The 144179-nt window shown below is 46.1% G+C and overlaps 1 protein-coding gene and 1 non-coding gene across 2 annotated transcripts; one reads left to right on the top strand and one right to left on the bottom strand.

Moving 5' to 3' along the window:
• Window positions 1-54870: 54870 nt before the first annotated feature.
• On the top strand, window positions 54871-131576 carry LOC145348090 (H-2 class II histocompatibility antigen, A-U alpha chain-like). Its single transcript, XM_080196228.1, has 5 exons — window positions 54871-54997; window positions 63674-63922; window positions 89335-89616; window positions 122617-122764; window positions 130853-131576. The coding sequence occupies exons 1-4, from the start codon at window positions 54931-54933 to the stop codon at window positions 122760-122762; spliced, it is 744 nt and encodes a 247-aa protein (XP_080052354.1). The 5' UTR covers window positions 54871-54930; the 3' UTR covers window positions 122763-122764; window positions 130853-131576.
• LOC145348725 (U2 spliceosomal RNA) lies at window positions 65220-65418 on the bottom strand. The gene has a single exon (XR_013887973.1). It is a non-coding gene; the product is annotated as a U2 spliceosomal RNA (small nuclear RNA).
• Window positions 131577-144179: the final 12603 nt, after the last annotated feature.

Raw genomic sequence — 144179 nt, 5'->3', positions numbered from 1 at the left:
AGGTGTGTTTGCCTTGTGTATCTTTGGGAGGCAGTAGAGATCTCCAATGCGGGGAGTACGTGGAATGAGAGCACGGAGGGTGCTCTGAAGGTCCGGATCAAAGGTCTTGATCAGATTGTTGAGTTGACGAGCGTGTTCTTTGGTCGGATCTGTGGGTAATTGTCTGTAGTGTTCCTCATTGTTTAGTTGTCGGTACACTTCTTTACAGTAATCCGTTCTGTTCAGTATGACGATGGCCGACAGAGAGATCCGCAGTGCAACAGCCTAAGAGGAAGGAATCCAATTGGACTCCTCCGGAAGGCCGCTGCCCTCGACTGGACTTGTATGCCCAAACCATCAGGAGGTGCGTTAACACCAGATTCATCAGCCGCACTCACAAGACAGCCCCGAACATCACCCAAGCACAACGCAACGCCATCCACGCTCTCAAGACAAACCGCAACATTGTCATTAAACCAGCAGACAAAGGAGGGGCCATCGTCATACTGAACAGAACGGATTACTGTAAGGAAGTGTACCGACAACTAAACAATGAGGAACACTACAGACAATTACCCACAGATCCGACCAAAGAACACGCTCGTCAACTCAACAATCTGATCAAGACCTTTGATCCGGACCTTCAGAGCACCCTCCGTGCTCTCATTCCACGTACTCCCCGCATTGGAGATCTCTACTGCCTCCCAAAGATACACAAGGCAAACACACCTGGCCGTCCCATCGTATCGGGCAATGGAACTCTGTGTGAGAACCTCTCCGGCTACGTCGAGGGCATCCTGAAACCCATTGTACAAAGAACCCCCAGCTTTTGTCGCGACACTACGGACTTCCTACTGAAACTCAGCACACATGGAGCAGTTGAACCAGGGACACTCCTCGTCACAATGGATGTCTCGGCGCTCTACACCAACATCCCCCACGACGATGGCATTGCTGCGACTGCATCAGTACTCAATGCTGACAACTGCCAGTTTCCAGATGCAATTTTACAACTCATCCGCTTTATCCTGGACCACAATGTCTTCACCTTCAACAACCAGTTTTTCATCCAGACACACGGAACAGCCATGGGGACCAAATTTGCGCCTCAATATGCCAACATCTTCATGCACAGGTTCGAACAAGACTTCTTCACTGCACAGAATCTTCAACCGATGCTGTACACTAGATACATCGATGACATTTTCTTCCTCTGGCCTCATGGTGAACAATCACTGAAACAACTATATGATGATATCAACAAATTCCACCCCACCATCAGACTCACCATGGACTATTCCCCAGAATCAGTTGCATTCTTGGACACACGCATCTCCATTAAGGACGGTCACCTCAGCACCTCACTGTACCACAAGCCCACAGACAATCTCACAATGCTCCACTTCTCCAGTTTCCACCCTAAACATGTTAAAGAAGCCATTCCCTATGGACAAGCCCTCCGTATACACAGGATTTGCTCAGATGAGGAGGATCGTGACAGACACCTCCAGACCCTGAAAGATGCCCTCGTAAGAACAGGATATGGTGCTCGACTCATAGATCGGCAGTTTCGATGCGCCACAGCGAAAAACCGCACCGATCTCCTCAGAAGACAAACACGGGACACAGTGGACAGAGTTCCCTTCGTCGTCCAGTACTTCCCCGGAGCGGAGAAGCTACGACATCTTCTCCGGAGTCTTCAACATATCATTGATGAAGACGAACATCTCGCCAGGGCCATCCCCACACCCCCACTTCTTGCTTTCAGACAACCACACAACCTCAAACAGACCATTGTTCGCAGCAAACTACCCAGCCTTCAGGAGAACAGTGACCACAATTCCACACAACCCTGTCACAGCAACCTCTGCAAGACATGCCGGATCATCGACATGGACACCATCATCACACGTGAGAATACCATCCACCAGGTACATGGTAAATACTCTTGCAACTCGGCCAACATTGTCTACCTGATACGTTGCAAGAAAGGATGTCCCGAAGCATGGTACATTGGGGAGACCATGCAGACGCTACGACAACGGATGAATGAACATCGCTCGACAGTCACCAGGCAAGACTGTTCCCTTCCTGTTGGCGAACACTTCAGTGGTCACGGGCATTCAGCCTCTGACCTTCGGGTAAGCATTCTCCAAGGCGGCCTTCACGACACACGACAGCGCAGAGTCGCTGAGCAGAGACTGATAGCCAAGTTCCGCACACATGAGGACGGTCTCAACAGGGATCTTGGGTTCATGTCGCACTATCTGTAACCCCCGTGACTTGCCTGGGTTTGCAAAACCTCACTTACTGTACTGTCTGGAGACAATACACATCTCTTTAAACTGTGATCAGTGCTCCTACCACTCACATTGTCAGCCACTTCAGGTCTTGAACAGCAGGTTAGGTGTAAGGATTCGCATTTTAATCAGTAATCTCTAAACTGTCTGTGCTTTATATGCTCTGTCTGAGGCCAGAACTCTCCATTCATCTGACGAAGAGGCTGTCCCCTCGAAAGCTAGTGAGAATATTATCAAATAAATAGGTTGGACTAAAACCTGGTGTTGTCAGACTTTTTACTGTGACAAGGGGCATGCCAGAGATAACTGAGGTACAACAATTACAGAGGGACACCTCTGATTCTGAGTGCAAACGATGGAAGTCAATGGGGTGTTCGTACTCCTTGGCAAGGGACTTCTGGCTTACACCAGTTGGTCAAGTTTGTATTCCAGATTCTTTATTCCCAGTACTTAGTGATTATTTACATTCTTGTGCCCATATTGGCAAGGAGGGAATGGTACAGCTACTTCTAAAAGACTTGGTGGCATTCAGATTTGAATACAGCAGCACAAACACGGCTGGATCGATGCCTCATATGCATGAAAAATAATAAGGGTAAAAGGTAATAAATGCCCTCCTGGAACCACTCCCTTGCCAAATGGCCCTTTTGCCTGTATACAGATTGATTTTATTGAATTACCAAAAGTACATTGCTATAAATATTGTCTAGTAATAATCGATGTGTTTAGTAAATGGATTGAAGCCTTCCCCACCAGGTATTGTACTGCACATACGGTGCTGAAGTTATTGTTGACAGAAGTTATTCCCCATTTCGGGGTACCCAAAATGGTGAGCTCAGATAATGGACCACATTTTGTGGCTCAGATTAACATTGAATTATGCAAAACCCTCGCAAGTAAACAACAACTGCACTGCGCATATTATCCGCAGGCAGCGGGAATTGTGGAAAGAGCTAATGGGACTTTAAAGAGAAATTATCTAAATTGACTGAAGAAACTGGATTAAATTGGCTGAAGGTATTGCCCTTGACATTGTTTCACATGCGGGTGACTCCCCATTCATGGACTGGACTGTCAGCTGCAGAGATAGTCTATGGTCAGCCAATGAGGACTCTCTGGGATGTCCATGAGAAATCCCTGGAGGGAGTAGACCTCCCTGGGTGATGGGGGAACAGATGCAGAATTACTTGAAGCAATTAACCCTTTCTCTGAAGTTCCTCCACTCCCAGGTAAAACAAGCACATCTCCCACAGACAGCAGGGACAGCTACCTCTCGGTATCCCGTGATCGAACCCAGGGATTACGTATTGATAAAGAACTGGGATAGGAAGAAATTAGGACAACACTGGATTGGCCCTTTTCAAGTACTACTGACCCCACAGACTTCCATCAAGCTTCAAGGACGTTCAGGTTGGGTTCATCTGTCCGATTGTAAGAAGATTACATCTGACCCAGATACAAACACAGGATGAAGATCCTCATCATATGTTTTGGACTTTGTGGACTATTTGGACTTAATGGACACATGGTAGTAGAAAAACCAGTTACCCAAAGACTGCATGCTAATACCTATCTACGTATGTCATACATTTATGCTGAAAGAAAAATGTAAGTAACTGTTGGGTTTGTACCCACATCCCCATCCATTCAAGAGGAGGAATACTCTCCACCCTCCCTTGTTATCCCCTCGAATGATGTGTGAGGTTCCCTATGTTTTAGTAAATCAGGGAAAGGAAAGTCAGTGGGACAAAGTAGCTGGAACCTTACAACTGAGTGGCAAGGACCAGTAGCAAATCTATGTTTGTTCTTGATTGGTCCAAAGTATGGAATATAACCTCCAATAGCTCGTGGGCACATCCCCAACACCCTGGATGACATTGGCTGATAATTTTACAGCCTATAATGGAAAAACTGGCAAACATAGCAGCAGCAGAAGCCAGGGCAACTGGACAGGCACTGGCTGAGGTCTCAGCTGAGCTGGTGGCCGTCGGAACCATGGCATTACAAAACCGAATGGCTTTGTACTATTAGCCTCACAGGGAGGAATGTGTGCTATTATAGGTCAGGAATGCTGCACTTACATCCCAGATGCCTCTGAAAATATCACCAACCTGGCCGGCTACATCAAAAGGCAGGCTGATCAGCTTCAAGAGGTTGGCCGGGAATTTCATGATTACAACCCATCAGGTTGGTTAGGATGGTTGGGTCACGGATGATTCGATTGGAACTTTAAGGCTTTTATTTTGCTACTATTACTGTTACTTGGGATAGGATTGCTTGGTTGCTTGTGTAAATGAATTATTAATCGGATCATGGATATACCTGTCTGGTTAGTTGTCATGATATGACAAAAGGAAGGAATGTGATAGTGTACAAATGAAGCAGTGGCCTGATGGGAAAAATGGTCAAGTATTTAGTATGAAATAAGACAGCAGACCAAGCCATTTCAAAATGCCAGACCCCTGTAAAACTGACTGACTCTGAACAAAGAAATGACTACAACTAGTGAAGGCCAAATGCTTTGATAAGGTTGACTTCACACAGCCTGGGTGAGACATAATTAACACCAGGAAAGGCGGCCTTTACACAGTTGACTCCATACACCGTGAGATAACATACAAGACATTAGATGAGGTCAGGGAGGAGGGAGTCACAGAATTTGTTTATTACAGAAAACAAGGCATAAAGGAGTCACTGAACCAAGGTCGGGGATGAGGGAGTGGCAGAAGTGCGCTGAGACGATGTACACAGAAGCAGGATATTTCTACTTTTACAATGGCACAGCCACTAACTATCTATCATACCCCTACCCTTACACAGTAGCAATAGGGACCATAATCCCCAGTATGGTTCCTTGTCCGGGTCAATGGGGACTCCCGAGACATTCTGAAAGACAAAGGCGAGTGGTATCTGAGGAAATCTGTGCTGATTATGAGGAAATAAACTCCTTCACTCCTGGTCAGGCTGCTGGTTACGGAGCGGCGAGTTTCTTCTCCTTTGGAGCTGTCGCAGAGCGAATGGCTGCAGATAATCGTAATTACATTGCTTGTGGCCTTAGCATCTTAGGGAACACTACACGGGGGACCCTTCAGGTCATTACTAACTGATTAGAAGAACTCAGGTTGTATACGAAGCAGAATAGATATGCCCTAGACTACCTTCTGGCCCAACAAGGAGGTGTGTGTGCCATAGTGGAGGACAACTGCATACTGGGATTGGATGGGGTTACTACTAATCTCACTAATTATATAAACCAAATTGATCAGCAGTTGGGTTCATCAACGAGGGCAAGGGACTGGGAGAATGGGGATGAAGATTAGGATTATCGGGGTGGCTTGATTGGTTTAAGAATGTGGAATTGTACGTCCTACTTTTAATTCTGTGTATATACATTGGTATTGGTATTGTGAAGCTCCTGATCGTACGAATGATGACTGCACTGACTGATGGAACGATAGCAGTGAGTTCAACTCGACTAATGATGTTAGCTAAAACCGAGGAGGAAGAAGACGGAGATCAGGAATGGATGCTGGACAAGGAGGCGTTGGGGGAAGCGAGACAGGAAGTGGAAATAGAGTTGCAACAGGCAGAAGAGAAAGAGAGCAATTTGGAATTTGATGCAAATACAGTTATAATCTACACTGGACAGTCCTGACAATGTCGGGGGTTGGGGAATGAGGATGTAAAGGCAGTTTTTTTAGTGTTGTTGATGCGTGCTTTGGGGGCTTTGTAGTATTGTATATTGTCGGCATAATCAGATAATTGCAAGTTTTGTAGAACAAAGAATAATGGCTGCTGATCATTTTACTGAATGCAGTCACTGACTGCCGTGTGGGAAGAAGCTATGTTCAGCAGGGAGTGATTGGTTAAATACAAGATAAGTATGAATGGAGCATAACTACCTTATCTGGAAAATGTGTGTTGGAAACGAGTGATAGGCTGTTCCCTTCGTGCATGCATCAGCGGGAAAGGAGTATAAGTCCTTTGTGTAATCGTAGTAAGTTGTTAGTCTTTCTGCAGTGGAGTGGGTATCACTTACCCACCTCACGTTAAGTGGAAGACTGACCCGAAGTTGTAAATTACATTGAATAAACACTTTTAAAAGATAACTGGAGTTGAATCAATTATTGTTGAACCGAGCCTGATGAGGTGTGTAGTTTTATAATATCATTATGGAGTTTTATATTATCAATCCAAGTCTCTGTAACAGCCACCTCATCACATTTTCAAGTCGCGATCCCTGCTCTAAGCTCATTCACTTTGTTCACAACACTCCTAGCGTTAAGATAGACACATCTCAAACCTTCTCCCTCTCCATCACCCGCCTATGCTCCCTCTCACACTGTCGACAATAGAACACAGAGACACAGTCTCAGGATCAGGGGTTGATTATCTAGAGCTAAGATGAGACAAATTAGTTCTCCCAGAGGGTTGTGAACCTCTGGGATTCTTTATATTAAGAGTTGTGGATGTTCCATCATCGAGTATATTCAAGTCTGTGATAGAGAGAATTTTAATCTCTCTGTAAATCAAAGAAAATGGAGACAGTGTGGAAAATTGGAGGTGAGGCAGAAGATTTAGACATTGATCATATTCAATTGGCAGAATAGACTTGATGGGCTGACTCAAATCAAACCAGTTGTATCAGTGAATAGAAACCCACTGACAGGATTAGAGCTAGATAGATTCTTGGTGAACAAGGGGGTGATGGATTATCGGGGTAGACGGGAATGTGAAGTTGAGGTTACAGTCAGATCAGCCGTGATCTCATTAAATGGTGAAGCAGGCTTGAGGGGCCGAGGGGTTTACTCCTGCTATTAATTTGTATGTTTATATGTATATTTGGTGAATGTCCTTAATAGCCTTCCCTGAAAACAGAATAGAAGGAAGTTAAGGGTGGGAGTGGTGAGGGAATAGGTGAAGAGGAGGGAAGGGTGACAATTGGAAAGAAGTCATTTCAATTCCTTGTTCACAGTGAGAACAGGAAGCTGCAGCAATACAATCATCCATGGAGCGGAAAAAAGGATGAGAATGGGAATCGGAGTAAATAAGGAATGTTCCACATGTCCCACAAAAAGGCAGACATTGCTCGGAGCCATGCAGGTACACAGAGCAGGTACTCTGTTCATTTGGAGGAAGTGAGTGGTGTTGAAAGGGAATTTTTTTCCAGAGAACAGGTTCAGCCGGATGGAGGAAGGAGAGTTTATTATTGAGAATTGTTTACACTAGATTAAGAAACACAGAGCTGCAAAGAGAGTTTCACTTGGGTTCCAGTTTGCAGTGAGGGGGGAGGGTGTGAGTGGAAAATCATGGTCAGGAAGGGGGAGCGGGGGGTATAAATCGGATACTCACCCGTGGATCCACCTCATTGTTCTCCGGAGCAGTGTACTTGGTGGCTGTGGCTGTGGTGAGTACCTGATTTACTTGGAATCGCTTTGTGACTGTACTTCCGGTTCGCGGGGTTTGTGAGAGTGTAGTTTACTTCCGTACCGGAAGTTAGGCGAGGGGATAGTCGGGAAGGAGGTAGCGGCATAGAGCGGGCAGCGTCGGGAGCGGGCAGCGGAGTGAGTGGGAGCTGAGTGAGAAGGGCTTTGGCTCGCTGGGCTTAGGCGAGAGCAGGCTTAGAGAAGGGAGTTGCAATTTTTCTACCTCTTGCCACATACAGGAGGTTGGGACATGGCAGGGGCTATGGGGAGGAACATAAGCTGTGTTAGGTTAGGTGCTGCATGTGGGAGTTCTTGGTGGCGTCACGTCTCCCCAAGGTCCACATCTGTGCTAAATGTTTAGAGTTGCAGCGCTTGAGGGCCCGGGTCAGGCAACTCGAGGGGCGTTTAGAGGGTGCGTTTCTGGTCAGGGAAAACGAGGAGATAATGTCTAAGAACCATGAGCAGGAAGAGGTCCCAAGGGCTGAAGAGCAGGATGGGTGGACAACTGTTAGGAGGAAAAAGAGGAAGAAGAAGAGTAGTCATGGTCCCCCGGCCTCCCCAGTGGCCCCCCAAGATTCATCGACAGGGGCACAAAATGACAGGCAGGAGGGCCAGAATGACTTAGAGGGACAGAAGGGGGCTGGCAAGGTGATAGTGGTAGGGGATGGGAGGGTCCAAGGCATCGACAGGAGGTTCTGTGGGCAGAGGCGTGACTCCAGGATGGTGGTCTGCCTCCCTGGAGCAGGGGTACAGGATGTAACGGAAAGGGTAGAGGGAATTTTGAAAGGGGAGGAGACCCAGGCAGAGGTAATAATACGCGTAGGGGAGAGAGACGTAAGAAGGAGGAGTAGGGTAGATGTCCGTAGGCAATTTAGGGAGTTGGGGTCCAAACTGAAGAGCAGGACCTCCAGGGTGGCATTCTCTGGGTTGCTGCCCAGAACGAGCAGGGCAAAGAATGACGAGATCATGCAGCTGAATGCATGGTTGAGGGATTGGTGTAGGGTAGAGGGCTTTACTTTTGTAGACCACTGGGAGATATTTATGAGAGAAGGGCAACTGTACAGGAGGGGTGGAGAGAATTTGAATGAGAGGGGAACTAGTGTCTTAGCAGGGAGGTTAGCTGGGGTGTTTAGGAATGGTTTAAACTAATAGGGAGGGGGGGTGGGGATGTGGCTGGGAGAGAGTCGGGTGAAAGGAAAATTATCAGGGAGAAGGAGGTTCCGAGGGACACTGGTGGGTTGAACTGTATCTGTTTCAATGCGAGGAGTGTGACAGGAAAAACGGATGAGCTTAGGGCCTTGATGTTTGTGAGGAAGTTAGATGTGGTGGCAGTAACAGGGACGTGGTTACATGAAGGGCAGGACTGGCAGCTGAATGCTCCTGGGTACAAGTGTTTTAGGTGTGACAGAGGATGGTTAAAGAGAGGTGGAGGGGTGGCACTGTTAGTAAAGGAAAACATCACAGTAGTGAAGAGGGAGGACAATATGGAAGAGTTAGGGATTGAGTCGCTGTGGGTGGAGTTGAGGAATAAAAAGGGAGAGATTATGATGCTAGGGGTATACTATAGGCCACCCAACAGCCCGAGGTCAGTGGAGGAAGGCATTTGCAGGGGCATTTTGGATAGGTGCAGGAAGAATAGGGTGGTTGTAGTGGGTGACTTTAATCTTCCTGGAGTGGATTGGAGGGAGCCTAGAGCTGGGGGTACGGAGGGAGAGGAGTTTGTAAAATGTGTTTTGGAAGGGTCCCTCGAGCAGTACATAACTAGCCCGACTAGGGAAGGGGCTATACTGGATTTAGTGTTGGGTAATGAGCCGGGGCAGGTGGTCGAGGTAGAGGTAGGCGAACATGTGGCTGACAGTGACCACAAGTCCATCTACTTTAGGATAAAAATGGAAAGGGACGAGTGCCGGCCGAACGGGAGTGTGCTGAACTGGGGAAAGGCGAGCTATAGCCGGATTAGGAGGGAGCTGCAGGACACTGATTGGGAGGGACTGTTAGCTGGAAGGTCCACGGTTGGCAAGTGGGAGGCTTTTAAGGGCAAACTGAAAATGTTGCAGGAGAGGCATGTTCCGGTTAAGCGGAAGGATGGGAAGGGTAGGATTAGAGAGCCGTGGATTACAGGGGGTATCGAAGACTTGGTAAGGAAGAAGAAGGAGGCGTATGTTAGGTCGAAACAACTGGGTACGGAGAGTGCGCTGGAGGAATATAGAGAGAGTAGGAGGGAGCTAAAAAGGGGAATTAGAAGGGAGAAGAGAGGGCATGAAATGGCTTTGGCTGGTAGGATTAAGGAAAATCCAAAGGCATTTTATTCCTATATTAGGAGCAAGAGAGTAGTTAGAGGGAAAATTAGTCCTCTTAGGGACAAAAGTGAGGAGTTATGTATTGAGTCGGAGGGAATGGGGGAAATCCTGAATGAATACTTTGCGTCAGTATTCATGAAGGAGAGGGGTTCGGAAGCGTGCGGTCTCTTGGAGGGAGCGGAGGTTCAGTTGCAGGATATAGTTATTACGAGGGAGGAAGTGCTAGGGCTTTTAGGTAGCGTAAGGACGGATAAAGCTCCGGGGCCTGATGGTATTTATCCCAGGCTGCTTAGGGAGGTGAAAGATGAAATTGCTGGGCCTCTGGCGCGAATCTTTGTCTCTTCTTTGGACACAGGTGAGGTCCCAGAAGACTGGAGGGTAGCAAATGTGGTACCGCTGTTCAAAAAAGGTAGTAGAGATAACCCTGGAAATTATAGACTGGTGAGTTTGACATCGGTGGTAGGGAAATTAATGGAAAAAATACTTAGGGGTAGGATGTATGAGCATTAGGAGCATTGCGATCTGATTAGGGATACGCAACATGGCTTTGTTAGAGGGAGGTCTTGCCTTACGAATCTGGTAGAATTCTTTGAGGAGGTGACAAAAACGGTTGATGATGGGAGAGCCGTTGATGTCATCTATATGGATTTCAGTAAGGCGTTTGACAAAGTCCCTCATGGTAGGCTGGTAAAAAAGGTTACGGCGCATGGGATACAAGGACAGGTAGCTAGGTGGATTGAGAACTGGCTGGGCAATAGGAGACAGAGGGTAGTTGCTGAGGGGACCTTTTTGGGCTGGAGGCCAGTGACCAGTGGTGTGCCGCAGGGCTCAGTACTGGGACCTCTCCTCTTTGTAGTCTACATAAACGACTTGGAAGAGGGCGTACGTGGTGTGATCAGCAAGTTTGCGGGTGACACCAAGATGGCAGGGTTGGCGGATACTGAGGTGGAATGTCAGGTGATACAGCAGGATATAGATAGGTTGGTGCATTGGGCAGATAGGTGGCAGATGGCATTTAATCCTGACAAATGCGAGGTGATGCATTTTGGAAGGAATAATGCAGAGAGGAGCTACGTGATAAAAGGTAGACCGATTAGGAGTATAGAAATACAGAGGGACCTGGGAGTGCAGGTTCACAAGTCTATGAAGGCTGCGACACAAGTGGAGAAGGTTGTGAGGAAAGCTTATGGAATGCTAGCCTTTATAGGAAGGGGTATAGAGTATAGGAGCTGCCGTCTAATGCTTCAGTTGTACAGAACGTTGGTTAGACCGCATTTGGAGTACTGCATCCAGTTCTGGTCGCCTTACTACCGGAAGGACGTGGAGTCTCTGGAGAGGGTGCAGAGGAGGTTTACCAGGATGTTGCCTGGCATGGAAGGACTGAGTTACGAGGAAAGGTTGGAGAAACTGGGACTTTTCTCCTTGGAAAGACGGAGATTGAGGGGAGACATGATAGAGGTATATAAGATACTGAAGGGAGTAGATAGAGTCAATAGTGAGAGGCTGCTCCCTAGACTGGGTACAATTACGAGAGGTCATGATCTAAGGGTGAGGGGAGAGAAGTATAATTTGGATATGAGAGGAAGGTTCTTCACGCAGAGGGTCGTGGGGGTATGGAACGCGCTACCGAGTAGGGTGGTGGAGGCAGGAACGTTGGACTTGTTTAAGGTTTACTTAGACACATGAGCGAAACAAGGATGGAGGGTTATAGTAGGGGGTATTAAATAGGGTCAGAGCCTCAGGAGACACCGGAAATGCAGACTTATATGTTAACGTTTTTGTCTTTTTATTCCGCAGGTGGAGGTCCACCTTGTTGTTAAACAAGGGGCATGCACACGGTGGGTCGTGCGTGGGCTGCTCTTGGAGGTTCTGGGAGTACTGAACCACAATGTGTAACCTCATGGCCCTGCATATCCCCCACTCTGCCATTACCACCATGCTGGTTTAATTAGGAGTGCAGGAGGGCTTCCCAGGAACAACACCAGGCAGACCCAAAAATTAGGTGTCAACCTGGTGAAGCTACAACACAGGACCACTTGTATACCAAACAGATAAGCAGCAAGTAATAGACGGAGCTAAATGATCCCACAAGCAATGATCATATCTAAGCTCTGCAATCCTGCTGCATCCAACTGTGAATAATGGTGGATAATTAAACAACTCACTGGAGGAGGGAGTTTCACCAGTATCCCCCATTGCCAATGATGGAGGAGCCCAGCACATCAGTGTAAAAGATAAGGCTGAAGCATTTTCAACAATGTTCAGCCAGAAGTGATGATCCTTCTCAGCCTCCTCCAGTGGTCACCAGCATTTCAGTCTTCAATCTTTAATTCACTCCTCATATGAAGAAACAGCTGAAGACACTGGATATTGCAAAGGCAATGGGTCCTGACAATACTCCTCGTGCTGCAGAACTTGCAGCTGTACTAGCCAAGCTATTTCAATAGAATTACAACATGGACCAGCTACGTCCTGTACACAAAAACAGGAAGGAGCCAATCCAGCCAATTACCAGCCCACAGTCTACTCTTGATCATCAACAAAGTGATAGAAAGGGTCATTGACAGTGCTATAAAGCAGCACATACTTCACAATAACCAGTTCACTCAGTTTGGGCTTTCCCAGGATCGTGTCGCTGCTGCCCTTGTTACACAATTTGTCCAATCATGAATTAGTTATTATCCTTCCATCTCATGAGATGATGGTTGACTTTGTGTTAAGCATCACCGAGTCTGACAGCCGAGCCCCACTCTGATATGACAGTCTGTACTGTATTTGCTGCAAAGGAAGACAGTGGGCCGAGCAAAGTCAGGATTCACTGGCCTCTGTTTTCTCTGAGTCCTCTTTTCAGATGTATGGGATATCTATTTCTACTCACCTCTGACAATGTCATTCCAAAAAGTCAGCTTCCAGAGGTCACAGATGTTGATGACTGTCTCTCAGTTGTCAGTTGGCAATGTCCGCGATCGCCATATCCTGCTTACAGCTGTCCTTGTTGCAGAGATACAGATGCCCAGCATCCAGTAGTCAGTGCACTCTGCAGAAGATCTTTGGTTATACAGCTGCTGTCCAATGAATGTGCTGAGCCAGTGCAGACATCACTGACTTAGCAATGAGTGTACACTGATGGTGCCAGCACACTCCAAGACCTCTGGGTTGTTGACCTTGTTTTAATCCAAGGATGAGGGACTTTAGCTGCAAGATTAAATTGGAGAAGCTGGTGTTTGTTCCCTTTGGGGCAAAGGATATTGAGGAGAGATTTTACAGGGCAGTACAAGATCAAGAGAAATTTAGACAAGGGAGATAAAGAAAACTGTTCCCATTGTTACAACCCGGACTGAAGGAGTGTCTTGTCTGCCCCTAGTTCCACTACACCATGGGTCACAACCTCTATTTAAATTATTTTCTCAGCCAGCTACATGACTAAGTATGTGCTTCACCTATTGATATCTTCAATAGACAACAAAATTATCAGTTTATTATAAAACTATTCTTGTCAAGTAGAAGAGCAAAGCTTAGTAGCATAGAGTATGAAATGTGAAAGTATAATTACTCTTTATAAATATCTTAAGTCACACACACAAAAAGATACAATAGAAGAATTCTGCCAAATTATTAAAAATCAATGGTTCAAAGGAAAAGGATGAAGTCCTTGAAATAGAGTCTGGTTGACTTACTGGTAAAAAGTCCACATCATGACTTACTGGTCTGAGAAATAGTCAATGACTCTTGCCTACTTTTCAGGTGTACTTTGAGAGAATCTTACAGTAGTTCCATTTCAGAATATAGAGCGAATTTGGAGCAACTTTCATTTGTTTTCATCTTTGGATTGGGTCAAGAACTTCAAGGACTGTTTATGCCTTTATCCAAGCAATTGATCCTCCTCCTTCCTACCCTCCCCCCCGAAGCTGCCATCCTCCCAAAAGTAAATCAGCCTACCAGCTTTTAAACACAGTTTTCCAGGTATGGTTTTATTTCAAAACCATGAATTATCATGTGACCCTTCTGTAAATAGTTCACCAGCTTCTTTAAAACTGCTTAATTACCTTTTCATTGAATATACCATCTTTACCAGGAACAACCAGAGCCCCTGAACTAACACTTTAAGAGTGGTGTATTTTACAAAGACAAATTCTTCCAGAATATCCTTAGTCCTTGAAGAGGAACAATCTTCTGTGATTAAAGTATTTATCACAGCATTGCTCTGACAAAATAGTACATGGACTAAGAGACAAGGTCTAAGACTTTGGTAAGAGATGCAGAGGGAATATAAGGAAGAACATTCTTTATGTAGCTGATGGTAATGACCTGCACTCACTGCCCACAAGGATGGTGAAAGCAAAGACAATGGGCCAGATTCTCAAACCTCACCCACAGCTCGGATTCTCCCAATCACTGCAGTGAATGGAGATTTGGCTGAATACCAAATTCTCACTGGCAGCAGCAGTGGGCCATGAACAGCCGGAGAATTCCAGCCAATAAAACATTTCCAAAGAAAATTGGATGGTGTTTACAGTCATGTTGCTCTTGTTTCACACTCTCTTACTCAGTTTGCTGCAGATTTTGCAGCGTGAATTCATTTTAATGTTGATCGATGGTGAGACGGTAACATCTGAACAATGACATTTGTCTTCTTGATGCTGATAGTCAAACCAGATGTGAGAAGGTCTGTCCATTTGCTGCAAGTGTTCCTCATTTTAGAATGTTCATGCACTGACAGAAAGTACAGGGTAGGGATCAATGGCTCCTTCTCTGGTTGTTGAAATGTAGCTAGCAGGGTACCACAGGGGTCAGCCCTCAGACATCAACTGTTTAGAATCTATATAAATAATCTGCAGACAGGAACAGTGTGTAATGTAGCAAAGTTTGTGGATGATGCTAAAATAGTTGGGAAAGCAGGCAGTGAAGAGGATGTTGCCTTGGTCCAATGGCGGTCACCCTCACCTCTAGTATTCAGCTCTTTTGTCCATGTTTGAACCAAGACTGTAATGAGGTCAGGAACTGAGTGATCCTGGCAGAACCTAAACTGAGTGTCCATAAGCAGGTTATTAATGGGTAAGTGCTGTTTGATAGCATTGTTGATGGCCTTTCTATCCTTTTACTGATAATCGAGAATAGACTGATGGGGCGGTAATTGGCCTGGCTGGATTTGTTTCTTGTGTATAGGACATAGCTGAAAAATGTTCCACATTTCCGGTTAGATGCCAGTGTTGTAGCTATACTGGAAGAGCTTGGCTAGGGGCACAACAAGTTCTGGAGCACAAATCTTCAGTACAATTGCTGGAATATTGTCAGGACCAACAGCCTTTGCATTATCCAGTGCCTTCAGCAGTTTCTTGATATCATGTGAAATGAATTGAATTGACTGGAGTCTGGCATTTGAGATGCTGGGGATTTCTGGGGGAGGCCGAGATGGATTATCCACTTGGTACTTCTGGCTGAAGATTGTTGCGAAAGCTTCAGCCTTGTCTTTTGCACTGATGTGCTGGGTTCCTCCATCATTGAGGATGGGGATATTTGGGGACCCTCCTCCTCCAGTGAGCTGTTTAATTGTCCATCACCATTCACAACTGAATGTGGAAGGACTGCAGAGCTTGGATCTAATCCATTGGTTGGAGAATCACTTAGCTCTGTCTATCACTTGCTGCTTATGCTGTTTGGCACATAAATAGTCCTGTGTTGTAGCTTCACCAGGTTGACACATCATTTTTAGGTATGGCTGAAGTTGCTCCTGGCATGCCCTCTTGCACTCTCCATTGAACCAGGGTTGATCTCCTGATGGTAATGTTGAGTAGAGGATATGCCATGAGGTTACGGATTATAATTGAGTACAATTTTGCTGCTGCTGATGGCCTAAACTACCCAGTGTTGAACAGCTAGATCTGTTTGAAGTCTGTCCCATTTAGCACTGTGATAGTGCCACACAACACGATTGAGGGTATCCTCAATGTCAAGATGGGACTTCGTCTCCACAGCGACTGTGCAGTGGTCACTTTTACCGATACTGTCATGGACAGATGACCCTATGGCAGGAAGGTTGATGAGAATGAGGTCAAGTGTGTTTTTCCCTCTTGTTTCCATCACCAGCTCTGTCTAGCAGTTATATCCTTTAGAACCCAACCAGTTCATTCTGTGCTGGTACTATCAAACCACCCAGAGTACATTCTGCACCCTTACCACCCTCAGTGCTTCCTCCATGTGGTGTTAAAGATGGACGAGTGCTGATTCATCAGCTGAAGGAGGGCAGTACGTATTAATCAGCAGGAGGTTTCCTTGCCCATGTTTGACCTGGGGCCATGAGACTTCATGGTCAATGTTGAAGACTCCCAGGGCAACTCCATCCTGACTGTATACCACCATACTGCCACCTCTGCTGGGTCTGTCCTGACGGTGGGACAGGACATGTCCCCAGGGATGGTAATGGTGGTGTCTGGGACATTATCTGTAAGGAATGATTCAGTGAGTGTGACTATGTCAGGCTGTTGCTTGACTAGTCTGTACCATATCTCTCCCAAGCCTCCAGATGTTAGTAAGGATGACTTTGCAGGGTCGACAGGACTGAGTTTACCATTGTTTAGTCCAGTACCTAGTGCCGGGTGGCCCATCCAGTTCCATTCCTGTTCGGCTTCATAATGCAACTGAGTGGCCACTTCAGGATCAACCACATTGTTGTGGATCTGGAGTGACATGTAGGGCAGATCAGGTTAGCATGGCAGATTTCCTTCCCCAAAGGGACATTATTGAACCAGATGGACTTTTACAACAATCAGCAATGGTTTCACAGTCATTATCAGACTTTTAAATTCCCGATTTTTTTGCTGAATTAAAATTTCAAAACTGAGGTTCCAAGAGACTTGCTGTGTCTCTGGATTACTGGTTCAGTGACAATATTGGTGGCAGAGTAGCACAGTGGTTAGCACTGCTACCTCACAGCTCCAGGGAACTAGGTTCAATTTAAGCCTTGGGTGACTGTTTTTTTGGAGTTTGTACGTTCTCCCTGTGTCTGCATGGGTTTCCTTTGGGTGCTCTGGTTTTCTCCCACAGTCCAAAGGTGTGAAGGTTCGGTGCATTGGCCATGCTAAATTGTCCCTTAGTGTCCAAAAATGTGGAGATTAGATGGGATTAGCCATAGTAAATGTGTGGGATTATAGGGATAGGATGGGGGAGAGGGCTGGGTAAAATACTCTGTTAGAGAGTTGGTACTGACTTGATGGGCTGAATGGTTTCTTCTGCACTGTCGGGATTCTCCTGTTACATCTCCTGTTACAGGGAGAAGACAGGAGACTGGCAGATGAGTTGCTCATTCGATAGCTAGTGCAGACATGATGGGCTGAATGGGCTTCTTCTACACTGTAACAGTGCAGAGTGTCCTTAACTACACTACGATCTGATAACATTCTTGGTTCAAACAGTGTAGGCTCTGATTTTCTGCATTAATTGTCTTTTCCTGCTGAAACCAGATTGGCTGCACTAAAATAAAAATTTCCCTCAGATTACTGTCCGACAGGAAGTTAAACAGCCAAAATGAAGCAAAGACTGTCCCCATTTACAGCCAGGAAGGGATTGTTTTGTGTCCAGGTCTGTTTCTCCTTGTGAAGATGCTCTGAGTGTTGACCTGTGATGGGACAGCCCTGTATCTGGGGTTAGTGTCCATATATCCCAAACTGTTTTACTGAGGTATTTCACCACAGCTAAACTCAGGGAGCTGGATCACCTGAGAGATGCAAAGGGACTGAGTTATTTAGAAGCGTTGTGATAAAATGTGAATTCCAGGAGAGAATGTCTCTCAGCAACAGATGACAACCTGATGATCTAAATTCCTATTGGTAACAGCCTATTGAGCCTGTCCACACTCAGGATGCCAGCTGCCCAAACAGAAGCTGTGGGTTTTGTGTGTTCCTGTCTGCTCCCACACTTACCCTGGACTCTCTCCAAATTCAGACACCCACAACATTTAGAGAAATATTCTCTGGGAGAGTTTTCAGTCAAACTAACACTGCGATAACTTCCTGTTTCACTCATTAAACTCACCTTGCTGGTGGTGAAAGGGGCACAGATTATGAGAGCAGGGAGGTTATGCTGAATTTATAAAAGGCAATATATCATACTTCAGCTGTTTTTTAAGTTTATTTATTACTGTCACAAGTAGGCATACATTAACACTGCAATGAAGTTACTGTGAAAATCCCTCGGTTGATACACTCTGGTGCCTGTTTGGGTACATTCAGGATGCATTTAGCACGGCCAATGAACATCCTTCGGACTCTGGGAGGAAACCAGAGCACCCAGAGGGAGCCCACGCAGACATGAGAACATAAGAACATAAGAAATAGGAGCAGGAGTAGGCCAACTAGCCCTTCGAGCCTGCCCCACCATTCAGTAAGATCATGGCTGATCTGTCGTGGCTCAGTTCCAGTTTCCCGCCCTCTCCCCATAACCCTTAATCCCCTCTCTCATCAAAAACCCATCAACCCGCGTCTTAAAAATATTTAGCGAGGTAGCCTCCACCACTTCAACGGGCAGAGAATTCCAGAGATTCACCACCCTTTGAGTGAAGAAGTTCCTCCTCAAGTCCGTTCTAAACCGCCCCCCCCTTTATCTTGAGGCTGTGCCCCCTAGTCCTACCGTCCTTTCTGAGCGGGAAGAGTCTCTCCACCTCTATCCTATCCATCCCATTCATCATCTTATATGTCTCAATGAGATCTCCCCTCATTCTTCTAAACTCTAACGAGTACAAGCCTAGTTTATTCAGCCTCTCCTCATAGCTCAACCCCCTCAACTCCGGCATCAGCCTAGTAAACCTCCTCTGCACTCCCTCCAAGGCCAAAATATCCTTGCGTAAGTACGGCGCCCAAAACTGCACACAGTACTCCAGCTGCGGCCTCACCAATGCCCTATACAGCCGCAGCAAGACCTCCCTACTTTTATATTCAATCCCCCTCGCGATGAAGGCCAGCATCCCATTCGCCTTCCTGACCACCTGCTGCACCTGCAAGCTGGGTTTTTGCGACTCATGCACAAGGACCCCGAGGTCCCTCTGCACCGTCGCCTGCTGCAGTTTTTCTCCACGTAAGTAATAATCCTTCCTACCATTATTCCTACCAAAGTGGACCACCTCGCACTTGCATGTTCTTTTGTAAATTTCTTATTTCCTCATTGCAACTTTCATCACACCTATTTTAGTGTCATCTGAAAATTTGACTATAGTACATTCTATGTCTGTATCCAAGTCATTAATGTAGATTAGAAATAATTGGAGCCCAAGGATTGCACTCTGTGGCACACCACTAGTTTGCCAACCAGAAAAAGGCTCATTTATTGCCACTGTCTGCTTTCTGTTGGTTAGCCAGTCTTCTATCCAAGGTATCCAACCACGTGGGATCTTACCTTGTGCATTAATCTCCTGTGTGGCACCTTATCAAATGCCTTCTGGAAGTCCAAATATACTGCATTGACAGTACACCCATTATCCACTTTGCTTGTTTCATCTTCAATGAACTCTAGCAAATAACTCAGGCATGATTTATTCTTCTTAAACCATATTGAGTCTGATAGGTTGCGTTTCAACTTTCCAAATATCCTGTACTACTTCCTTAATAATGGAGCCCAGAAACATTCCAGTGACAGACGTTAAACTGACTGGTCTACAGTTTCCTACTTTCTGCCTTCGAACACCAGTCTTTTTCCAATCCACTGGAACATTTCCAGAATTCAGGGAATTTTGGAACACTATAACAAATGCCTTCACTTCCTTTATGACCCTAGGTCAGGCCATCTAGCCCTGGGGACTTGTCTGCCTTTAATCCCAATGAATTTTTATAATGCCTATTGTTTGAAGTTCATCCTTTTCAACAACCTCTACATTACCTTTTACCAATTTATTGGTATAAATTGTAATCAGTTGATACCCCAGCACTGATCCCCGTGACACTCCATTCATCACATCCTGACAACCAGAAAAAAGACCCATTTCTGCTTACTCTCTGCTTCCTGTTAGCCAGCCAATCCTCTTTCCATTCTGATATGTTAGCCCTACACCATGAGCTCTTATTTTGCACTGTGGCACTGTGTCACATGCCTTCTGGAAATTTGCATACAGTATATCCACAGGTATTTAAATACCAATCCTCCAAACACTTGGTCCATTGACACACTTCAACACATGAATCAAGATAGTGGGCGGAATTCTCCCCAGAAAATTCAAAGTGTTGAATTCACAGGGAAACTGGTATAAATCCCCATTATTTTTTCAGTGGGAGTTCACACTAGAATCTCCCACACTCTGTGCAATGCAGAGGTCACCAACACGATTGTCGTTACATTTCAGGGGATGGGTCTGTTCCCACCCAGGAGGCTGTAACCAGCAGCCTCTGCACACGCACACTGGCCCTGAACTGTCAGCCTCCCGTTTGCTGGCCAGCTCGGGACCCCCTTAAGCACCCTCTCAACCATCCAATGACCCAATCACAGCCCCCCCCCCGACCATTCTCAGCCACCCCCACGCCCTAGACTGCCCCGATCTCCAAAACCCCCCCATGTTGAAAATCACTCCCATTTCCCCCACGGACACCACCACAAGCAGCCCCCTCCCCCTACAGAACCCCACCCCCAGCAGGTACCACCTCCCACCCACCCCAGTCACTGGCTTCCCTCCTGCCCCCAATGCAAAGTGGCTGCAAGACCCCCCCCACCAACAACTCCTATGTGGGCCTTATCCACGATAGGATCCACCACTGTGGCAGTGCCTGCAGTGGCAAGATGCCCTCTGGGCATGGGCTCCTTGCCCCTTGAGTAGTGCTACGAGACCCAGACTGGCACTGCCAGGGTGCCCTTGCCCTGGGGGCACCAACTCCCCATTGCCTGACCCCCTGGGGGAGCCCCAATTGCACCCCCCTTCATTCCCACGGGGTTGGGCCACTTGTTCCCAAAAGTGGGTAACTCGTGCAACCCCGCTTTAGTGAAAAAGAATTCAGTCCTGGGCCCACTAATCTCATTTAAATTGTAGGGAAATGATTATTTAAATCACTTCCGTGCCTCCCCACACCCACCCGATTTCTGGTGCAGAATAGACTGCGCCAATATTCCAGCACTGGAAACACAAGTGTAGCACAAATGTTCGCGGGAACCCCACAAATAGGCCAACTTGCAGTTCTCCTGGCCTGCTCCCGCAGGATGAGAGAATCACAGTCAGTACCGTGTGGGTCAGCCAGTATTTCAGCTCAATGTCCCATCTTGGTCACTCCAGAGACTGTCTAGCTCCTTGAGTTTCTGGGTAAAATCACTCTCCTGGGTCTGTTGGGGAGACACTGGATGGAAAGTTGATTTGACAGAGGTGTTTTTATGTTAATACCAGGTCCCATTAGCCTGTTTCCTGTTCGGGGAATATAAATTTTCCTAAGGCACTCATTGGTTAAGGAGGAATTGGAGCCAATTTTTACACACCTTTATATTTACACAGCTACACATTACAAGCAATGTAAATAAACACAATTTCAATCTGTGTCTACTGGGATTCAAGTGAATCCCCAATTTTTTAATATTCATTCCTGGGATATGGGCATTGCTGGCTCAGCCAGCATTTATTATCTATCCCTAATTATCCCTAAACTGAATGACTTGCTAGGTATGTAAACCACATTGCTATGGATCTGAAGTCACTTGCAGGCCAGACCTGATAAGGGCAGCAGATTTCATCCCCACAGCACAGTAGTAGACCAGGTGAGTTTTTCCGACAATCGAAAATGGTTTCATGGTTATCATAAGACTTTTAATTCCAGATATTTATTGAATTCAAATTTCACAATCTGCCATGGTGGGATCTGAACCCAGATCCCAGAGCCTTACCTTCATCTCTGGATTACCAGCCCAGTGACAATACCACTGTGCCATCACTTCTCTGGAAATGTCCATAATCTATATGCAATTAAATACAATGAATATCAGTGGTGTGGAGATCCTGTTGTGCAGTGGTAGCACTGTTACCACTGAACTAGAAACTCCGGGTTCGAGTTCAACGCCAGGACTTGTTGGCCATGGCTGGAGAGTTCAACAGCTGATAATCAACTTGGAAGTTCTTCCACTGCTTCCCCCCACTATTCCCCAAAGAGTAAAAAACATTTTATGGATGTGAAGATACACTAAACATACAAAAAATATCAGTACGTCAACATCCTTCCCCATGCAACACCACCAAAAGATTCACATAAATTGGCTGCTGGACTTTTCAATATTGGACGGATGGCTAACCTTCAAAAATAATTCACTAAGTGGCAATGTAATAAACAAATGAATATTCAATATTAATATAGTAGCACTGGAAAGCACAGGTACAATCTGGTTTGGGGTCAGACTAGAATTAATGTGAGGAGTGTCTCCCAGGGTGTCCTGGAAATTGTTTACTGCAGAGCCCCTCAGGCTGTAGGTCCCACATGGAATATACAATGTGAATGGCAGCAACTTTGAAATTGTATTGAGGCACCTGAGAGTGGGACATGCTATTCTATTCACAATAGAAGTGAATTCTGTTGCACTTGCTTCATATTCAATTTGAAATGTTTTGCTTTCAGTCTGTATGTCTGATACGGAAATGTATTCTGTAAATATTGAGAATATTAAAATTATATAGAGTCAAAAAAGTTGAATTACTTTGTAATTTTTAATGCAAACATTTTGTCATGACGTTTATAAATGAGGTATATTTTTGGACAAACAGATGGAGTGGGGTAAGGTTATTAACAGTGACTGGAACATTCTAACATTACTACAGACATCAACACAGCAATGCTCTTAAGGTTACTCTTGGCAGGGGAACATTATATTATGAGTTATCATGGGTTGGAAAGTCCCAAGAACGGAAATGAGTCCTGCAAAGGCGAGAAATACAGGACGTGCAACTACAACCCAAGTCAAAGCCCAAACTGGCCAATTAGAATTCAGCTTCCTGTGGAGTCAGCTGTCTCTGGGTGAAGGTGTTGGATTGGGAGTTGTTTTTCTCCATAGCGTAATAGTGTCCTAGCACCCTCTGCTAACACAGTCATGAACTGCATCACATCCGCTGTACTGCAAAGTTAGAGGAATGGTTAGGATTAGGATGGGATAGATACTGGACAGTGCCTCTGTTTGGAGGATACTGAGAGGGCAAAAGACACTCAGCAATCACTGCCCCCCGCCCCCACTCACTGTTTGTCTCTATACCAGTGAATAGGTGAAGACCACAGAATCTGAGATAGAGGAAGGTGGCATACTCACAGTGATGGGTATAGGGTTTCAATAAATTGAAAGCAGTGCTTCTGAATTGTGGGAAGACATGATGTGGTGATGTCGGCATTGGACTGGGATAAGCACAGTAAGAAGTCTCACAACACCAGGTTAAAGTCCAACAGGTTTATTTGGTAGCAAACATCACTAGCTTTCAGAGCACTGCTCCTTCATCAGGTAAGTGGGAGTTCTGTACACAAACAGGGCATACAAAGACACAAACTCAATTTACAAAATAATGGTTGGAATGCGAGTCTTTACAGGTAATCAAGTCTTAAAGGTATAGACAAGGTGAGTGGAGAGAGGGTTAAGCACAGGTTAAAGAGATGTGTATTGTCTCCAGCCAGGACAATTAGTGAGATTTTGCAAGCCCAAGCAGGTCCCTAGGCATGGTACTTTGGGGAGACCATGCAAACGCTATGACAACAGATGAATGAACACTGCTCAACAATCACCAGGCAAGAGTGTTCTCTTCCTGTTGGAGAACACTTCAGTAATCACGGGCATTCAGCCTCTGATGTTCAAGTAAGCGTTCTCCAAGGCGGCCTTCACGACACATGACAATGCAGAGTTGCTGAGGAGAGACTGATATCCAAGTTCCAACTAAGATCTTAGGTTCATATCATACTATCTGTAATCCCCACAGGGCTTGCAAAATCTCACTAACTGTCCTGTCTGGAGACAATATACACCTCTTTAACCTGTGCCTAACCCTCTCTCCATTTACATTGACTGTACCTTTAAGACTTGATTATCTGTAAAGATTCACATTCCAAACATTATTTTGTAAATTGATTTTGTGTCTTTACATGCCCTGTTTGTGAACGCTCCCACTCACCTGATGAAGGAGCAGCACTCTGAAAGCATGTGGCTTATGCTGCCAAATAAACCTGCTGGTGTTGTGAGACTTCTTATTGCAGGAAGAACACAGAAGTGTTTTAAAAACCCCAGTGTCCTGGCTTCAGTGCCCTTTCCCATTCCAGATGTTATTAATGACCCCAGTGTCCTGGCTTCAGTGCCCTTTCCCATTCCAGATGTTTATTATTGACCCCAGTGTCCCGGCCTCAGTGCCCTTTCCCATTCCAGGTGTTTATTACTGACCCCAGTGTCCTGGTCTCAGTGCCCTTTCCCATTCCAGATGTTTATTAATGACTCTAGTGTCCTGGCCTCAGTGCCCTTTCCCATTCCAGATGTTTATTAATGACTCTAGTGTCCTGGCCTCAGTGTGCTTTCCCATTCCAGATGTTTATTAATGACCCCAGTGTCCTGGCCTCAAGCAATGATAAAATCAGTGCCCTTAATACCCATTTAAGGAACCATTTATGTGAATCTTAATTAAAACAAAAAGTGGGATTCAATATCTATTGACTATAATGAATGTGTCTACTACGTTTCCAGAGCTATCCCATTATGCAATATTACAGCTAAGGGTTTTCGAGAAATTACTTAAATGTTTTACTCCATATTGCTGTTTGAAATATATATAAAAAATTTAGAAGGAAATGTAACTGGATTGATTAGTAAGTTTGCAGATGACACAAAGATTGGTGAATTTGCAAATAGCGATGAGGACCATCAGAGGATACAGCAGGATATAGATCAGTTGGAGACTTGGGCAGAGAGATGGCAGGTGGAGTTTAATCCGGACAAATGTGAGATAATGCATTTTGTAAAGTCTAATACAGATAGGAAATATACAGTAAATGGCAGAACACTTAAGAGCATTGATAGGCAAAGGGATCTAGCTGTACAGGTACACAGGTCACTGAAAGTGGCAATGCAGGTGGAAAAGATAGTCAAGAAGGCATACGGCATGCTTGCCTTCATCGACAGGGGCATTGGGTTTAAAAATTGGCAAGTCATGTTGCAGCTTTATAGAACCTTAGTTAGTCCACACTTGGAATATAGTGTTCAATTCTGGTCACCACACTACCAGAAGGATGTGGAGGCTTTGGAGGGGAAACAGAAAAGATTTACCAGGATGTTGCCTGGTACGGAGGGCATTAGCTATGAGGACAGGGTGGAGAAACTTGGCTTGTTCTCACTGGAGCGATGGAGGTTGAGGGGTGACCTGATAAAAGTGTACAAGATTATGAGAGGCATGGACAGAGTGGATAGTCAGAAGCTTTTTCCCAGAGCGGAAGAGTCAATTACTAGGGGGCATAGGTTTAAGGTGTGAGAGGCAAGGTTTAAAGGAGATGTACAAGGCAGATTTTGTACACAGAGAGTAGTGAGTGCCTGGAACTCATTGCCAGGGTAGGTAGTGGATGTGGATACGGTAGTGACTTTTAAGGGGTGCCTTTACAAGTACATGAATAAGATGGGAATAGAGGGAAATGGTCCCCGGAAGGGTAGGAGGTTTTAGTTCATTGGGCAGCATGGTCAGTGCTGTAATTTTCTTTGTTCTTTGTTCTATATAGACTACCCACAAAAATACAATCAGATCAAGGATCAAATTTTACATCAAAGTTGTTCAGGGAGGTTATGGCTAGCTTAGGAATAAAACAATTTAAGTCAACTGCATACCATACAGAATCACAGGAATGCAATGACATCAAACTTTAAAGACAATGTTATGGGCTCATTGTCAAAATTATCCAGAGGATTGGGATAAAGGAATTCCATTTGTGACCTTTACAGTTAGGGATGCACTGAATGAGTCAACCAAATTCAGTCTATTGGAATTGATTTTTGGTCATGAGGTAAGAGGACCAATTAAATTGATTGAGAATTTGGTGAGTGAGCATTCTGAGATGACATTATTAGATTATGTGTCAAATTTTAGGGAAAGGTTAAATAGAGCAGCTCAATTGGCTGGACAACATTTAAGAATGGTCCAGCATGTGATGAAACAGGAAGCAGGTAAGAAGTCAAAAATTCATCGTTTTGCTAATGGGGATAATGGGGATAAATTATTGGTACCATTGGTAGGTGAACTTTTAAAAGCAACGTTTATTAGACCTTATCAAATTAAAAGGAAATTGAGCGAGGTGAATTATTTGATAAGTATGCTAAATAGAAGGAAAATTCACTGAGCATGTGACCATGCTTAAAAGGTATTTTGATAGGGAAAAAAAGTAGAAGGATAAAAGCTCCCTAGTGGATCATTTGAATCATACCTGAAGTGAAACATCTGATACTTACCCGTAACAAATTCAAAATGCAAAACCTAAGGTCTAGGCTGACCTTATAAAATACCTTGGAGTTTCTGACCTGGATTATAACAAAGACACCAATGTCCCGGCCGCAGTGTCCTTTCACATTCCAGATTTTTATTCTTGACCCCAGTGTCCTGGCCTCAGTGCCCTTTCCCATTCCAGATGTTTATTATTGACCCCAGTGTCCTGGCCTCAGTGCCCTTTCCCATTCCAGATGTTTATTATTGACCCCAGTGCCCTGGCTTCAGTGCCCTTTCCCTTTCCAGATGTTCATTATTGACCCCAGTGCCCTGGCCTCAGTGCCCTTTCCCATTCCAGATGTACAGTGGATAGGCCTTGCTGCTGAGCAATTGTGGAGAATGAAAGTTGAATGTAACTGCTGATTATTGCAGATGAATGTGTAATGACAGCTGCCAAGTTAGCAGGCACACACTAGTAGCACAGTTCAGTGACCACCTCCCAGTGATGCAGAGATACTGAACACACTGGTTGGAGGCTCCCTAAAAAGCCTGGCTGGGCTTCCTGGTGAGAGCCCTCCAGCTCCTCATCCTCTCTATTAACAGTTTATCTACTCTGCTGTCTCTTCTCCATCTCCCTCTGGTTCAGCAGCCTTAGGGGAACTGAACCCAAGCCCACATCAGAGCGGTGGGAGTCATTCAAAAATGAAATAGAGAGAGTACAGGGCCAACATGGTGCCGTAAAGATAAAGAGTGACACAAGAGATCCAGAAAAACCTGGATATCAAGGATTGGATTGGAAAGGAAAAAAAGAGAGGCTTATGATAGATACAAGAGATTAAAAACATTGGATGCTCGAGAGAAGAATAGAAAATGCAGGGCAGGGGAATATTTTAAAATGAAATCAGGAGAGTAAAGAGGCACATGAAAAACCCTGGCGGCAAAACAAAGGAAAATCCCAAGGTGTTTTATAATTATATTAAGGAATAGTGGGTAACCGGGGAAAGAAGAGAGCCCATTAGGGACCAAAATGGTAACCAGTGTGTAAAGGCAAAAGATGTAGGTGAGTATGAACTGAGTATTTTGCATTTCTGTTCACTATGGAGAAGAATGATATTGGTGTAGAAAGCAGGGAGGTAGACTGTAATAAACTGAACAGATTAACATTGAAAAGGAAAAGGTATTAGTGATTCTAATGGTCTTAAAAATGGATAAATTTCCAGGTCCGGATGTATCCTAGGCTGCTGTATGAGGCAAGGAAGGAGGTTGCTCTGAAACTAATTTTCAAATCCTGTCTGGCCATAGGAGATGTGCCAGGGGACTGGAGGAAAGCTAATGTGGTACCATTGTTCAAGAATGGAAGTAGGGAAAAAGCAGGAAATTAAAGGCCACTGGGCAGTCTTTTCCCAAAATGAGGCTAAATGTCACTTTTAAGAACATAAGAAATAGGAGCAGGAGTAGGCCATCTAGCCCTTCGAGCCTGCCCCGCCATTCAATAAGATCATGGCTGATCTGTCGTGGCTCAGTTCCACATTCCCACCCTCTCCCCATAACCCTTAATCCCCTCTCTTATCAAAAACCCATCAACCCGCGTCTTAAAAATATCTAGCGAGGCAGCCTCCACCACCTCAACGGGCAGAGAATTCCAGAGATTCACCACCCTTTGAGTGAAGAAGTTCCTCCTCAACTCCGATCTAAACCGCCCCCCCTTTATCTTGAGGCTGTGCCCCCTAGTCCTATTATCCTTTCTGAGCGGGAAGAGTCTCTCCACCTCTATCCTATCCATCCCATTCATGAAAACTTGTGTTAATCCTGATAGCTCGATCTAAACTGTAACATTTAATGCTTGAAAAAAAGTTATTTCCACATGAAAATAAGCTGCACCAGAGGCACAATGTTTCAGAGTCTCCCACTCCGGGGGTCATCTGAGCAGTTCACCCTCGGGACTGCTGCATTTAAACAGCTCCAGAGAACTTACTCACAGCCAAGCCAAGAGGATGGAAGCAAGAAAACCAGCTCCAAAGATCACAGAGGGAGCCTCCACACGAATGTTAGATGCTGTAGGGGAGTGAAAGGAAATATCTGCCCTAAGATGGACAGGAGATCCTCCAGTAAGGTCACCAACCCCACATGGGAGACTGTAGCTGCACTGGTGAGTGCCACATGAGGACAGAGGTTCAGTGCCAGAAGAAAATGAATGACGTCCTCTGTGTTACCGGTTACTTCTTGTCTCCCTCTTAGAAACCCCTCACCATGCCACAGGGACCACATGCTGCCACCTTGCTGTGCTTCACCACCTGACCTCCTGCACACTTCCTCATCTCCCCGAGACTCCTCTCCTCATCATCCATCCCGACTCACACACAGTGCCCACACATGCCAGGCCTCACTGCCATCTGACCCTGCACACAGTCTACTAATATCATTCCCATCTGTCTCCCTGCAGGATAAACATGCTCATAATCACTGTGAGTGAGGAAAGATGGGGGATGGCATGGCAGAGCCAAGGATCCTGAGTCCTTTTGAGGAGAGTGCACTGGAGCTCGTAAGGGGGAAGTGGGAGTGGGAGCGGGACTGGGCCTGAGAGAGAGAAAAGTGAGGAGCCTCTGCGTTTTCATCCATCGCCCAAACTCACGTGAGTTTTGTCTCTCCCAGACCATGCACTAATAGCTTGTCCCTTTCCTTAGAGGAAAATTACCCGAGCAGTGTGTCCCCTCCACCTGCAGGGATCCTGCAGCAAGCCAGGAACAGCCTACTGAGGAGATATCACAGTGAAGAGGTATCACAGCTGTTACCTGCACCCTCCACCAGCACGGAGACAGATACTTCCATGATCAGTCATAGCAGGCAGCCTTCAGAGTGAACATCTCACTGCATCCGTTCCACATCAGGTAGAGACCGGAACATCCCAGGGATTAGATAGTCAGGGGTCTGCTGGATCCTAGGACTCAGCTGTGTCCCAGGCAGGTGCTGTACCTCAGGATACGTTCATCCCTCATCTGCTAGAGATGCAAAGGCAGTGGTGTCACTGACACTCCTGAGATTGCTGGGCCAAATGGAGGAGTCCCAGACCATCTCTTGCAGGATATTTTGCCGGCAATGCGAGGCACCTGGGCAACACTGAAAGAATGATATCCACATGGGCTTGTAGTCAGATCTGTGGTGTGAAGTATCTAAAACTTGGCTCAGTCCACAAGCTCCACAGTTTAGGCATTGAACTCAATGGTTCAGGGCATCAGCCACATGGTGCAGACTCTGGTGGCAATCTAACAGCGCCAGGGTCAGGGGACATTGAGGTTTCTGGATTTCTATCTCATGGAGTGACCCAGAGGCCCATGAGCACCCAAAGGGAGGAGGTTCCACAGCCTTCCACCCAGGAGACCCCAGGAGTGTCCAGTCCATCTGACTTCCCACTTCCAGAAACCTCTCTATGTGATGATAGAATCTCAGTGCAAGTGTTTCACTCACACTGACAGGACACAGTAATGTGACAGGGAATCCTCTGACTGAACCCTAAATCCCTAAGATAGCATCAGGAGAGACGACTGACCCCACATCATCGTGATGAGATGGCCCAGGCATCAGGGAGTCAATGAGCTGCCATCAGACAGGCAACAGTCAGACATTAGCAGAGTCTCTGAGGGGTATCACAGGCCACTCCTCACTGCAGGTCATCTTCATCCCTCTACATTGATGAGATTACCCATTACCAACTCCCTGAGTTGTGACAACTCGCAACCTCCACTCCCCCCTGCCCCCCCACCCCATCCTGAAGGGGTAACCAAGTGTCTACCCTAATCTTCGCCCTCCAGAAACCATACAGTGATTTGGGTGTCTCTAGCCTTCCTGCCCATGTGCACTCTGGCTCCTTCCTTCACTTCCTCTGGAGATTCCTCCTCTATTTCCTTCTCACCCGAGGAGACTCTCCGCTCCTTCAGACCCTCTGCTGATATCTCCTCGGGGTTGTGGATGGAGCAGCAGACTAGCACAATGCAGGAGAGCCTGTGGGGGCGATACTGTAGGGATCCACATGACCTGTCCAGACAGCGAAACACATCTTGAGGAGACTGATGTTCTTCTCAGTCACTGCGTGAGTCACAGTGTGTACCTTGGAACAGCTCTCCACAGCAGCCTGTGGCCTCTGCCTTGGCATCATCAGCCATGTCCTGAGGGAGATAATCCTTGTCCCTGAGGAGCCATCCCTGAAGCATTGAGTATCCCTCACAAGTTCCGGGATCTGGGACTAGCCAAGAATGAAGCTGTTGTGGACACTCCCCAGGAAACTGGCACACAGCTGCATTATCCATCTAATGTGCTCACAGACCAGTGGCACATTCAGAAAGTGGAAACCCTTTCAGTTACTGAATGGTCATTAGGCTCCCTGTGCCATGGGGTGCAGAGAGGCACATGGGTGCAGGCAATTACCCTGGCACCTGTGGCAGACCAGCTCTCTGCCCGAACCCGGAGGAACATTTATCCTGGCCCGATCGAGGTCAAAGTGAATATAATCCCTCACCCTGGAATAAAGAACATCCAAAACCTCATGGATGCTCTTACGGGAGGATTACTGCAAGATCCCACACAGGTTCCCCATGGAGTCCTGGAAATATTCAGAGCTACTGTGCCCTTCACGGCCACAGGCAGAAGGTACCCACCTGCACTGCATGGTGCCAAGTCTGTGAGGCAAAGGTGGCAAAGGTGTCTCACTGTCTGCTTGGTCAGCCGGAGACTCTGGCAGCACACGCTGTTGGTGAACTCCATGAAGGAGAGCTGAGAATGGTAGACTCTTGGCTGACATCTCTACCTTCAAGCTCGCTCTCTGGGCAAGTGGGGTCTCCTGGTCATCACGGTGACACTCCAGTGTCAGTACAGCTACACATTGATGCTGGAGCCTCTCCTCGTCTCTCACTGTGATCAATATCATTGCTCTGGCTCCAATGGCTCCATGGGAATGCACAGAGTGAGGTTTCTGATCCAACAACTCAGTATTTCCATCCCTTGACCCATTGGCTACCTTGATGTGGAAGCATCAAGTTCAGGAAAATCATTCGCAGTGCTCGCACACACACTTACATCAATTGCCCCCCCTGCGCCCCCCCCTGCCCTCTATCCCACTATCCTTGAATTTACCCTCACCCACTCTGACCTGCACCTGGCCCTCAGTCTGCAGCTGCTTTTCCTTGATCATGGGGCCACTTGAGGACCTGGACGTGGGTATCTGGGCAGTGAGGTGAGCTCTGGCAGGTGTGGAGGGACTGGGGGGGGGTGTGACCCGGGAATTCTACCTGCAGGCACTGTGGACCCCGGAGAGATGTGAGCTCCCTCGGCCCTTGTTGTCGAGGCACTCGCTGGCAGCCCTGGTATCTGAAGCTGAGTCTCAGCCTCTGGCACTGTGGGAAGCTGATGGTGCAAAGGGTCAACTCCTGAGGCCCAGTCAATATAACGAACATACTGACTGGGTGTGACTGGTCCCACTTCAGGGATTGGCTGTGCTAATCGGTGCTGTGTTATCTCCAGCAGCAGATACCAGGGAGCTCATCACTGTCATCCCTCCAAACTTAAAATCACCGCACTGTCAATACTCAGCTGCAGCCAGTAACCCCCCACCCTGTACCCTCCCCCCATCCTCACCCTCACATCCCCTCCCCCATCCCCACCCCCACACCCCCACCCGCACATCCCCCACCCTCACATCCCCACCCCCACATCCCCACCCTCACATCCCCACCCCCACACCCCCACCCTCACCCCCACCCTCACATCCCCACCCTCACCCCCACCCTCACATCCCCACCCTCACCCCCACCCTCACCCCCACCCTCACATCCCCACCCTCACACCCCACCCTCACATCCCCACCCCTCACATCCCACCCTCACATCCCCACCCTCACCCCCACCCTCACATCCCCACCCTCACATCCCCACCCTCACATCCCCACCCTCACCCCACCCTCACATCCCCACCCTCACATCCCCACCCTCACTATCCCACCCCCACATCCCCACCCTCACATCCCCACCCCCACACCCCCACCCTCACCCCCACCCTCACATCCCCACCCTCACCCCCACCCTCACATCCCCACCCTCACCCCCACCCTCACATCCCCACCCTCACATCCCCACCCTCACATCCCCACCCTCACATCCCCACCCTCACATGCCCCACCCTCACCCCCACCCTCACATCCCCCACCCTCACCCCCACCCCCACACCCCCACCCTCACCCCCACCCTCACATCCCCCACCCTCACCCCCACCCTCACATCCCCACCCTCACCCCACCCCCCATCCCCACCCTCACATCCCACCCTCACATCCCCACCCTCACATCCCCACCCTCACATCCCCACCCTCACATCCCCACCCTCACCCCCACCCTCACATCCCCACCCTCACCCCCACCCCCCCATCCCCACTCTCACATCCCCACCCTCACCCCCACCCTCACATCCCCACCCTCACATCCCCACCCTCACACCCCCACCCTCACCCCCACCCTCACATCCCCACCCTCACATCCCCACCCTCACATCCCCACCCTCACATCCCCTCCCTCACATCCCCACCCTCACACCCCCACCCTCACCCCCACCCTCACATCCCCACCCTCACCCCCACCCTCACATCCCCACCCTCACATCCCCACCCTCACCCCCACCCTCACACCCCACCCCACATCCCCACCCTCACATCCCCACCTCACCCCCTCCCCTCACATCCCACCCCCACATCCCCTCCCTCACATCCCCACCCTCACATCCCCACCCCCACATCCCCTCCCTCACATCCCCTCCCTCACATCCCCACCCCTCACCCCCACCCTCACCCCCACCCTCACATCCCCACCCTCACATCCCCACCCTCACATCCCCACCCTCACCCCCACCCTCACATCTCCACCCTCACCCCCACCCCCCCATCCCCACCCTCACATCCCCACCCTCACATCCCCACCTCACATCCCCACCCTCACATCCCCACCCTCACCCCCCACCCTCACATCCCCACCCTCACCCCCACCCCCCCATCCCCACTCTCACATCCCCACCCTCACCCCCACCCTCACATCCCCACCCTCACATCCCCACCCTCACACCCCCACCCTCACATCCCCTCCCTCACATCCCCACCCTCACATCCCCACCCTCACACACCCCCACCCTCACATCCCCACCCTCACCCCCTCCCTCACATCCCCACCCTCACACCCCACCCTCACCCCCACCCTTCACATCCCCACCCTCACCCCCACCCTCACATCCCCACCCTCACATCCCCACCCTCACCCCCACCCTCACACCCCCACCCTCACATCCCCACCCTCACATCCCCACCCTCACCCCCACCCTCACCCCCACCCTCACATCCCCACCCTCACATCCCCACCCTCACCCCCTCCCTCACATCCCCACCCCCACATCCCCTCCCTCACATCCCCACCCTCACATCCCCACCCTCACACCCCCACCCTCACCCCCACCCTCACATCCCCACCCTCACATCCCCACCCTCACATCCCCACCCTCACCCCCTCCCTCACATCCCCACCCCCACATCCCCTCCCTCACATCCCCACCCTCACATCCCCTCCCTCACATCCCCACCCCCACATCCCCTCCCTCACATCCCCACCCTCACATCCCCTCCCTCACATCCCCACCCCCACATCCCCTCCCTCACATCCCCACCCCCACATCCCCTCCCTCACATCCCCACCCTCACATCCCCACCCTCACACCCCCCACCCTCACCCCCACCCTCACATCCCCACCCTCACATCCCCACCCTCACATCCCCACCCTCACCCCCTCCCTCACATCCCCACCCCCACATCCCCTCCCTCACACCCCCACCCTCACCCCCACCCTCACATCCCCACCCTCACATCCCCACCCTCACATCCCCACCCCCACATCCCCTCCCTCACATCCCCACCCCCACATCCCCTCCCTCACATCCCCACCCTCACATCCCCTCCCTCACATCCCCACCCCCACATCCCCTCCCTCACATCCCCTCCCTCACATCCCCACCCCCACATCCCCACCCTCACCCCCACCCTCATCCCCACCCTCACATCCCCACCCCCACATCCCCTCCCTCACATCCCCACCCCCACATCCCCTCCCTCACATCCCCACCCTCACATCCCCTCCCTCACATCCCCACCCTCACATCCCCACCCTCACATCCCCACCCTCACCCCCACCCTCACATCCCCACCCTCACCCCCACCCTCACATCCCCACCCCCACATCCCCACCCCCACATCCCCACCCTCACCCCCACCCCCACATCCCCACCCTCACATCCCCACCCTCACCCCCACCCCCACATCCCCTCCCTCACATCCCCACCCTCACATCCCCACCCCCACATCCCCACCCTCACATCCCCACCCTCACATCCCCACCCTCACATCCCCACCCTCACACCCCCACCCTCACATCCCCTCCCTCACATCCCCACCCTCACATCCCCACCCCCACATCCCCTCCCTCACATCCCCACCCTCACATCCCCACCCTCACCCCCACCCTCACATCCCCTCCCTCACATCCCCACCCTCACCCCCACCCTCACATCCCCTCCCTCACCCCCACCCTCACATCCCCACCCTCACATCCCCACCCTCACATCCCCACCCTCACCCCCACCCTCAACCCCACCCTCACATCCCCACCCTCACATCCCCACCCTCAACCCTACCCTCACATCCCCACCCTCACATCCCCACCCTCACATCCCCACCCTCACCCCCACCCTCACATCCCCACCCTCACATCCCCTCCCTCACATCCCCACCCTCACACCCCCACCCTCACATCCCCACCCTCACATCCCCACCCTCACCCCCACCCTCACATCCCCACCCCCACATCCCCACCCTCACATCCCCACCCTCACCCCCACCCTCACACCCCCACCCTCACCCCCACCCTCACATCCCCACCCCCTCACCCCCACCCTCACATCCCCACCCTCACATCCCCACCCTCACCCCCACCCTCACATCCCCACCCCCACATCCCCACCCTCACCCCCACCCTCACCCCCACCCTCAACCCCACCCCCACATCCCCACCCTCACATCCCCACCCCCACATCCCCACCCTCACCCCCACCCTACCCCCAGTCCTCCACATGCAGGGAGCTTCAAGTAGCATTTGTCTTGTGGAATCACAGCCAGCCTGCCAAGATGCTCAGGCTGCATGACACTGAACACATTCCCCACCCCCCCCAAATCCCGTGTACCCCTCCCCTCCAGCTCAATCTGAAAACCCCCCCACAAACAGAGTCAGCTCACACTGAGAACAGACTTACTCACCATCAACAACAGACTCATTTTCCACCAAGTACAAAGGTACTGACCCCTGTGAGTGATGTTAGTCACCCCGACAGCTGCCCTCCCTGAGCTGGCCAGGGTCCTCTCTCCCTTCCAGCTTCTCCATGGAGACATTTGTACTCAGCTCCATTTTTAAACAGCAATGGTGATTTGCAGCAGTCAGGGCTGATTGGTGGGAAGATAAGTTGAGGATAGAAGATGCAGTGTGAAGGTGGGTAAGTAATGTATTCTAATCCGTGCTCATCAGACTCGTGTCCTTGCTGTGTGTGAACCTGATCACATCACCAAAAGGGAACTGGGAAGAACATGATCCGAAATCTCTGGCACGGTAGCACAGTGGTTATCACTGCTGCTTCACAGCTCCAGGGTCCTGGGTTTGATTCCCAGCTCGGGTCACTGTCTGTGTGGGGTTTGCAGATCCTCCTCGTGTCTCCGGGAGCTCCGGTTTCCTCCCACAGTCCAAAGATGTGTGGGTTAGGTTGATTGGCCATGCTAAAAATTACCCCTTAATGTCCTGAGGTGCATAGGTTAGAGGGTTAGTGGGTAAATATGTAGGGATATGGGGGTAGGGCCTGGTTGGAATTGTTGTCAGTACAGACTCAATGGGCCAAATGGCCTCTTTCTGCACTGTAGGGTTTCTATGATTCTATCTCGCTGCCACAAATCCCGTTTTTGGCTTCTCGCACAATTTAACGACCATTATAGGATTTGCACCTGCGGCTAAATTACACCCCCAGAGTGAGGGAGAACTGGGAGAGGGAGGGCCGGAGTGAGGGAGGGCCGGAGTGAGGGAGAGCCGGAGTGAGGGAGAGCTGGAGTGAGGGAGAGCCGGAGTGTGGGAGAGCCGGAGTGAGGGAGAGCCGGAGTGAGGGAGGGCCGGGGTAATGGAGAGCCGGAGTGTGGGAGGGCCGGAGTGAGGGAGAGCCGGAGTGAGGGAGAGCCGGAGTGTGGAAGAACTGAACGGACAAGAACAAAGCAGAAAAATATTTGAGTCCGAGATGGATGATCCCCTCAGCCCTTCTGACTGAAGATTGTTGTGAATGCACTGATAGGTTCCTCCATCCATGATGATGTGAGTATTTGTGGAGTTACTTAGTTGTCCACCACCATTCACAGCGGGATGTGACAGGGCTGCAGTTTAGATATAATCTGTTAGTACTGGGATCACCTCGCTCTGTCTGTTTTACTTGCTGTTTATACTGTTTAGCATACAGGTAATCCTGTGTTATGGCTTCAACATGTAGACACCTCATTTTAGGCTGATTTAGACACCTCCTCTTGACATGCCCCCTGCACTCCCATTGAACCAGGGTTGATCCCTGGCTGGTGGTGATGGTGAAGTGGGGGATGTGCCAGGCCATCAGATTACAGATTTGTGGTTGAGAAATTCTGGAACTGTTGATGGCCCACAGCACCTCATGGATGAAAAGTTATGAGAAGTTAGATCTGTTTGAAATATGTCCCATTTAGCACAGCGATAGTACCACACAATATCACAGAGAGTATCTCTCAACATGAAGACAGTACTTTGATTCCAACAAGGACTGTGTGTTGGTCACTCCTACTCATACTGTCATGGACAGATGCATCTGCAGCAGGCAAGTTGGTGAGGATGAGGTTAAATATGTTATTCCCTCTCATTCTTTCCCTCACCAGCTGCCCCAGCCCTTGTTTAACAGCTTTAGGACTCAGCCAGCTTGAACTGTAGTAGTGATACCAAGCCACAGTTAGTGATGGACATTGAAATTCCCCACCTAGCAGGAAATGACCTTGTTCTATTTGCCCTGATGCCACGAGACTTCATGAGGTCCTCTGTCATTTTTGAGGACTTTCAAGGCAACTCCATCCTGACTTCTGTTATGGTAGGCAGAGGGTAAGTGCCAAGCTGTCCAAATCCCAAATGGAAACTTGGTACAAATTAACCACAATGATTTTGCAATTTGTATATAATGAGGAGGTATCTGAAGGCAAGATAAGTGACTCTCATTAACCAATTGTTCATTATTTTATGTATTAAAAGTAAACATTTACTAAAATAAAGAAAAAAGAAAAGAAAATTTAAAACACAAGAATACCTTTACACAGTTAACAGTATTTTTCAAACATTTTCAAAAAGATTTTGATTTAAATAAACTTAGAGCTTTTTGATCCTTTTTGATGGCACCAATTCTCAGATGCATACTCCATAGTACATTCAAGTAACATTGCCACCCAATGCCCTGTTGCTCTCTGAGTGTGGCAGCAAACTGATATTCGCAGGTTTGGCTTCGACATACATTGAGATCTCACAGTCACCACCAACACAACCCACAATGTTTCCTTAAAGCTGTTTCCCTCCTTTGATCTGATAATCTAGTATTTCTACAACCCTTTGAAAATTCCTTTTCCCAGAATTGATCAACCTTTTTTAAAAAGCTTACTGGCTAGTGTATTTATAAAGTAACTTACCCTATTTACAATCTTCCAATTGCGTATGTTCTTTTTCAAATAAAACAACCACCTATTTTATTTGCCTTCTATAAATCCCCATTCAAGCTCTCATGGTTCTCTGTTCATGACCATTTTAAACCATTTGCCCTCACACCTCCTTTACTGATGTTTGATCTTTGTCTTCCTTTGTCTCCATTTCAATTAAACCATTCACACAAGCTTGGTTCTTAGTATATCACAATGATCTTGCAAAAAGAATTATTAAGACTCATTTTCCCTACACTGTATAGCACAGTGTCGTGTTTGTCCTGTTTGTAAGACAGCCCATACACAGGGATGGTGATTGTATTTTCTGGGACATTATCTGTAAGGTTATGATTAGGCCAGGCTGGTGCTAGATCAGTCTGTAAGACAGCTGTCCCAGTTTCAGCACAAGCCCCAGATGTTTATAAGGAGGTTTTTACAGGGTCGGCAGGACTTGGGTTGCTTTTGTCATTTTTGGGTGCTGCCTCGGTGCCAGGTGACCTGTCTGGTTTCATTCCTTTTTGTAGATTTTGTAGTGCTTTAAAAACTGAGTGCTTCTTCAGAGGGCATTTAAGAATCAAGCACATTGCTATGGGTCTGGAGTCACATAGAGTCCAGAACAGGTAAGGATGACAGATTTCCTTCCTTGTCCTCTTATGACAATTGACAATGGTTTATGGTCTCTAGTAGACTTGCTTGTAATTTCTGTGTACCAGTTTCCTGGAGGGTGGGAAAATGTGAAATTGTCTATTTTGGCCAAAGCACGAAAAAGAAGCATATTATCTAAATGGTGAGAGATTACAGAGCTCTGTATGCAGAGGGATCTAGATGGCCCAGTGCATGAATTGTGACAGGTTACTATACAGGTATAGCAAGTAATTAGGAAAGCTAATAGAATGTCATCATTCATTGTTAAGGGAATTGATGACAAAAGTAAGGAGGTTATGCTTCAGTTCTACAGGGCATTAGTGAGACCACATTTGGAGTATTGTGTACAGAATTGGTCACTTTATTTAAGGAAGAGTATAAATACATTGGAAACAGTTCAAAGAAGTCTTACCAGACTAATACCTGAAAAAGGTAAATTGTCTCATGAGGAAAAGTTGGATTTGCTCGGTTTGTATTCACTGGAATTTAGAAGAGTAAGAGGTGAATTGATTAAAACAATGAGGGAACCTGAGGGATATTGGCGAGAGGATATTTCCTTTTATCAGATAATCTAGAATTATGAATCACAGTTTAAAAATAAGGGATTGTCTATGAATATGGTTAAAATGGATATGAGTCAAATTTCTTTCTCTCAGAACATCATGAGTCTTCGGAACTCTTTTCCTATAAAGGTGGTGGAAGCAGACTCTTTAAATATTTTTAAGGCAGGGTGAATATATTCTTGGTGAATAAGGCAATGGCAGATTATCGGGGTAGGTGGGATGCAGAGTTGAGGTTACTCTCTGATCAGCCATGATCTTATTAAATGGAACAAGCAGGCTGGAGGAGCTTAATGGCCAACTCCTGTTCCTTGTTCATATTTTTGAAATTGTACAGAACATTGATGAGACCACACCTGGAGTACTGTGTACAGTGTTAGCCTCCTTACCTGAGGATGGATATACTTGCAATAGGGGATGTGCAATGTAGGTTCACCAGACTGGTTGCAGCTTCGTCCCTTGTGTCCATTTCAGACCCTGAGACCCCATCAAGCCAGGTGGAACTGGCTTATCGAGGGGTCTCTGCTCACCCCTAGGATGATGTGGGTATGCCGGCGTTGGACTAGCGTAAACACAGTAAAAAGTCTGACAACACCAGGTTTTAGTCCAACCTATTTATTTGATAATATACTCACTAGCTTTCGGGGTTACCCCCTTCGTCAGGTGAATGGAGAGTTCTGGCCTCAGACAGAGCATATAAAGCACAGACAGTTTAGAGATTACTGATTAAAATGCGAATCCTTACACCTAACCTGCTGTTCAAGACCTGAAGTGGCTGATAATGTGAGTGGAAGGAGCACTGATCACAGTTTAAAGAGATGTGTATTGTCTCCAGACAGTACAGTAAGTGAGGTTTTGCAAACCCAGGCAAGTCATGGGGGTTACAGATAGTGTGACATGAACCCAAGATCCCTGTTGAGACCGTCCTCATGTGTGCGGAACTTGGCTATCAGTCTCTGCTCAGCGACTCTGCGCTGTTGTGTGTCGTGAAGGCCGCCTTGGAGAATGTTTACCCGAAGGTCAGAGGCTGAATGCCCGTGACCACTGAAGTGTTCGCCAACAGGAAGGGAACAGTCTTGCCTGGTGATTGTCGAGCGATGTTCATTCATCCGTTGTCATAGCGTCTGCATGGTCTCCCCAATGTACCATGCTTCGGGACATCCTTTCTTGCAACGTATCAGGCAGACAATGTTGGCCGAGTTGCAAGAGTATTTACCATGTACCTGGTGGATGGTATTCTCACGTGTGATGATGGTATCCATGTCGATGATCCGGCATGTCTTGCAGAGGTTGCTGTGGCAGGGTTGTGTGGTATTGTGGTCACTGTTCTCCTGAAGACTGGGTAGTTTGCTGCGAACAATGGTCTGTTTGAGGTTGTGTGGTTGTCTGAAAGCAAGAAGTGGGGGTGTGGGGATAGCCCTGGCGAGATGTTCGTCTTCATCAATGATATGTTGAAGACTCCGGAGAAGATGTCGTAGCTTCTCCGCTCCGGGGAAGTACTGGACGACGAAGGGTACTCTGTCCACTGTGTCCTGTGTTTGCCTTCTGAGGAGATCGGTGCGGTTTTTCGCTGTGGCGCATCGGAACTGCCGATCTATGAGTCGAGCACCATATCCTGTTCTTATGAGGGCATCTTTCAGGGTCTGGAGGTGTCTGTCACGATCCTCCTCATCTGAGCAAATCCTGTGTATACGGAGGGCTTGTCCATAGGGAATGGCTTCTTTAACATGTTTAGGGTGGAAACTGGAGAAGTGGAGCATTGTGAGATTGTCTGTGGGCTTGCGGTACAGTGAGGTGCTGAGGTGACCGTCCTTAATGGAGATGCGTGTGTCCAAGAATGCAACTGATTCTGGGGAATAGTCCATGGTGAGTATCTCCTAGGATCACAGGGTGGACTCGGCTCCGGAACAGGTGGAGAGCTTGAGGCCCTGACCTGGTCCAGCTGTTTCCTTACCACTGCCTTGCCTACACGTACTCGGTAGGATACCGGTCCTGTCCTAGTCGCAACTGTTCCGGTTACCCAGGCGGGTCCATTTGCATAACTTCTGACCCAAACTCTCTCAGCCTCTTCAAAGTGCTTCTCTCGGCGAATGTTAATAATTCAACATACGTCGAAACTAATACCTCTGGTATCCCGTGCGAACAAGGTGTGCAGTTTCTCAACAGTTGCCATCGTGTTTGCCAAGTTTAGTTTATAGACGTCTAACCACTTTGAATGGGCATCTATTATCACCAGAAACATGGAGCCCGACATGGAGTTGTGACCATGGTCTACCTGGCCATTCCCACAGGTGCAGCAGGGCTACCAGTGGTGCCTTCTGCCCCCGTCCTACCAGTTTCGCTATGTCTGCATTCAGATCTGGCCACCAGATGTAGCTCCTGGCCAGCATCTTCATTTTTTGATACTCCAGGGTGCCTATGGTGTAGTTCAGCCAGAATGGCCCTACAGCCCAGCCTTGGGACAACAACCTGTGCTCCCCACAGCAGGATCCCGTCTTCTACCGTCATCTGCTCTCTCCTGCTCCAGTATGGGAGGAACTGTGGATGGACCGGTCTTTCCAGCTGCTCTGTCAGCACCAGGTGATTTACCTTCACCAATACATGGTCTTTCTGCATCCATGGCGTATATTGTGTGCATCCACTGGAAGGGTATCCGGAAAGTTTAATGTCATCACTGTCTCCTCCATTCTGGGTACCAATGGTGGTGTGTCCGGTAACAGTAGTTGACTTAAGGCATCGGCATTTGCCACTCTAATCTCTGGTTGGTGTTCCAATAGATACTGATATGCCGCCAGCAATAATGCCCAACGCTGGATCCGGTCTGACGCTAATCAGCAGCACTGCTTTGTCTTCCTTCAGTGGACCCAGCAAAGGTTTAATGATCTGTTACGAATGTAAATTTTCAGAACATAAGAAATAGGAGCAGGAGTAGGCCATCTAGCCCTTCGAGCCTGCCCCGCCATTCAATAAGATCATGGCTGATCTGTCGTGGCTCAGTTCCACATTCCCGCCCTCTCCCCATAACCCTTAATCCCCTTGTCTGTCAAAAACCTATCTACCCGTGACTTAAATATATTTAGCAAGGTAGCCTCCACCACTTCAACGGGCAGAGAATTCCAGAGATTCACCACCCTTTGAGTGAAGAAGTTCCTCCTCAATTCTATTCTAAACTGCCCCCCCTTATCTTGAGGCTGTGCCCTCTAGTCCTGCTGTCCTTTCTGAGCGGGAAGACTCTCTCTACCTCTACCCTATCCATCCCTTTCATTATCTTATACGTCTCTATAAGATCCCCCCTCATCCTTCTAAACTCCAACGTGTACAGACCCAGTCTATTTAATCTCTCTTCATAGTCCAACCCCCTCATCTCCGGTATCAGCCTAGTGAACCTCCTCTGCACTCCCTCTAAGGCCAAAATATCCTTGCGTAAGTGCGGCGACCAAAACTGCACACAGTACTCCAGCTGCGGCCTCACCAGTGCCCTGTACAGTTGCAGCAAGACCTCCCTGCTTTTATATTCTATCCCCCTCACTATAAAGGCCAGCATCCCATTCGCCTTCTTGATCACCTGCTGCACCTGCAGACTGGGTTTTTGCGACTCATGCACAAGGACCCCCAGGTCCCTCTGCACCGTAGCATGCTGCAGCTTTTCACCCTTTAAATAGTAATCCCTCCTACTATTATTTCTGCCAAAGTGGATAACCTCACACTTGCTCACATTATACTCCATCTGCCAGGTCCTCGCCCACTCGCTCAGCCTATCCAGATCCCTCTGCAGACTTTCCACGCCCTCCGCACAATTTGCTTTTCCAATCATCTTCGTGTCATCAGCAAATTTCATTACCCTACACTCAGCCCCCTCCTCCAGATCATCGATATAAATGGTAAATAGCTGAGGCCCCCAGCACTGATCCCTGCGGCACTCCACTAGTCACCAACCGCCAATCCGAATAGCACCCATTGATACCAACTCTCTGCCTCCTATTAGACAACCAATCCTCTATCGACGCTAATACCTTACCCCCAACTCCGTGCACCCTAACCTTCTGAAGCAACCTTTTGTGAGGCACCTTATCAAACACCTTTTGAAAATCTAAAAACACCACATCCACCAGTTCCCCTCTGTCTACCACACTAGTCACATCCTCATAGAAATCCAATAAATTCGTCAAACACGACTTCCCCTTAACGAATCCGTGCTGCGTCTGCTCCATCAAACCACTCCTTTCCAGGTGCCTCGCTATTTCTTCTTTGATGACGGATTCAAGCATTTTTCTAACTACAGACGTTAAACTAACCGGCCTATAATTCCCTGCCTTTTGTCTGCTACCTTTTTTAAACAGCGGCGTAACATTAACCGTTCTCCAATCTTCCAGCACTTCCCCGGAATCCAGCGAATTTTGGTAAATAATCACTAAGGCATCCACTATCACCTCCACCATTTCCTTCAGAATCCTGGGATGCATTCCATCCGGTCCTGGGGACTTGTCCACCATCAGTCCCGCTAGTCTGTCGCCCATTCTATTCACCCATGTAAATACTAGTGAAATTTTTTGACAATGAAGACTGCCGGTCTTTCCTTTCCAGTCTGGGCATATCTTCACTCTACCATTGCCAGGGTCCTGGAGGCATACGCAGTTGGTCAATCTTGTCCATTCTGCCACCTGTGTGCCAGGAATGTGCTAACTCTATATAGGGACGCATCATAGGTGCGCACCAATTCCTTATCATAATGTATCAATATATTTTCAGATGAGAGTTGCTGTTTAATTTTCTTGAAGGCCCTGTCATGGTGGGCCAACCATTCCCAAGCTTGTCTCTTTTTGAGCAACTGGTAGAGGGGTTCCAAAAATGGAGGCCCTATTCTGTATGAATTTCTCATAGTGTGTTAGTCCTAAAAATGACCATAGCGCCTGGATGGTTGTGGGAGCCGAGGCGAATTTTGTCACTCAGACCCGATCCTCCAGAGGATGTAGGCCCGACTTATCCACTTTGTATCTGAGAAATATTATTAATGGTGCTAAAGAGATGCATTTCTCCCTTCTCAAACGCACTCGCGCTGCTGCAAATCTCTTGAGAACTTCATCCAGATTCTGCAGATGTTCTGCCCTTGTTTTACCTGTAATGAATACATCGTCTAGGTAGATGACAACCTGTGGCAACCCCTGCAGGATGCTCTCCATGGTCCTCTATGGCACAAACTGAAAAATCAAAAGGCAATCTTTTATACTGGAAGAAGCCTTTCAGCGTGTTTATCGTGGTGAATTTTTGCGCATCCTCGTCCAGCCGTGGTTGCAGGTCCTCTTTTAAAGGTCAAGCCAAATAAACAAACTCAAATTAAATTAGGACAAAGTAAAAGGGGCAGCTCCCCAAAAAGAAGGGACAGCCCGAACAAAAACAAAGTACAAAGGAAACTTAAGAAACATCAAATTAAAATGTGATTATTTGGGTCAGTAACGCACCCCATCCCCTGCGGTGCCCAACCTTGTATGACCATGTCCAGTTTTGTGAATAGAAGTCCTCCTGCCAACTTTGTGTATAGGTCCTCAATCCTGGGAATTAGGTATTTGTTTAGCTGAGTGTAACGATTTATCGTCTGTTTGAAATCGCCGCAAAGGTGCACCGAGCCATCCAGCTTCAAGATAGGAACCACCCACTCCGTGAACTGGATTGGTTTTATTATTCCCTCGTGCAGTAATTTTTTGCTTTAAGCATCAACCTTTTCCCCCGAACACAAAAGGTACTGGTCGGGCTTTGCAAAAAACTTTGGAACAAGCTCTGGGTCGACATGCAATTTTGCCTTGACTCCTTTAATTGTTCCTAGGCCTTCCCAAAAAATCTCCGGATATTTATTCAGGGCCTCACTCAGGCGACTATTTTCCAGCTGGAAGATATTTGTCCAATCTAGCTGGATCTCTTTTAACCGATTTCGCCCTAATAGGTCCCAAACCTTCCACTACCATTAACGACAGCCTAACTAATTGCTTCCCATAAGCAACTGGCACAGGGGTTGAACCCATTACTTTCAGTGGTTCCCCTGTATAGGTCCTCAGACTTGCCAAAGTTTTGGTCAGGACTAAGGGTTGGAGTCCAGTGCATACCTTGTTAAACACTGTCTCCCCTTCGACCTCCATTAAAATTGGATGTCCATTCATTCTCACTGACAATTTGATGGATTCTGATTTTGTCAATGCACCTAGCTGCTCCTCGTCAGAGATAGGGAGGGATTCCAGGTTATGCATTCTCCTGTCCCTTTTCGGCCATGTTGGTTCAGGAGACTGTGCATCCTGACTCTGGCAACCATCGCAGTGTTGTATTGGGTGGGGCGCTACAGGAACTGCTGTCACTCTGGGCTTAATCTGATCTTGTCAAGGTGCGGTTCTATAGGTAGACTTGGGCTCCCTCATAGCTGAATCCTTCCGGAGGGCCGCTATGTAGTTGTTTCTCCCCACAGATGCTGCCTGACCTGCCGATTATTCCCAGCATTTTTTTTTAATAAATAAAGGACTTTAGCTTGTTCTTGGAAACAGACACCAATCAGACATTTTTCTTTCAGTTTCTTATCAACATTTTGGGCACAAGTTACACACAATTTCCCATCAAACTTTAATAGATCATAAAATGTGTATGAAGTGCATCCTCATTTCCTGTAGAAATTCCCATTGGGTGAAGTTCCCCAGTGGAGGTCTCTGTATGGAGGGATCTCCCCCCACTATATTGGGGACCTGGGGCGGAGGATGCTGAACCCACCAATGTACAATCGTAGGTTGGACTGGTTCATAGGATCCCAAGAGTGCCCTTCTTGCAACCTTCCGGAGATCGTGGACCATGTTTATGTTCTACAACGTTTTCAGTTTTCTAAAAAACCTTTTACTGAAGTTTTGTTTGCACTTCAGTTCCACACTCCTGATCTACGGGCACCTGTGCGGAGGGAGGGATAGGGAAGAAGTGAACCTGCTCCTGGGTCTGGCGAGACATGGCATTTACAGATCCAAGCAATGGGCGCTCGACGGGGTTGTCCAACCCAACTGTCTGCCCCTCTATTGTGGCTATATTCGCAGCCAGCTGTCCCTGGAAAGGGAGCATGTGGTGTTCAAGGGCACTACTGATGCCTTCCATGTCCATTGGGTACCACAGGGACTGGGGTGTATTATTGATGTGGCGATACCAGCGTTGGACTGGGGTAAACACAGTAAGAAGTCTCACAACACCAGGTTAAAGTCCAGCAGGTTTATTTGGTAGCAAAAGCCACTAGCTTTCGGAGTACTGCCCCTTCGTCAGGTGAGTGGGAGTTCTATTCACAAACAGGGCATATAAAGATACAAACTCAATTTATAAAATAATGATTGGAATGCGAGTCTTTACAGGTAATCAAGTCTTAAAGGTACAGACAATATAAGTGGAGAGAGCATTAAGCATAGGTTAAAGAGATGTGTATAGTCTCCAGACAGGACAGTTAGTGAGATTTTGCAAGCCCAGGCAAGTCATGGGGGTTACAGACAGTGTGACATGAACCCAATCTTGGTACACACCCACCTGACAAAGGAACAGCCTGTTGGACTTTACCCTGGTGTTGTGAGACATCTTACTGTGTTTACCCCAGTCCAACACCAGCATCTCCACATCATGTTTGATGGGGACAGTGTAGAGGGAATCTGATTGTACATAGACCCACTGTGTGACAGTAATGGGAGGGTTTGTAGCTGAGACAGAGCTGGCAATAAACAATGACACATCTGCTAAAGTTTTATTGCGAAGATCAAGGGGTAAAGTAAACATGTGTCCTTATCTTTACCTCCAGGGTTGACCTGATTTGAGAAGAAGAAGGGTTTTGGGGAGACCTGTGGATAGAATGGCTGTCACACAAAAAAGCAAAATCCCAAACAAAAAACTGTGACATTTTAAACATCTTGTGGGTTTGAGATTTTGACTGGCTGATTTCAGTGACTGAGGTTCCTGCCCTCCTCACCTTAACCTGATTCCTCTGTTAACAGCACCTTCCGGAGAGGGAAAAGATGAAAATGGCAAAAATAAAGATTTCCAGATATTTGTTGGGATTCCGTTATGATCTTTATCCCAATATCACAGGGCATGTTAATTGTATATTAACTGGGTTTTTAATTAAATTCTGGTACTGGGTATTAACTGGGGATTTACCTATGCTCATAGAATATACATTGATCAGGTAGGTGGTATATGGCTGCAATCTATAGCTCTGTAAGTAAATAGTTTTATATATAGGAGCAGACTGAATGTGGATGTTGAGATTGTAGGTAGGTACACAATATGTAATATGTTTCTCTGTAAATAAAAGCTTGTAAATGTATATCTCACATGTTAGTGCAGACTTGATGGGCCGAAGGGCCTCTTCTGCACTTTGAGATTCTGTAATTAGGCTCCTCACCACCACTTGGCTATCTGAACCTCCTGAGGAGGGATTCTGATCAATATCAATAACAGATCATCATGAAAGAAATCATTAACCCCGCTTCTCTCTCTACAGAGGATGCCTGACCTTTTGAGTATTTCCAACATTTTCAGCTTTATTTGTGACAACCACACAGTCACCCAAGGTTAGAATCGAACATCTGTCCATGGTGCTGTGAGGCAGCAGTGCTGCCCCTGAGGAAAGATCACTGGCCAGTAGAGGGAGTGATCGTTCTTTCTATATATTCTGCTTCATATTAGAACACAGAACATTACAGCGCAGTACAGGCCTTTTAGCCCTTGATGTTACGCCAACCTTCAGCCCTCGAGGTTGGCGCAACATCGTGGGCCGAAGGGCCTGTACTGCGCTATAATGTTCTATGTTCAAATACTAGTACATGAAGCAGAATTTTTTTTAAACTTTATCCCAATCCAAACAAATTAAATCCAATTCAGAGTCCCAACAAGTTGGGACATTCCCGATCCAAGCTGACAGGACAGGGCTCTCACCACCCGTCCTGGGCTCAATCTACATGATCCAAGCTGATTGGAGCAGGGATAGCTCCTTCTCCAAGGCTCGATCTCATTTCCATCTTCGCCAAAAGGCCCAGATGCTGCTTTTAAAAATTGCTTCAAATGAAGCTGAAATGTAACCTAATGACTTCAACCAAGTGCAGCATGTCGACACTACACTCAATCTTAGCCAGAAGGCCGAGAATGAGGCAGAATTCTTTTTCTTTCCAAAAATATACTTAATTCATAAAAATCTCAAATAAACCATTGCAAATCTACATGTCTTTGAATTGCAAAAAGTGCAGAATTAAAACTTTTTACAGTTCTATACAAATTACAGTCGTAACATTTCAAACCTTAAAACTATATACATGCCTCAAAAATCACTGTGTGCCGTTAGTGCTCAGATTGGCACACAGATACACAGGTCAAGGGTATTTTGCAGTTCCCGGGCCCTCGGTCTGCCTCAGTTGAAAGGTTTTACAGTGTGGCCTTTCCCCACTGTGCCTTTGCAGCGGCTGCCCCAAGCTTCAGCCCGTCCCTCAGCACGTAGTCCTGGACCTTGGAATGTGCCAGTCTGCAACAGTCGGTCGAGGACAGTTCTTTCAGCTGGAAGATCAGCAAGTTTCGGGCGGACCAAAGTGCGCCCTTTACCGAGTTGATGACCTTCCAGCAGCAGTTGATATTTGTCTCGGTGTGCGTCCCCGGAAACAGCCTGTAGAGCACAGAGTCCTGCGTCACCGAGCTGTTGGGGACGAACCTCGACAAATACCACTGCATCTCACTCCAGACCTTCTTTGCAAAGGCACATTCCACAAGGAGGTGAGCGACCGTCTCATCAGCCCCGCAGCCGCTTCGAGGGCAGTGTGCGGTGATGTTGAGACCTCGAGCGTGGATAAAGGATCTGACGGGGAGTGCCCTTCTCACCACCAGCCAAGCCAGATCATGGTGCTTGTTTGTGAGTTCTGGTGATGAGGTGTTCTGCCAGATGACACTGACAGTCTGCTCAGGGAACCTTCCGACAGGATCCGCCATCTCCTTTTCTCTCAGGGCCCCAAGGACGTTACGCACTGACCTCTGCTTAATCATCATGTGGTCAAAGGTGTGTTTGTGGAAACATTTCTCCATGAAGGACAGGTGCTGCGGGACGGTCCAACTACTCAGAGCGTTCCGTGGCAGTGTGGCCAGACCCATCCTCCGCAACACTCGGGACAGGTAGAACCTCAAAACAAAGTGGCACTTGTTATTAGTGTACCGAGGATCTACGCACAGCTTGATGCAGCCGCACACAAAGGTGGCCATCAGGATGAGGGCGGCGTTGGGAAGGTTTTTCCCTCCGTTCTCTGGAGATTTGTGCGTCACTTCCCTCTAGACGCGATCCGTCTTTGATCTCCAGATAAACTTGAAGATGGCCAGCGTCACTGCTGCAGCACAGGATTTGGGGATAGGCCACACCTGCGCCACGTACAATAACCCGGACAGCATCTCACACCGGATCACCAGGTTTTTTCCTGTCATGGAGAGCGAGCGTTGCTCCCACCAGCCCAGTTTCTGCCTGGCTTTGGCGATGCGCTCGTCCCAGTTTTTGATGCAAGCCCCTGCCGCTCCAAACCATATCCCCAGCACCTTCAGGTAATCTGCCCTGATGGATTTGTTGGCCCAGTTCCCAAAGAACATGGCCTTTCTCTTACCCTGGTTGACTTTGGCTCCCGAGGCCAGCTCGAACTCCTCACAGACCTGGAGGAGCCTGCGAACAGACAAGGGGTCCGAGCAGAAGACAGCCACGTCATCCATGTACAGGGAGGCTTTGACCTGCGTGCCTCCGCTGCCTGGGATTGTCACCCCTTTGATCCCTGGGTTGCTTCTGAGGGCCTGGGCAAAGGGTTCAATGCAACACACAAAAAGGACGGAGGAGAGAGGGCAGCCCTGTCTGACTCCAGACCTGATTTGAAACCTCTCTGATTCCCACCCATTGACTGAGACTGAGCTGCTGATGTCTGTGTAGAGCAGCCGGATCCAATAGCGGATTCCCTCCCCAAAGCCCATTTTGGAGAGTACATCCATCATGTAGTTGTGTGATATTCTGTCAAACGCTTTCTCCTGGTCTAGGCTGATGAGGCACGTATCCACCTGCCTGTCCTGCCCGTAGGCGATCGTATCCCTGAGTAGCGCCAGGTATCAGAGATCTTCCTGCCGGGTACAGCACAGGTTTGATCAGGATGGATCACTGATCCCAGAGCAGACTGGACCCGGTTGGCGATGACTTTGGCCAGAAGTTTATAATCCACATTCAACAGTGAAATGGGTCGCCAATTCTGAATTTCTTCCCTTTCCCCCTTCTGCTTGTAGATGAGGGTAATGATGCCTTTCCTCATGGATTCTGACATCCTGCCTTCCAGAAGCAAACTCTCCTATACTTCCAGGAGGTCTGGGCCCGTCAAGTCCCACAATGCCGAGTAAAACTCAGCCGGTAAGCCGTCACTTCCGGGAGTTTTACCCTTCTGAAAGGTCTCGACTGCCTTCATTAGCTCATCCAGAGATACCGGTCTGTCCAGGCTGTCCCGCTCACCGTCGTCTAGGACCTGAGTGATAGACGACAGGAAAGACTGGGAGGCCGTGCTGTCTGTTGGCTTCAGGTCATTCAGTCCAGCATAGAAGGATTTGCAGATCCTCAGGATGTCAGACTGCGATGGCAACAAAAACAAAGAACAAAGAACAACACAGTACGGGAAACAGGCCCTTCGGCCCAACGAGCCCGTGCCACCATTTTAACATTATAATTTCCCTCTTCCCCCCGTGACCCTTGTCTACACTTATGGCGCTCCACATTGGAAACCAGATTGAGGGGAGAATAATTTAGGGACAATTTGTTACACCAATCAGCCTAAAAGCACATCTTTGGGGTGTGGGAGGAAACCGGAGCACCCGGAGAAAACCCACGCAAGCACGGGGGGAATGTGCAAACTCCCACACACACCGACCCAAATCCATGTATCTGCACAGCTAACAGTGATAGTCACTGAGCTGTTGTGGTGCCCATCTGTTGGTCCAGTTTTAAGCACACACAAACGACGTGAAGCACTAGGCTACTCTCGAAACATCCAAGAGCAGCCCACGCACGACCCACCGTGTGTACGCCCCTCGTTAGACAACAAGGTGGACCTTACTGAGCCGTCCTCTTCCTTCAGGCTGCTGATCACAGAGGTTTCTCTGTGTACCTTCTGGAAGAAGAAACGCGAGCACTTTTCGTCCTGCTCCACGGAGCAGACCCTGGACCGAAAGATGACCTTGGCTGCCTCCGAGGCAAAGAGTGAGGCTTGCTGGCTCTTCACCTCCTGGAGATCCTCCCTGACATTAACCCCCATCGACTGCAGTTGGAGCAGTTCCTGCTTGCTTTTCTGGAGTCGGGGCATTTCCCCCCGTTTCTCCCTGACCTTCTCAACCCCTTTGTGAATCAAGAACCTTTTGATGTTGTCCTTGAAGGTTTCCCACCAGAGCGATGGATACTCAAAGAAGGGTTTGACGGTCCTCCAACCGTGGTAAACCCTCCTGAGTTCCTCGAGGTTCTCTGGGGTGAACAGTTCTACATTCAGTTTCCAGGACCCCCTGCCCACTTTCTGATTTCCCTCCAGCTGACAGTTGGCCAGCAGGAGGCAGTGGTCAGAGAAGAACACCGGCCTGACGTCGGTGGGCCTGAGTCGATCCTGGAGTGGACAGCCCTGTCTGGCCGTGACCACGTGTACCTGCGCTGCCCTCCCTCTGCTGGGTTGCTGAAGATGTCGAGCAGCTTGGCATCTTTGACCGTCTCCAGCAGGTCTCTGGACGTAGCGTCCAGTTTGTTTCCAGCCCTGCTGGATCGGTCGGCCTTGTCGATGATACAATTGAAATCCCCGCCCAGAATGACCGGCCTGGAGGTGGTGAGCAGCAGTGGCAGCTGCTCAAAAACCACCAGCCGCTCGGTTTTGGTGGCAGGAGCATACACATTCACCAGTCTGAGAGCTTTTGTACGTGACGTCTGCTACGAGGAGGCGTCCCCCCCACCACCTCCCTAACTTCGGAGATGGTAAAGCCACCTCCCCGCAGCAGGATGCCTCGGCCCGAGGAACGGCAGTCGTTCCCACCTGACCAGATGGACGGTCCGTGGGACCAACACCTGTAGCTGCTGGGGTGAGGCATCCCACACTCCTGTAGCTGATGAGGTGAGGTATCCCACACTCCTGTAGCTGCCGAGGTGAGGTATCCCACACTCCTGTAGCTGATGAGGTGAGGTATCCCACACTCCTGTAGCTGATGAGGTGAGGTATCCCACACTCCTGTAGCTGCTGAGGTGAGGTATCCCACACTCCTGTAGCTGCCGAGGTGAGGTATCCCACACTCCTGTAGCTGATGAGGTGAGGCATCCCACACACCTGTAGCTGATGAGGTGAGGTATCCCACACACCTGTAGCTGCTGAGGTGAGGTATCCCACACTCCTGTAGCTGATGAGGTGAGGTATCCCACACTCCTGTAGCTGCTGAGGTGAGGTATCCCACACTCCTGCAGCTGCCGAGGTGAGGTATCCCACACTCCTGTAGCTGCTGAGGTGAGGTATCCCACACTCCTGTAGCTGCTGAGGTGAGGTATCCCACACTCCTGTAGCTGCCGAGGTGAGGTATCCCACACTCCTGTAGCTGCCGAGGTGAGGTATCCCACACTCCTGTAGCTGCCGAGGTGAGGTATCCCACACTCCTGTAGCTGATGAGGTGAGGTATCCCACACTCCTGTAGCTGCTGAGGTGAGGTATCCCACACTCCTGCAGGAACAGCAGGTCAGCCTTGACACTGGCCAGGTAGGACAAGGTGGCTGCACATCTCAACCCGTCTTTAAGAACATAATAAGAACATAAGAAATAGGAGCAGGAGTAGGCCATCTAGCCCTTCGAGCCTGCCCCGCCATTCAATAAGATCATGGCTGATCTGTCGTGGCTCAGTTCCACATTCCCGCCCTCTCCCCATAACCCTTAATCCCCTCGCTTATCAAAAAACCCATCAACCCGCGTCTTAAAAATATTTAGCGAGGTAGCCTCCACCACTTCAACGGGTAGAGAATTCCAGAGATTCACCACCCTTTGAGTGAAGAAGTTCCTCCTCAACTCCGTTCTAAACCACCCCCCCTTTATCTTGAGGCTGTGCCCCCTAGTCCTACTGTCCTTTCTGAGCGGGAAGAGTCTCTCCACCTCTATCCTATCCATCCCATTCATCATCTTATATGTCTCAATGAGATCTCCCCTCATTCTTCTAAACTCTAACGAGTACAAGCCTAGTTTATTCAGCCTCTCCTCATAGCTCAACCCCCTCAACTCCAGTATCAGCCTAGTAAACCTCCTCTGCACTCCCTCCAAGGTCAAAATATCCTTGTGTAAGTGCGGCGCCCAAAACTGCACACAGTACTCCAGCTGCGGCCTCACCAGTGCCCTGCACAGCTGCAGCAAGACCTCCCTACTTTTATATCCAATCCCCCTCGCCATGAAGGCCAGCATCCCATTCGCCTTCCTGACCACCTGCTGCACCTGCAGGCTGGGTTTTTGCGACTCATGCACAAGGACCCCGAGGTCCCTCTGCACCGTCTCCTGCTGCAGTAACACCAGAGGCATATATATAAAGAAACAACGCTCCCTCTACTGGCCAGTGATCTTTCCTTTGGGGCAGCACAGTGATTAGCACTGCTGCCTCACAATACAGTGATGTGGAGATGCCGGCGTTGGACCAGGGTAAACATAGTAAGAAATCTCACAACACCAGGTTAAAGTCCAACAGGTTTATTTGGTAGCAAATGCCACTAGCTTTAGGAGAGCTATCCCTTCGTCAGGTGACCTGACAAAAGGTCAGAGCCCCGAAAGCTAGTGGCTTTTACTACCAAATAAACGTGTTGGAATTTAACCTGGTGTTGTGAGATTTCTTACTGTGTTCACAGCACTGTGGACAGATGTTTGATTGTAACCTTGAGTAACTGTGTGGAGTTTGCACTTTCTCCCTGTTTCTGAGTGAGTTTCCTCTGGGTTTTCCGATTTCCTCCCACATTCCAAAGATGTGCGGGTTAGGTGGATTGGCCATGGGAAATGTGAGAGGTTACGGGGCTAGGACAGGAAGGGTGCGACTGGGTAGGATGCTCTTTTGGAGAGTCAGTGCAGACTCAATGGGCCGAATGGCCTCCTGTACTGTAGGGATTATGTTCTATGGATCAGAATGGAGGTGGGTCTTTCAGCTGAGAGTATGCATTAGACATGGGGGAGAGCGGGAGGGACTGGAAACAGTAAAGCACCAACAAGAGACCGTTTAGTTCAATACCTCTTCACCTTCAAAAATCTTCATCCTACTGCTAATCTCTCTCAAATAAAACAATTCAAGGATCTTTTAGAGAAGTTGTGAGCAGTCTGCTATTTCACCCAGAAACAGCTGATGAAGGAAATCTGAATTTCTGATTGGTTTATTAACGCTAAACTACATGTCAATTACAGAGTGATATTTCAGTGAAGTGAGTGAGGTAGTAACTTGACCAGACAGATAGTGACAGCAAACTGAGAGGAGCTGGGATCAGAATTAGGAGAAACAAGAGGATTACAATGGAAATTGGGACATACTTTACTGTCATGCTGCTGGTTTTGATTCATGGAGCCTGGGCTGTGAAATGTGAGTTATGACACTGTAAATAGTTTATAAATATTAATCTCTGATCTTACTGGATTCCGTGTGATGTTATTCCAGGATGTGTCAATTGTACATTAACTGGATGTTTAATTAAGTTCTGATACTGGGGATTTACCTGTGGTCATAATATACACTGAATAGGTAGGTGGTATTTGTCTGTAATCTATAGTTCTGTAAATAAATAGTTGTATATATAGCAGCAAACTGATGTGGTTGTTGGTATTGTAGGTGGATACACAAATGCAATGTGTGTCTCTGTAAATGAAAGCCTGTAATAAATAATAATTCTGTTTCAATTCTATCCTTCACCACCTGGCGATCTGAATTATAATCTGTATACTGTGTGTTACATTTATTTTGTATTTCAACAAACACAACTTGCATTTATATAGTGCCTTTTACATAGCAAAATGTCTGAAAATGGCATTTCACTGGAGTTTAATCAGACAAAACTTGGAGAATCCAAGAAGGAATCACTGTAAGGGATGACTTGCTTGGTGAACTAACCGATTACAAATAAGTTTCTTAAAGGGGGGAGAGTCAGGTGGAGTGTTCAGGAAGGGAATTCAGAGTTTAGGATCGAGACAACTGAAGCCATTTCCTCCATTGGTAAGAGACCAGAGCTGGAGGAATGCAGAGTAATCGGAGGATTGTAAAACTGGAAGAGGTTACAGAGACCTGGGAAAGTGAGGCCACAAACAAATTTCAACATGATAAGAATATTAAACTTGAGGCATTGTCAGATTGGGAGCAAATACAGATCATTGAGCACAGAAACAGGACTGGGTGTGAGTATGGATGTAAGTAGCAAAGCTTTGGATGATTTCAAGTTCATGAAGGGCAGAAGATAGGTGATTAGTTAAGGAAGCAATAGAACTGTCAAGTCAAAGGGTAACTGGTGCATAGAGAAGGGATTCAGCAACAGATAGCATGAAGCATGAGATTTCACAGAAATTAAAGAGACAATCTCAGTGATGGAAGGGCGAGTGGGGTCGGAAACTCACCTCTGGGTCATCTGGTCACCGAGGTTATAAGCAGTCTGGTTCAATCTCAGTGAGTGACCAGAGAGGGAAATGGAATGGTTACCTGGAGACTAAAGACAATGGTTTGATCTTCTGAATATTTATTCGGAAGGTATTTCTGCTCACTATCACTGGATATTGGACAATGTGACAAATCAGATAGTGGAGAGATCAGAAATGTGATGGTGAGGCAGAGCTGGGTTTTATTAACATACAGGTGGAAACTCAATGTCGAGTTTTGGATGGTGTCACTGAGGAGCAGAGCTTGGAGGTGAAACAGGAGGGAGAAAGAATAAATCCCATAGAATTACACAGAATAATACAGCACGGAATCCAGGTATTCTAGCAAACTGGAATAATCCAGTGTTTATATTCCACCTCAGATCAATCTCCTCATCCCAATTCCCTTTTCCATCATGTCCATATCTAACTTCCCTGAAATACATCCACACCACTCACTATAGCCACACCTTAGATAACAATGAGAGCAGAGAGAGAGTCAATGAGGGGTCTCTGACCACAGTTAAATATAGAACTGGCTGAGAGCAGTCACACCCAGCTGGGTGACAGTGGGGAGCTATTGGAGGAGGATGGTGTGGTGTTAATCAATCATGGATTGAGAAGGTGAGCTGGGGGGGGACAGGAACCCCACAGAGAACAGAAGCACCAAGAAGGATGAGGAAGTTCATTTTTGTCACAGTCAAATACGATATTGTTTGTGGACTTTGATAAGAATAATTTCAGTACTGTGAGAGAACCCAATTGAAAAGGGTCAGGGGGGTGTTTTTGATGATATAATTTAAATAGAGAGGGACAACATCTGGAGAGAGTGAACGGTGAACAATATCGGTGAACATGGGGAGCAGGAGGGGAAGTTGGGTGATTCAGTGAGAATAAGGTCGAGGGAACAGGAGGGGGTCTCGTGGATAAGATGAGCTCAGAGAGGGCATGAGGGGAGATAGGAGAGAAGATGTGAATTCAGGGCTCATCCAGGAGGGAATATTAATGGAAGTTTATCCGGGCAGGCTAGTGAAAGGGAAGGAAGTAGCAGAGGCAGCTGGTGGGAAGGTAATAATCTTAGTGACAAAGAAATCCATAAACTCCTCTCACTTGTTGGAGGTGAGGGGGAGGAGACTTGGGAATCGGGGGGCGGGGGGGTGGTGACAGGGTTAAGAAGTTTGCAGCAGTAAAAAAGAAGCCTGAAGATACATTTACAGTTAGACTCAGGCAGAAGTGAAACAGTTTGAAGCAGTTAGGAGATTGGGGCGGGGACGGGGTGGGGGATTTGGAAATCTGGGCAGATTCAGGAGGAGAAACAATGGAGGGTGTTGGGAGATTGTGGGGGAGGGGGATGGGTGGGGGAGAAGAGTGTCCAGAGTTGTAACATCAGTGGAGTTGCAGGGATAGGGGACACAGAGGTCAGGACAGCAAGAACTTGGGAAGTTGAGTGGAAAATTGACAAGTAGGTTGGAATGGGAGGGAGACTGGGAAATGCTGTAAGGATTGGACACAGCAGCTTCCATGGAGCAATAAAAATAACAAATCAATGGTAAGTGAAAATGGATCAGAGAAAAGGTGGGAGTAAGAAAGAGAGTAAAGGGAAAAGTAGGATATGATAAGTGTTGGGAAACATTTCGGTGGTCATGGGCATTTGGCCTCTGATCTTCGGGTAAGTGTTCTCCAAGGTGGCCTTCACGGCACATGACAATGCACAGTCTCTGAGCAGAAACTGATAGCTAAGTTCCACACACATGAGGACAGCCTCTACCGGGATCTTGTCACAGAGAGTAAAGAGGAGTGGGAGACAGAGAGGAGCAGAGAGTAAAGGGGAGAGTGGGATAGACAGAGACGAGCAGAGAGGAAAAGGGAAAGTGGGAGAGAGATGGGAGCAGGCAGTTCATGTCACACTATTTGTCATGTCACACTATTTGTAACCCCAATGACTTATCTGGGTTTGCAACATCTCAGTTACTGTCCTAAATGGAGACAATACACATCTCTTTGACTTATGCTTAATGCTATCTCCACTCACATTGTCTGTACCTTTAAGACTTGATTAGCTGTAAAGACTCGCATTCAATCAGTATTCTGTAAACTGTGTGTGCCTTTATACGCTCTGTTTGTGATCAGAACTCCCCACTCACCTGACGAAGGAGCAGCGCTCCAAAAGCAAGTGGCATTTGCTACCAAATAAACCTGTTGGAGTTTAACCTGGTGTTGTGAGACTTCTTAAAGAGTAGGATAGACAGAGAGCAAGAGGAACAGAGAGTAAAGGTGAAGTGAGATACATGGAGATGAGCAGAGAGGAAAAGGGACAGTGGGGAGGAGAGAGAGATGGGAGCAGAGAGTAAACAGGAGAGAGAAATAAAGGAGCAGAGAGTACAGAGGAGAGTGGGATAGACAGAGACGAGCAGAGAGGAAAAGGGAGAGTGGGAGAGAGAGATGGGAGCAGAGAGTAAACAGGAGAGATAAAGGAGCAGAGAGTACAGAGGAGAGTGGGATAGACAGAGACGAGCAGAGAGGAAAAGGGAGAGTGGGAGAGAGAGATGGGAGCAGAGAGTAAACAGGAGAGAGAGAGAAACAGAGGAGCAGAGATTAAAGAGAGAGAGAGAGAGACAGAGAGCGGAGCAGAGAGTAAAGGGGGAGAGGGAGGAACAGTGGGAGAGGAGACCGGGAGAGACACAAAGATCTGGATTTTCAGAGTCATGGAGAATCAGTGAATTATCCTAAGAGGCAGAAAGAATCCAGATCAGGAGGTGTTAATATGGGATGTGTACAATCTACACAATGAAAATATCACTGCCCTCAGTGTGTCAGGAACAAACCTGTCAAATTGCGGTGACAATTTGAGATCCTTGAAAGCCTGGAGTCTTTGCTTGGCCTGAAGATGTCAGAATCACCACGGAAATCCTTGACCCATCATTTCTGTGTAAAGGTCAAATGGCCTCTACTCCTCTCTCTCCCTCTTCCTCCCTCTTTACTCTCTGCTTCTCTCTCTCTCTCTCTGTTTCCCACTCCTCTTTACTCTCTGTTCCTTTGTCTCTCTCTCTCTCTCTCTCTCTCCTGTTTACTCTCTGCTCTCATCTCTCTCTCTCCCCCTCTCTCCCTCCCACTCTCCCTTTTCCTCTCTGCTCGTCTCTATCTATCCCACTCTCTCCTTGTCACAGCTTGTTACATCTGTCCCAATATAAGCCACTGCAGTAAGCTGCAAACTTTACACTTTGCAGATGTTGACTCAAATCCTGGCGTGATTTTCCCACTATGTTACTCTGGTCGAATAGCTTAGTGGGTTTGGGAAATGCAAGCGGCAGACTAAAAATTGAATGCCCGCCCGATGGCCAGCAGGGTTGCCAATCTCCTAGGCCTCTTTTTTTGCGTAATCAGCCTCGCTCCAAGGAACAGCGCAAGGCTGATTTAAAAATGCATTACCTCATTTAAATACTTTTAGTGAGCTCCAGATGCCATTGTCCAGAACACTTGGCTATCCAACCTCACTGGTGGAGGTCCACATCAGTGAGGATCACAGCTGGTCCCACAGTGATAGCCTTACTGGTGGAACCAGAGGCCATTGACATTGCCCAGGAGGTTGTAGACACAGGAGGGCAGTGCCCCTTGACACTTGCCCTTTTGCTATGGCACCTCATGGGGTTCATTCACTCTCGTCACAAGGGATATGGTCAAATATGACAACTTCCTCCTGATAGTATACCCCTGTGCTGCTAGCTCTACTGGGTGTGTGCTGTTGGTGAACATACTGTGATGTCTGGCACATTGTCTGTATGTTAGGATTCTGTGAGTGTGACTACTCTGTGAGACAGCTCTCCCAATTTTGGCACAAGCCCACAGATGTTTGTTGCCATTGTCATTTTTGGTGCCTAGGTCCAGTTTCACTCCATTTGGTAAACTTTCTGTGGTTGGATACAACTGAGGCCATTTAAGAACCAATCACAATGTTGTTCTTATCTCATCACCAAAGACCGGTTTTAGAGCATTAGTATTTTTACCATTACACTCTTAATTCCTGATTTTTTATTAAATTAAATTTATTATGTGCCTTTATGGGATTTGAACCCAAGTTCCCAGACATTAGCTGGGTGCTCCACTTTTCTCCCACAGTCCAAAGATGTGTGAGTTAGGTTGATTGACCATGTTAAATTGACCCTAGTGCTGGGGGATTAGCTGGGTAAATATGTGTGGTTACGGGAATAGGGCCTGGGTGGGATTGTTTTCGGTTCAGACTTGCTTGGCTGAATGGTCACCTTCTGCACTGTAGGAATTGTGTGATTCTATTGGATTGAGGCCTGTATTTGGGAATAGAAATGATAAAAACCAGACCAGATATCAGCATCTCTGTATTGAGCAGCTGTCCCAAAGTCAGCAACTGGGTACAATTCAGGGATCTACTGTAGGCTATGAAGCTTACATAGTTGATACTATCAGTGACAGCACTGGAGCTGTGGAAGGTGTAGACAGCTTAATCAGTATGTCAGACATTCATAGGACAGGTCTGAAGGATGGAAGCTTTCGCTGTGGCTGGTATAGTCAGACATGGAACCGATCACAGAGCAGTGCAGAAGGGAGCGAGCATTCAGATCTCAATACTTGATAAGTTGTGCTATTTAGCTAGGAACTAATAAACTTGTGCATATAGGAAGGTCTTGCTGCAGCTGTATAGGGCATTGGTGAGGCCACAACTGGAGTACTGTGTGCATTTTTGGGCGCAGCACCTGCGCAAAGATATTTTGGCCTTGGAGGGAGTGCAGAGGAGGTTTACTAGGCTGATACCGGAGTTGAGGGGGTTGAGCTATGAGGAGAGGCTGAATAAACTGGGTTTGTACTCGTTAGAGTTTAGAAGAATGAGAGGAGATCTCATTGAGACGTATAAGATGATGAATGGGATGGATAGGATAGAGGTGGAAAGACTCTTCCCGCTCAAAAAAGACAATAGGACTAGGGGGCACAGCCTCAAGATAAAGGGGAGGCGGTTTAGAACGGAGTTGAGGAGGAACTTCTTCACTCAAAGGGTGGTGAATCTCTGGAATTCTCTGCCCGTTGAAGTGGTGGAGGCTGCCTCGCTAAATATTTTTAAGACGCGGGTTGATGGGTTTTTGATAAGAGAGGGGATTAAGGGTTATGGGGAGAGGGAGGGAAAGTGGAACTGAGCAGCGACAGATCAGCCATGATCTTATTGAATGGCGGGGCAGGCTCGAAGGGCTAGATAGCCTACTCCTGCTCCTATTTCTTATGTTCTTATATTAACCCAGCCATCATCGGCAGAAGTAACCAAATAGCATTGATGGGCCTGTGACTTGTTGTGGTCAGTATGAAGGTAGACCAAATCATTAACATTAAACGAGGTGAGTGCTGGGTGCACTCCTAGAATGGGCCTTGGATTTCTGATGTGTGGGAGCTGATGCTAAGTCCCAATAATCCTGTCATTGGACATGGAAATCTGTGGATTGATGAACTGGATTCATTCTCTCCATAATTCTCTTCCAGAAAGGCCTTGGGAATGAGGAAGGATTTGAGCTGAGCAGTGGAGGTAGGCAGAGCCAAAGGTGTAATAGGACCTCCATTTTTGACATAGAGGCTCATCTTCCAGTTCCCATTCCACCGTCTCTGCTATTGGGTTCTCATTGAGGTTCTCTGGTCTCCCAAACTCAATCGCAGTGGTGTTCCTGAAGCACCGTGTCTCCCCAGCTCAGAAACCACCCATTGGATGAAACCCAGTGCACAGATAGAGGAGCTCATCCCTCCCAGGTTATGTTGTTCATTGACAATGTTGACTCTCATACAACCAAAAGGAGCCTTTTCTTCAGCAGCAGGTAAGATGCCAAGCACCTCTGGAATGTCTGAGACTGAGGTACAATAGTATGTGGTATGGTCTGGAGACCAGCGTGAATATGACAGCTATCCATAACCCATTCAATGGAAGAAGCCATATCAGCCACATAGAAACATTGATGGGTGATCAGTCAGAGCAGATGACATGATGGGAGAATCAGGTCTAGGTGGAGAGTCAGTATAAGGCTTTCCAGAACAGTACATGGAATGATAATGCATTCCCTCATCCTGCACACAATGAATAAACCATCTTGAACAATGGTGAGTGCCCTAAGGTAATGTTTGACATTGGGAATGTTGTTAAGCTGATTTAAAGCACCAGTGCCTTGCAACACATGGACATGTGTGTGAAAAGAAAGGCAGCTGTAGATCCAGACATGCCCATGGCAGATCAAGTGTATACATCTTTGCAGGGAGAGACTGCGCTGCAACACTTCATTGAAGATTTGGCTAATCAAAGCTGGTTGCTTTGATCTGTTGAGTGATGTGCTTGTATAGGCAAATCCTACATAATGGGGGAGGGCAATTTTCACAAAAAGATCAAAGCATCTAATGGGCAGAAATCGAGAGGTTATCATGTCCGTTTTTTGGGTGATCTGAGTTTTATGAATTTGCAGCACTCTGCAATGCAGAGGCCATCAGGTGAATCATGCCAGTGGTGGGAGTGACGGAGCCTAAATCCATTGGAGAGGCCGGGATGCTCAGGGGGCCATTTACTACATGCTTCCACCTCCCCCATCACACCCCATGGGCACTGCCAGCCTGGCACCCTAGCAATGCCCAGCAGGAACCCTGGCACTACCAACCTGGCACCCTGGCCTGGACGGTACCGAGGGGAGGGGGAGGGAGAGGTGGGGGTGGTCCTGAAGGGGTGGACCTCACAGGGGCAGGGCCAGACAGGAACAGAGCCAGGTGAGGGGTGAAGGTGGGAGTGGAGGGAAAAGGGAACCCTGCATTGAAGGGGTGGGGGGTTAGTGATGGGGCTGGCCATGGGATGTCAGGGCTGGTTATGGGAGATCAGAGCCAGTCAGGGAGCTGGTAGTCAGGAGAGGGCATGTTAGGGAGGTGGGTGCATGTACCTTATGGCCCCCCCTGAGCATGTCAGCCTCTCCAATGGATTTCAGCTCCGCCACTCCCACCACTGGTGTGAATCACCTGGTAGCCTCTGCATTGCAGCGTGCCATAAATTCACGAAACTCAGCTCACTCAAAAAAAAACATGAAACCTCTCATTTTCTCCCCATTAAACCCACACAGACACAAGGAGAACATGCAAACTCCACACATGCAATGATCCAGGCTGGGAATTGAACCCAGGTCTCTGGCACTGTGAGGCAGGAGTGCTAACCACTGTGCCACCCGTCCTCAGTTTGGATGGTTCATTTGCTGGTGATGTTCATACCAACTCTAAGTGAAAAATCCAGACAGGAATTTGGTCAGAGGTCATTTCTCACCCCTGCCTGGAGCATAACTAATTGGCCATGGAAGCTGTAAAAAGTTCAAACTTGGTGACTTGAGTCAGGGTCATTGATTTCCCCAATAGGTGAAGAGAAAGGTCACGGGTGGAGGAGGGCACTCAGAAAGTTCACATGGCGGTGGGGCCGAAGGGCCTGTTTTGTTCTTTATTCTTTATTAATGAAAGGAGGGAATGTGGTTGTTATATGAGTTTAATCTGGTTTGTGTCCCAGCTCTGGGATGATTGTTTCACTCGGTTTATTTGGGTTCAATGATGTTGAAGTTTCTCTGGGTGAGATGTTGTTAGTTTTAACCCTGTCTCTCTCTCTCACACACAGATGTACACCGGGAAGTCATGGTCTATGTGGTTCAGGACGGTTTTCCGGATAAACAGTGGGATTGGGAGGTGGACGGGGATGAGATTATCTACATGGATTTTAATCTGAAGAAGGAGGTGGGGCGGATTCCCGAGTTTAACAGCCATACAATACAGGGAGGAGAGGAGGGAGTCTCAGCCAATATCGCCACCATGAAACACAATTTAAATGTTTGGAAGAACCGCTGGAACGGAACCGCGGCACCGAGAGGTGAGTGCCCGGGTTCACCCCCCTGAGCCCCGGGGACCGGGACTGGATTCACCTCCCGACAGGAAATAACATCCTGGCCCCCTGGGGGGGGGGGAGTTTGATCATGTTCAGTGCGGTCACCCCAGAGATCAAACCCTATTACCATATGTATATAAACCATTTCATCAATGTATTTATTCAAAACCCACTATTCAAGGAGAAAAATTGTATGCAGAAATTACAGGAATTTCATAAAATACTCTGGTCATGTTATGCTTCAGTTGTACAGGTCACACCTGGCGTATTGTGCACCATAAGACTGGGCCCACCCAGTCTGCTCCGCCAGTCAATGGCTGATATTTTTCTCATCCCCGATCCCCTTATTAATCAAGAACCTATCTAGCTCTGTCTTAAAGACATTCGATGACCCGATCTCCACAGCCATCTGCAGCAAAGAGCTCCTCAGATTCATCACTCTCTGGCTGAAGAAATTCCACCTTATCTCTGTTTTAAAGGATCGTCTCTTTAGCCTGAAGTTGTGCGCTCAGTTTCTAGTTTTTCCTACTGGTAGAAACATCCTGTCCACATCCACTCTGTCCAGGCCTAGCAGTGTCCTGTGAGTTTCAATAAGATTCACTCCCCTCCCCCCCCCCCAATCAAAGAACAAAGAGAATTCCAGTCAGGAACAGGCCTTTCAGCCTTCCAAGCCTGCACCAACCATGTGCCCAACAGAACCCTATCCTTCCGGGTCTGTATCCTTCTATTCCCATCCTATTCATATATTTGTCAAGATGCCTCTTAAAATTCACAAATGCCCCTTAAAAATCACTATTGTTCCTATAAAGGGGCCACACCTGTATTTCTGACCCAGTCAGAGTCACTGTGACATTAGGCAGATCCTACTCTTCTGCAATTTGCATGGAGACAAGCCTGGTTTTTCAAGAGTCATGGTTTACAGCCCCTCAGAGGAATCACTGAGTCTAGGCAGTATGTAGTATGGCACTGGGCATAAAAGTGCCATAGTCTGTCATGGTGGGGCATCGGTGGTTAAGTGGATTGAGCTGAAAAGCCAAGCTTGGCATACGGGCATGAAGGGCCATGTGGGATCAGAGGGGGACGGGGACATAGATTGGGCAGTGAGAGTTCAGAGGGTGAGGGGGTGTCAGGAGTGAGGGCTGGAGGGCCTTTGTGCTTTTATTTCTTTTTAAACTTTATTCCAATCCAATCAAGTCAAATAAAAGCCAATTCAGAGTCCCAACAAGTTGGGACATTCCCGATCCAAGCTGACAAGACAAGACTCTCACCTCCTGTCTTGGGCTTGACCTACATGACCCAAGCTGATTGGAGTAGGTGTAGCTCCTCCTCCAAGGCTTGATCTCATTTGCATCTTAGCCCAAAGGCCGAGATGCCGCTTTAAAAAATTGCTTCAAATGAAGCTGAAATGTAACCTAATGACTTCAACCAAGTGCAGCATGTCGACACTACACTTGATCTTAGCCAAAAGGCCGAGAAGCAACCACATTTTTGTTGCTCTGGAGCCACATGTAGGCCTGAGGCAAAGTCCCACGTTACTGAGATGTGCCTACCAGCCCTCCCCTTCACCTGGCAGGTCTTGTGGCTGCCTTCTCACTTCCTCCTGGGTCTGACAATAACCCACAACCAGCCCCTCATAACGAAGATCTGGTTTTTGCAGGCACTTCTCACAAGTCAGGTGGGCTGAGATGAGGATTTTCCCAACTCCAGCTACCCAACTGAAGGATGAAAATCCTTTGAATCTCCAGGTGCAGGATTACCTCACCATTAGCGCAAATGTCACCCTTGTAAAAGAGTTAGTGGGTTTCAGTCCAGACTGGATTATAGAAATGTCTCTGTGGGCTTTGTTTTAGTGTCTGAAACCTGACTGGTTCTGATTCTTGCTGTTCTGAAACAGACACCAGGAACCCACATTCTCACTCAATCATATGAGATCAAACTGTAGATCAAACAATATCTGGTATATTGTACATGCTCATTATTCTAAATGTCATTGTGTAACAGGATCTGACACCAGAAACTCAAACAGAACAACATCTATCTGTCAGTCAGGCACTAACACCCAATGGGGAGCTCGTCCTCAGTGTGAGTCACTCATTGTCAGGTAGAGAATGTTCTGGAAGGTTTCAGACTCCTCTAATCCTGTGTGTTAGCAAGGCCCTGACACCATCTACTGGAGTCAGAGCCCTCTGCAGTTTAACCAATCCCTTAGCTGGAATTCTAAGCAGTTCTTAGTGGTTTCTAAGCAGATGTGGTTCAGGAAATGTCAAGGTGTTTATTCCCTGGGATTTTCCAGAACAAAATGAGCCTAAGATCACACATAATTACAGCATTCCAAAGCAATGAGATTCTGCTTGTTGGTTTGTCTCTAAGCGATATGTCCAACTAATAACAGCATTAACATGACAATAGATGATGTTTTCTTGGACACAAAAACAGTCTCTGATGAAGGGTCATTCAGACTCGAATCATTAGCTCTATTCTCTCTCCACCGATGTTATCAGATCTGCTGAGATTTTCCAACGTTTTCTGTTTCTGTTTCAGATTCCAGCATCTGCAGTAATTTGCTTTTTATCTTAGCGATTTCCTCGGAAATCAGCAAAGGCCAATGGTTGGTGGGAAAGCGACATTTAGTCCATCGACAGCAATGGTGGCTTTGCCCACCATATTGTGTGGTATTTAGGGTCAAAAACTTTCTGACACATACTCCACGCCATCTTGCTGACGGACAGCCTCTCATTCGCCTGCCCCATCATCAGCTCAGCTTTTTAATGATCAGTGTGCTACATTTAAAAGACGATTCAGCAAACATCAGCCACATTTCCTTGGTCAATGACAAGGTATAACTGGAAAGAAATCCACACCCAAGTTGTCAGATGCCTCCCTAGGGAGACTGCTGGATGCAGTGAAGGTGCAATGTGATGTTCTATACCTGTACACCAGTAAGGACATGAACCCAGCATGGGAGGCAGTGCTGGCACTGGTCACAGTTACTTTCAGTGATACTTGCAATGGATGGCCTCCAAGTTCCCATGCACAAATCCTGCAGAAGGTGGCAGATGTGGCCAAGTGGTTTCCTCAATGAGTAAAGTCTTTGGTGAGACTGCTTCTCGGACATTTACAGGAATGTCAGGTGGCGTCTGCACACTTTCAGTCTAGCTAGGGGCCTCTGAGTGACAGCTCTCTGGTGTTTACCCACTGTGTACAGAGCAGGCCCTGGCACTCCTTCCTCCTCATGGTTTTACTTGTACATTTGGCAAGTTGAGTTCCTCCACAGAATTCCTTTTCTCTGCTGCCTTTGAGTGAGAAGAATGTTGCCAGTTCAACAGGCTCTGTTTCATTTGCTCTCCTCACTGCAGCATCAAAGAGAGAGATTTAACAGTAAGTATTTCTCTCCTAAAGCCCACTGTTTACACATTCATCATCTGGAGTTGCCTCAAAAGATCAGTGACTCATGTCTTGGCTGTTACACTGATGCCCAATCCTTCAGTCACTTGCTGAATGAACAAGGCCACACACCACTCTTGTCCCACCTCACCGACCGGTTATAGCTTTCTCACATCACTACATCCTGAGCTTTCATCACAGGCTCCACCCCAAGGCCTCGAACATTACCCAGTCTGCTGGGTTGATGGGAAGGTGGGGAGAGGTACTTGTCAAAACACACCATAGCTCAAAGCAAAGGTTAGGAGCACTCTCCTTAGGCAGTGTGCCATTGCTAACTGTTTAAGGCAATATATTTGCTTGCACAGTAGGTGAATGGTGTAGGCAAACCATGTCTGTCAGCAGTCTTATAGATCTTTCCATGAGGCTTACCCTTGTCAATAATCCACCTCTGGAGACCGTCTCCATTCCCGGGTTTGAGTGGAACTGTCAGTCGGTGATATCTGCCCATCCACCCACCTCAGTGCCTTAGGCTTTCCTTCACTCTGTAAGGTCCTGCCAAGAAGCCTGTAGTCCAGCAGCAGAAAAGACTCTCAGTCATGATACTTTTCACATTTGACAGTCTTCCCTGGATATCCTGGAGCCTTCCCATCGTACCTTGAGTAAGACTCCCCGATACTCTTCCAGTTCTACCCTGGCCTCCCTTGAGTTAGAAGTTGCTCAGCCCCAAGTCAAACCCCAGTAGGTCTGAGTCATACCTGGTGCCCCTGAGTCAAGACTTGTCATTTCCAGGTCAAACCCCAGTAGCCCTGAGTCGTATTTGGATTCGCTGTATCAAGGATAGTCACCCCTGAATCAAACCCCATTTCCTCCAAGTCAAAACCCATCCCCCAGTCAAGGCTAGTCACACCTGATTCAATCCCAGGTACCCCTACATCAAGGATAGTCACCCCTGAATCAAACCCCAGTTCCTCCAAATCTAAAACCTATCCCCCAGTCAAGGCTAGTCACACCTGATTCAATCCCAGGTACCCCTACATCAAGGATAGTCGCCCCTAAATCAAAGCCAGTCAGAGTCTCGTCAAACCCTATTACACCTGAGTCAAGGCTAATCATCCCTGCAAGCCCTGGTATCCCTTCTCCACCCTGAATATGTGGAGTGACTCCAGGTCTGCTTTGCTCACCTCTGAACTCCCCCGGAGCTCTGCTTGCCAGGTGCATTCCTTTTGAAACCAGTTGTGATTCGCACCCCTCTGTGGGTGGACATTGTGATGGGGAGACGAGTATGATTCCAGCACGTAGGCCCAATAATGAGATGCAGATATATTTGAACGAGGTTCCTGGTGGTTCAGAACTGAGGGGGAGGGGACGATCGTGGCAAACTTCACGCTGACGTGAAATGTGACTCTGGCCTCCTCACAATATTTTTAACTCCTGTCTTCAAATCCACCCAATTACAACAGGAAAAAAAAATCCTGGCCAGTGTTTTTTACTCAATAGATTTGGACATTGCTAACTCGAATAAAAAAGAACAAAGAGAAATACAGCACAGGAACATGCCCTTCGGCCTCCAAACCTGTACTGATCATGATGTCCCAACTAAACTGAAAAAAACCTTATGCTCTTGGTCAGACCGTATTCCTCTATTCCCTCCATATTCACGTACCCATGCAGATGCCTCTTAAATGTTGCTAATGTTTCTGTTTCCATTACCTCCTCTAGGAGTGCTTTCCAGACACCCACCACTCGGTGCTTGCAAAACTTTCCCTCACATCTCCCTTAAACTTTCTCCCTTTCACGTTGAGCCTGTGCCCCTCCTGAGAAAAAGCCTTTGACTTATCAACCCAATCTACGCTGCTCATAAATTTCTAGACCTCTATCAGATCTCCCCTCAGCCTTCTCCTTTCCTGTAAAACAATTCTAGTTTATTCAACCTCTCCTCATACTCAACATCCTTGAGACCAGGCAACATCCTAGTGAACCTTCTTTGCACTCCCTCCAAAGTTTCCACTTCCTTCTGGTAGTGTGGTGACCAGAACTGCACGCAATACTCCAAATGTGGCCTAACCACGGTTTTATATAGCTGCAATATGATTTCCCAACTCTTGTACTCAATGCCCCGGTCAGTGAAGGCAAGCATGCCCTATGCCTTCTTAATCATCTTGGCCATCTGTGTTTTAGGCAACTGTGGACCTGCATGCCCAGATCCCTCTGTATGCTAATGTTCCTATGGATTCTATAATTTACAGTATAGTTCAAACTTAAATTTGATGCTCAAAAGCATGACCTTGCATTTTCCAGATTAAACTCCATCTGCCATTTCTGTGCCCAATCCTCCAATTTATCTATATTCTGTTGTATCCTCTGACAATCCCCGGTACTATCAGCAACTCCACCAATTTTTGTGTCATTTGCAAACTTGCTATTCAGATCACCCACATTTCCCTCCAGATCATTTATATATTTTACAAGCAACAGAGATACCAGCACTGATCCCTACGGAACACCATTGGATCTCTGTTCTGAAAAAACACCCTTCCACTGCTACTCTCTATCTTCTATGACCAAGCCAGTTTCTGTATCCATCTAGCCAGCACACCCTGAATCCATGTGATTTTAGTTTTGTTTCGGTCTGTCGTGTGGGATCTTGTAAAATGCCTTACTAAAGTCCATATTAACTGCATCCACAGCCCTTACCTCATCAATTATCTTCTTTCAATTCTTTTAATTTTCAATTATCATTATTTTAAACTCCAATGAGACCAGACCCAGAGTCCTCAACCGTTCCTCAAAAGATGAGCTCTTCATTCCAGGGATCATCCTTGTGAACCTCCTCTGGACACTTTCCAAGGCCAGCACATCCTTCCTTAGGTACGGAGCCCAAAACTGCTGCTCACAATAGTCCAAATGGGGCCTGACCAAAGTCTTATACAGCTCAGAAGTACATCCGTGCTCTAGTGTTGTAGTGGAAATTTTTCCTGCTTCTTGACTGTGATGGAGAGACTCAACAAAGTTCGTTCTAACAAAACAACTTATCTTTATTTCCAAAAGACTGCATGCAGTATTGGCAAAATCTTGGACACAGAGAGCAGTCAGCACAAACTGTTGATTCTATCTCAAGACCGCGCCAACTACAAGAATCAATTCAATAGTTATACCTTTTTCTTATCAGCTTACATGAGTTCAGGAATTCAATTAGTAATACAAGCAGTAATACATCATCAATTGTATTATGATCCGGTGACCTCCGAGACCCCTCTGTCTCATCAATAATATCATTATCTTGTCCTTTGAAGGAACAGAAAGGTTCTGTGATCTCTGACCATATCTTGTTTTCTGATGTAATAGAACGTTCTGTGACTCTGACCTTATCTTATTTTGCTATGTAGTCCCAGGGTATGTGGAGTCAACCTTACCAAGACAGACTGAGATCAGGCATTTGGCCTTTTCCAGTTTTATTCATGTCTTAGGTTATGCAGAGTCAGTTTTCCTTTGTAACAAATACTTGACCAATTTTCCCATCATGCCACTACTTCATTCGCACAATATCACACTAGTAGTCGAGCCCTCTCGACATGAATGCCAACATTGCATTTGCCTTCTTAACTGCTGACTAAATCTGCACGTTAATCTTAAGAGAATCTTGAGCGAGGACTCCCAAGTCCCTTTGTGTTTCCAATTTCCTAAGGATTTTCCCAATTAGAAAATAGTCTATACCTCCATTCCTCCTTCCAAGATGCATGACCTCACACTTTTCCACATTGTATTCCATCTGCCATTTCTTTGCCCACTCTCCTAACCTGTCCAGGTCCTTCTGCAGCCCCCCTGCTTCCTCAATACAACCTGTCCCTCTACGTATCTTTGTATCGTCTGCAAACTTAGCAACAGTGCCTTCAGTTCTTCTTTCCAAATTGTTAATATATATTGTGAAAAGTTGTGGTCCCAGCACCGACCCCTGAGGCACACCACTAGTCACCGGCTGCCATCCGAAAAGGGCCCCTTAATTCCCACTCTCTGCCTTCTGCCGGTCAACCAATCCTCTATCCATGCCAGGATCTTACCTGAACACCATGGGCTCTTAACTTATTTAACAGTCTCCTATGCGGCACCTTGTCAAAGGCCTTCTGGAAATCTAAATAAATCACGTCCACTGGTTCTCCTTTATCTAATTTCCTTGTTAGGGACATAGATAAGCTACAGAGCTGGGCTGAGAGGTGGCAAATGAAGTTCAATGCAGAAAAGTGTGAGGTGATTCACTTTGGAAGGAGTAACAGAATTACAGAATATAGGGCTAATGGAAAGACTCTTGGTAGTGTGGATGAGCAGAGAGATCTTGGTGTACATGTGCATAGGTCCCTGAAAGTTGGCACCCAGGTTGATAGGGTTGTTAAGAAGGCGTACGGTGTGTTAGCTTTTATTGGTAGAGGATTGAGTTTTGGAGCCATGAGATCATGTTGCAGCTGTACAAAACTCTGGTGCGGCCGCACTTGGAGTATTGGGCAATAGTTCTGGTTGCCGCATTATAGGAAAGATGTGGAAGCATTGGAAAGGGCGCAGTGGAGATTTACCAGGATGTTGCCTGGTATGGTGGGAAGGTCTTATGAGGAAAGGCTGAGGGACTTGAGGTTATTTTCATTAGAGAGAAGAAGGTTACGAGGTGACCTAATTGAGGCATACAAGATGATCAAAGGATTGGATAGGGTGGACAGTGAGAGCCCTTTTCCTTGGATGGTGATGGCTAACATGAGGGGACATAGCTTTAAATTAAGGGGTGATAATTATAGGACGGATGTCAGAGGTAGGTTCTTTACTCAGAGGGTAGTAAGGGCGTGGAATGCCCTGCCTGCAGCAGTGGTGGACTCACCAACATTAAGGGCATTCAAATGGTCAGTGGATAGACATATGGATAGTATTGGAATAGATTAGGTTAGAGGGTCATTAGATTGGTTCCACTGGTCTGCGCAATATCGAGGGCCGAAGGGCCTGTACTGCGCTGTAATGTTCTATGTTCTATGTACTTCCCCAAAGAACTCTAACAGATTTGTCAGACGTGATCTCCCCATGACGAAGCCGTGCTGACTCAGTCCTATTTTATCATTCCAAGTACTCAGCAATCTCATCTTCAATAACGGACTCTACGATCTTGCCAATGACCAAAATCAGGCTAACCAGCCTATAACTTCCCATCTGCTGCCTCCCTCCCTTCTTAAACAGTGTGTTACATTAGCTATTTTCCAGTCCTCTGGGACCCTCCCTACCTCCAGTGATTCCTGAAAGATCACCACCAATGCCTCCACAATTTCCTCAGCTATCTCTTTTAGAACCCTGGGGTGTTGTCCGGTCCAGGTGATTTATCCACCTTCCGACCTTTTCAGTTTCCCCAGAACTTTCTCCTTAGTGACAGCCACTACATTCACCTGTGCCCTCTGACTCTCCTTATTTAAAGAAAGATATAAATATGTTGGAAGCAGTTCAGAGAAGACTTACAAGTCTATTAGCAGCAATGGAAGGGTTTAGATGACTTGATCAAAGTCCTTAAGGTCCTGAGAGGTATTGAAAGGATGGATTTGGAGAGGATGATGCCTCTTGTCAGAGGATCTGGAACTAGGAGCTACTGTTTAAAAATAAGGGGTCATTCATTTAAAACAGAAAGGAGGATTTTCTTTCTCTGAGGGCCATGAGTATTTGGCACTCTTCCACAAAAGGCAATAGAAGCAGAATCTTCTAAAGCAGCGCTAGATAGTTTCTTGATTAACAAGAGGGTGAGAGGTTATCAGGGGTTGGCAGAAATGTGGGATTGAGGTTACAGCCAGATCAGCCGTGATCATATTGAATGTGGAGCAGGCTCGAGGGGCTGAATGGCCATCTGCTGCTCCAATTCATATTGTTCCTATGTGTAATTTATTGATTGATCCTGTACCAGGTGTTTGTACTGATCTGTTGTGTGTGTTGGAGTGAGGGACTGATGATCATTCAATTCCTTGTTTAGTTGGGAAAATCAGATCTGTCTCACAAGTTGTTTGCAGTGAAGGAATAACTTCTCCAGTTGATCATAGATATTTGCAGCTGCAGCAATAGATCTGATCATTCATCTTCATCATTTATGACTCATGTGACAATGTATTGCAACAGTTTGCACCGTTGAATCCAGTGACCGCTTGATCAAAGCCCAGGGCTGATTGCACCCTGATGCTGAATCCAGGGACTGTAGGCTTTTGCAGTTTTTATAGGCTCAGATGGCTGGTTCATTATGCAGAGTGAAACCAATGGCACTGGTTCAATTCCTGTACCAGCTGAGGCTCCTCTTCACAGCCTTGCCCCTCGCCTGAGGTGTGGTGATCCACAGGTTAAATTATCACCAGTCAACTCTCCCCCTCAAAGAGCAGAGCAGTCGATACTCATCTCGGACTATGGCAACTTTACCTTTCACAGTTTTTATAGATCCCCAAGTTACAAGAGTACAAGTGACTCTCCCGCAATGTTGTTACATGTAATAGTTAAGTTAATGTGTATCCATGAAAGCAGATTTAACACTAATCTGAAATGGATGTAGAAAAATGAAAATGGCTACAGAAAATGATTATAGATTTAGCAGGTTGAGAAAGGTAAAAAACAGCAGCAGCTTTGTTACTTTACCCACAGCAAATTAAACATTCACTAAACTTTCCCACCAGGAATTTTTTATGCTATCATGGGATGTGGGAGGCACGGACAGGGTCAGGCTTTGTTGCCCATCCCTAATTGCCTTTGAAGTGAGTGACTTGCTGGACAATTTCAGGCAACAATTAAGAGTCAACCACATTGTTTGACTGTAGTCAGACAAAATAAGAATGGAAAATTTCTTACACTAAAGGCATTAATGGACAAGGTGGGTTTTGATGATCAATGAAATGGACTGGTTTTCCATTAAACATTTTTAAAACATTGAACTCCATCAGCTGTTGTGGATGATGTCCCCAGATATTAGGTTGGGTCTCTGCATTATTGCTTTAGCAACATTACTACTTTGCCAATGTGTTCCCTCTCTAGAACGTTGCTTTACTTCCAACATGTTAAATCTTCATCAATACCTAACGCAAATATGCTTTTAACTTTACAATCACCGGAATCTCTCTTCTCTTGTCCTCTCTTCTCTCTCCTAAAATCTCTGAATGACAATTAACAATGTCTTCTTCCTGACAGATGTACAGGGCTCTAACAGGTTCAATGTTTACTCCTTTTCAGGGGAATGGGTTTACTCTAGTGACAAACCAAACTGTCCTCTGAAGGTTTGTTGAAAAGCATAATACCCAATTATATTCTACAGTCTTTGTTTAAACCATGTTTTTCATATTCCCAGAAAATTATTTATCTTTCTTTTGCTTTCTCCAGTAATTTTCCATTAAGTGAAGCCCCTTTATAGTCAGTTTTCCAGGATAACAGTTTATATTTTGCAGGAACACCTTGTATCAATTCAAAGCCTAGTCTTTATAACTAAAACAATAATGTTGCCTGCTGGTCTATAATCTTTTGTTTTCTTTGGCATTTTTTTTGTTTCATGACTTGGTGGAAGCTTATTTTCAAAAAGATAACTGTGCCAAAGCAGTTCATGTTCACATACATCAAGAACAGGACAAGATTCAGATTTGGGCTGACAGATAGCAAGAGTGCGAGAGGCAGGAACTGGGATGGACATTCAGCAGCACCTAGAGGAAAGCGTGGGAGGAGGACATGGGAAAGGACAGTCAGTAGCACCTAGAGGAGAGCGTGAGAAGAGGAAACTGGAACAGACAGTTATCAGCACTTAGAAGAGGGTGTGAGAGGAGATTGAAAGCGGAGCGAGAGTGCAGGGAGAAATCTGAGTGCTGGTTTGGAGCCCTTGAGGTGACAACAGGATTCAAAAATGACCTGGGGCATTGCAAGCCACTGAGTCAGGTAAGTACTTACCACTTATTATAATTTATAAGATCTTTATTTTGTCGTTTATAGTTTGTGTGGGCTATTTTTCTATACTAGAGGACCAGGGAAGAAGGATCCTAGAGTAATTAATATTTGATTTTAAGTATCTCCCAAATGGTTTAATTTAAAGTGATAAGTCATGGCAGGAAAGCTGAAAGCTGGGGTGTGCTCCTCCTGCACTATGTGGGAAGATGGCAATGTTTTTCAATGCATGGGGCCAGCATGTGTACAGGAAGTATCTCCAGCTGCGGCTCCTAATCCAGATTTTGGAGCTGGAGCAGTGGCTTGGGACACTGTGGAGAATCCGCAAAGGGGAGAGTATCGTGGATAGCATGTACGGAGAGGTGGTCATACTGCAAACCCAAACTCCACAGGCAGGAAGGGAATGAGTGACCACTAAGTAGGTAGTGCAGGAATCTCCTGTGACCATTCCTCTACAAAATATATACTACTTGGATACAGTTGATGGGAATGGCCTCTCAGCGTAATTTATTGCAGTATGTTTGGCTCTATTGCACGGGAGAGGAGGAGAAAGTGTGGGAATGCAATAGTTATAAGGGATTCAATTGTAAGGGGAATAGATAGGCATTTCTGTGGCTGTAAACAAGACTCCAAAGTGACATGTTGTCTCCCTAGTGCCAGGGTCAAGGAGATCTCAGAGCAGCTGCAGGATGTTCTGGAGGGGGGAGGCTGAGTGGTCATGGTACACATCGGTAATGACGACATTGGTTTAAAAAAAGGAAACAAGATAAGAATAAAAGACAGAAAGGATCAAGAAAATGATTGGTAAAGAAACCAAGGTCAGATCAATAGGTGGAAAGAGGGTTGATATAGTTGGGATTACGAAGACATGCCTGCAGTGTGACCATGGATAGGAATCAAACATCCAGGGGTATTCAGTAATTAGGGAGGACAGACAAAAAGGAAAAGGCAGTGGAATTTCATTCTGGTTAAAGAAGAAATTTAATATAGTAGTAAGGAAAGATATTCACTGCGATGATGTGGGATCTGTATGGGTAGAACTGAGAAACATCAAGGGGCAAAAAGCACGAGTGATTGTTGTATATAAACCCAAACTGGAGTCGTGATGTTGGGAATGGCATTAAACAGGAAATTAGAGACACGTGCGATAAGGAACAGCTGTAACTATGAGTGACTTTAATCTGCACGTAGATTGGACAAATCAATTTTAGTAACAATACCTTGGAGGAATTCCTGGATGGTATGTCATGATCTTTTGGACTAATAAGCTGAGGAACCAACAAGAGAATTGGCCACCCTGGACAGGGTTCTGTGTAATGAGAAAATAATTGGCAATCTAGTTGTGCAAGACCCATTGGAGATAAATGACCGTAATATGGTGGAATTCTTCATCAAGATGAAGAGTAACGTAGTTGATTCTGAGGCTCGGGTCCTGAATCTTAATTAGGGAAACTATGATGGTATGAGATTTGAGTTGACTACAATGGATTGGGGAACATTACTGATAAATCTCCAGGGCCTGAAAGTCTACATTCCCAGATATAGAAGAAAGTGGCCCTAGAAATAATGGAGGCATTGGTGATCATCATCCAAGATTGTATAGATTCTGAAACAGTTCCTACAGATTGAAGGATGGCTAATGTAACCCCACTATTTAAAAGGGCAGGTAGAGAGAAAACAGAATTATAGAAAGGTCAGCCTGACGTTGGTAGTAAAGGCTTTCTAGAGTCCATTATAAAAGATTTAATAACAGAGCACATGGAAAACAGTGACAGAATGGGACATAGTCACCATGGATTTATGAAAAAGGAAATCATGCTTGACAAATCTATGTGGTTATCGAAATAAAGGAGAGTATTAAATTAAAAGCTGATGCGTTCAGAGCAGCTAAAAATAGTGGGCGATTAGAAGATTGGGAAAGATTTAAAAAACAACAAAGAATGACTAAGAAAGCGATAAAGAAAGGAAAGATAGAGAATGAAGCTAAACTAGCTCTAAATATAAAAAAAATAGTAAAAGTTTTTACAAATATATAAAGAAGAAGAGACTGGCGAGAGTGAATGTTGGACCCTTGGAGGGCGAGAGGGGGGATTTAGCGGTGAGTGACGAGGAAATGGCTGAGGCTTTAAATAAGTTTTTTGTGTTGGTCTTCACGGAGGAGGACACAAATAGCTTGCCGAATATTAAAGATAGAGGGTTGGTAGGAGATAGGTCCTTAATGCGATTACTGTCACTAGAGAGGTAGTGCTTGATAGACGAATGGGACTGAAGGTAGACAAGTCCCCACGGTCGGATGGAATGCATCCCAGGGTTCTGAAAGAAATGGCAGAGGTGATAGTAAGGTGCCTTAGTAATTATTTATCAAAATTCGCTGGACTCTGGGAAAGTGTCGGAAGATTGGAAAATGGCTAATGTTACGCCGCTATTTAAAAAAGGTAGCAGACAAAAGGCAGGGAATTGTAGGCCGGTTAGCTTAACGTCCGTAGTTGGAAAAATGCTAGAATCCGTCATCAAAGAAGAGATAGCGAGACACCTAGAAAAGAACAGTTTGATCAAGCAGACACAGCACGGATTCGTGAAGGGGAAGTCGTGTTTAACAAATTTATTGGATTTCTGTGAGGATGTGACTAGTGCAGTAGACAGAGGGGAACCAGTGGATGTGGTGTTTTTAGATTTCTAGAAGGCGTTTGGTAAGGTGCCTCACCAAAGGTTGCTGCAAAAGGTTAGGGTGCACGGAGTTGGGGGTAAGGTGTTAGCATGGATTGAGGATTGCTTGTCTAATAGGAAGCAGAGAGTTGGAATCAATGGGTGCTATTCTGGTTGGCAGTTGGTGACTTGTGGCGTGCCGCAGGAATTGGTGCTGGGGCCTCAACTGTTTACCATTTACATAGATGATCTGGAGGAGGGGGCTGAGTGTAGGGTAACGAAATTTGCTGATGACACAAAGATGAGTGGAAAAGCAAATTGCATAGAAGGCACAGAAAGTCTGCAGAGAGATCTGGATAGGCTGAGTGAGTGGGCGAGGACCTGGCAGTTGGAGTATAATGTTAGCAAATGTGAGGTTATCCACTTCGGTAGAAATAATAGTAGGAGGGATTATTATTTAAAGGGCGAAAAGCTGCAGCATGCTACGGTGCAGAGGGACCTGGGGGTCCTTGTGCACGAATTGCGAAAACCCAGTCTGCAGGTGCAGCAGGTGGTCAGGAAGGCGAATGGGATGCTGGCCTTTATAGTGAGGGGGATAGAATATAAAAGTAGGGAGGTCTTGCTGCAACTGTACAGGCTACTGGTGAGGCCGCAACTGGAGTACTCTGTGCAGTTTTGGTCACTGCACTTGCGAAAGGATATATTGGCCTTGGAGGGAGTACAGAGAAGGTTCACTAGGCTGATACCGGAGATGAGGGGGTTAGCCTATGAAGAGAGATTGAATAGACTGAGTCTGTACTCGTTGGAGTTTAGAAGGCTGAGGGGGAGTCTTATAGAGACATACAAGATAATGAAGGGGCTAGATAGGGTAGAGGTAGAGAGATTCTTCCCGCTTAGAAAGGATAGCAGAACTAGAGGGCACAGCCTCAAAATAAGGGGGGGGAGGGTGCAGTTTAGATCAGAGTTGAGGAGGAACTTCTTCACTCAAAGGGTGGTGGGTCACTGGAATTCTCTGCCCATTGAAGTGGTGGAGAATATATTTAAGTCACGGGTGTATAGGTTTCTGATAGACAAGGGGATTAAGGGTTATGGGGAGAAAGTGGGAAAGTGGAACTGAACCACTTCAGATTAGCCATGACCTTGTTGAATGGCGGGGCAGGCTCGAGGGGCTAGATGGCCTACTCCTGCTCCTATTTCTTATGTTCTTATGTTCTTACGTACTGGAATTCTTTGAGTAACTAGTAGGGTTGATGAAGAGAAGCCAGTGGATGTGGTTTATTTGGACTTTCAGAAGGTGTTTGACAAAGTCTCACATAGAAGATTAGCATGTAAAATTAAAGTACACGGGATTCGGGGTAGTGAGATGGACAGAAGTGGTTGGCAGACAGGAAACAGAGTAGGTTATATGAGAGAACTAAGTGTAATATCTCAATTTGGAGATGCGACAAAGTTGGGTGAGAGGGTGAGCAGCGAGGAGGATGTAGAGATGCTTCAGTATGATCTGGATAAGTTGGGTGAGTGGGAAAATGAATGGCAGATGCAGTATAATTTGGATAAAGGTGACGTTATCCACTTTGGTAGCAAAAACAGATGACAGATTATTATCAGAATGTCTATAAATTAAGAGAGGAGATGTGCGTGTCCTTGTACACAAGTCACTGAAGGTGAGCATGCAGATTTGATTTGATTTATTATTGTCACGTATTAGTATACTGTGAAAAGTATTTTTTTCTTGCGTGCTATACAGACAAAGCGTAATGTTCATAGAGTATATAGGGGAGAAGGAAAGGAGAGGATGCAGAATGTTGTGTTGCAGTTGTAGCTAGGGTGTACAGAAAGATCAGTATAGTATATGGTAGATCCTTTGAAAAGTCTGGTAGCAGGGAAGAAGCTATTCTTGAGTTGGTTGACCTCAGATTTTTGTATTTTTTCCAACAAAAGAAGGTGGAAGAGAGTATGTCTGGGGTGCATGGGGTCCTTGATTATGCTGGCTACTTTTCCAAGGCAGCGGGAAGTGTAGACAGAATCAATGAATGGGAGACTGGGTTGTGTGATGGACTGGGCTTCATTCACAATCCTTTGTAGTTTCTTACAGTTTTGGTCAGAACCGGCGCAATACCTAGCTATGGTACATCCATAGAAAGAATGCTTTCTAAGGTGCAGCTGTAAAAGTTGGTGAGAGTCATAGCGGACATGCCAAACTTCCTGAGCCTCCTGAGAAATTAGAGGTGTCGATAGGCTTTACTATAGCATCAGTTTGGAGGGATCAGAACAGGTTGTTGGTGATCTGGACACTTTGAAACTTCAGCCCTCGAGCATTTCCACTTTATCCTTGTTGATATAGACAGGGCATGTCCTCCAGTATACTTCTTGAAGTCGATTTCCTTGTCTTACAATCTCCTTCGTTTTGTTGACATCGAGGGAGAGATTATTGTCATTGCACCAATTCACCGAATTCTCTATCTCTTTCCTGTACTCTGTTTGAGATCCAGCCCACTGGAGTGGTGTCGTCAGCAAATTTGAAAATGGAGTTGAAGGGGAATTTGGCCACACAGTCACAAGTGTATAAGGATGTAGTAAGGGGCTGAGGACACAGCCTTGTGGGGCACTGGTACAGGAGGCAGTGAAAAAGGGAAATGGTATGCTGGCCTTCATAGTGAAAGGATTTGAGTTCAGCATCAGGGATGTCTTGCTGCGATCATACAGGGATTTGGTGAGGCCACACATGGAATATTGTGTGCAGTTTTGGTCTCATTATCTGAGGAAGGATAGTCTTCTGATGGAGGGAGTGCAGAGAATGATTGCTGGACTGATTCCTGGGATGACAAAGGGACTGTCAGGAGTCACTTATGATTATATTCACTGGAGTTTAGAAAAATGATTGGTGGGGGAAACTTCACCTATAAAATTCTAACAGGTCTAGACAAGCTAGATGCAGGAAGGATGTTCCTGGTGGTTGGTGGTGGGGGAGTTGGGGGGTGGCGGGGGAGTGGGGGCAGGGCAGGGGTGCAGCGGCAAGGCGGGGGTGCAGAGGCAGGGAGTCACAGATTTATCATTGCCCCGCTATCAATCTTGTGGGATTTACTATTGACCAGAAACTGAACTGGACTATCCATGTAAATGCTGTAGCTACAAAGCAGGTCAGACTTGGGAATTTTACAGAGAGTAACTGCCCTCTTTTTCTCAAAATACATCATCTAAGGAGGCAATTCTAGCATTTTGACACAGTGACAGTAAAGGAACAGTGCTATATTTACAAGTCAGGATGGTGAGTAACCCTTCAAGGTCTATCCACCATTGACAAGGCACAAGACAGGAGTGTGAAGGAATATTTCCCACTTGCCTGGATGAATGTAGCTCCAACAACACTTAAGAAGCTCAACACCATCCAATTGACATCCTATCCACCACCTCAAACATTCACTTCCTTCACTACCAAAGCACAATGGCAGCAGTATGTATCATCTACCAGATATGCCACAGCAACTCACCAAGGTTGCTTTGATAGCACCTTCAAAATGTGCAACCTCTACGATCAACATGAGCAGCAGACATAGGAATGAACATCACCACCTGGAAGTTCCCTTCAAACCCGATACCATCCTGACTTGGAAATATATCATCATTTTATCTGTTGTTGGGTTAAAATCTTGGAACTCCTAACAGCACTGTGGGTGTACCTCAGGAACTGTAGTGGTTAGGAGGGCAGCTCACCACTACCTTGAGGGCAATTAGGAATGGCATCAGATGCCAGCCTGACCAGCGATGCTGATGCACTATGAAAGATTTTTTTTAAATGATGACTTTAAATAGTGGTTTGATAGCAACTATTTTCAATTGCCGAAAAGCTGATAGCCTGAGGGAACATTTGATTGACAAAATCACAAGGGAAGAATTTTTATACAAGAATTGGTTAGAACTTGGAATACAGTGTTAAGATTGTGGGGGATTTGGGTTCAATAGTAATCTTCACAGAATTGGAGAAATACTTTAAGGAGAAAAAAATCTGCAAAAGAAGTAGGTATGTAAAGGGAAAGGAAGGGGCTGCAAAAGGACTTGGACAGGATAGGAGTGTGGGCAAAGAAGTGGCAGATAGAATACAATATGGAAAAGTGTGAGGTTATGCACTTTGGAAAGAAGAATGGAGGTATAGACTATTTTCTAAATGGGAAAATGCTTAGGAAATCAAACACAAAGGGACTTGGGAGTCCTTGTTCAAGATTCTCTTAAGGTTAATGTGCAGGTTCAGTCGGCAGTTAGAAAGGCAAATACAATGTTAGCATTCATGTCGAGAGGGCTAGAATACAAGAGCAGGTGTACATCTGAGGCTGTATCAGGCTCTGGTCAGACCCCATTTGGAGTATTGTGAGCAGTTTTGGGCCCAATATCAAAGGAAGGATGTGCTTGCCTTGGAAAAGGTCCAGAAGAGGTTCACAAGAATGATCCCTGGAATGAAGAGCTTGTCATATGAGGAATGGCTGAGTACTCTGTGTCTCTACTCATTGGAGTTTAGAAGGGTTTTGAAACCTACAGGGTACTGCGAGGCCTGGATAGAGTGGACACAGCGAGGATGTTTCTACTAATAGGAAAAATTAGAACCAGAGGGCAAAACCTCAGATTAAAACAGAGATGAGGAGGAATTTCTTCAGCCAGAGAGTGGTAAATCTGTGGAACTCTTTGCCACAGAAGGCTGTGGAGGCCAGGTCATTGAATGTCTTCAAGACAGAGATAGATAGATAGGTTCTTGATTAATAAGGGGATCAGTGGTCATGAGCAAAGGCAGTAGAATTGGGATGAGAAAAGAATCAGCCATAGTTGAATGGCAGAGCAGACTCGATGGGTCGAATGGCCTAATTCTGCTCCTATGTTTTATCATCTTGGGTAAGTGGAAGTAATAGGTTTTCAGTTTGAAAGAGTCAGCACAGACTCACTGGGCTGACTGGAATCCTGTATGGTATTATTCTATAGTTTTGACTATTGGTATCCATAGGAAAGCTGATAGAATGGACCTTGGTGACCTACTATATGTATGTGTACATGGCAGCCCCTTGCAGCAGTCTGGAATAAACTAAAGGATTACGGAGCCTTTATCACCCACTGTAAATGCAGAATCTCAGCAAGCAGCAGGTCTTGGAGCAGGAGGTGGACTATGTGTGGAGAAACACAACCGCTCCACACACTGATCCTCAAAAAAGCTTTAAGATGCCTTGGTCTACAGAGCCAGTGTGCTGGGTATGTCCTCCAGAAAGAAGCTTTCTCCTTCCTGTCTTCTAACAGCTGTTCCCTCTGGTTAACCAGCATCAGCTGCTACTCTTCATCCTCATTTGCTTGCTAAATCTAATGAACACAGAATAATGCTTGTGTTGACTTAACTGCTATTTCATGGCAAAGAAAATTAAAAACAAGCAATCTTTGAGCACAAATATCCATTTTGTTTCTTTGAAACATTGTATCTGGCAGTATGTGGGAGCAGTTCTGTTTATTGAATGGGTTCTACACAAGGAGGATTTCATTAATTACAATCAAATTGAGATCCTATGGATATTATTGGACTATGATTTGCATGTATTCCTGGGGTACCAGCCTGCTTTTGTGGGGCAGTCAGTCACATAAAGTGGGTGTTAAATAACAATGATAGAGAACTGATTTGGAACAGGGAAGTAAATAATTCCAACATATTGTAACCAGGCACACTGTATTTCTTTAGGAAAGTTTTGTCACTCCACTCCCCCCCCTTCCCCTCCCCTCCCCATGTATTTCATTGGGTTTTTAGAAACTGTCTCACATCTCTTTGGTCAGTTGTTGATTTAGCTGTAGGTTGTATGTTTACAAAGTATTTACAATTGCAACAACAAATTTATATAGCACCTTTTAATGTAATGAAGCTTCCCAGGAACATTAGAAAACAAAATCATTACACCAGTGACCAGCTTGTCCAAAGAGAGAGATTTTAAGCACTGTCATAAAAGAGGAAAGTGACTCAGAGTCGGAGCAATGTTGGGAGGGAATTCCAGATCTTTCTGCCTTGGCAACAGAAGGTGTGCACTCCGAGATGGACTAATTAAAATTGAAGATGCTCAAGAGGCCAGAATTAGAGAAGCACAAATATTTTGGAAGGATTGAAAGTAATTAGAGATGGGGGCGGGAGTGAGGCTACGCAGGAATTTGAAAACAAGGATCAGAATTTTTTAAATCGAAACAAACAAGGAGGCAAAGTAAGTCAGTAAGAACAGTAATGATTGGTGAATGGACTTAGTGTGGGTTAAATCTGGGGCAGCAGGTTTTGAACTACTTTAAGTTATAGAGGCAGCAGTGTAGCCAGGTTTGAAGGTTAGGGGGAGTAAGCACATAGAAAAGGACCGCCCCTTTATTACTATTCCACCAATCCCGTCTGCTCTGTCCAGGCCCCGCCCAGTGCTGACATCACCACAGACTGGCATCATCACCTCACATGCAAAACAACTATTCTTTTAAAAAACATTTACTTTTGACCAAAAAACCTTCTCTTTCTCAAAGCAGAAAAATAAAATAAACACCAAAAAATTAAATACATTTATAATTTGTATGGGTGCCCCTAAAAACCTACCCTGTTGATCAATCTTTTGGTCACCTGACTCTTTTTCTTTTTGGCTTGGTGTCAATTTCTTTTCTCTCAGTAAGTTTTAGTTGAAATATATAAAATGCAAATTCTTGGCACTGATCATCCTTTTCCTTTTCCAAAACATTGAAACTCTAAGTGAAATTAGGTGATGTGTCACATTGAGTGATCACAGATGATCAGGTGCTGTGATATATGTGATTGTTAAGCAGTCAAGTTATACTGAAGCAAGAAAAGGGGCAGACCGAATTTATCTGCCAACTTTATTGAGAACAAACCTCCCTCCACTGGTACATCAGGTGGACCTGCAGACTTAACAGCATTTTAATACATTTTTGTTCACAGTTGCTGACAGCTAACCAAATACCTTACCCTGACCTGCATAATGCTTGCTGTGAATGTTAAAACATGACCACTTCTGAATTCCGATGTTCATCCGTAGACCGAGCCGTCCCACTGACGGAGCAGGGCTGAGGAGCTGTGTCCGGATTGGCGGAGCTTGTGGACACACTGTGCTGTGATTGGTGAACTCAGCTGTCAGTCAGCACTAAGTGAGATCCTGTGTATCGGATTGGCAGAGTGGGGGGTGACGTATCGCCCTAGGATTGGCTTTTCAAGCCTTTAGTCAGGAGGTTGGATGTGGGCGGGAGTTAGTGAGTGAGGAGCTGTGCTCCAGATTGGTTTATCGAGCTGTCAGTCAGGGGATTGAATATATTTATCTCCTTCGCAGCCTCTGCAGGGGCCCCATGAGGAACGCCCCATTGAAAAGGCGCCACTTCTGAAACCCTCCCCCAGCTATGCCACTATACAGAGGGTAAAATGTGGGAGACCAGCCAAGAGTCTAGAGTAGTTGAGTCTAGAGGGAACAAAGGCAGGAATGAAGATTTTATCAGCAGATGAGCTGAGATAGGGGTGAAGTCAAGTGATGGAGATGGAGATAGGCATAATGATAGCACAGAAATGAGGTTGGAAGCTCATCGTGGGATCCAGTGTGACGCAGAGGGTTCTGGACAGACTGGTTTAGTCTAAGACTGTGGCCAGGAGAAGATGGAGTCTAGCTAGAGGACAAAGTTTGGAGTGGAGATCAGTTTTTAATGAACACAATACTCCAAGTCTGTCCTCACCAAGGCCTTATAGAGCTGCAGTAAGACACTCTTGCTCCTGTACTCAAGCCGTCTTGCAATGGAAGTCAACATACCATTTGTCTTCACAACTACTTGCTGAACCTGCATGCTTGCTTGCAGTGTCTAGAACGCAAGGACACCCAGATCCCTTTGTATATCAGCATTTTCCAATCTATCACTGATTTAAATAATAGTCTGAGATTCTGTTTCTCCATCTGAAAAGTATAAGTTCACATTAATCCATGTTATACTGCATCTGCCATGTATTTGTCCACTCACTCAATTTGTTAAAATCACTTTGAAGCATCTTTAGATTCTCCTTATCACTCACTTTCCCACCAAGCTTCAGCATCTCCTTCTGCAACCTCCAACATTGACAAATCAAGAGGAGAAATGAGTGGGAACAATACAGTCTGCAAGTTCCCTTCCAAGTCACATCCTGATTTGGGTATATATTGCCATTACTCATTATCACTGAAAAATATCCTGGAATTTCTTACCTAACAGTATTGTGGGAGAATTGTGGAATCACACAAAGGCAATTTGGGCTGTTGTTTTTGCACTGGTTCTCCAAAGGTGTAATACGCCCAGTGCTACCTGCCTCCACTGCACTCCCAGACAGTGTATTCCAGATGCTAACTACTTTGCTGGGTGAAGACATTTTTCCTCATGTCCCCACTGCTTTTTTCAATTACCTTAAATCTGTACCCTCTGGTTCTTTATCTTTCCACCGTTGGAAACAGTTTCTTTCTGTCGACCCTGTCCAGACCCTTCATGATTTTGAAAATCTCAAATCAAATCAACTTCAACCTCCTCTTCTCCAGGGAGAAGAGTTCCAAATTCTCCAATCTGTCTATGTAACTGAGTGCCTCTTCCCTGGAACCATTTTTGTGAATCTTTTCTGCTCTCTCTCTAATGCCTTCACGTCCTTCTAAAAGTGTGGTGTCCAGGATTGGACACAATACTCTATTTGGGTCTGAACCAGTATTTATACTGGTTTAACATCAGTTCTTTATTTTTGTATTTCATTCTCTTACTGATAAAGCCAGGATGCTGTGTACTTTATTCACCACGCTCTCAACCTACCCTGCCACCTTCAATGACTTATGAATTTACACTCTGAAGTCCCTCTTTCCTGCACCCCCTTTAGATTTGTTCCCTTTATGTTGTCTTTTCCTACCAAAACGAATTAATTCATACTTCTCAGTTTTGAATGTTGCTTGCCCATCCATTCCACCAACCTGTCTGTTCTTTTGCAGTTCTACAGTATTCTCACAGTTCATGATATTTCAGAATTCTTCCATGTTTTGTATCATCTGTCAATTTTGAAACATTTACAATTCTCCAGTCCTCTGGCACCACCCCGAGTTTAAGGAAGACTGGAAAATTATGACTGGTGCGAGGGGGATTGAATATAAAAGTAGGGAGGTCTTGCTGCAGCTGTATAGGGCATTGGTGAGGCCGCAGCTGGAGTACTGTGTGCAGTTTTGGGCGCCGCACCTGCGCAAGGATATTTTGGCCTTGGAGGGAGTGCAGAGGAGGTTTACTAGGCTGATACCGGAGTTGAGGGGATTGAGCTATGAGGAGAGGCTGAATAAACTAGGCTTGTACTCGTTAGAGTTTAGAAGAATGAGAGGAGATCTCATTGAGACGTATAAGATGATGAATGGGATGGATAGGATAGAGGTGGAGAGACTCTTCCCGCTCAAAAAAGACACTAGGACTAGGGGGCACAGCCTCAAGATAAGGGGGAGGCAGTTTAGAACAGAGTTGAGGAGGAACTTCTTCACTCAAAGGGTGGTGAATCTCTGGAATTCTCTGCCCGTTGAAGTGGTGGAGGCTGCCTCGCTAAATATTTTTAAGAAGCGGGTTGATGGGTTCTTGATAAGAGAGGGGATTAAGGGTTATGGGGAGAGGGCGGGAAAGTGGAACTGAGCCACGACAGATCAGCCATGATCTTATTGAATGGCGGGGCAGGCTCGAAGGGCTAGATGGCCTACTCCTGCTCCTATTTCTTATGTTCTTATGTTCTTATGTGCCTCTGCAATTTCCACCCTCGCTTCCCTCGGATGCATCTCACCCACTCCTGTTGTCTTACAAGTTTTAAGTATAGCCTACCTTATACCATCTCTTTATGAATTTTAAACCCTTCCAGTGCCTGAATTATCTCCACGTTAGCCATTACCTGTGCCATGTTTTCCTTGGTAAAGTCCGATGCAAAGTATTCATTTAACAACTCAGCAATGCCACCTGTCTCCATGCTTAAATCCCTATTATTTCAGTCGCTACTTGGTCTAACAGCTCCTTTGCAACTCTTTGTTTGTCTGCCTATTGAAGACCATTGGATGCATTTGTTTGTTAGCTGCCATACTCTCTCTTTCCTTCTGCTATTTGCTTTTCCAATTCCCCTCTGAACCTTCAATATTCAGCCTGGTTCTCTGTAGTATTCTCCAGCTGACAATGGTCATCAACACACTTTTTCCCCTTCATCTAAATCTCTGTCTATTTGTCATCCAGGTACCTCTGGATTACATTGTTCTGCCTTTCCTGTTTGTGGGAATATGCCTTGATTCTGCCTAATATACCTCTTCTGTAAAGGCAGCACCTTGTCCTGTTACTGTTTCTTCTGCCAACTTTTGATTCCAATTCACCTAAATCAGGTCCATTTTTACCCATTCCCCAATCAATTATCTGAATTGTTCCTTAGCCAACATGAACCTTACGATACGGTGATCACTGTTCCCTAAATGTTCTGCTGATACTTGATCTACTTGGAGCCCTCATTCTGAAAAATCAGGTCCAGCAATGCTTCCTTTCTTATTGGAATGGAATCATACTGCATTTGAAAATTCCCCTCAACACACACTAGGAAATCTTGGCCCTCTCTGCCTGTTACAGCATTATATCCCTGTCTGTGGTCAGATAATTAAAGACTCCCATTGCAAGCTTGAACCTCTGTAATTTCCTTGCAAATTTGTTCCTCTACATCTTTCTAGTTTGGTGGCCTATAGACTATACCAAGCAACAGAATTGCACATTTTTTGTTCCTTAGCTCAACCAGATAGATTCTGTGCTTGATCCCTCTAGATTGTCTCTTCTCTGTCCCCTTCCGTGCCCCTTCTCTTTCCCCATCACTGCAGTGTTTTCCCCATGCCTCCTTTTCCTATCATTCCTCAACAATTTGCATCTAGGGATATTTAATAGACAATTTTGCCCATACGAGCTGCAGAAATTCAAGGCGAAGCTGTAGTAGCAACCAACATCAAGCTAGGACAGACCTTGAGGTACCATCTTTCAGATGTAATGTTAAACCGAAGTTGCTGTTTTTTGTAAAGGGATCATTAAAGGCCACCTGGTCAACTGAAAGCATCGCTATTTCTCCCAGCATCTTTGTCTAGTTTATTTCTGCACCATTAATAGAGGTGAACTTGATTTTCATCTTGCTGGCTGTTTGCTGTGTACACAACAAATGGAAATCATTGTTTGTAAGGAATCTGAGGAGGTGCTGAGGATGAGATGAGAGGCTTTATAAATGTAAATGCTTTCTTTAGTTGTCTCTCCACTGCACGTTGAAGTGGTCTAATTTCTGACCTGATCTGACAGTCTTGTACTGATTAGGAGTTGATTGTATATTTTCCACACTACACAATCTACCTGTTATATTTTATTTATCCTGCTACATCACATTGGTTAATTGTACCCATGCTGTGTCCTTTCTCTGTTCACAGTTGCCCCTCAGATTGCCATGTACCCTGAAGTCTCTGTGAAATGGGGACAGCCCAACACGTTGATCTGCCTGGCTGATGGATTCTTCCCTCCACGTATCACCATGAAGTTTAGGAGGAACAATGAAGAACTGACGAATGGCATCAACATCACAGAGTATTATATAAAGAAGGATTATTCCTACCAGAGATTCACATACCTGCAATTCACCCCGAGTCCTGGAGACATGTATTCCTGTCATGTGGAACATGAGGGTCTGGAGGAGCCAGCGACTGTGTTTTGGGGTTAGTACGGATTTGATCATCCAGTAGCTGGTTTATAATATGATGCGATGTAAGAATCAAACTTCATGTCTCATTCTTGAAAGGCTTCATCTGATTTTTCACTTCAAAAGTGGATAGAATCCCATGTAATATATAATTTATTTAACTGGTTGTTGAGTGAGTGTAGTTAGGGGCATTGGATTGGGTTAACATTTAAAATCCAATCAATATCTCAACACCTGGAGGGAGCGAGCTATCTTAGATCTGGTGTTATGTAGTGAGGCAGGTAGAATTAGGGACCTTGTGGTGAAGGATCCTCTTGGGGAGAGTGATCATTGTATGGTGGAGTTTCTGATGCAGATGGAGGAGGAGAAAGTGGGTTCCTGGACCTGTGGCCTTTGTTTGAACAGAGGGGAGTACGATAGGATGAGAGAGGAATTGGCGAATGTAGACTGGGGGCGCAGATTGGGAGATAGGTCTGCTGAGGAACAGTGGAGGATCTTTAAGGAGATCTTTCTTGGTGCTCAGCAGAAATTTATTCCAATGGTAAAGAAGGATCGTAGGAGAGATAAACAGCCGTGGATAACGAAGGAGGTAAAGGAGAGTATTAAATTAAAAGCGGATGCGTTTAGAGTTGCTAAGAGTAGTGGGCAAGAAGAGGATTGGGAGAGGTTTAAATATCAACAAAGAATGGCGAAGAAGTTGATAAAGAAAGGAAGGATAAACTATGAATCTAGGCTAGCGCTAAATATAAAAAAGGATAGTAAGAGTTTTTATAAATATATAAAAAGGAGAAGGCTGGCTAGGGTGAATGTTGGACCCTTAGAGGATGAGAGGGGGGAATTTAGTGGTAGGGGATGGGGAAATGGCTGAGGCCTTGAATAACTTTTTTGTTTCGGTCTTCACAGAGGAGGACGCGAATAGTTTGCCGGGTGTTAGCGATGGAAAGATGGTAGGACTGGAGGGCCTGAATGACATTATTGTTACTAGAGAGGCAGTGCTCGACAGACTGGAGGGACTGATGGTGGACAAGTCCCCAGGACCGGATGCAATACATCCAAGGGTTCTGAAGGAAATGGCAGATGTGATAGTGGATGCCTTGGTGATTATTTTCCAAACGTCGCTGGATTCCGGGGAAGTGCCGGAAGATTGGAAAACGGCTAATGTTACGCCGCTGTTTAAAAAGAGTAGCAGGCAAAAGGCAGGGAATTATAGGCCGGTTAGTTTAATGTCTGTTGTAGGAAAAATGCTTGAATCCATAATCAAAGAGAAAATAGCGAGGCATCTTGAGAAGAATTGTTTGATAGAGCAGACGCAGCACAGTTTCGTTAAGGGGAAGTCGTGTCTGACGAATTTATTGGAGTTCTATGAGGATGTGTCTAGTGCGGTGGATAGAGGGGAACCGGTGGATGTGGTGTTTCTCGATTTTCAGAAGGCGCTTGAGAAGATGCCGTACAAAAGGTTGTTTCAGAAGGTTAGGGGGCATGGAGTTGGGGGTAGGGTGTTAGCGTGGATAGGGGATTGGCTGTCAAATAGGAGGCAGAGAGTGGGTGTCAATGGGTGCTATTCAGATTGGCGGTTGGTGACTAGTGGAGTGCCCCAGGGATCGGTGCTGGGGCCTCAGCTACTTACCATTTATATAGATGATCTGGAGGAGGAGCCGAGTGTAAGGTGTCGAAATTTGCTGATGACACAAAGATAAGTGTAACAGCAAATTGTGCGGAGGGTGTAGAAAGTCTGCAGAGGGACCTAGATAGGCTGAGCGAGTGGGCGAGGACCTGGCAGATGGAATACAATGTTGGCAAGTGTGAGGTTATCCACTTTGGTAGGAATAATGGTAGGAAGGACTACTACTTACAGAGCGAAAAGCTGCAGCATGCTACGGTGCAGAGGGACCTGTGGGTCCTTGTGCATGAGTCGCAAAAACCCAGCCTACAGGTGCAGCAGGTGGTCAGGAAGGCAAATGGGATGCTGGCCTTCATAGCGAGGGGGATTGAATATAAAAGTAGCGAGGTCTTGCTGCAACTGTACAGGGCACTGGTGAGGCCGCAGCTGGAGCACTGTGTGCAGTTTTGGTCACCGCACTTGCGCAAGGATATTTTGGCCGTGGAGGGAGTGCAGAGGAGGTTCACTAGGCTGATACCGGAGATGAGGGGGTTGGACTATGAGGAGAGGCTGAATAGACTGGGCTTGTACTCGTTAGAGTTTAGAAGGATGAGGGGAGATCTCATTGAGACGTATAAAATGACGAAAGGGATGGATAGGGTAGAGGTGGAGAGGTTCTTCCCGCTCAGAAAGGACAGCAGGACTAGAGGGCACAGCCTCAAGATATGGGGGGGGTGCAGTTTAGAACAGAGTTGAGGATGAACTTCTTCACTCAAAGGGTGGTGAATCTCTGGAATTCTCTGCCCGTTGAAGTGGTGGAGGCTACCTTGCTAAATATATTTAAGACGCGGGTAGATCGGTTTTTGATAGACAAGGGGATTAAAGGTTATGGGGAGTCAGCGGGAAAGTGGAACTGAGCCACTTCAGATCAGCCATGATCTTATTGAATGGTGGGGCAGGCTCAAAGGGCTAGATGGCCTACTCCTGCTCCTATTTCTTATGTTCTTATGTTCTAAATCAAACCTTGATCTACAGGGAATGAGAATAAGTGGTTCATTGTGTAACCTTTACCAATGAACTTCCCTTGCCTTCTGTAGAAAATGTATGTAGCACAACAGAAAAAAAGCGAGTATTAGAGCAGCACACCGGTTAGCACTGCTGTCTCACTGCACCAGGGACTCGGGTTCAATTCTAGCCTTAAGTGACTGTGTGAAGTTTGCACGTTCTTCCTGTGTCTGCGTGGGTTTCCTCTTGGTGCTCTGGTTTTCTCCCCACTCCAAAGATGTGTGAGTTAGTTTGATTGACCATACCTAATTTCCCTTAGTGTCAGGGGATTAGCAGGGGTTATGGGGATATGGCTTAGGTGGGATTGCTGTTTGTTCAGGCTCGATGGGCCAAATGGCTTCCTTCTGCACTGTAAGGATTCTTTGATCATGCCAGGTATGTCTATTCAATTTTAGGAATTTGCTTTCTCTGTGCTGCATGTTCTATATGCTTTGAAATACTTAGTTTGAATTATTCTCTTTGCTGAGTTTTTCACTCAACTAGAACCTCCAGACTATGTTTAATGAAATCTAGGGCAGCCCAGAAAAGAACTGCAAGATTTAATTAATGCTTCCTCCTGTTTCTGAGAAGGAGAATATCACAGCAAACCCTGTTTTAGGCTTTAATTGTGAAAAAAATCATTGAAGCTTTGATGAACAAATCTTACATGCATTTTCTGCATTAATCCATTGACTATAATCTCTTCTTTTACTTTTGTCTCTGTGATCTTTTGCTATCCATCTTTTTTCTCTCTCTCTCTCTGTCATTGCCTGCTTTATCCATAATTCTATAATTCTTCTCATGTTTTCTTGCTCACTGTCTTTCTCTCTACACTGAAACTTGGTGGTTATGAGGAATATGTGGCCCTAACTAGCAGTTGTCCCTTCTCCTCTACCAATGACTTATCCTTTTTCCCTCCCTCTTTTCTTTGATCTCTTTCTGAGAAACTTAAAGTGTAACATCACAGGGAAAATGTTAAGTGCTTGGTTGGTGATTATTTTTCTTGTTTATCTGCTGAAACTCAGTTAATTTATTAGTAGCTGTATGGTTTTATTAATATTTGCAATCTTTACTACTAGTAAACCTCATGATTAATAGTTGCATTTATCATTAATTAATTAACACAAAATTAGGATGGCAGGGCAGGTGATGTGTTGCATCTGCTGTATGTGGGTAGACATGGGCACCAGTGCGGTCCAGAGCAAACACATCTGCAATGAATCTGTGAATGTTTGCGGTTTCAGGAAGTTTGGCTCAAGAGTTGCGTTGCAGACACTGAGATGCATCAGGAAGGGGGCAAGTTAGCTAAACACTTTGTTCCAGGAGGCAGCTATACCCCTTAGGATAGGGTCCTCTGATTTGATCAGGGACAGGAGGGTGTGATTATGAGTCAAGTAGATAAGGGGATCGAGAATGTGGAGGAGTCTCAGCCTTTGCAAATGTCCTATAAGTACAAAGTTCTTGCAGAATGAATGGATGAGAGTGGGACTACAAGTTGGATGAGTGAACTGGCCTTGGCATTGTGGTACAAAGCCATTCAAGTGGTGGGGAGGGGGGGTGGTGGTAAATAGGAATGTTGTGGTAGTAGGGTAAGAAGTCTCTCAACACGAGGTTAAAGTCCAACAGGTTTATTTGGTAGCAAAAGCCACTAGCTGTCGGAGCACTCACTGCTGCTTCGTCAGTTGAGTGGGATTTCAGTTCACAAACAGGGCATATAAAGACACAAACTCAATTTACAAGATAATGGTTGGAATGCGAGTCTTTACAGGTAATCAAGTCTTAAAGGTACAAACAATGTGAGTGGAGAGAGGGTGAAGCACAGGTTAAAGAGATGTGTATTGTTTGTAGCCGGGACAGTTAGTGAGATTTTGCAAGTAGTGGGGGTTACAGATAGTGTGACATGAACCCAAGATCCTGGTTGAGGCCATCCTCGTGTGCGGAACTTGGCTATCGGTCTCTGCTCAGCGACTCTCTGCTGTTGTGTGTCATGAAGGCCGCCTTGGAGAACGCTTACCTGAAGATCAGAGGCCAAACGTCCGTGACCGCTGAAGTGTTCCCCAACTGGAAGAGAACACTGTTGCCTGGTGATTGTCAAGTCGTGTTCATCCATTGTTGTAGCGTCTGCATGGTCTCCCCAGTGTACCATGTCTTGGGATATCCTTTCCTGTATCAGGTAGACAACACTGGCCGCGTTGTAAGTCTATGTACCGTGTACCTGGTGGATGGCACTCTCACATGAGATGATGGCATCCGTGTCGATGATCTGGCATGTCTTGCAGAGGTTGCTGTGGCAGGGTTGTGTGGTGTCATGGTCGCTGTTCTCCTGAAGGCTGGGTAGTTTGCTGCAGACAATGGCCTGTTTGAGGTTGTGCGGTTATTTGAAGGCAAGAAGTGGGGGTGTAGGGATGGCCTTGGCAAGATGTTCATCTTCATCAATGACATGTTGAAGGCTCTGGAGAAGATATCATTGCTTCTCCGCTATGACAGGAGCACTCCTTGTCACAATGGATGCACTCTACACCAACATCCCCCACAACGATGGCATTGCTGCGACTGCTTCAGTACTCAATGCCGACAACTGCCAATCTCCAGATGCAATTTTACAACTCATCCGCTTCATCCTGGACCACAATGCCTTCACCTTCAACAACCAGTTCTTCATCCAGATACAAAGAACAGCCATGGGGATCAAATTCACACCTCAGTATGCCAACATCTTCACACACAGGCTCAAACAAGACCTCTTCACCGCACGGGACCTTCAACCAGTGCTATACACTAGATACATTGATGACATTTTCTTCCTTTGGAATCACAGTGAACAATCACTGAAGCAACTATACGGTGACATCAACAAGTTCCATCCCACCATCAGCCTCACCATAGACTACTCTCCAGAATCGGTTGCATTCTTGGACACACGCATCTCCATTAAGGACGGTCACCTCAGCACCTCACTGTACCACAAACCCATGGATAACCTCACGATGCTCCACTTCTCCAGCTTCCATCCTAGACACATTAAAGAAGTCAACCACTGCGGACAAGCCCTCCATATATACAGGATCTGCTCAGATGAGGAGGATCGCAACAGACACCTCCAGAGACTGAAAGATGCCCTCATAAGAACAGGATATGGCACTCGACTCATCAATTGACAGTTCTGACACGCCACAGCGAAAAACCACACCGACCTCCTCAGAAGACAAACACAGGAGACGGCAGATAGAGTACCCTTCATTGTCCAGTACTTCCCCGGAGCAGAGAAGCTATGACGTCTTCTCTGGAGCATTCAACATGTCATTGGTGAAGACGAACATCTCGCCAAAGCTATCCCCACACCCCACTTCTTGCCTTCAAACAGCTGCACAATGGGCGGCACAGTGGTTAGCACTGCTGGTTCACAGCTCCAGGGACCTGGGTTCGATTCCTGGCTCGGGTCACTGTCTGTGTGGAGTTTGCACGTTCTCCTCCTGTCTGCATGGGTTTCCTCCAGGTTCTCCGGTTTCCTCCCACAGTCCGAAGATGTGCAGGTTAGGTTGATTGGCCATGCTAAAATTGCCCTTAGTGTCCTGAGATGTGTAGATTAGAGGGATTAGTGGGCAAATATGTAGGGATATGGGGGTAGGGCCTGGGTGGGATTGTGGTCAGTGCAGACTCGATGGGCCAAATGGCCTCTTTCTGTACTGTAGAGATTCTAAGTCATTCTAAGTCATAACCTCAAACAGACCATTGTCCGCAGCAAACTACCCAGCCTTCAGAAGAAGTGACCACGACATCATACAACCCTACCACAGCAACTTCTGGAAGATGTGCCGGATCATTGACACGGATGCCGTCATCTCATGTGAGAACACCATCCCCAGGTTCACAGTACATTCACTTACGACTTGGCCAATGCTGTCTACCTGGTACACATGATGTGGAGCTGCCGGCGTTGGACTGGGGTAAACACAGTAAGAAGTCTGACAACACCAGGTTTAAGTCCAACCGATTTATTTGATAGTAAATTCACTAGCTTTCGGGGTTAAACTCTTCGTCAGGTGAGTGGAGCATTCTTAGCTGTAAAGATTCTCATTCTAATCAGTAATCTGTAAACTGTCTGTGCTTTATATCTTCTGTCTGAGGCCAGAACTCTCCATTCACCTGACGAAGAGGGGAACCTTGAAAGCTTGTGAGTTTACTATCAAATAAATCGGTTGGACTTAAACCTGGTGTTGTCAGACTTCTTACTGTGTTTACCTGATACGCTGCAGGAAAGGATGACCCGAGGCATGGTACATTGGGGAGACCATGCAGACGCTATGACAATGGATGAATGAACACCACTTGACAATCATCAGGCAAGAGTGTTCTCTCCCTGTTGGGGAACACTTCAGTGGTCACGGGCATTCAGCCTCTGATCTTCGGGTAAGCGTTCTCCAAGGCAGCCTTCACGACACACAACAGCGCAGATTCACTGAGCAGACTGATGACCAAGTTCCGCACACATGAGGATGACCTCAAACAGATCTTGGGTTCATGTCACACTATTTGTAACCCCCATGACTTGCCTGGGTTTGCAAAATCTCACTAACTGCCCCGGCTGGAGACAATACATATCTCTTTAACTTGTGATTAACCCTCTCTCCACTCACATTGTCTGTACCTTTAAGACTTGATTACCTGTAAAGACTTCATTCCAACCATTATTTTGTAAATTGGGTTTGTGTCTTTATATGTCCTGTTTGTGAATAGAACTCCCACTCACCTGACAAAGGGACAGCGCTCGGAAAGCTAGTGGCTTTTGCTACCAAATGAACCTGCTGGACTTTAACCTGGTGTTGTGAGACTTCTTACTGTGTTTACCCCAGTCCAACGCTGGCATCTCAATGTCGTGGTAGTAGGGGACAGTATAGCAAAGGAGATAGACATGTTCTGTGTGGAGGAAAACAAGAATCCAGACGACTGTGTTTTCTGCCCAGTGCAAGAGCTTGAGACATTTGCTTGGGTCTGGAGAGGAACTTGCAGTGGTGGAATCCCATTGCCATGGTCTGTGTGAGCTACTGACTATTGAAATGGGACTAGGAAGGAGGTTCTGCATAGAAAGTATCAGCTATTAGAGGTTAAATTGAAAAGCAGGGCCTCAAAGGTAATGATCTCTGCATTATTAGACAAGGTGCAGAGAGATGGCAGCACACCATGGCAAATGGTGACATTAGACTTTTAATTCCAGATTTTCATTGAATTCAAACGATCAGTTGTAAAAACAACTTGAGAAAATTGGATATAAAATGAAACTAAATGGATAGGCGCTGACCTAGGCATCAGGAATGACAACTGGAAGCCCAGCCTTGTCAACCCTCCTAACCCACAGACCACAATCAGTAAATATAGGCAACAACGCCTCCTTCACAATCATCCTAAACAGCCCCACAAGGCTGTGTTCTCAGCCCCTTGCTATATTCCTTATATACCTATGACTGTGCAGCCAAATTCCCCTCCAATTTGTTTGCTGATGACACCACCGTAGTGGGTCAGATCTCAAACAATGATGAGACAGAGTACACGAATGAGATAGAGAATCTGGTGAACTGGTATGGCAACAATAATCTCTCCCTCAACATCATCAAAATGAAGGAGATTGTCATCAACTTCTGGAAGTGTAAAGGAGAACATGCCCCTGTCTACATCAATGGGGACGAAGCAGAAAAGGTGAAAAGCAGAAAAGTTTCAATTTTTTAGATGTCCAGATCACCAACAACTTGTCCTGGTTAACCATGCCGACACTAAGAAAGCCCCCAAAGTCTCTACTTTCTCAGGAGACTAAAGAAATTTGGCATGTCAGCTATGACTCTCACCAACTTTTACAGGTGCACTATAGAAAGCATTCCTTCTGCTTGTATCACAGCTTGGTATGGCTCCTGCTCTGTCCAAGACATAATAAACTACAAAAGGTCGTGAATGAAGCCCAGTCCATTACTCAAACCAGCCTCCCATCCATTGATACTGTCTGTACTGCTGCCTCGGCAAAGCAGCCAGCATAATCAAGGACTTCCCACACCCTGGACATACGCTGTTCCACCTTCTTCCATCAGGGAAAAAGTAACAAAAGTCTGAGATCATGTACCAACCGACTCAAGAACAGCTTCTTCCCTGCTGCCATCAGACTTTTGAATATACCTACCTTGCATTAAGCTGATCTTTCTCTACATCCTAGCTACAACTGTAACACTACATTCTCCACTCTCTCCTTCTCTATGTACGGTATGCTTTGTCTGTATATAGTGTGCAAGAAACAATACTTTTCATTGTATACTAATACATGTGACAATAACAAATCAAATCTCCAAAGTTCTCATTAACACCAGGGGGCTAGTGCCAAAATTGAGAGAGCTATCTCCGACTAATCAAACAACAGCCTGACATTATCGTACCCTACAGATAATGTCCTAGACACTATCGTCACCATTCCTGGATATGTTCTCTGTCACCAGCAGGACAGACCCAGCAGAGGTAGTGGCGCAGTGGTATACAATCAGAAGGGAGTTGCCCTTGGAATCCAGAACATCGACTCTGGACTCCATGAAATCTCATGATATCAGGTCAAACATGGGCAAGGAAAGCTCCTGCTAATTATCACATAATGCCCCCTTTCGGCTCTTGAATGAGTGTTCCTCCATGTTTAACACCACTTGGAGGAAGCACTGAGGGTGGCAAGGGTGCAGACTGTACTCGGGATGGGGGCTTCAGTATCTATCACTGGCTCAGTAGTACCACCACAGACTGAGCTGTTGGATCCTACAGGACATAGGTGCTAGACTGGGTCTGCAGCAGATGGTCAAAGAACCAGCAAGAGGAGAAAACATACTTGACCTCATCCTCACCAGCCTGCCTGCCACAGATGCATCTTTCTATGACAAGAGTGACCACCTCACAATCCTTGTGGGCAGGACTCCACCTTTCCATTGAAGGTATTCTCCATCACATCGTGTGGCACTGTCACTGTGCTGAATAGAATAGACTTTGAACAGCTCTAGCAACTCAAGACTGGGCATCAGTGAGGTGCTGTGGGGTCATCAGCAGCAGCAGAGTCATACTCAACCACAATCTGAAACCTCATGGCCCAGAATGTCCTCAACTCTACCATTATCACCAAGCCAGGAGATCAACCCTGGTTCAATGAAGAGTGCAAGAGGGCATGCCAAGAGCAGCGCCATAAAAATGAGGTGTCAGTCTGGTGAAGCTACAACATAGATCTATTTCTGTAAGAGACAGAGCTAAGCAATCATTCAAACAATGGATCAGATCCAAGCTGTCCAGTCCTGAATGGTGGTAGACAATAAACAACTCACTGGAGGAGGAGGCTCCACAAATATCCCCATCTTGAATGATGGAGGAGCCCAGCACATCTGGGCAAAAGATAAGGCTGTGAGGCAATTGTAATGATCTTGAGCCAGAAATGACAAGTGAATGATTCATCTCAGATGCCAGTTTCGAGCCAATTTGATTCACTCCATGTTGTAGGCACTGGACACTGCAAAGGCAATGGGTCCTGATAACATTCTGGCAATAATATTGAAGACTTGTGCCCCAGAACTTGCCACACCCTGAGCTAAGCTCTTCCAATACAGTTATAATGCTGGCATCTACCCAACAATGTGGAAAATTGCCCAGGTATGCCCTGTACAGAAAAAACAGGCCAAATCCAACCCAGTCTACTCTATATATTCGGTAAAGTGATGGAAGGGGTCATCAACAGTGCTATCAAGCAGCATTGCTCAGTGACACCCAGATTGGATTTTGCTCGGTCACTCAGCTCCTGATCTCATTACAGCCTTGGTACAAACGTGGACAAATGAGGTTAACTCCAGCGGTGAGGTGAAGGTAACTGCTCCTAACAGCATTTGACCAAAGTAGCATCAAGGATCCCCAGCAAAACTGGAGGCAGTGGGAATCAGAGGAAAACACTCTGCTGGTTTGAGTCATATCTGACACATAAGAAGATGGTTGTGGTGGTTGGAGATCCGTATCTCAGGTATAGATCGTCACAGCAGGAGTCCCTCGGGTAGTGTCATAGGCCCAACAATCTTCAGCTACTTCATCAATGACCCTCCTTCTGTTGTAAGGTAAGAAGTGGGGATTGTTAAATCTCTTAGTACTGAGGTGTCTCCTCAAGAAATACTCCACAGCCTGGTGTCAGAGAATACAGATCTTTATTCAGTCTACTTGCTCCACACTGCAAACATTGACTGACCGCTCAAGGCAGTTCTCAGCCAACTTGCTCCATGCCCTAGTCCGGTGAACCATTCCCTTAAAGGAGTTATGCCCCAACATAACAGAGATGTTCACTGTGGAATGTTCAGCACCATTTGGGATGACTCAGGCACTGAAGCAATTCATGTCCAAATGCAGCAAGACCTGGAAGAGATCCAGGCTTGGGCTGGTAAGTAGCAAGTAACATTTATGCCTGGAAATAGCCATCTCCAACAAGGGAGAGGATCCGATCATCGCCCCTAGACAGCCAATGGCATTACTATTGCTGAATACCCTACGATCAACATCCTGAAGGTTGCTATTGACCAGAAACTGAACTGGACCAGCTGGATAAATACTGTGGCTTCAGCAGCAGGTCATTGGCTGGGAATCTTGAGGTGAGTAACTCTCCTGACTCCCCAAATCCCATCCACCTTCTGCTAGGTAGAAGTCAGAAGTGTGATAGGATATTCTCCACTTGCCTAGATAAGTGCAATTCCAACAATACTCAAAAAGCTCGACATCATCCAGGACAAAATAGCCCCGCCCATAAACATTCAGTCCCTCTACCACTGGACTGCAGCAGTTCAAGAAGACAGTTTGCTATCACCACCTCCATTCGTGACCCTTTGTAGTTTCTTGCAGGCCTGGACATTGCAGGAGCCATACCAAGCTGTGATACAAGTAGAAAGGATGTTTTCTATGGTGTATCTGTAAACGGTGAGATTATTGGCAGAGATGCCAAATTTCCTTAGCTAGACTCTCAGATTCTTTTTCAGGCAACAGTCCCTATAGGTCCTTAATCAATAAAAACTCCAGCAAACCACCCACTATTGCTATTGGGGAGGAGGTATTTCACAGGGCTTCTCTCTCCCTCAGTCAGCAATGGAAATCCAAGGCTTGTAACACAATCTAGCTTTCTGGAAGAAACACTTCTGAGGTGTGGCTAGAAGTTGTTTACTTCACAGGTCTGTCCTCGACATAGCACCTTGTTCAGAATATCGCATGGGGCGGGATTTTCTAATCACACTCGTCCAAAGGCCAGAAGATATCACCCAAGGTCAACGGATCTTTGTATGGTCTGTGTTCCACTCACTACGATTCCTGTGGTGGGCAGGATAGGAAAAATCCCACCCATGGCCTCTCCTCCTAACATGGTTATCAATCTTTCCTTCAATATGGTTTTATTCTCTTTTATCTTTAAACCCATTTGTTTTAACTTTCTTTGGAATCTACCTTTCCTAGAACTAAAAATTTTTGTCCTTATAGCCACTGATTTCAGTTGAAATAAACTTAACATTGTTTTATTAATTTGTAATCTTTGCCAGTTTAACCCTTCCTTTGAAATTCGCAAGTAAACACGAACAAACTTTATCTCGTGCAGATCTCCATCTTAGCTTTGCTAATCTCCATTTCAAAATGCCTGTTTTACACCAAATCTTTTGATGATTTCAACTTTCTGACGTCTTCAGTTCAATTGAATTAGTCTCTCTCACACATGCACACACGCGCGCGCACACACACACACACACACACACACACACACACACACACACACACACACACACACACACACACACACACACACACACACACACACACACACACACACACACACACACACACACACACACACACACACACACACACCATCTCCACAACCTGTTGCACAGTGTTCCACAATTTTGAGGGAAAAAAAAATCACATTTCCTTACTATCACAAAACACTAGTTTTGTGGGAGAATCTAGAACTGGGGTCATTGTTTAAAACTAAGCAGTCATTCATTTACAACAGATCCTATATAAGAACCCTAACTACTTGTTGTACCTGTGTATGAGCCTTTTGTGATTCATACATGAGGACACCCAGATCCCTCTGCAACTCAGGGTTTGGCAATCTTTCATCATTTAAATAGTTTGCTTTTTTATTCTTGCCAGAATTGTCAATTCCACATTTTCCCACATGGTACTTCATTTGCCAGGTCTCTGCCCACACAATTAACCTATCTAAGTCTATTTGTAGCCTCCTCATGTCCTCTTTACAATGTAGTTCCTACTATCTTTGTCACATAAGCAGGCCTAGCAACCAACCCTTCAGTCCCTTCATCCAAGTCATTATATACATTGTAGACAGTTAAGGTCCCAGCACTGATCCTTGTGGTTAGTCACTAGTTACATCCTGCCAATCTGAGAAAGACCTGTTTACGCCTACTGTCTGCTTCCTGTTAGCCAGTCAACCTTCTTTGGGGTAGCACAGTGGTTAGCACTGCTGCCTCACAGCTCCAGGGACCTGGGTTCAATTCCAGCCTCGGATAACTGTCTTTGGGAGTTTGCACATTCCATATCTACATGGATTTCCTCCAGGTGCTCCAGTTTCCACCCACAATCCAAAGTTGTGCAAGTTAGGTGGATTGGCCATGCTAAATTGCCCCTTGGTGTCCAAAGATATGTATGTTAGCTGGATTAGCCATTGTAAATGTGTCGGGTTACAGGGATCGGGCAGAGGAGAGGGCCTGGGTAACATACTCTGGCAGAGAGTCAGTGTAGACTTGATGGGCTGAATGGCCTCTTCTGCACTGTAGAGATTCTATGATTCTTCTATGATTTTATCCATGTTAATATGTTGTCCAAACTAAAGGAAAAGGTAAGTTTTGCATTCACTAACCAACAGAACCAAAATATGTCTTACAAAATGCTTTCACACAATGTCATGCTTCCAGCTGATATGTAGCATTACAGAAACAGTTTCACAGTTACTTCCAGATCACCAGCAGGTTCCCTTCTATATGTTATGTCAAGGCAAAACCACTGATGTTCTTTGATAATCATTCTGCTCAGCCCAAGTTTTCCTGGACATGATTAAGATAATGCTGCAGCTATATAAGACCCTGGTCAGACCCCACTTGGAAGTACTGTGTGCAGTTCTGGTCGCCTCATTACAGGAAGGATGTGGAAGCCATTGAATAGGTGCAGAGGAGATTTACAAGGATGTTGCCTGGATTGGGTGGCATGCCTTATGAGGATAGGTTGAGAGAGTTCGGCCTTTTCTCCTTGGAGAGAACAAAGAACAAAGAACAAAGAACAACAACACAGCACAAGAAACAGGCCCTTCGGCCCAACGAGCCCGCGCCACCGTCCCACTGTCTCAGTGACCTATTCATGATTTTAGTCTACGCCTAATGTGCGAGGATCAGGGAGGTCCAATTTAGGGACAATTTAGTACCCAATCAATCAGCCTAAAAGCACATCTTTGGGGATGTGGGAGGAAACCGGAGCACCCGGAGGAAACCCACGCAACCACGGGGAGAACGTGCAAACTCCCACAGACACGGGCCCAAATCCATGTGTCCGCACAGTAACAGAGATAGTCTCTGAGCTGTCATGTTGCCCTTGAGATGGTCCAGTTTAAGCACACTAACGACATGAAGCAATAGGCAACTCCCGAAGCAACGTCCAAGAGCAGCCCACTACAACCTGCCGCATGCATGCCCCTTGCTGGACTTAAATGCCTGTGGAGACAAAAAAATTCATTATTAAACAGGCAAAGACTAACATCCCTGAGGCAAAACGTATTCCCAAGCCTACAATGTTTAGTAAGGCCTACTATATCCCCCTATATGTAGCCCGCTCATGTGGCTGTCTAAGTGACTCTTAAACAACCCTAGCGTGCCTGCTTCCACCACCTTACTCGGCAGTGCATTCCACACCCCCACTACCCTTTGTGTGAAAAACTGCCCTCTAATATTTGTCTTATACCTAGCCCCCCTCACCCTAAGCCCGTGACCCCTCGTTCTATCCATTTCTAATAGCGGAAAAAGCTTACCACCATTTACTCTATCTATCCCCTTCATAATCTTATAAACCTCTATTAGATCCCCCCTCAGCCGACGTCTCTCAAGGGAAAACAGCCCAAGTTCATTCAATCTTTCCTCGTAAGACAGCCCTTCCATACCAGGCAGCATCCTGGTAAATCTCCTCTGCACTCTCTCCAGGATCTCTACATCCTTCCGGTAGTACGGCGACCAGAACTGGACGCAGTACTCCAAGTGAGGCCTAACCAACGTTCTATACAACTGCAACATCAGACTCCTACTCTTATATTCTATACCTCTTCCTATGAAGGCTAACATACCATACGCTTTCCTCATCACATTCTGCACCTGCGCCGACACCTTCAGGGACTTGTGCACTTGCACCCCCAGGTCTCTCTGCGTATCTATACTCCGGATAGTTCTACCTTTTATCGTATAACTCCCCTCCACATTATTCCGGCCAAAGTGCATCACCTCGCATTTCTCCGGATTAAATTCCATTTGCCATCTATCTGCCCAATCTACCAGCCTGTCTATGTCCTGTTGCATTGCCAGGCACTGCTCCTCAGTACCCGCCAATCCAACCATCTTAGTGTCATCAGCAAATTTGCTGATCACACCACCTACCTCCTCTTCCAAGTCATTAATATATACCACAAATAGAAGAGGTCCTAGTACCGAGCCCTGCAGCACACCACTGGTGACAGACCTCCAATTGGAAAAGGAGCCTTCCACTACTACTCGCTGTCTCCTCCTCCCAAGCCAGTTCTCCACCCATCTACATACCTGGCCTTGTATCCCATGAGCCTTCACCTTTTCTATCAGCCTACCATGAGGGACCTTGTCAAACGCCTTACTGAAATCCATATAGATGACATCAACGGCTTGTCCTTCGTCAACCGTTTTTGTCACCTCTTCAAAAAATTCCACTAGATTCGTAAGGCATGACCTCCCTGTAACGAAGCCATGCTGCGTATCCCTGATCAGATTGCAGCGCTCCAGATGTTCATACATCCTATCCTTGAGGATCCTCTCCATTAGCTTGCCTATAACTGAAGTCAAGCTCACCGGCCTATAATTCCCTGGGTTATCCCTCTGACCCTTCTTAAACAACGGTACTACATTTGCAATCCGCCAATCCTCTGGGACCTCACCTGTGTCCAAAGAAGAGACAAAGATTTGCGTCAGAGGCCCAGCAATTTCATCCCTCACCTCCCTTAACAGCCTGGGATAGATGCCATCAGGCCCCGGAGATTTATCCGTCTTTATACTGTCTAAAAGTCCCAACACCTCTTCCCTCGTGATGACTATTTCCCTCAACGGATCCTCAAACTCCTCAAGCACAGCACCAGACATCAGGCCCCTCTCCTGCGTGAATACCGACGCAAAGTATTCATTCAGGATCTCCCCCATTCCCCCAGGCTCCAAGCATAGTTCCCCTCCTCTGTCCCTGAGAGGACCAATCTTCCCTCTAACCATCCTTTTATTTCTAACATAGGAGTAAAATGCCTTAGGATTTTCCTTAATCCTACCCGCCAAAGCCATTTCGTGGCCCCTTTTTGCCTTTCTGATGCCCCTTTTAAGTTCTCTCCTACATTCTCTGTATTCTTCTAACGCTATCTCTGTCCTCAAATGCCTAGATCTAATGTACGCCTCCCTCTTCCTCCTGACCAGGTCCTCAATATCCCTAGTTACCCACGGCTCTCTAATCCTACCCTTCCCATCCTTCCTCTTGACCGGCACATGTCTTTCCTGCAAAGATTTTAGTTTTCCCTTGAGAGACTCCCACATACCCAGCGTCGACCTGCCATCAAACAGCTTACCCCAGTCCGTATCTTTAAGATCCTGCCTAATCCGGTTGTATCTAGCCCTCCCCCAGTTTAACACCCTCCCCTTAGGACAGGCTTCATCTTTATCCATTAATATCTTAAACCAGACAGAGTTGTGGTCACTGTTAGCCACCTGCTCTCCTACTTCAACGTCAACCACCTGCCCAGGCTCATTCCCCAGAACCAAGTCCAGTATAGCCCCCTCTCTGGTCGGGCTATCCACATACTGCTCCAGGGATCCTTCCATTACACACTGTACAAATTCCTCCCCGTCAGCACCCTCTGATCTCGGCACCTTCCAGTCTACCCCGGGGAGATTAAAATCTCCCACTACCACCACCCTATTCTTCCTGCACTTATCTAGAATGTCCCTGCTTATCCCTTCTTCCACAGCCCTCGGGCTGTTGGGCGGTCTGTAGTACACACCCAACATAGTAACATCTCCCTTCCTATTCCTCAACTCCACCCATAGCGACTCGATTCCTATATCCTCTATACCTCCCTCCCTCTGCACTGCTATGATGCAATCCTTAACTAACAACGCCACTCCCCCACCTCTCAGCGACCCACCCCTATCACGCCTGAAGCACCTATACCCGGGAACATTCAACTGCCAGTCCTGCCCTTCCTTTAACCAAGTCTCTGTCACCGCCACCACTTCCAACTTCCTTTCGAACATTATTGCCTTCTGTTCATCTGTTTTGCCAGTCACACTCCTAGCATTGAAACACATGCACCGAAGACCCTCAGAAACAATCCGATCCTTCTTCCTACCCTCCGGGCTTACCCTATCCCCAATCCCAGTTCCGTCCACCTCCCCACCCCCCCTCCATATTAGTTTAAACCCTGCCGAAACACTCCAGCTAACCTTCCAGCTAAGAAGGGTGAGAGGTGACCTGATAGAGGCATTTAAGATGTTGAGAGGTATTGATCGAGTGGATTCTCAGAGGCTTTTTTCCAGGGCTGAAATGGCTGCCACAAGAGGACACAGGTTTAGGGTGCTGGGGAGTAAGTACAGAAGAGATGCCAGGGGTAAGTTTTTCACTCAGAGAGTGGTGGGTGTGTTGAATTGGCTGCTGGCAGTGGTGGTGGAGGCGGATTCGATAGGGTCTTTTAAGAGACTTCTGGATGAGTACATGGGACTCAGTAGGTAGAGATGTTTGGCGCAACTTGTGGGCCGAAGGGCCTGTTTGTACTGTAGTTTTTTCTATGTTCCATGATGAGCACAAGCAAAGCACTGCTTAATGAATTTCTGTTCCTTAAATCATCATGGATCATATATTTTTTTCTCTCTCTTTTAAACTGAACTGTCGCAGGTATCCTGCTTGGCTGTTAAAATAAAAAAAAACTCCCCGGCTGTCACAGCAATGACTTATTTATTTCTCCATTTCAAACAACAGCTGTTTTTGTTCCTGTGAGATACTGTTTAACACCATCTCAATATTGTTGTAATCCAAGTCAGAAACTCCAAGGTGTTTTATGAAGTCAGCCTAGACTGTAAATTTTGCACTTTGAATTTGGCTAGGATAAGCACAAGATGCTTCACTCCAGGTATGACTCAAGTGACCCACTAGGGAGCTTTTGTCAAATAAAGTTTATTGAAGAATACAGTTATCACTTAAGACAATTAGCAGTAACTTTTACCAATTACAAACAAGAAGAAAAACCATGATATTGTATAAATCTTAGCAGCGAAATATCCTGTTCCAATCAAACATTCCTACAAACATAAGTTCTAGGCTTTAGCACAGAAAGCAAGTATGCTCTCTTGATGGTGGATTTTGCAGCTTTGCAACATCTGCTGTGACTTAGTCCTTTGGATGAAGAATTGAAACTCTGACATTCCCAGTTTGGGAGCTCCCAGCATACATCAAGGTAGGGATAGAGCTTACTGCTTACCTCTAGCTTCCAGCTAAGAAACCACCAACAGCAGAATTTTTACTCTAAAGATAGACAAAAATACCATTTCCAGTTTGCAGTCTAACAAACTGAAACTAAACTTTGAATTTTCTCTGTGGGGGAAAAAAACTGTTCCAAGGTACCAGCTGACTCCAGGACACTGCATTAGGCCAAATTAGAAAGGCCCATTGCAACAATAAAAGATACTGGTACAGTCAACATGATATTAAAACAGCTGCCAGGTGTGCATGAAAATAACTGCAGAGAAACATGATTAAAATATATTTCTTAAAGGCACAGTATCATCACGTGGAGTTTGGTTAAGTTTCTCTTTGGCAACTGAATGACGTGACATGGCATGTCTGAGCTGAGATGATTAAAAAGTGGTTACGTTTTGAAAAGAACCTTTAACCCAAAGTAAAACAGAGAATGTCATAAAGCTCAGCATTCGTGACATAGGATAGATGCTCAGAGGATGTTCCCCTTACAGAAGTACGTAGAACTAGAGAAAAAAAGGATTTCTCCCATTTAAGATGGAGATGAGCAGGAATTTATTTTTGATTTATTATTGTCACATGTATTAACAAAGGGAAAATGTATTGTTTCTTGCGTGCTATACAGACAAAACATGTCACTCATAGAGAAGGAAACGAGAGAATGCAGAATGTAGTGTTACAGTCATAGCTAGGGTGTAGAGAAAGATCAACTTAATGCAAGATAAGTCCAGTCAAAAGTCTGACAGCAGCAGGGAAGAAGCTGTTCTTGAGTCGGTTGGTACGTGATCTCAGACTTTTATATCTTTTTTCCAAAAGAAGAAGATGGAATAGAGAATGTCCAGGGTGCATGAGGTCATTAATTACTCTGGCTGCTTTGTCGAGGCAGTGGGAAATGTAGACAGAGCCAATGGATGGGAGGCTGGTTTGCGTGATCAATTGGGCTATGTTCACGACCTTTTGTAGTTTCTTGTGGTTTTGGGCAGAGCAGGAGCCATACCAAGCTGTGATACAGCCAGAAAGAATGCTTTCTATGATGCATCTGTAAAGGTTGGTGAGAATCGTAGCTGATATGTCAAATTTCCTGAGTCTTCTGAGAAAGTAGAAGTGTTGGTGGGCTTTCTTAACTATAGTGTTGGTACAGGGAGACCAGGACAGGTTATTGGTGATCTGGACACCTGAAGCTCTCAACCCTTTCTCCTTCATCCCCGTTGATGTAGACAGGGACATGTTCTCCTTTACGTTTCCTGAAATCGATGACAATCTCCTTTTTGTTGACATTGAGGGAGAGATTATTGTTGCTGCACCAGTTCACCAGATTCTCTATCTCATTCTTGTACTCTCTCCTGTCATTGTTTGAGATCGACGCACTATAGTGATGCTGTCAGCAAACTTGATAGTCGAATTGGAGGGGAATTTGGCCACACAGACAGTCACAGGTGTATAAGGAGTATAGTAGGGGGCTGAGAACACAGCCTTGTGGGGCACTGGTGTTGAGGATGATCGTGGAGGAGGTGTTGTTGCCTATCCTTACTGATTACCCTTACTGTCTGTAAGTTAGGAAATTCAGGATCCAGTTACATAGGGAGGAGCTGAGGCCCAGGGCACGGAATTTGGAGATGAGTTTTGTGAGAATAATAGTGTTGAAGGCTGAGCTATAGTCAATAAATAGGAGTCTGATTTATAGGTGTCCTTGTTATCTAGGTGTTCCAGGGTTGACTGCAGGGCCAGGGAAATGGCATCTGCTGTGGACCTGTTGCGGCAATAGGCAAACCAAAGTGAATCCAGATAGTCTGGGAGGCTGAAATTGATTTGTGCCGTGACTAAGCTTTCAAAGCACTTCATAATGATGGATATCAGAGCCACCGGCCGATGGTCACTAAGGCACGCTGCTTGGTTTTTCTTAGTTACCGGGATGATGGTCATCTTCTCGAAGCAGATAGGGACTTCAGATTGTTGTAAAGCGAGGTTGAAGATGTCTGTGAATATCCCCTCCAGCTGATCCACGCAGGATCTGAGTGTATGTCCGGATACCCCATCCGGGCCAGTCACTTTCCGTGGGTTGACCTTCGAGAAAGCTGCTCTGACACCTGCAGTGGGGACTCCAGATAGAGGTTCATCCAGGGTGGACGGCATGCTCTCGCTGACCTCGCATGCTCAACATGGGTGTCGAATGCATTCAGCTCATCAGGGAGGGGTGCGTTGGAGCCGGCGATTTTACATGCCTTCATCTTGTAGCCTGTCAGTTCTTTCAGACCTTGTCATAGTCGGGATCAGTTGGGAATCAATGTGGCTAGCCTGGGTCTGTAGCTTAATCCGGGATTGTCTTTTGGCATCTTTGATGGATCTCCTTAGATCATATCTGATTTTTTTGTATAGGTCAGTGTTGTCTGACCTGAACGCCTCGGATCTGGATTTCAGCAAGCAGTGGATATCCCTGTTCATCCATGGTTTCCAGTTGGGGAACACACGGATTTGTTTCTTTGGCACACAGCCTTTCACACACTTACTAATGAAGTCATTCACTGTAGTGGTGTACTTGTTCAGGCTGGTCGCAGAGTTTTTAAATACTGACCAGTCAACTGACTCCAAGCAATCCCGTAGGAGATCATCCGATTCCTCAGACCAACATTGCACGACTCTCTTTGATGGATTCTCCCGCTTCAGTTTTTGCTTGTAAGCTGGGAGCAGGAGCACAGCCTTGTGGTCTGATTTGCCAAAGTGTGGACAGGCGATAGAGCGGTAAGCGTGTTTGATATTTGTGTAGCAGTGGTTTAGGATGTTTGGTGGAGCAGGAGACATGGTGGTAACTTGGTAGTACGCTCCTGAGCTTGTCCTGACTGAAATCCCTGGCTACAATGAATATGGCCTCAGGATGTTTCTCTCAAGACTATTGATAGTGGTGTATATTTCATCCAGTGCGATCTTCACATCCCAATGGGGTGGGATGGAAACTGCCATCAGGATGACGGAGATGAACTCCCACGGAAGGTAGCAGGGGCGGCATTTTAGTGTCAGGTATTCTAAGTCTGGGGAGCAGGAAGTTGTCAACATTGCTACGTCTAGGCACCAGGAGATGTTGATTAGGAAGTAGACCCCACCTCCCCTAGCCTGGCCTGAGGCCACTGTGTGGTCCATTCAATGGATTGAGAAGCCCTCTGATTGTAGGCACTGTCCGGTGAAGCAGGAGTGAGCCACGTCTCCGTGAAACAGAGTACACAGCAGTCCCTCAGTTCTCTTTGGAAATGAGTCTGGCTCTGAGTTTGTCTAGCTTGTTTTCCAGAGACTGGGCATTTACAAGCAGTGAGCTGGGGAGGGGTTTCACTCTCACCTGCAGGCCTGCACATTTTCCATGCTCTCTGGAGTGTCTGCTCCTTTTCGAGCCTGGGAGATGGTGAGACTGGTTTGTGGTGTTAAGGGTATGGTCGTGTCCAATGAGGTTCTTTGCTCTGGTCGGTGTGCGAATGGAGGATTTGTTGCCTAGCAGTTCCTGTGTTGGTAGATGGATCTGGGCGGTCAGGTGTTCCAGGTCGCTGTCGGGCTGTGTTTTAGCTTCACCGGTCAGTGGCTATCCAGACCATACTCCGACATGGACAGGTGAAGGTCGGTGAGTGGATGATGTCCCTAGGTCACAGATGAGTCCATGTATCTGAGTCCACTGGCTCACAACCAGTTCAGGCTCTTCCTTCAGAGGTCAGAGGATCTTTTGAACTGCAAATGAATTTAAAAGAGCAGTGTTAGTGATTGTGAGGCGGAGAGAGTTTACTTTTATGAGTGTGGGATGACTGTAGAAGAGGGGAGGGAGTGGTAACTTGGTAGTACACTCCTGAGCTTGTCCTGACTGAAGTCCTCGGGATGTTTCTCTCAAGGCTATTGATAGTGGTGTATATTTCATCCAGCGCGATCTTCACATCCCAATGGGGTGGGATGGAAACTGCCAGTGAACTCCTGCAGATGGTAGCAGGGGTGGCATTTTAGTGTCAGGTGTTCTAGGTCTGGGGAGCTCTCCAGCTCGGGTGTTGGGGGATGGGAGGGAGAGAGGGCTCCAGCCTCAGGGATGCAGGTCTGGTCGTTGGGGACCGGCTGAGCATAGATCCGGCTCCCGTGGTGTTTTCCTGTGTTTGAGGAGTCCTCCGAGTGTAAGTCCAGGCTTCTCGGGCTTTGTGATCTCTGGAAGCCACTCTGGAGGAATCGGAGCTCTCGAACTGCAGCGCTGGCTGCTGCTCACACATGGGCAGCTGCTCCGGGTCAGTTCCAGGTCAGTCAGGTCGGGTGTTTCCAGGATCCAAGGGATTGCCAAATCTGTAAGAAATTGCATTAAAGCATTGTTAGAGAGTTTAAAAGAGAATGAAGTTTTAGAAGCATATAACACGAGTAAAAGATAGAATTGGAAGGTATGCTGGGCACAGCTTGCAAGAAGTCGCCTCATTCCTTTGGAATTCTTTTCCACAAACAATAGTGTGGTCTGAGTTACTGAATATCTTCAATGCTAAGTTAGATGATTTTTCCTTTATTCTTCCATGGGCTATGGGTGGCATGACAAGGGCAGCATTTGTTGCCCCATCCCAAATTGCTCTTGAACTGACCTTATTCGGCCACTTCAGAGGATATTTAAGAGTTAACCACATGGCAGTGGGTTTGGAGTCATATGTAGGCCAGACTGGGTGAGAATGGTAGATTTTCTGAACTAAAAATCATTGGTGAACTAGATGGGTTTTTACAACAATCGATAATGGTTTCATGGTCACCGTTACTGAGAGTGTTTGCAATTCCAGATTTATTAACTGATTTCAAATTCCCCCAGTTGTTTTAGGGGGGGATTTGAACCCATGTCCTTCGAGTCTTAGCCTGGGCCTCTGGATTATTTGTCCAACTACATTATTACTACGTCACCATAATGGTACAAGGGTGTCAAAGGTCAATAAGGGCAAATAGGAAAGTGGAGTTAAAGTCACAAGCACATCAGTCTTTCCCAATCATTGTCCCCACCCCACCCCGCCTTACTGTCCCCTACTTCCAAATCTCTATCCTCACCTTCCCAAATACTCAGTGCTACTTCTCCACCTCCTTGTGCCAGATAATCTTTACCAAAACTCAGCTTCTTGTCCCAGTGGCACACCATCCATTTTCCCATCTCCCGTCAATGCACCCATTCCCCTCCACCCATCCACAGCAGCATTAATTCATTCCCATCTCCTCCTACTTAAGCTTAAAACAGAGATTTTACCTGCGTTCCCAATGTATCGATGCCTAACTAATCTCATTATATCCCCATTGCCCTGTACCAATTTCAAACTAACCACACCACCCCATTCTCTCCCCATATCCCTGTATCAATCCCTAACTAATCTCATTGCCCCACTTCTTCCTATACCACTGTCAATTCCAAACAAACCCCACTGACCCCATTCTCTCCCCATAGCCCTGTATCAATCACAATCTGAGTCCACTGGCTCATAACAGTTCAGGCTCTTCCTTCAGAGGTCAGAGGATCTTTTGAACTGCGAATGAATTTAAAAGAGCAGTGTTAGTGATTGTGAGGCTGAGAGAGCCACTCCCCCACTCTCTCTCTATTGCCCTGTATCAATCCCAATGTAACCCCACTGCCCCACTCCCTATTGCCCTTTACCTGTTAAAAACCTGTTTAAAATAAGTTTAAAGCACTTTGTTCTTTGTAGAACTGTTTAAAGCATTTATTTATTGTATTTACTGCTTTAAGAATTCTGAGGGAGTGGTTAGCAGGCAGTTGTGGGCCATCAGCTTTAAATCAGCGCCAGGTTTAAAAGGAGGCCTGGTGTAGACAGCGGGCAGTGTCTGAGCGGGCAGCGGAGTGAGAGGGAAGCAGAGTGAGCTACTAGGGCTTAATATCAAAAAGGGCTGGAAGGAAAAAAGGCCAGGTGAGTTCATTTGAAAAACAAAAAAAACAAAAAAAATTTTTTCAAAACTACTACAGTGAATAATGGAGGGGCATGTGATGTGTGGTTTCTGTATGATGTGGGAACTGGTGGACCCCAGGGTCCATCCCAGTGACCATGTCTGCAGTAAGTGCAGGTTGCTGGAGGAGCTCCAGCTCAGGGTAAATGAGCTGGCCTCTGAGCTACAGACACTGAGGCTCGTCAAGGGGAGAGAGGGTGCCATTGTCAATGAGGTGCAAGTGACATCCACCCCCCCTAGACTGGCTAACTCTAAGGGTCAGGGACAAGAGGGGGCTGCTGGGAGGAGGAAGGGGGGTGAGGAGCGGAGGCCTCAGCCTCTTAATCTGCATAACAGGTTTGAGGTTCTTGCTTCCAGGCTGGACGAGAACGAGGCAGGTGAGGTTGGTGAGCAAACTGCACACGGTACAGTGATGCAGCAGGACATAGGCAAAGAGAAAGGGAAAAGGAACGTAGTAGTGATTGGGGATAGTGGGGTGAAGGGTATTGACACTGTCCTTTGTCACAATGACAAAGTGCACAGAAGGGTGTGTTGTCTGCCTAGTGCTCGGGTACGGGATGTCGCAGCTGGGCTGCAGAGGAATCTGGAGTGGGAGGGTGAGAATCTGGTCGTTGTGGTACATGTGGGTGCCGGCGACGTAGGCAAAGTGCGGACTGAGGATCTGGGGAGGGAGTATGAAAAGCTGGGAATGGAATTAAAAAGTAGAACCGACAAGGTGGTTATCTCTGGGCTACTGCCTGAACCGAGTGCAGACGGGCGTAAGGTTGATAGGATTAAGGAAGTGAATGGGTGGCTCAGGGATTGGTGTGGGAGGAATGGGTTTGAATTTATGGGGCATTGGCATCAGTATTGGGGTAGGTGGGACCTGTTCGGGCGGGATGGGGTTGGTCTGAACCGTGCTGGGACCAGAGTGCTGGCGAATCGAGTAAAGAGGACTGTAGACAGGGCTTTAAACTAATTAGGCGGGGGGGAGGGTGCGAGGGTAGGTGACCTTACGAGGTCTAAAGTTAAGGGGAGTGTACATGTAAGGGAAGAGGCCGAGGATGTCCCAATAATAGAGGGAGTAGGGGGCGTGAGTATGGTTGGTGGCGTTACGGCAAATAGGGTCCAGGTGAAGGCTGGGATGAAAGCACTTTATCTGAATGCACGAAGCATTCGGAATAAAGTGGATGAGCTGATGGCGCAGATCGACACAAATGGATACGATCTGGTGGCCATTACAGAGACGTGGCTGCAGGGTGACAGGGACTGGGAGCTGAATGTACAGGGCTATCAAGTGTTTAGGAAGGATAGGCAGGAGGGAAAAGGGGGGGGCGTAGCTCTGCTGATTAAGGATAGCATCATGGTGGTAGCAAGGGATGATATTGGAGCCAAGGAGCAGAGGGTGGAATCGTTGTGGGTGGAGATTAGGAACAGCAAAGGGAGGAAGACGCTGGTGGGTGTCGTCTATAGGTCCCCGAATAATGATCTAGAAATGTGGCGAGCTGTTAACACGCAAATAAGTGCGGCGTGCAGGAATGGGACGGCTGTAGTTATGGGGGATTTCAATCTACATATTGATTGGTCGACCCATGTTGGACGCGGTGGGCTCGAGGGGGAGTTCTTAGAATGCTGCCGGGATAGTTTCCTCGAACAGTGTGTGTTGGAGCCGACGAGGGAGCGAGCTATCTTGGATCTGGTGCTATGTAATGAAGCGGGTAGAATTAGGGACCTTGTGGTGAAGGATCCTCTTGGGGAGAGTGATCATTGTATGGTGGAGTTTCTGGTGCAGATGGAGGAGGAGAAAGTGGGTTCCCGGACACGCGTCCTTTGTTTGAATAGAGGGGAATACGGTAGGATGAGAGAAGAATTGGCAAATGTGGACTGGGAGAGCGCGTTGGAGGGAGGGTCTGTTGAGGAGCAGTGGAGGATCTTTAAGGAGATCTTTCTTGGTGCTCAACGGAAATTTATTCCGATGGTCAAAAAGGATAGTAGGAAGAGAGGTAATAAGCCGTGGATAACGAAGGAGGTGAAGGAAAGTGTTAAACTAAAAGCGGAGGAATTTAGAGTAGCTAAGAGTAGTGGGCGAGAAGAGGATTGGGAGAGGTTTGAATGTCAACAAAGGTTGACAAAGAAGTTGATAAGGAAGGGTAGGAGAAACTATGAAGCTGGGCTAGCGCTTAATATAAAAAAGGATAGCAAGAGTTTTTATAAATATATAAAAAGGAAGATGCTGGCTAGGGTGAATGTTGGTCCTTTAGAGGATGAGAAAGGGGACCTAGTGGTAGGGGATGGGGATATGGCTAAGGTATTGAATAACTTTTTTGTTTCTGTCTTCACGGAGGAGGACGTGAATAATTTGCCGGGTGTTAGCGATGGAAAGGTGGTAGGACTGGAGGGTCTTAATGACATTACTGTTACTAGAGAGGCGGTGCTCGACAGACTGGAGGGGCTGATTGTGGACAAGTCCCCAGGACCGGATGGAATGCATCCAAGGGTTCTGAGAGAAATGGCGGAGGTGATAGTGGATGCCTTGGTGGTTATTTTCCAAACGTCGCTGGATTCCGGGGAAGTGCCGGATGATTGGAAAACGGCTAATGTTACGCCGTTGTTTAAGAAGGGTGCCAGGCAAAAGGCGGGGAATTATAGGCCGGTTAGTTTAACGTCTGTGGTAGGTAAAATGTTAGAATCTGTCATTAAGGAGGAAATTGCGAGGCATCTTGAAGGGAATTGCTTGATAGAGCAGACGCAGCACGGTTTCATTAAAGGGAAGTCGTGTCTGACAAATTTACTGGAGTTCTATGAGGATGTGTCTAGGGCGGTGGATAGAGGAGAGCCGGTGGATGTGGTCTTTCTAGATTTCCAGAAGGCGTTTGACAAAGTGCCTCACAAGAGGTTATTGCAGAAGGTCAAGGGACATGGAGTTGGGGGTAGGGTGTTAGCGTGGATAGAGGATTGGTTGTCAAATAGGAGGCAGAGAGTGGGGGTCAACGGGTGCTATTCGGATTGGCGGATGGTGACTAGTGGAGTGCCCCAGGGGTCGGTGCTGGGGCCTCAGCTTTTTACCATTTATATAGATGATCTGGAGGAGGGAACCGAGTGTAGAGTGTCGAAATTTGCTGATGACACCAAGATTGGGGGAACGGCAAATTGTGCGGAGGGTGTGGAGAGTCTGCAGAAGGATCTAGATAGGCTGGGCGAATGGGCCAGGAAATGGCAAATGGAATTTAATGTTGGCAAGTGTGAGGTGGTCCACTTTGGTAGGAAGAATGGTAGGAAGGACTATTACTTACGGGGCGAAAAACTGCAGCAGGCGACGGTGCAGAGGGACCTCGGGGTCCTTGTGCATGAGTCGCAAAAACCCAGCTTGCAGGTGCAGCAGGTGGTCAGGAAGGCGAATGGGATGCTGGCCTTCATAGCGAGGGGGATTGAATATAAAAGTAGGGAGGTCTTGCTGCAGCTGTATAGGGCATTGGTGAGGCCGCAACTGGAGTACTGTGTGCATTTTTGGGCGCCGCACCTGCGCAAAGATATTTTGGCCTTGGAGGGAGTGCAGAGGAGGTTTACTAGGCTGATACCGGAGTTGAGGGGGTTGAGCTATGAGGAGAGGCTGAATAAACTGGGCTTGTACTCGTTAGAGTTTAGAAGAATGAGAGGAGATCTCATTGAGACGTATAAGATGATGAATGGGATGGATAGGATAGAGGTGGAAAGACTCTTCCCGCTCAAAAAAGACAATAGGACTAGGGGGCACAGCCTCAAGATAAAGGGGGGGCGGTTTAGAACGGAGTTGAGGAGGAACTTCTTCACTCAAAGGGTGGTGAATCTCTGGCATTCTCTGCCCGTTGAAGTGGTGGAGGCTGCCTCGCTAAATATTTTTAAGACGCCGGTTGATGGGTTTTTGATAGGAGAGGGGATTAAGGGTTATGGGGAGAGGGCGGGAATGTGGAACTGAGCCACGACAGATCAGCCATGATCTTATTGAATGGCGGGGCAGGCTCGAAGGGCTAGATGGCCTACTCCTGCTCCTATTTCTTATTAATCCCAATCTAACCATACTGCCCCACTCTTTGCCCATTATCCTATGTAAATCCCAAACTAATCCCACTGCCCTACTCTCTCCTCATACTCTTGTGTCAATCCAAATCTGATCCCTCTCTCCATAGCTGTGTATCATGCACAAACTAATCACACCACCCCCCACTTTCCCCATGCCTCTGTGTCAATCCCAATGTAATTGCACCATCCCAATCCCTCATTTTTTAAATCCCAGGCCAGAAACACCAAGGTGTATTGTGAGATTAGTCCAGATCCTATGTTTTACATTTGAGTTTCGTATTGGTGAGCAGAAGTGGGAGCGATTTTCCCATCCCGACGCCCTAATTTTTCAGCGTGTCGAGTCGGGAGAATTATGCGTGTGCCAATTCACGCATGATGTTCCCGACATGTGTGCATTACCCAGTTCTGGATGTCCGGTGTGGTCGGGGCCACTCTGGAAACCTGCAGGACCAGCAGGTAAGTAATCTTAATCTTAATTACATTTAAATAACATTAAAATATCAGGCCCAGGTCTGAATTCTCCAGGCCTGATAGCATCTCCCACGCCACCAACGGAATTTCACTCCGGCGGGGGTTAGAGCAGCTCCCCACTTTCAGGGAACTGGTGGGAGACCATTCTGGAGTTAAGGGGGTAATCAGGGGTGGTGGGGTTGGGTGGTGAGAAGGTGGTGCTCTCTGAGCTTGGACACCCTGGCAATGCCAGCCTGTGCCCCCTGCCACTGCTGAAGGGACAAAGTGCCCATGCCAAGGGGGCACCTTGGCATTGCTCACTGGGCATGGATCTGTGCCAAGGGGAAGTGGGGCCTAGGGGCCATTGGTGGGGTGAGAGTCCTGCTGCCACTCCAGACAGGATCAGTTGGGCTGGAGGGAAGCCAGCAATCCGGGTGGACTGGGGGGGGTGGTCTGCCAGGGGTCTGTCTCATGTGGGTGGGGTGGGGGGGATCATCACTGGTGGAGTTGGGTGGTGCTGGAGATTGGAGTGCTCTGGGGTGTGGGGGGATGTTGGGGGTGTTGGGGCTGGCCTGGGAATGATCATGGGGGCTGCGATTGGGCTGTGGAGGGCAGCACTATGGCGTTTGCGGAGCTGGCCGGCGATCAAACTTGCCAGCAAAGTGCAGGCTGACAGTTTGGGGCCGCTGCGTGTGCACAGAGGCCTGGAACTGCCAGCCTCTGGTATGAATAGGCCTGCCCCACCCTGGGCTTTTAATGAGATTCACGATTGTGATCTCTGCATTACACAGAGTGTGAGAGATTCAGGTCTGAATCCCACTGAAAAAACAATCGTGCTGTACACCAGATTTCCCACAAATTCAGCACTTAGAACTTCTTTAGGAGAATCACTGACAAGGTGTTTCACCCCTGGTACAATTTAAATGACCCCAAGGAAACTTTTATCAAATAACTTTATTTAAGAACACAAGATATAACAGAAAGAATTAGCATAACTTTTACCAATTACAAACCTTAAACATGATACAGTATCTTCCTTAAAAGCGAGCTATCTTTGATCCAGTGTAAAACAACCCCATAGACAATCCCTATAGACACATAGACAATCCCTTCTTCAGACAAAGTTAGCACTAAACGAGTATGCTTACATGAGGCTGGATACACAGTTTTTTAACACCTGCTGTGAATTGGTCCTTTGACTATTGGATCAAATCTTTGAGGCTTCCCAATCTTGGAACTTTCAGAAAGCTTCTGGAGAGATAGAGAGAGTAAAAAGTCTGACAACACCAGGTTTTAGTCCAACCTATTTATTTGATAATATACTCACAAGCTTTCGAGGGACACCCTCTTCGTCAGGTGAATGGAGAGAACTCTCCATTCACCTGACGAAGAGGGTGTCCCTCGAAAGCTTGTGAGTATATTATCAAATAAATAGGTTGGACTAAAACCTGGTGTTGTCAGACTTTTTACTGTGTTTACGCCAGTCCAACGCCGGCATACCCACATCACGAGATAGAGAGAGACAGAAAGCCACTGATTTCTTCCACCAGCTTCTGGCAGCAAGACTCATACAGCAGAATCTCCAAAAAAAGAGGCAAATGGGTGGCACAGTGGTTAGCACTGCTGATTCATAGCACCAGGGGCCTGGGTTTGAATCTGGCCTCATTTGACTGACTGTGTGGAGTTTGCACGATCTCCCCATATCTGTGTGGGTTTCCTCCGGGTGCTCCAGTTTCCTCCCACAGTCCTAAGATGTGTGGGGTAGGTTAATTGGCCATGCTAAGTTGCTACTTAGTGTCAGGGGGACTAGCAGGGTAAATATGTGGGGTTATGAGGATAGGGTCTGGGTAGGATTGTTATTGGTACAAGTTCAATGGGCCAAATAGCCTCCTTCTGCATTGTAAGAATTCTATCACCTGGCAGATTTCAGTTTCTAACTTCAGAGAGGTGTAAAGAGAGAGATTTCTCTCTCTCAGCTTCAATTTGCTCCTAAGCATGAATATTTTGTGTTACATGACCATGCCCGTCAATCATCCCAATGAAGCCCCACTCTGCAAAATCCCAGGGGAAAACAACAGAACAGCATTAGTTCAGATTAAAACCAAAATTCTAGCCATTAACAATAATCCAAAATTCTAGGCATTAACAAAAATTAGGCTGCTACAACAACAATACAGCATGCCGGTAGACAAGATAGCACCAAATGCATGAAAAAACGGCTTTAACAAATCCTGTACAAGATCGTGGCTCAAATAGATTTCTTAAAGCCACAGTCTTGTCACACCATACCTGTGAGAATCCCAATCAAATCTCACTGTCCCACTCTCTCTCCAGACACTTGTGTCAATTCCAATCTAATCCCATTGTCCCACTCTCTCCCCATACCTCTATGTTGATCCCAATCAAATCGCACTGCCTCACTCCTCCATACCCTTGTATTAATCCCAATCTAATCACATTGCCCTATTCTTTCTGCCCATACCCCATATCGATCCCAAACTAATCACACCACTCTATTCTCCCACATATCCCAAACTAATCCCACTGCCCCACTCCCCCCATATGCCTGTGTTAATCCCAACCTAATTACACCACTCTGCATGCTCCCTATAGTGCGCTTTTAATCCCAAACTAATCCCAGTGCCCCAAACTCTGCCCACAATCCTTTCTCATTTATAAACAAAACCTATTTTCAGTCAGTCTTTTCACATTGCTCAGCATCAGCTCCAACGTAATTTAGAATCATAGAACCCTACAGTGCAGGAAGAGGCCCTTCAGCCCATCGAGTCTGCACCGAACACAATCCCACCCAGGCCGTACCCCCATATCCCTACATATTATACCCACTAATCCCTCTGACCTACATACACATCCCCGGACACTAAGGGACAATTTCTTCGCATGGCCAATCAACCTAACCCACACATCTTTGGACTGTGGGAGGAAACCGGAGCACCTGGAGGAAACCCACGCAGACACGAGGAGAATGTGCAAACTCCACACAGACAGTGACCCGAGCTGGGAATCGAACCCAGGTCCCTGGAGCTGTGAAGCAGCAGTGCTAACCACTGTGCTACCGTGCCACGCATCCCCATTTTCCTATAGCTTTGTATAAATCCTAAACTAATCCTATTACCCTATCTCTCCCCATAGTCCTGAATCCCACTGTTCTGCTCTCTCCTCAAAATCCTGCTTCCTTTTTTGTTTTAATATCTGACTAACTATACCTCAGTGTTACGTGTCCTGTGCTTCAATTGTATGTGACTTAATACTTCACTCTACAACAATCTCTATATCTAATAATTCCCTAATCTAATGCCTTATTCTCTTATTGATCATTTTAAATTGATGAGTCTTCATGTCTGATTTGCCAAGAACAGGAAAAAAAAATCAACCATGAATACCCTTCAAAATATCAAAAAATGTCATTGTTCTATGCTGTAGCAGAAAAGATTTCAGTGGCTTGGAAAGGATGCAGAGGATGTTGACTAGGATCCAAGGATTTGAGCCTTCAGTCATGTGGAGAAGCTGGTATTGCTCTTCTTCAAGCAGGAAGGTTAAATGACACTCACAATTATGAAAAGTTTTGATAGAGTAGATAAAACTGTGCATTGGCATGAGGGTTGGTAACCAGAAGGCGCAGTTTTCAGATAATTAGCAAAAGAACCAGACAAGAGTGAGGAAGTTTTTTTTTAGCACGAGTTATGAAAGAGCGCAGGAAGCAGCTAGAACCATGGCTTTCAAAGAAAATTGTTTAAATAGTTGAAGAAATATTGCATGGCTAGGAGGCAAAGAGCGAATTGGATAATATATTGCATGAGCCTGCAGTTATATGGTGACAAATGGCTGCCTTCTCTGCTTTGTTTCTGAGTATCTCTCATTCCTGCTTGTAACTAATTTCCCATTCCTGATAGCATCCTGATGACCTTATACTAGTCTTTATCCTTTCTCTGCAAATGGTGCTGTAACTGTGAGCATATCAATATTTATCATCAGTTCCTAGCCTGTAACTGTATCACACAGTATTGTGGATATTTGTAATCAGTGGGTATCCAGATTGTTGATGTGCATGTCTGGTTAGTGAAACTCTCCACCATTTGTTCATGGTCTCTCCACTCATCATGTTCACCATGTGTTTCACTGTGAGATACTCATTTCTTTCTTGTCTCTTTCTCTATACAGAAGCTGAAGTTCCTGAGGAGAAATCTGGTGCAGGGACAGTGATCTGTGCTCTGGGACTTGCCCTGGGAATCATCAGTGCCGTTGTCGGGATCACCCTACTGATCAAAGAGAGACAGAGGCTGCAAGCTCAACAACACGGTATCTAGGGGTAAGTACATGTGGAGCATAAGCTGTGTGTATCATTAACATTCCTGGAAGTGACTGTCAACCAAGGTCCCCTCTCTTAATTGTTGGTCACTGAACCCCCGCAGCAATTTACACAAATATGAATATGAATATGCTTGCTTGTTATACCCCTTATTAACTTTTGCACCGAAAGAACTGTTACTTCCATGACATGATGGTTTCCCTCGAGAGCTGGCACCTTTAGGAGAGGGGAGCACTTTCCTTTTCTAATACTTTGCAGTTACATCACAACACTGTAATAAAACAACCTTTCAAGCCTTTCTCCCCATTGGCAGTGTCACTGGCCATCTATTAACTCTTAAGTGAATATTTTTAAGGTCGAGGCAGATAGATTCTTGGTAAGCAAGGGGGTGAAAGGTTATTGGGGGTCAGTGAAATGCAGATTTGAGGTTACGATCAGATCAAATCATTATTGAATGGTGGAGCAGGCTTGAGGGGCTAAGTGACGTATTCCACTTCTAGTTTGTATGAACAGTAATTTTTCTGTATATTATGAAAATACTTTCAGAAAAAGAACAATATTAAATATGGATAAATACTTGAGGCAACCAAATAGTAGGAAGAAGATAGAGACAAAATAAGATTTGGAGACAAATTACAGAAAGATGCGAAAGTTACAGAATGATGATGATGTGACATTTCAATTATCCAAATGTAGATTTAGATAAAAAAGAAAGGAAAATGAAATATTTTCAATTATGTAGTATCATGCATACGCATTGGATGTCCCAAAACAGGTTTTACAGACAATAAATTATTTTTGAAGTGTGGTCTCTGAATAGGAAGAAATCATAACATATGTATGAGACCTTCTCGATCATCAGGAAACACTGCATACTTTGTGTCAGTCTGCATAGGAACAGGAATCAATCATTCAGCTCCAAGTTCTTATTCCACCGTCCAATCAGATCATATTGATCTGCAACCTAACTCCACATATTGGCTTTTGCTCCATATCCCTTGATATCTTTGGATAATAAAAATATATCAATCTCAGATTTAAGATTAATAATTTATCTAGCTTGCTGTTTGAGGAAGAAAATTCCAAACTTTTATCATCCTTTGTTGTAGAGGTGTTTTTAAATTTCACTCCTAAAATGTCTGCTCTAATTTTCAAATTCTGTCACTTAGTCCTAGACCCAACAACTGGTGAAAATAATTTCTGTCTATCGACCTTATTATGTCCCAGTAATATTTTGAATATCAACGATCACTTCATCCCTTAACCTTTGAAAATTCAAGAAATATAACCCTCACTTGTTTAATCTCTCCTCATCATTTAACCATTTCAGTGCAGAGGAGGTTTACTAGACTGATACCGGAGTTGAGGGGGTTGAGCTATGAGGAGAGGCTGAATAAACTAGGCTTGTACTCGCTAGAGTTTAGAAGAATGAGGGGAGATCTCTTTGAGACATATAAGATGATGAATGGGATGGATAGGATAGAGGTGGAGAGACTCTTCCCGCTCAGAAAGGACAGTAGGACTAGGGGGCACAGCCTCAAGATAAAGGGGGGGCGGTTTAGAACAGAGTTGAGGAGGAACTTCTTCACTCAAAGGGTGGTGAATCTCTGGAATTCTCTGCCCGTTGAAGTGGTGGAGGCTGCCTCGCTAAATATTTTTAAGATGCGGGTTGATAGGTTTTTGATAAGCAAGGGGATCAAAGGTTATGGGGAGAGGGCGGGAGTGTGGAACTGAGCCACGACAGATCAGCCATGATCTTATTGAATGGCGGGGCAGGCTCGAAGGGCTAGATGGCCTATTCCTGCTCCTATTTCTTATGTTCTTATGTTCTTAGTCAATCTACACTGCCCTCCCTCCTTCCTATTGCGAGGGACCTGAACTGTTCCCAGTTTCCCAGTTGTGGTAAACCAGAGTTTAGTAAAGCTGAAACATGACGTCTACCCATCCTTGGACTTTTTCCCTCCATGTGGAAAACCATCACCTTTCTGATTATTTTCTCCAACTCTTCATGACATTTTAATGAGCTCTATGTCTTAGTCCCAAGTCTCTTTGAATCTCTACTGTTTCTAGTTATTGACCACTTAGAAAATACTCTACTTCTTTTTAGCTCCAAGTGGGTGACCTCACACTTTTCTACACTGAAATCTGTTTTCCAGTTTTACCCATTGACAGGCCCTCTAAATGAATAATTCACCCAGTGCCATTCCTTGTCTCCCTAACCCTGCACATTCTTCCTCTTCAGGTAATAATTCAAATTCCTTTTGAATACTCCTCCATATTCAAAGGTGGTGCATTACAAATCTTAACCACACTCTGTGTAAGTTTTTCCTCCTCCTATCAGTACCTTAGTAATTTTACTTCTATTTACAAAGCATAATATGCTGCCTATTTTTGTGTCTTCAGCAAATTCGAGTATGTGGTTTTCTATCCCCTCATCTAAGTCTTTATTGAGTACAGGGAGGGGCCCACAACAACATGGTTGACTCTCATCTGCCCTCTGAACAAGGGCAATAGGCCAGCCAGTGATGTCCCATGAGTTTAAAAAAGAGAGAGAAATTAGAAAAAGAAGAAAAAGTGTGCTTATGCCAGGTGTCAGGTTGAAAATACAATTGGGAACCAAGGGGAATGCAGAGCCTTCCGAGTGGAGGTGAAAATACTCATTAGAGAAACAAAGAAGGATTATGAGAAGAGACTCTCAGCCAACATAAAGGGGAATCCCAAAGTCTTTTACAGACACAAAAATAGAAAAAGCATGGTAAAATGAGGAATAAAAGGGAACTTACACATGGAAGCTCGGGCATGGCAGAAGTATTAAATGAATACTCTGTCTCTCCGAAAGAGACAGATGATACCTGTCCGTGGAGACAGATGAGGAAATTCTGCCACTAAAATGGTTCAAAATTGATAAGGAGGAAGTATTGAATAGACTGTTGGTACTGAAAGTTGACAAGACACTGGGTCTGGATGAGCTGTATCCAAAGATATTGAAGGAACTGAAACTGGAAATTGCGAGTGTGCTGGCCATAATCCTCCAGTCTTCTCTAGACTCAGCAAAGGTAGAAAATTGCAAATGTTATTCATGAAAGGTTGTAAGGATGGCCCCAGCAGTTATAGGCCAATTAGCTTAACATCAGTGGTGGGCAAGCTTCTAGAAATAATTATTTGGGATTGAATTAGTGGGGCAGCACAATGGTTACCACTGCTGTCTTACAGTGCAAGGGACCTGGGTTCAATTCCAGTCTTGGGTGACTGTATGATGTTTGCACATTCTGCCCTTGTCTGCGTGGGTTTCCTCTGGGTACTCTGGTTTCCTTCCACAATCCAAAGATGTGCAGGTTAAATGGATTGGCCACGCTCAATTGTCCCGAGGTGAATCATTTAGATGACATAGCCATGGTGAATGGATTACAGACAGGGGAGAGTGGCTGGATACCATACCTTTGTCAGAAAGTCAGTGCAGACTCAATGGGCCGAATGGCCTCCTTCTGTACTATATGGATTCTATGAGTCACATAAATGTGAGTTGGTTGGTGAAGAGCCGGCATGGATTTCTAAAAGATAAATATGTTTAACTAGCTAATGCAGAGAAGATGCAAAGGCTGTGGGAACAGTTTTAAACTAATACTTTATCTCTGCATTTACGAAGGAAAGGGATGATGCAGTTTTTGTTATCCAGGAGGAACGCAGATATTGGATGGGAAAATCAGAAAGAAAGAGAAGGAATTGAAAGATTGCAATCTCTGAAAGTTGATAAGTTGTCAGGGCCAGATAGACTTTACTGAGGCCGCTGAACGAGATCAGGGAGAAGGTAGCAGATGCTCTAAGGATGAGTTTTCCAACCCTCACCCAGATAAGGCGAGGTACTAGAGGATTGGAGAAATGCAAATATAGTTCCATTGTTTATAAAGGATTGAAGGAAATGCCAACGATTATCGTCCAGTTAGTCTGACATCAGTGGTGGGAAAATTAGTAGCATCAGTCCTGAGAGATATGATTAACTGTCACGTAGAAAGGCATGGATTTGTCAAAGGAAGGTCTTGCCTCATAAATTTGATTAAATTATCTGGGGAAGTAACTAGAGTGGTTGATGAAGGTAGTGCAGTGGATGTTGTGTACATAAATTCTGACATGGCATTTGACAAGGTCCCACATGGCAGATTGGTGAAAAAAGTAAAAGCCCATGGGATACAGGGTAATATGGCAAACTGGATTATAAATTGGCTTAGTAACAAGAAACAAAGGGTAATGATTGTGAATACCCTTGCAAATTCAGTGTTGGGACCCTGACTGTTTGTGTTATATATTAACAATTTGAACGTGGGGCGCACAATTGGGAAATTTGCAGATGACGTAAAGATTTGCTGAATAAAGGATAGTGTAGTGGCAGATAGATTTTAACACAGAGAAGTGTGAGATAATGCATTTAGGGAAGTCAAACAGTTATAGGGAATACACAATAAATGAAAATGTATTAAGAGGGGTAGATGAAGTGAGAGATCTTAATGTTCCTAACGGCAGTAGTTCAAGTATACAAGGTTGTAAAGAAGGCATATGGAATGCTATGGACTGTGTGCAGGAAAATGGGATTTGAACCGGCACCTGGGTATCATCGGGCTGGCATGGACAAGATGAACCAAATGCCCTCCTTTTATACTATAACTTTTCTATGGTTTTAAGTGTGAGGTGATGCATTTTAGTAGGAAGAACATGGAGAGACATTACAAAATAAGGAGTAGAATTCTTAAAGGAATGCAAGAGCAGAGGGACCTGGGTGTATATGTGAATAGATCATTGAAGGTAACAGCACAGGTGGAGAGAACAGTGAATAAAGCATATAGTATTATGGGCTTTATTAAGCTTTATTAATAGCATAGAGTATAAGAGCAAAGGGATTATGTGAATTTCTACAAGACACTAATTAGACCTCAGCTGCAGTATTTTGTACAGTTCTGGGTGTCACACTAATGGAATTATGTGAATGCATTGGAAAGACTACAGGAAAAGTTTATAAGAATGGTTCTAGGGATGATAAACTTCAGCTATAAGAACATAACATAAGACCTAGGAGCAGAAATGAGCAATTCAGTCCCTCAAGCTTGCTTTGCCATTTAATACATGGCTGATCCCATCTCAGCCTCAATTCCACTTTCCTGCCCTTTTTCCATAACCCCCTCAACCCATTACTAATTAAAATCTGTTTATCCCCCCCTTAAATTTACTCAGTGTCCCAGCATCCACTGCACTCTGGGGTAGTGAATTTCACAGATTCATGACACTTTGAGAGAAATAAGTTTCTCCTCATCTCTCCTTTAAATCTGCAACCCCTTATACTAAAACTATGCCTGTTATTCTAGATTGTCCCATAAGGAGAAACACCCTCTCTACATACTCCCCATCAATCCTCTTTTAGCATCTTATATAACACAATCAGATTGGAGAGGTTGGGACTGTTCTCCTTGCAGAGAAAAAAACTAAGAGGAGATTTGATAGAGATGTTCAAAATCATGAGGGAACTGGACAGAGTAGATAAGGGCAAACTATTGTTGGGCCGAAGGGCCTGTTTCCCGTGCTGGGTTGTTCTTTGTAACTATTCCCCACCGTAAAGGGATCAAAAACAAAAAGGCACAGATTTAGGGTGATTTACAAAATAAGCAAATGATGTGAGTAAAACATTTTCACACAGTGAGTGGTTGGGGTCTGGAATGCGCTGCCTAGAGGTGTGATGGAGGCAGGTTCAATCAAGGCATTCAAGAGGACATTAGATGGTTGCTTCAATAGAAACCATTTGCAGGGATATGGAGAAAAGGCAGGGAAATATCCCTAAGACATGATGCCCTTTTAGAGAGCCGGTGCAGATATGATGAGCCGAATGGTCTCTTTCTGTACATAACAATTCTGTGATACTGTGAATTTTACAAAATTTCCTAAATTCAAGAATGTTTACATCAAATTTTTAAGGAGGTTACAGTTGAACACTTTAAAAAAAAATGCAAGGTAGTCAGGAAAAGTAAGCATGGATTTATTGAACCAGTTTATTGGAGTTTCTTGAAGGAGTAAAATGATGTGGATAAATGGGAGCCTAAGAGACTTAGACAGGTTGCAGAGCTGGGCTGAGAGGTGGTGGATGGAGTTTAATGCGGAGAAGTGTGAGGTAATTCACTTTGGTAGGAATAACAGATGTGTCGAGTATAGGGCTAACGGGAGGACTCTGAATAGTGTGGATGAACAGAGGGATCTAGGTGTATGTGTACATAGATCCCTGAAAGTTGGGAATCAAGTAGGTAAGGTTGTTAAGTAGGCATATGGTGTCTTGGCGTTTATTGGTAGGGGGATTGAATTTAGGAGTCGCAGTGTCATGTTGCAACTGTACACAACTCTGGTGCGGCCGCATTTGGAGTACTGTGTGCAGTTCTGGTCCCCACATTACAGGAAGGATGTGGAGGCTTTGGAGAGGGTGCAGAGGAGGTTTACCAGGATGTTGCCTGGTATGGAGGGGAGGTCCTATGAGGAGAGACTGAGGGATTTGGGGTTGTTTTCGCTAGAAAGAAGGCGGCTAAGAGGGGATCTTATTGAAACATATAAGATGATTAGAGGTTTAGATAGGGTGGATAGTGATAGCCTTTTTCCTCGGATGGAGAAAGCTAGCACGAGGGGGCATGGCTTTAAATTAAGGGGGGGTAGTTATAGGACGGATGTCAGGGGTAGGTTCTTTACCCAGAGGGTGGTGAGGGATTGGAATGCCCTGCCTGCTGCAGTTGTAAATGCGCCTAGTTTGGGGGCGTTTAAGAGATCCGTGGATAGGTTTATGGACGAAAAGGGATTGGTTTAGGTTAGAGGGTCATTGTTTTTGAACTGGTTGGCGCAACATCGTGGGCCGAAGGGCCTGTTCTGTGCTGTAATGTTCTATGTTCTATGTAGATATGGTGTATTTACATTTTCCAGAAGGCATTTGATAAGATACTACACCAAAGATTATTGAAGAAAATAAAAGCTCAAGGTGCGGAGAAACATTAGCATGGGTGGAAATTTGGCTGGCTGGCAGAAAACAGTCTTTTTCTTTTTGTCAGATTGTTACAAATGAACCCTGCAGGGGTCTATGCTGGGACCTCGGCTTTTTACAATTTATATGAATGACTTTGAGTGGAGTGAAGGCATGGTAGCTAAATTTGCAGATGACACAAAGATAGATAGGAGAGTATGTTGTGAAGAGACATAAGGAGGTGGCAGACAGATATAGATAAGTTGAATGACTGGCCAAAATTCTGGCAAATGGAGAATAATGTGGGGAAATGTGAAGTTGTTCATTTTAGCAGGGAGAATAAAAATAGCAGAGTATTAAGTGGAGAGCGGCTACAAAATTACAAAGTACAGATGGATCCAGGTGTTCTTGTGCATGAGTAACAAAATATTAATATGCAGGTGCAGCAATGATTAAGAAGGTTAATGGAATGCTATCTTTCATTGAGAGGAATTGAACAGTTATGTTTCAATTATACAGGGAGTTAGTGAGATCATATCTCATACCATGTGTAGTTTAGGTCTCCTTATTTAAGGTAGGATCTAAATGCACTGGAGATGGTTCAGAGGAGTTTTAATAGATGACTACCTGGGTGATGATATGTTGGACAGGCTGCATTTGTTTCCACTGGAGTTTAGAAAAATGATAGTGATTTGATTGAAGTGTATAAGATCCTGAACAGTCTTGGCAAGTGGGTGTGGAAAAGATGTTCCTTCTTCTGGGCGAATCCAGAATTAGGGGATACTGTTTTAAAATCAGGGGTCACCCCTTTAGGACAGAAATGAAGAGAAATCTTTTCCCGTCATTAAGTAATCTTAAGGCACAAGTAGATAAATTCTTGTTAGCCATGGGATTAATTGTAGTAGATTGGAATGTAGAACTTGAAAGACAACAGATCAGTCATAATCTTATCAAATGGCGCAGCAGGTTCGAGGGGTTAGATGAGCTACCTCTGCTTCTATTTTGTTTATTCATATGTACTGATTGAGGGATTGTGCAGGAAATGAAATTTTAATAAATCAGTGTGCCTTGTTTTCAATGTCTTTGTGATGATTTTCTTTTCAATTTAGGTGGGAGGTAGAAGATGCTCAGCCCCAGGGTGAAGCCATCACTGTCGCACTGTGTCCTCTCGTTGCCCTGTGAATCTGTCATCATTGTATTGTGTGCTCTCATCACTGTCTGTGAAGCTGCCCGAAACTGAAACTAATTTCTGAACTCACAGAACATTGATATATTCTTGATACAATTATGTCTTAGAATTCATTATCTTTTTTAATCATTTTTAAGAGAGACTAATTTGTCAAAAATATAGCACCTGTTGTTCTTGTGCTGCATGAACAATGTTAGTGCATGAAAATGTTTCTCATGTCATAGATTTCATTAAAACTTGTACAAGTTTAAAAAAACTTTTAAAATGTTTTTGTTACTGTCAATAATCTGTCCATTGAAATGTTTTGTACAATTCTGTGAAGGTCGCACAGTGGCCATGGACCTGGATTCAATTCCAGCCTCAAGTCACTGTGTGGAGTTTGCACATTCTCCCCATGTCTGCATGGGTTTCCCCCAGGTACTTCGGTTTCCTCCCACACTCCAAAGGTGTGTGTGTTATGATGCAGAGGTTGATCCCCTTTTGAGCAGCTGCACCAAATCCCCCAAAGAGAAATACCTTGTTTCATCATCTGTTAAAAGTGTGTGGGAAAGTGTGAACTGTTCTTCAGTAACATTTAGTGCTTAACTAACAGAAATACCTTACACTTGCTTTAAAATGAACTTAACAATTGATTTATTCACTGACAGGAGACTTTAAGTAAACAAGTAACATACCGAATAAAATAAGATTCTGTTGGAATGTTATTCAAATAAATACAATACTCATTCATTAAGCAAAAACATAATAATAGAATTCCATCATTCTCAAAAAAATATAACCAAGTTTGTGGCTTTCAGAAACTTTTGGAGTTCTTCTGTTGATTCTGCAGTCTGTAAGCTCTTTCTGAATTGGAACTCTTCATTAGATAGATGATGAGTTCTTTTAAAAGATATTTGAAGTTGGCAGAAAGTTGCTCTTTTCCTCTCTAGGCCGGGAGTTAGTCGCCCTTAAGTTGATCTGCAGGCAGGCAGTTCTCCTGTTTTTATAACTGTGATGAACTATCAATTTTTCTAAAACATGATTGGCCTGATATCAACAACAACAAATTCAAATTTGAACAGGCTCCTGGTAGCTGAGTGTTTTCTTTAAACTGAGTCTAAATTCAAAAGCCTGTTACCAAGGCAACCATGCTGCCCGGTCTTTGCTACAAATGTTTCAGTCTGTGTACTCATATTAACCTGCATTTTAAATCTCCAAGCACTAAACCAACACCAGCTTTTAAAGGGACCACACTTCTCAAACTCAACTTTACAACATGCAGATTAGGTGAATTGGCCATGCTAAATTGACCGTTAGTGTCGGGGGATTAGCACAGTAAATATGGGGTTGCAGTGATAGGGTCTGGGTGGGATTGTTGTTGGTGCAGCTTGATGGGCTGAATGGCTTCCTTCTGCACTGTAGGGATTCTTTGATTCTATGTTTAATGGACTCAGCAGGATGCAAAGGTGGATAATAATGAAGTCCCAGTGTTAACTCGGAATGGGAATCTAGCTGGTGGGGATGGGGTAAGCACCAGATCCACTGCCCGAGTTAAAGAACAAAGAACAACACAGCACGGGAAACAGGCCCCTTTGGCCCAATGAGCCCGCGCTGCCATTTTAACATATTGTGAGTTCCCTCTTCTACCCGTGACCTTTGTCTACACTTACGGCACTCCACATTGGAAACCAGATTGGGGGGAGACTAATTTAGGGACAGTTTGTTACACCAATCAGCCTAAGAGCACATTTTTGGGGTGTGGGAGGAAACCAGAGCACCCGGAGAAAACCCACGCAAGCACGGGGAGAATGCGCAAACTCCCACAGACGCTGGCCCAAATCCATGTATCTGCACAGCAAACAGTGATAGTCACTGACCTGTCGAGTTGCCCAGCAGCTAGTCTAGTTTAAGCATACACTAACAACATGAAGCACTAGGCTACTCTCGAAACATCCAAGAGCAGCCCTCGCACGACCCACCGCGTGTATGCCCCTTGTTGGACAACAAGGTGGACCAAAGCACCTGTGGGTTAAAAGAGAAAAACATCATCAGTAACATGCACAGCTTATGCAAACAGTCAGGGAATCCCCAGAAGCTCGGAAGTAAGACAAGTGAGCCAGAAAACATGTTGGAAGGTCCATAGTAATCAACTGATTCCCAGGGATGTCCCAAGGCTTTTGATCCTTATTTAAAACAGTCTCCTGTATCCCTTCATCTCTATTCTGCTGATGTGCCTGTCTAAGTAACCCTTAAACAACTCCAGCGTGCCTGCCTCCACCACCTTACTTGGCAGTGCATTCCATACCCCCACGACCCTCTGTGTGAAAAACCTCCCTCTAACATCTGAATTATACCTCACCCCCCACCCACCCACCCCCCCCTCCACCCTAAGCCTGCGGCCCCTCGTAATATTTGTTTCCAATCTAGGAAAAAGCTTACCACTGTTTATCTATACCCTTCATAATCTTATACACCTCTTATTAGATCTCCCCTCATTCTCCGTCTTTCTAAGGAAAACAGCCCCAATTTGCCCAATCTTTCCTCATAACTCAGTCCTTCCATACCAGGCAGCATCCTGGTAAACTTCCTCTGCACTCTCTCCAGAGTCTCCACGTCCTTCCAATAGTAAGGCGACTAGAATTGGACACAGTACTCCAAATGCGGTCTAACCAATGTTCTATACAACTGCAAAATTAGACTCCAGCTCTTATACTCTATACCCCTTCCTATAAAGGCTAGCATACCATAAGCCTTCTTTGCAACGTTCTCCACCTGTACTGCCACCTTCAAAGACTTGTGCACTTGCACCCCCAGGTCCCCCTGCGCTTCTATACTCTTAATAGGTCTACTCTTTATCACATAACTCCCCCCCCCACATCATTTCTTCCAAAATGCATCACCTCACATTTATCAGGATTAAATTCCATCTGCCATTTATCTGCCCAATATACCAGCCTATCGATATCCTGCTGTATTGCCTGACACTGCTCCTCACTGTCTGCAAGTCCAGCCATCTTTGTGTCATCTGCAAACTTGCTGCAAACACCACTTACTCCCTCTTCCAAGTCATTTATATATATTACAAATAGGAAAGGCCCCAGTACTGAGTCCTGCAGCACACCACTAGTTACAGACCTCCAGCTAGAAAAAGACCCTTCCACTACTACTCTTTGTCTCCTATTCCCAAGCCAGTTATCAATCCATCTAGATACCTGTCCTTGTATCCCATGAGCCTTAACCTTTTTCACGAACCTACCATGAGGGACTTTGTCAAACACTTTACTGAAATCCATATAGACGACATCAACGGCTCATCCTTCGTCAACTGTTTTTGTCACCTCCTCAAAAAATTCTACCAGATTCGTAAGGCAAGACCTCCCCTTTACAAAGCCATGCTACGTATCCCTAATCAGATCGCAACGCTCTAAATGCGTATACATCCTATCTCTAAGAATCCTTTCCAACAACTTCCCTACCACTGACGTCAAACTCACCAGCCTATAATTACCCGGGTTATCCCTACTACCCTTTTTAAACACCGGTACCACGTTCGCTATCCTCCAGTCCTCTGGGACCTCACCTGTGTCCAAAGAAGAGACAAAGATTTGCGTCAGAGGCCCAGCAATTGCACCTCTCGCCTCCCTAAGCAGCCTAGGATAAATGCCATCAGGCCCTGGAGATTTATCGGTTTTAATGCTACCTAAAAGCCCTAACACTTCCTCCCTGGTAATGGATATTTCCTTTGACTGGTCTACAGTTCCCTCCAAGACAGTACCAGACAACAAGTCCCTCTCCTTCATGAATACTGACGCAAAGTATTCATTCAGGATCTCCCCCTTTCCCTCTGACTCTAAGCACAATTCCCCTCCCCTGTCCCTGAGAGGATCGATTTTTCCTCTAACCACCCTTTTATTCCTAACATAGGAGTAAAATGCCTTTGGTCTTTCCTTAATCCTATCCGCCAAAGCCATTTCATGCCCCCTTTTTGCCCTTCTAACTCCCCGTTTGAGCTCTCTCTGTATTCCTCCAATGCCCCCTCCGTTCCCAGCTGCTTAGGCCTAACATACGCCTCTCTTTTCTTCCTGACCAAGTCCTCAATATCCCTTGTAATCCACGGTTCTCTAATCCTACTTTTCCCATCCTTCCTCTTAACCGGCACATGTTTTTCCTGCACCCTTTTCAGTTTTCCCTTGAAAGACTCCCACATGCCTAACGTGGACTTACCCTAAACAACCTCTCCCAATCAGTATCCATAAGTTCCTGCCTAATCCGGCTGTATCTAGCCTTCCCCCAATTTAGCACCCTCCCCTTAGGACAGCACTCATCTTTTTCCATTATTATTCTAAAGTAGACAGAGTTGTGGTCACTGTTAGCCACATGTTCACCTACTGCAACCTCAACCACCTGACCTGGCTCATTACCCAGAACTAAATCCAGTATAGTCCCCTCTCTAGTCAGGCTAGTTACGTACTGCTCCAAGGACCCTTCCAGTACACATCTTACAAATTCCTCCCCATCCGAACCCCCAGCTCTAGGCACCTTCCAATCCACCCCAGGGAGATTAAAATCTCCCACTACAACAACCCTATTCTTTCTACACCTATCCAAAATGTCTTTACATATGCCTTCTTCCACTGCCCGTGGGCTGTTGGGTGGCCTATAGTACACTCCTAGCATAGTCATTGCTCCCTTCCTATTCCTCAACTCCACCCACAGCGACTCAATCCCTAACTCCTCCATATTATCCTCCCTCTGCACCGCTGTGATGTGCTCCCTAACTAACAACGCCACCCTACCACCTCTCTTCAACCCTCCTCTGTCACACCTAAAACACTTATACCCAGGAATATTTAGCTGCCAGTGCTGCCCTTCCTTTAACCACGTCTCTGTCATTGCAACCACATCTAAATTCCTTGCAAACATTAAAGGCCTTAAGTTTTACCCATTACGCTCCTCGCGTTAAAACGGACGCACTCCAAACCTCCAGGCCCACTCGGATCCTGCTTCTCTCGGTGATTTTCCTCTCATCCAATCTTACCCTGTCACCCAACTCGCTCCCAATCCTAGTGCCTACTGAGCTTTCGGTCTCATCCCCGCCCCCCTCCACATTAGTTCTTGCTTGCTAACCTCAACACCATGAAGCTAAAGAGATTTTAACTCACATACCTTGCATGCAAGTCCCAAAACCAGACGGAAATGAAATGAAGGCCATTGGCTGGGACAGACTGGGACTTTTTTCTCTGGAGCATAGAAGTGATGAGTGATCTTATAGAGGCCTATAAAATAATGAGGGGCACAGATCAACTAGAATCTTTTCCCAAAGGCAGGGGAGTCTAAAACTAGAGGGCATAGAAACGAGAGATACAAAAGTGTTCAGAGGGGCAATAATTTCACACAGAGGGTGGTGCGTGTCTGGAACAAGCTGCCAGAAGTAGTAGTAGAGGCGGGTACAATTTTGCCTTTTTAAAAGCATTTAGATAGTTGCATGGATACAATGGGTATAGAGGGATATGGGCCAAATATGGAATTGGTTTAGGGGTTTAAAAAAATGGGCGGCGTGGACAACTTGGGCCAAAGGGCCTGTTTCCATGTTGTAAACCTCTATGACCTCATGGCTGGGACCAGATATCTCCAGATTCAAGTCAGCCACAGGAAAGGGATTTGGCAGGGGCTTACATTGTGTGCTCTCAGCACTCCTTATGAAGCTGCCTGAAACTGAAACTAATTTCTAAACACATGGAGCATTGATTCATTCTTGATGCAATTTTGTCTTAGAATTGATGATCATTTTTTAAAATCGTTTTTTAAGATCGACCAATTTGTTAGAAATGTAACATCTCCAGTTCTTGTGCTACATGAACAACGTTAGTGCATGAAAATGTTTCTCATGTCACAGATTTCATTAAAACTTGTACAAAGTTGTAAAAAAACAATCAGATCAACCATAATCTTATCAAATAGTGGCACAGTCTTGATGAGGTAAATAGCCTACTTCTGCTCCTCTTTTGCATGTGCATATGTAGTGATTGATTATTAATAATATTACTTGCACATTCCCTCAGTGTGCCTAATTTTCAATGGGAGCATAAGAATCTGGGATTCTGGGGAATAAGGGCTTAACATGGGAATGAGTACAGTACCAGCCACAGAGTGATGTAAGAGAACATAGGACCTGCACATGGGGTCAATGTAGAAGCAAGCTTGAAGACAGCTCCGAGATTAAACCCTTTAATGTGCAGAGTATATAGTTTATAGTAGTACATATTTGCTGTTGAGCTACCGAAGACTATGAATACCTTAAGACAAATCAAACTATGCCCAACACCTTACAACATAGTAGCCATGAATGGAACAACTCACATCCTTGTAGGAGTAAATTAAAATCTTGGAAAAATTGAAGAAAAATTCAATTTCTGAAGAAATTCAATTTCTGAAGAAATTGTCAAGAGGCAAAGGTGGAGAAAGAAATTGCCAGAGAGAAACTCCAAGAAAGGTTTGGAAGCTAAAGGCAGAAATTAAATTGTTCATTGCAGCAGAAGACTCCATTGAATCCTACAGAAGTCCAGCTTCAATACTAACTGCAGAATCAGCAGATCTAGCAAGGGCCATTTATAAATTTAAAACTCCTGGACAACACAAATCCTGAGAAAAGTTAACTACTGCTGCTTAAATTGCTGTCTGACAAAGCCAATTCCTGAGTTGGCAACTTTGCAGCTAAGCACAGTCTGAGCAAAGAAAAAGATAATTAATTAAAATTAATTGTTATCAAGTAGGTGGCTTTAAAAACCCAGCAAATGCCAGGATTCGATGCTTCCCAGATCCAAGAGCATAGTGCCTGTCATAATTCAAATCAAAACTTCAGAATGTTTTATGAAGTCTGCCTGGATCATAAGTTTTACAATTTGAAGTTGGCTACAGTAAGCATGAGATGTTTCATTTCAGGTATGATTTAAGTGACCCATTAGGGAGCTTTTATCAAACAAAGTTGAATTAAGAATATAATTCATATGTATAGAAAGAAAATTAGCAATAGTGTTTACCAATTACAAACAAGGAAAAAAAACCTATGATATTATATAAACCTAAACAGCTACCAAACAAATCCCAAAAACAAAATCCTCGCCACAGGTTTAGCACAGAAAATGTAAATGCTCACGTGATGCTGGAACTCAGTCCTTTGAATGGATGCTGCAGTTCTCTTGATACACACACAGACAAACTTGAAGTCAAAACAGCTTCCCAAAATACCAGGGAGAGAGAGAGAGAGAGAGACTCTAGGTATTAGCTAGCAAACCACCAAGAGCAGAATTTTCACTCCTGGAAGGTAAAAAGCCTTGCTTCTAGCTAGCCAGCAGAATTTCCAAAACCAGGGCGAGAGAAAAAAAACACTGCTTTTCAGTCTGATGTCCAAATATCTTCCAACTGAAACAGCAACCAAAATTAAAGTGAAACCTTAAATTCACTGTGAAAAAAAAACTTCAAAACATGTGAGCTGCCACCCAGTCCCAAATTCCAAATCAGTGCATTAAGTCCAGATTAAAAATAAACAAAACCCCATTTAAGCCATTGAAGCAGCAATGTTCTAGCAGAGAGTTCAGCATAATGAAAAAAAACCAAAGCTGCTTAACTGTAGAGAACATAGTTTTAAAAAACTTTAAGAAAAGTTACATTAGCGCCACACACCAAGCCACGAACCTAACTCATAGACGCAGGCAGACATTGTTGAAAATATATAAATGCTGGGACCATGAATGTCATTATTGTGGAAACCCAGCAACACCAAGTGTTGAATAACACTTTGAGAAGAAGCATGCAATTATGCAATCTTAGATTTTCACAGTTCTTTAAAAGCTGAAATGGGTTTTAAAAATGTTAACCATGAATTCGAAATCCACTCTTCCAGATCAATTAGACCTAATCCAAGGCCCAGATCAATCACAAAACTGGAGATTCTGGTGAAAGAGATTCCTTAGATACATGATTGCTTCCAGTCTGGATAAGCACACACTGCTTTATTCGGTAGGCATGACAGAGAACAATATAATAGCTGGACAACGAATCAATGAATTGTCTGCAAAATTTGATGACATTTTAAGATCATTTCAAGCTTATTTTAACCTCAGAAGTAACAAAATCCTTGAAAGTGCTACATTTATAACATGTCCAACAGCTAGGAGAACCTGTTGACTTTTGATAAACTGGCACAAACATAAAGCATGCGTACATTTGTCTTTTTCCAATTGGAAGGGGTGACAGATGGAGTCCCACAGTCCCTGTGCTGGGGCCTGAACTGTTTACAATATATATGGATGACTTAGGTGAGGGGAGTGAGGATGTGGTAGCTAAATCCGTAGATGACAACGATAAGTGAGAAGCTATGTTTTGAAGAAGACACATGGGGCAGAATTTTACAAGAAAACTTCTAACTTTCCAGCTCACATGAAAATGGGAGAGTTCCAGATCCATTTATTGGACAAGTTTTTATTCCCAATTTTACAGACTTAGACATTGAAAATTTGGGCCATTTCTAGCCAATAGAGGCAGTGGACAGGGCTTAATTCACCAGATACACTGCAGCTCAGATCAGAGCCACAAACTGTACATGTGCAGAAAAAGCTAATGAACAGCAGCTCTCCTGACAGAACACCCCTGAGCCAGATACAGTATCCCTCATCCCCCATGGATATCGGGGAAGCCCCCCCTCCACCCCTTACCCCTGAACACTGAGTGACATGACCCTCTCTCTTCCCTGCCCCCCCAGTCATCACAGAGGCACAATTCTCTCATCATCCCACTGCCTCCCTCCCCCATCAGCACATCTGCAAGTGCTGACTTGGCTTTTCCTCCATGGTAACAACAAACCGCATTACACTTGCTGGAATACTCTAACGCGTGTGTAACTCACACAAATTGCTTCTGGGGGTTGGTGTCTCCAGAATCCATGTCCTCACCCCTTTTGAGGAGTGGGCACTGGAGCTTGTGGGAGAGAAGGTGATCTGCACCACGCACGCAGCCCAGATTCCTCTCCCTCCCTTACGCTTAACCTTCATGCATCGGACCAATCTGGCATTACCACCCATTCCCCCCTCCCAACCCCACTCATCCTCTCTGTGACAACTCCAAAGAATCCTTAGAGGAAGCAGATGAAGCGACTTCCAGGGCCAGAAACAGTCTTATGTCAGCTTCCACCTCGTAGTTCATCATCCCAGAGACTCTCACATCAGTGGGTGAAGTGGTGAGGCATCTGGTAGAGGAAGGAACGTCTGAGGCCTCTGGCACACGGGGACCTGCTGGAGGTGAGGGCACAGCTGGCCCCAGGATACAAGCTGGGCCTCTCAGATCTCTCCTCCCTCAGTTACTGGAGATGCAGCAACAGAGCCAGGGGATGCAGGAGGGGCTGATAACAATGTTGGATTGACTGTGAGGCTGTTGGGAGCAGTCAGGTGGATCAGTTACTGCCTGATGTTTGTCATTCCCAGTCTTACACTTAAAGGATGGCATCTGCACTGAAAAGCCAGGGGCAGGGGATCCTTACCATGACTGGCAGCCTCCAAGCAATGGCCGAGTCACAGCAAGCCACAGCTGGGACCCAGAGAGCCACAGCTGAGTCACAGTCGGCACAACAGAGGGACTCAACAGGCTTCTCAAGATGCTGCAGCCAATCGCTGAGACGTCCGGAGATTGCAGGAGAACCAACGGGACAGCTCAACACTATAGGCTCTGGTTACAGTTTTTGAGACAATACACATCTCTTTAACTTGTGCTTAACCCTCTCTCCACTCATTATCTGTACCTTTAAGATTTGATTATCTGTAAAGCCTTGCATTCCAACCATTATTTTGTAAATTGAGTTTGTGTCTTTATATGCCCTGTTTGTGAACTGAAATCCCACTCACCTGATGAAGGGGCAGCATTCTGAAAGCTAGTGGCTTTTGCTACCAAATAACCTGTTGGACTTTAACCTGATGTTGTGAGACCTCCTGCAGTCTTTGAGATCATGGCCCAGTCACAGAGGGTCATGGCTGAGGTGTGGCAGACCATGGCCCAATCACAGAGGGTCATGGCTGAGGTGTGGCAGAGCATGGCCCAGTCTCAGAGGCCACTTGCTGCTGCCATTGACAGGTGGCCCCAGGTTCAGAGGTGAGAATGCAGATGATTCTCCAGGACTGGCAGGGCCAGGTAACACCGAAGCTTCTGGACATCACTGCAGAATCACTGCCGTCTCATGGAGTGACCCAGAGGAACCCCGAGGGAGAAGGAAGGACTCGAGCCCTTGCCGGGACCTTCTATTCAGGAGACTGTGGTAGTAGCTATACCTGCTGACTTTCCCCCATCCTGACACCAGGGTATCTCAGGGGCAATGGAATGAAGAGGATACATCCGGTACACTTGGAAGCCAGTCAGGGCCCTCAAAGTTCAGGCTCTCCAGAGGACCCCTGCCAAGGGCATCACAGGCCATAGGGCTTGGTAGGCAGTTGCCCACCTCCACTTCCGATGCACATCCTGGGGAGACACTGAGATGAGTGGTAGGCCACGTAAAGCTAAAAAGTTGTAGGGGCACCAAGATGGCATGGATGAAGAAGCACACCAGTTAGGAGGATCATTTTCACTTGCACTTGTTATGTATGAGCATATAGTTTGATGGCAGTTTTATTGCCACCAATAAATATTATTGCACCCTACAGCTGTGACTAATATATCTGTGATTAGCCTCCAACAGGGATGTCCGTACCTTGACGGTCACTGGGGGAACGCTACACATTGATGTCTGTGGCGGAGGGACCTCAGCACACTGCTACTGGGAAAATCAAGATGCTCAAATCATTCACTGGCTACACTGGTAGCGTGCAGGGTGGAGTGTGTGGGGCAAGAGGAGGGAGAGGTGGAAAAGTTAGAGAACTCTGCTCCCCCCACCTACCAAATTGTGCAGGGCACAGCAGACCCCCAAAATGCAGGACGATATCAGGGGGCTATACAGAGGGTCCATCCAGAGCAGTCCAGGCACCTGAACCACTTTAAGGAGCCTAATGCATTGTTCCACTATTGAACGGGTGACAACCAGGTCTCATTATATCGGGTCACCTCCTCATTCTCAGGCCTCCACACAGGCATCATCAGCCAAGTCTGAAGCAGGTATCCCATGTCTCCCACAAGCCATTCCTACATCCTGGACTCCTCCTGAAAAACCTCTGGGACATCTGAGCTCCTCAATATGCACATGGAGTATCTGGTGCAGACATGCATGATGTGCAGTTGATGGTCACGCACCAGCTACACATTGATGGAATGGAAGCCCTTTCTGTTCATGAATCTTCCAGGACTTTTCCCCAGGACCTTGAGGGTGACATAGGTGCAGTCTATTGTCCCTAGCACAGTGGCATCCCCATGGTGGCAAACCCAGTCCTGCAACCCACACTTCCTGCTGGGCCTGGCACAGATCAAATTTAATACCAGAACGGTCGGACAGTTGGGAAATGCCACAAAGGTCTCCACTGATGGCCTGGAAAGACTCGGTGATGTAAAAGTTTAAGGTGGCCGTCACTTTCACCGCCATGGGAGTGGGTGCCCGCCGATGCCCTGAGGTGCCAGGTCCTGTAACAAATGGCATACTCTCCTTTTGGAGCTGGAGCCGTCGGTGATACGCAATGATCGATAGTTGCTTAAAAGACACTCGTGTGCAGAACTGTCAGGGTCTCCTTTCCCTCCTTCTCCTGCACCCCTCCCCCACACTTGTGGCAAATGGCAGCCATATCCTGCCTCCGGTGACCATCTCTCTCTATGCCTCTGAATGGTAAGGCCTGGGCCCTCTCTGCCCACAATTCATCCTCCTGCTCCTCCTCCTCAGCTACAGCAACAACCAAATCAATAGGAAGATCAATGTGTTGTATTGCATAAGACATTGTCAGTCTGGTGGGTGGTGGTGGGGAGCGGGGTGGGAGGGGGATGGTGTTGGGGCAAGGGGAGTGAGAGATGGAAATGTTAGAGAACTGTGTTCCCCCCATCCCCCCCCCAGACAAGACAAGCCATACACACTCCCCAGTTTCCTTCCTCCCCATCCCACCATACAGGCAACAAACAGCCCCCAATTTCCCCCCAGCCTCTCAGAAAGGCAGCACAGACCCCCAAATTCCACCACACTCCCCCCAATACACATACATGCCCATAATCCATGCAGTAATGACCCCAGTCAGTTCTCCTGGACAAGTCCTGGGGCTGCAATGCATCCAGTTCTGAGAGTTTCCAGCCCATCCCCAACCACCAACAGAGCTTGCTGATGCTAGCACTAGGACCCAGAGTCAGCACTCAGACCCCGGTCAACATTGAGAGGTCGTGGTTGGACCCCGTGACGAACAATATCCTTTCATCACCCCATACACTCACAAGCCTCCCGACCTGAAACGCAGCTTGGCCTCCACAATTCAAACCACCCTCTGCAGCATGGAGCCTCTTAAAAACAGATCAGCCATGATCTTATTGAATGACGGGGCAGGCTCGAAGGGCCAGATGGCCTACTCCTGCTCCTATTTCTTATGTTCTTATGTAAAAGCAACCTACCTCTTCACTCATCCTCATTGCACTAGTGCCTGAACCTGACTTTTACATTTGAGGTGTTTTCCTGACTGGTTGTAGCTGTAGTGAGCGAGGGTGGTTAAGGAAGGTGAGCTGGGGTGACTGGGAGTGAAGCTCACTAATTACATTGTGATTAAAAAAATGCGAAATGGTGTTTCACCCATTTTGGGCAGGTTCCCGATCATACTCATTTTCTTTGGTAAAATGGAAATAGGCATGAAAACGGGCACTATTCCCACTAGTTCGAGCACTCCTGATTTTATGACACTTTCTCACCTAAAAATGGGCACGATGAGGTTGTAAAATTCTGCCCAGATAGACATAGATGAGTTGAACGTTTGGGCAAAACCTATGGCAGATGGAGTAAAATGTAGGAAAATGCAAAGCTGTTCAATTTATCGAGAAGAATAAAAAAGCAATCGAACTTAAATGGAGAATGGCTGCAGAATTCCTAGGCACAAAGGGATTGTGGCGATCTAGTCCATGTCACAAAAAGTTAGTACGCAGGTACAACAAGTAAGAAGGCTAATGAAATGCTATCCTTTTTCCAAGAGGAATTGTTAAGGATGTTATACCTCAGTTCTGATGTGGAGATGCCGGCGTTGGACTGGGGTAAGCATAGTAAGAAGTTTCACAACACCAGGTTAAAGTCCAACAGGTTTATTTGGTAGCACAAACTTTCAGAGTATCGTTTCTTC

Source organism: Carcharhinus amblyrhynchos, chromosome 9 (assembly GCF_965287045.1).
Source record: "Carcharhinus amblyrhynchos chromosome 9, sCarAmb.v2.hapA, whole genome shotgun sequence".
Classification (NCBI taxonomy): domain Eukaryota; kingdom Metazoa; phylum Chordata; class Chondrichthyes; order Carcharhiniformes; family Carcharhinidae; genus Carcharhinus; species Carcharhinus amblyrhynchos.
The sequence above is the reverse complement of the archived record's forward strand: the minus strand, read 5'-3'. Positions and strand labels throughout refer to the sequence as shown.

Coding starts and splice junctions, on each gene's coding strand:
- LOC145348090 (XM_080196228.1), top strand. CDS start 54,931: ATGGAAATTGGGACATACTTTACTGTCATGCTGCTGGTTTTGATTCAT. Junction 54,998..63,673: donor TGGAGCCTGGGCTGTGAAAT/GTGAGTTATGAC, acceptor TCTCACACACAG/ATGTACACCGGGAAGTCATG. Junction 63,923..89,334: donor CGGAACCGCGGCACCGAGAG/GTGAGTGCCCGG, acceptor CTCTGTTCACAG/TTGCCCCTCAGATTGCCATG.